The sequence below is a fragment of the Aplidium turbinatum genome, chromosome 15 (assembly GCF_918807975.1).
Source record: "Aplidium turbinatum chromosome 15, kaAplTurb1.1, whole genome shotgun sequence".
NCBI lineage: Eukaryota > Metazoa > Chordata > Ascidiacea > Aplousobranchia > Polyclinidae > Aplidium > Aplidium turbinatum.
The window spans coordinates 14,427,626-14,549,521 of record NC_137486.1 but is presented as its reverse complement, the minus strand read 5'-3'; the positions used below and the strand labels follow the sequence as shown (position 1 = coordinate 14,549,521).

General features: G+C 37.5%; 4 protein-coding genes across 4 annotated transcripts in view; 1 reads left to right on the top strand and 3 right to left on the bottom strand.

Annotated features, from left to right (window-relative positions):
* Positions 1 to 10,224: 10,224 nt before the first annotated feature.
* Positions 10,225 to 45,647, top strand: LOC145784408 (fibrillin-1-like). The gene is made up of 59 exons (XM_082596219.1): positions 10,225 to 10,565; positions 11,981 to 12,072; positions 12,343 to 12,453; positions 13,314 to 13,409; positions 13,847 to 13,942; positions 14,240 to 14,425; positions 14,904 to 15,029; positions 15,603 to 15,725; positions 16,196 to 16,369; positions 16,547 to 16,717; positions 16,878 to 17,021; positions 17,218 to 17,343; positions 18,590 to 18,715; positions 19,205 to 19,305; positions 19,470 to 19,614; positions 19,851 to 20,012; positions 20,178 to 20,339; positions 21,355 to 21,468; positions 21,693 to 21,812; positions 22,281 to 22,427; positions 22,961 to 23,137; positions 23,400 to 23,591; positions 24,400 to 24,550; positions 25,001 to 25,104; positions 25,350 to 25,472; positions 25,800 to 25,928; positions 26,103 to 26,225; positions 26,473 to 26,587; positions 27,442 to 27,578; positions 27,839 to 27,961; positions 28,112 to 28,234; positions 28,645 to 28,773; positions 29,504 to 29,591; positions 29,752 to 29,909; positions 32,052 to 32,215; positions 32,662 to 32,851; positions 33,038 to 33,169; positions 33,486 to 33,619; positions 34,196 to 34,385; positions 34,531 to 34,656; positions 35,398 to 35,520; positions 35,940 to 36,056; positions 36,280 to 36,402; positions 36,820 to 36,942; positions 37,545 to 37,667; positions 37,872 to 38,084; positions 38,374 to 38,493; positions 38,893 to 39,012; positions 39,357 to 39,482; positions 39,722 to 39,856; positions 40,035 to 40,157; positions 40,796 to 40,948; positions 41,128 to 41,307; positions 41,711 to 41,833; positions 42,064 to 42,164; positions 42,460 to 42,601; positions 43,665 to 43,872; positions 44,184 to 44,324; positions 44,474 to 45,647. The coding sequence occupies exons 1-59, from the start codon at positions 10,369 to 10,371 to the stop codon at positions 45,072 to 45,074; spliced, it is 8,622 nt and encodes a 2,873-aa protein (XP_082452345.1). The 5' UTR covers positions 10,225 to 10,368; the 3' UTR covers positions 45,075 to 45,647.
* A 122-nt stretch (positions 45,648 to 45,769) lies between these two features.
* Positions 45,770 to 59,362, bottom strand: LOC145784409 (uncharacterized). Its single transcript, XM_082596221.1, has 18 exons — positions 59,254 to 59,362; positions 57,781 to 57,926; positions 56,927 to 57,036; positions 56,175 to 56,290; positions 55,624 to 55,750; positions 54,598 to 54,771; positions 54,443 to 54,520; positions 54,070 to 54,191; positions 53,561 to 53,627; positions 53,253 to 53,411; positions 53,009 to 53,161; positions 51,972 to 52,121; positions 51,555 to 51,700; positions 50,605 to 50,790; positions 50,076 to 50,201; positions 49,838 to 49,892; positions 49,516 to 49,647; positions 45,770 to 47,111 (listed from the first exon to the last, which is right to left on the bottom strand). Exons 1-18 carry the CDS (start codon positions 59,358 to 59,360, stop codon positions 47,067 to 47,069), a joined length of 2,199 nt encoding a protein of 732 aa, XP_082452347.1. The 5' UTR covers positions 59,361 to 59,362; the 3' UTR covers positions 45,770 to 47,066.
* An 8,351-nt stretch (positions 59,363 to 67,713) lies between these two features.
* On the bottom strand, positions 67,714 to 75,421 carry LOC145784256 (actin, cytoplasmic 3-like). The gene is made up of 6 exons (XM_082596043.1): positions 75,291 to 75,421; positions 74,801 to 75,010; positions 74,363 to 74,633; positions 72,303 to 72,430; positions 72,022 to 72,205; positions 67,714 to 71,955 (listed from the first exon to the last, which is right to left on the bottom strand). Exons 1-6 carry the CDS (start codon positions 75,408 to 75,410, stop codon positions 71,750 to 71,752), a joined length of 1,119 nt encoding a protein of 372 aa, XP_082452169.1. The 5' UTR covers positions 75,411 to 75,421; the 3' UTR covers positions 67,714 to 71,749.
* Positions 75,422 to 119,558: 44,137 nt separating this feature from the next.
* LOC145784099 (actin, cytoplasmic) overlaps positions 119,559 to 121,896 on the bottom strand; it is a 2,462-nt gene continuing 124 nt past the window's right edge. The window contains exons 1-6 of the mRNA XM_082595850.1: positions 121,860 to 121,896; positions 121,362 to 121,577; positions 121,005 to 121,275; positions 120,541 to 120,668; positions 120,215 to 120,398; positions 119,559 to 120,091 (exon numbers count right to left, since the gene is read on the bottom strand). The exon at positions 121,860 to 121,896 is cut by the window's right edge and continues 124 nt beyond it. Of these exons, the coding sequence (XP_082451976.1) occupies positions 119,886 to 120,091; positions 120,215 to 120,398; positions 120,541 to 120,668; positions 121,005 to 121,275; positions 121,362 to 121,577; positions 121,860 to 121,896 (1,042 nt within the window). The 3' untranslated portion in view covers positions 119,559 to 119,885. The remainder of the gene's footprint in view (positions 120,092 to 120,214; positions 120,399 to 120,540; positions 120,669 to 121,004; positions 121,276 to 121,361; positions 121,578 to 121,859) is intronic.

Sequence of the window (121,896 nt, the reverse complement as noted above, 5' to 3'; positions counted from 1 at the left end):
GATGGGGTTTAGCACTACAAAGTTCAGCACCTTTAAGCATGCCAGCCACAGTCACCGTGCAACCTCGCAAGGCTTTTGTTAAAACGTTCCAGACACTGAATGCAGACACTGCCGCTAATAACCTAATCACACTCGACCCACGAGAAAAAGATTTCAAAAGACAACTAGTAGCTGTTGCTACATTTGAATGAAATTGACTCACGGCTACTTCCAAGACTTCCAATACTGATGTTCCAGACAATGGTTCACCTAATCAAACGTCATATAAAAAACCGTTCAAGTCTACTGAATATTACGTCATGGAAGTTGCTAGAAAATGTGCCAAAATTGCACCATCGTTCATAAGACTTGTGTCAAACCTGTTTGGACCTGTTTGGGCCTGTTTCAGTTTGAAACCTGTTTAAACAGGAAATATTACATCAGCTTTAAACACCTGTTTGAATGAATTCATAATTGTCTTTCATTATTGCGTCACAGTACTGCATATGTGAGTTTGAGATATTGCTATCTATTCTGGTCATTCGTAAAATGATTGTTTGAAAGTTGGCCGCACATTTAACTGTTGGCTTAGTGCTTGCTAGCTGGACAAAAGTTCCGTCTTTTATCCAAGTAATCTGTATCGTAGTGACAGTTTTTAGAGGTGTACGGCGTTGCATCTCGATTTCGATAGCCGCGGGCTAATTTTACAGGAATACACTTATTGAATAGACGTTTCAAGGAGTGTTTCTTTTTCGGTCGATACATACAGACGAACGGATTCGGGAATCTTATGTTACAATTTTCCCACGAAGAGATTATGGTTTACCGCTGTGACCAACTGACAAGCACTGCTTTTACAGCAGCTGCACGAGTGCACGTGTGAGCCATCTTGTTGGGACTAATTGGTTTCAGTTTTGATGCTGCCTGAGGCAAAGACTCTTCAGAATAAAGATTCAGGTAGGCTACAGATGCTTGAATTTCCAAGAAACCATTACGTTATAAAAAATAATTTAAAAAGATGGTGGGGACATGTAAAAAGATGGTGGGGACATGTCCCCACTGTCCTATAGGGATCGGCGCCCATGAACTAGCGCCGCTGCATCTTGACGCTTCTCCGTTCATGAAGTCAGGCGCTTAACCAACTGAGCTATCAGGGCGGACCTTAACGTTTCATTGTCCATTTTCTCACCCAAGTTACTTTTGATTCGTTGAAACTCTGTGGCTGCTTTTCTAATTTTTTAGATACCCTACACAGAGCCTACATGAAAAGTATGTGAACAATATGCTCAAGCACACGACATAATCTTTAATTGTGGCTGTCCCAAGCAATGTAGTTTCCAACAAAGGGCTCAAGCTGAATATAATCCCTAAACTGTCTTAGCTCCCAGCTTAATTTCGTTGACCGAGTCAAGTAGGCCTACTTACTGTAAGTGTGCTTACTGTGCATATAAGAGACTTGCATGATGACTTGAGTGCGATATCACTGGACAAGTTCGTTCCTTTCATTGCTCATCAAATAAACTAAAAGCTAGATTTTCTAAGTGTTCTCAACTGATCAAAAATGCCTTATTTCGATCGTATTGTATGCTTATGCATGGAAAACAACTATTACTATGGAGTAAATTTTTGTGTTCTATCTAGTTGTTATCGTCTTCCAGTGGCGTATAACAATTCGTTTCGTATTTTACATAGACTGCCTGGTCACATCAACATCACCAAGCTTAATATCTCCTGTCGCGTAACTACAATTGAGGCCTTGATAAGAAAAGCTCTCTTTGCGTTTATCAAACGTTGCGAAATTTCAGCTAATGGTTTTATTTTGTCACTCATGCAATCGGATTCTTTCTCACTATCATCATTTCATGAACACTAAAAGCAAGCTTTATTCTGAACATGCACCCCTAATGCGTCTACTTGTTTCTGCTTGCAATTGCAATGCGTATGTCTTACAGTGCATGTTGCATGCAAGTGAATTTGTTAAATTGTTCTCTTCGCTTCAAATGGATCGCAAGGTCTGAAATAAACTCTTAATAGTAATAATAATAAAAATGCACAACACTTCGTCTTCCATTGATATACCGTAAGAGGGAGGCAACGATGCGCCTTTGATTTTCAATCTTACGAGAACTGATCTGCGTTGAATCTCTGTAAAAAAGATTAATTTCTGGTTACCTTTTTCTCTCAATTCAAACCCACTATGCATTGTCCGGAACATGTGTTTCGATAAGGCCACAAGCTATCAAACCGACTAAACTCAACCGCACCAGGCCACAGCGGCTTTAACACTGTATAGGCTAGCAGTGTTTTTCAACTTTTTTAAGCCACGGAACATTTTATAGAATAAAATAATCTTGTGAAACACCAAATAAAATTTTGTAATGATGCAATAAAATAAACAATGCAACAACAATTTTTTCACTTATAGTTTTTCTCATTACGACATCTGGGTCTGTTTGGATGGCCACAAAGCTGATATTCGGGTAGGAATTGCAAAAAGACAAATTCGAAGATCTTGTAACTTAGTTAGATTCTATGGAACACCAGTCAAACTAATAAATTTCCTGCTAAACACCTGACAATATTTCACGGAACACTAGAGTTTCACAGAACGCCGGTTGAAAATCACTGCTCTATAGTAGCCTTCTAGTGTAGTCCGGAAACATCGTAAAACTGGCTGGAAAAAAGGTAGTTCTGCTACCCCAGAAGCTTAAACGACGACGAAAAGAAGAAATCATCTGCTAAAACTCACTACATCACACCAAAGGTCATGACACTAATTTAAGATAATTCATTTTGCTTGTATGGTAGATTGTTGAGGTGAGAAGTAGCGTAGGAGAGTCTAGGAGGTATTTTTGAAACCGGGCCCGAAATGATTTTAGGGACTCGTAACCCTTCTAATAAGTCCGGAAACTTGAAGAAGTCACAGCGTATTCTTTGGATATTGTGCGTTTTTCTTAAAATTATCTTGCTTTAGGTTCCGAGGATGTCATTGATACTGCCGGACCCAAATTATCCTCTCAACGGCTTCGAGGGTAAGACAAATACTGTTGTTGATGTGGTAAAACTAAGAATCTATTTGAACACACACTTATCTTTAAAGCATAGATGACGGATGCAGAACAACAGTCATACAGCGCATAACAATAGCGTTGTGACGTATAAGTTATGTAACCGTTGGATATTCGGCAACTCAAATAGCCTACGGTAGTCTACAATGAAAAGAAAAACGAAACCTATTGTTTTAAAGAGGTTAAGGTGGTAAGCTACTGAATTATGCGACTTTTGTTTTGTTAAACAGTTGGATTCTTTAAAATATTAGATCAGTAGAGATCAAGAAAAAAATTATTGTTTGTTTATTATTGCATTACCTACAGTCTACATTAAACTAGCAGTCTACACAAGCAATGATCGTTTTTAGCAATAGCTCAACCATATCAACACCTTCTCGACAGTGACAAATGATAAAAACTCGGTGAAAAAGCGTATAATTTACAATAGGCCTACGCAAGTATTGAAAACCATCTCTTGAACCCTGTTGAAAGCTTTCCTGGATGTAGGCTACGCACAGTAGTTTACCCACATCGTCAATTATTACTCCGCAGTGCAACAAACGAGAATCAGCTGCTCAGCTGACAAACGTACGGTAGACCTACAAACGTACGGTAAAAAAATCCTCAATTGTTAACTTTAAGCATAGGTTTAAATAACATGAATAACATGAACGGCCTCATTCAATTTTAAACATAGGTTTGTTGCGCTGTCGCTGCCATTATTGAGAATTTTTTCTACTTTTCGACCGAATACGGCGCTTATTCAAAAACCTGTTGAGACAACCGCGCCTTAGGTGATCATTTTTGCCAAACCCTAGCTCTCACCACGCCTCGTTCGAATAGAGACCGTTGTGTTAAAATTGATGTAGGTTGACTAAAATATTGGCAAATGCATAAGTTGACGCTCTTATAACCTCAGTGCGGTCATTTATAAACAAGCAGTGTGATAATCAAGGCATCGTTGTTCCTTTGTATGAAACTGAAGTTGAAAACCTTGCTGAGATACAAGACTGCAGCTGTAACTCTGAGCTTGATAAGGTCAATAAATTTCAATAGGCAGTTGCAGCAACAAGTTTGAGTAAAATGGATATTGCTAAAGAGAAGCGATTGGATTGGCCCAATTGTCCAAACTGTGAAAACGGTCCTGCCAGAAAGCTGTGCTTTTTGTTTAAGTTTCCAATATTTAGTTGGTACTGCTATTTTGCATTCATCAAATGCTGGCATTTGCACAACAATCTAACCTCTTAGTGTTATTTATTAAGTAAGAATCGATTTCGCTATAGTAATAGCATCTTCAGCTAGCACATGTAAAAAAGAAAATTTGAAAATACGTAAAACGAACAAATAAAGCAAACTCCGATATTATCAACATGCATAAAATTCTATTTTAAATGGATGGTTACATAAAATTAAAATCAAAACCTACAAGCCTAAATCTTAAACTGGTGTTCTGCCACGATTTTCAACACTATACTGGTACAAAACTTAAGAACACATGAACATTATCATCCATCAAGTAAATTACAATCGTTCAACAAGACGAATACAAAGAAAAACGCAATTTAGATTACAGTCCACTGCCATTAGTTTACATTGATATAACGCCAAAAAGAATAAAGTGTGAATGTGCATGGTTGAATAATCTACACTACAGGGGTCGGAGGTTGCTGATGACATGGGAGTAACAAAACAGACTTAAGTGGTTGGTCGAATCAATTTTTGATGTTAATGATGGCTTTAATTTTATGTAGCCATTTATCTTCAGCGATGTCTAAATATTGTTTGCTGGGTTGTTCGGCGAAAATAACGACAAAGCAGTCTGCCAGAGCTGGTTTCTTTTTTAGTTCACTGTTGTGGAATTTTGCATAATGTTTCAATAATGCTGCTTTGTCACCGGATTTATCAGAGTAATTAAAACTGTTTCAAATAGATCTGTGTGTGGCCCAACGTGTGGAAAACTTTGTGATGGTTTGGCCTACATAGTGTTCGTGACATATAGTGCACGTTGCAATGTATATTCCGTAATTTTGGCAAGTTAATTTTTGTTTAAGACTGAAATTTTTGTGGGGTTTACATTTAATAGAGGTGCATTCTTTTATCATAGGCTTATGCGCTCCATGGTTACCGCATAGTGCGCATTTGCCGCATGGTTTGGAGAAGCCGTTGGTTGGTGTTTCTGTATTCAGGGCAATTTTTTTTTGTATCTTGTAAGTAAATTTCCCAGCGTGCTTGGCTTTTTATATGTAATCATTTGATTGGGCTGTAGTTTTTTCTCTGCGTTGGTGGTCTTGAGTAAACTAGGAAATGATGTGGGCCAGATTACTCTGTTGGCTTTGGTTGCATTTTTTTCTGTGGGTTTAGGTAGTCGTTCTGTCCATTTTTCAGCAAGTTGAATTTTTTCTTTGGTAATTTTTTGGGGAAAGTTTGATTTCAAAGCTTTGTTTTTAAGTTGTTTCAGTGCTGCAGTATAATCGTGTTGTGTTTCATTCAATCTCCTGAGTCGTAATGCTTCTCCGTGTATGATTGCCTTGAATGTAGATGTGGAGTGATGTGATTTGCCATTGAGGTACAAGCGGTCTATAACTGTTTCTTTGGTGTAGTTGGTGGTCACAAATTTGAAGTTCGAAGTTTTGCAAATGCGGTGGTTAACATCTAGAAACTCAACATTTTTATCAGTTTGGGAGGTGTTGATTTCTCTGAAAGTAAGTTCCAAGTCATGATCATGAAATGCTGTAATCAAGCTATGCTTTATCAATTCTGTGGTCTTTTGGCCAAATGATATCCAAATTATGTCATCTATAAAGCGTTTGAATATTTCTGCTTGTTTCAGTGTGTTGGAAGCTGCTTTGATGACGTAGTGCATGGCAATGTTGGCAATCGATACAGAATGATTGTCACCTGTTATTATACCTTCTGGTTGCTTATAGAAACTCTCACCGTTTTGCGTGATAACATTGTCAAGACAATACAACGTCAAATCTGTGAGTGTTTCTATTGCAATCCGAGAATATGTCGTGTGTTGATCCAAAGCATTTTCAGTGCCTTTTCAATTAATGACCTTTTGACGTTAGGATACAAAGCCTTGACATCAGCCGCGACTAAATGTAATTGATTGCTTTTGAGCTTTTCTGTGATTTGGGTTTGTTTGTCAGATTGCCATTGCATGAATGTTTCTAGATAGTGTTTGCTATCTCTACAAAATTCATTTATTTCACTTTGACAAAAGGTTATGCTGACGGGTTTAAGCAAATGTTCAATTAAAGCGGTGATTCGGGATGTTGTGATGTGGCCAGATGCCTGTAGCAATCGTAGGCCTACAGGAATTTCAGTGACATTAATGGTTTTTAAATTTTCCGGTGTGAGTTTGTGTGTTTTGAACAGGGGGTAGGCAAATGCCGGGTCTTTGGTCGAAAAATATTTTGCTTTACTACCTGTAATTTTGGTGTATGACCCCTGTGCAGATTTTTTTCTTCCAATGGTATGGAAGAGTAAATCGTCGTCAATAACAATTAGTTTGTGAAGTGATATTATTTCCTTTTCACATGTTTGCAGGATCAAGTTCAGTTGTGCATCAATTCCTTTCTGTGTAATATCCATTTTTGTAAAAGAATTCAACTCTCGTTCCAAGATTGGTTGGTAATCATTGTAATTTAGTATCAAAATTTTCCCGTCTTTGTCCGCTCTGCAAATGACGATTTTATTGTTTTGTGTCAGATTGGTGAGCTTTTTTAAGCTTTTTCTTAGACCTGTGTCCAAATTGTTCTTGTGTTTAAAATTATGTGCGACCACATCTCCAAGATTTCTTAATTTTGAAGTAGCCATGTCAGTGAAAACTTTAATTTTTTCGTCAATGAGATCTGGGTCCGGTCGGGAGTGTTTTGTTACTTTTAATGTGGGCGGTATGATTGTTTTTTGTTCTTCCTCTTTTTCGCCATGTTTTAAAACGTTAAACCACTCAACTCTTCTAATGTGTTGGTGCAAAGTTAACCATTCATTAGTTTCCGTTTTATGAGACCATTTGGGTGTGGGGACAAAATTTAAGCCATGCATCAGCAAGAGTTTGTCTGTTTCTTCTAATTGTATGTCTGATTTATTTAAAATCATTGTTTCTGCTCTTTTAAGACTTTCTTGTTTTCTTTTGAAGATCTTTCTCATCTTGTATCTCTTTCTATCTCGTTGGTTTTTAGAATTGGAATTTTGATGTATCAAATGTCCAAATTCTTCTCGTTTCTTTTTTTGCTTATTCCAAAGCCAGTGAAACCTTTTGATGTGCCTCGATTTTTCAGCTTGTTTAAAATTTAGTAAATTCCTTTTTTGTTCTTTTGATAACGTCTTCCAATATCTGTTTGTTTCAATGACAGTTTGCTTCATAGATAACATTTGATTTTGTACTGATCTAGTTTGCTGTTGTATAAGCAAGTCGAAGTCCATTCCTTTTCTGTCATTTGAAGGTAAAAGTATTCGGCATGTGATGCATCTTGCCAAAAACACCATCAAAGTTTGCAATTTTATCAATTTTACGCATTCTTTAAAATTCTTACTCCAGGTACTCGCGATTCTAGGTATATCAAATATCTTGTTTTGTCTGTTCAATTGTAATTTTAATTTTTGTTGATAATTTTCTATGGCCTGCATTTCAAAGCAAGTCAAAAAATATAATTCTTATTAACCGTGCAATGCTTGTGGATAGCATTCGCATTAAAAACTAAAAACTCTCAAAGAATAATGGGTCATAAACTCAGAATGATCTTAGCGATGAAAATATATGGGCTTAAGCTTCTGCTTTGATGCCTTGAGTTTTCTTGGACTGCGTGCAGATTGACCAAACATGCAGAAAACTTAAAGAAATGCAGTCTACTTTTTCACTGACGTGATGTGATGAATTTGCTACGTCGCATTGAGTAGGTGTACAACAAAATTAACCCAAAAGTTCCGAGAAAGCAGGATTTCCAAAGTAACCTTTTACAAACTAGCTGCATGGTATTGATACGTGAATAAACAAAACTTGAAATATTTTTTGTTTAGCCAACTTATCGCCATTCACCATCCTCAATACATCACCGCGCAATTCGTTTTAACGTGTAGGCTATGATTTGCTGGGGTTAAAAGAAAGTTTCTTTGTGGTAGCAAATAAAATAACAAAGACTTGTGGGTGCTTACGTTTGACGTTTCATCAGTTTCTACATCATCACAGAACAAAATAAAATGACGCTTTTAATTTTTTTCGAAGTGCTAATTCTGAGGAGGCGTTGTTCACCAACGGGTTAGTTAGTAAAATCTTTCATTTTCAAAATGAGATAACTAAAAGTTGAAATAACGTTTGCTTATAGACAGAAATAATATTACAATTGCTTAACATAAATTACACGTCAAGGGAAGCAATTTTTCCACGTAAAAAATTAAGTAGCAAGTGGTGATCTTAAAATGCCGCATCAACTGCCAATGTAAACTAAATTAAAAAATTTCTTCGTTTTAGCTTCGTGAGACTGTTGAAATATCTACAGCAGGGGGCTTACCCTGACTACACAAGGCCATTGCTAAGCAGCCGTGTCGACAGTTGATCCCACCCATTGCTTCAAGACTTGGAAGGATAATTGAGTTTCCGTTATCTGGCTTTGTGCTACTATGATGTAGATTTAACTTCAGCATTTTTTCCACCACACTGACTTTCTTGCTTAGTTAACATTCCTTTTGCAATTCGGTTTCCTGACCGAACTTTCTTCCTGTCTGCATATCTAAAAAAAAAGGCTGACTTGATCAGTATTTCGAAGGGGAGAGTTTCACTTTCACACAGATGAAACTGGAGGCTCAGGACGTGGTTTCCTTCTGGCCAGTGGTATCGGTTTATTGCAAACGTATTGCCCAAGCTCGCGATCAAATATTATTTTTAGCAACATATTTTTTTGATGAAGTTGACCATGCGTGTCGTTTTAAAGCCGTTTTTCTATTTTCGCGTTTGCGATGGCCCAGAGATCATTTTTTAGAACTCTGTCTGCTGTTGTGCTGCAATTGATGGCTGTCTTTATTTGATTGATAAGTTTAAAATATCACACAAAGATTATGTCACAGGATAGTTTCAAATGAGATTAAATGTTTAGTTCTAAGAGCTGCTTGGTTTGAAGTTGGAATTCAGCTAATCGACATTTCAGTCACCTATTCTAATGAAAATATAAATATGATCAATTTGATTTAGTTAATGAGGTTTGGTCTCATAGTAACACTGCATCTAGACACGGCGACCGTTTAGAAAAAAGGAGATTTTTAACATCCTTTCCATGCTGGCTCAGCGATCCGCAACAATAGCTTAGCATTATTTTCGAAAGCGTTGCAATGGATATTTTGTAATGTTTTGATACAGGAGAATTTAACATCTTTTCCATGCTGGCTCAGCGATCTGCAACAATAGCTTAGCATTATTTTCGAAAGCGTTGCAATAGATATTTTGTAATGTTTTGATACAGGAAAAGTTTGTTTTGTAATGTCAGATATAAAAAAATTGAAATGGCGAATTCAAAAAAGAACTAGTGAGGATAGTAAGTAATTTACCCAAAAGTTATTCAAGAAAACGAGCAGTAAAAATCAAATCTAAAACAATACTTGGCACAACGTTCTAGAAGCTTGCAAAACGTAAAAAAGATGAAACAAACTTTTGAGGCGGAGCTTGCTCGAGGTCGAAAGATTTGTTTAAATTTTTTATTTTTTAGTCTGTCGTTTTTCATGAGCGATCGGTGTACATGAGGCCGTTGAAAGTATACTTTGGTACCGGCACACTCTCAATAAGGTCCATTTAAGTTGAATAATATTTGAAAAACAACTAATGTTGCACTAGTAGCAACATGTGGCTCGTTTGTTGTTAATGCAGTTGTGGCAAACATCATTCTTTATCTTGTTTGTCATGTTTATCATTATTTGGTGCTGAACGTTGAAAGAATTGTATTTTCAAGCGCAGAAAAATCCATTTCACTTCAATATATCTTCAATAATTGGACTTTTAGCCATTTGAGATATCACGGTTAACGTTTGATTACCATCATCCTCGAAGACGAGGAATAGCTAATAACTACCAGCACAAAACTGGCAGAACTTCTTTCTGTTGTTTTTTTATAAAAGATACAATATCTCACTGTGCACAACTCAATAACTAATATTTTTACAGGATTGATAGAATCCTTTGAACTGCTATAAATAGAAGGCTATTGTTGGGTTGCACTAGGCCTGCTTGCTTACAGCCAACTGACTGCAGTGAAGTCATCTTCAAAGTGCAGAACGTCGGCTTGCGTTTCGTGCATCCGTATAGTCCAATCCTTGAACTTTGCGCAATAGAAAATTAACTAAAAACATGAACAGTGCATTCAAATTTTTGTCATTGTGCTGCTTGCTCAGCATAATGGTTTGTCTTGTCACAAGTCAAAGCAGACAGAGCAGACAAAACCGAGAATGGAGAGCATACAATCAACTTTACCCAAGACGTGGATCTCGATCTCGAAATTATAACTGGAATCGAAGAGGAGGAAGAATGAGACGAATGGGAACGACGTACGTAGACCGAAATTATGCCCCAAACAGCAAAATCCGTCATTTTATATTGATTCAACGTCTGCAGACATTTAATCCATGTAAAAATGATCTATCTGCTGTCTGAAACTTCATTCTCTAGATAATTCTTCCATAATTTGATAGCTTACCAATATCTGTTTTTAGAAATGTAGCAGGACCAAGTTCAGCTGATCTGAGAAAGCATGTGCTGACGTGGTAGTCAACAACTGTTCAAAAGCAATAATCTGAGTTGACGATAGGATACTGTTTTATGTCAAACATTTTATAATAAATTTAAAATAATCAAGTAATTTCGAAATAGTTTTTCGTGAAAACAACCATGCTGAAGAATGAATAATAATAATCATGCTTTTATTTGCGCCCATTGTGACATACAGATCACAGATGCGATATAACAGACAGGAAGCAGCGAAGTGACATATATTCCTCCCTTGTTTTGGCTTGCCAAGTGTCCTTGCCGAGCAACCGAGTGCTCTGAAGCGGTGTCGAACCCATGTCCTTTCGAACGTTGCGCAAACGTTCTCACCACTCGGCTACGCAGCCGACAATAAAGTGTGCTGTGTACACGTGAAAATAGATGTTTCGTAATTCGTGCCTCGTGGTAACGTACTTGTGCATGTTTTGTCACTACTAGTTGAGAATTATAAAGTCTTTTTAGATAGAAACGATAAGCGAACTCTTTTCTGCCGGTGCAAATTTCAACCTTTTTTAGATCTAAAGTACAAAAATACCACTTACAGTATGTTGTGTCTTTTACCCTATAAAGTCCGATAGATATGCGAAGTCAATAATTACTGCGTAATGTTTGTGGCGCATACAAGTGTTAGGTTGTTTTACCTTTTTATTTTGTGGTTTTATGGTACACTCAGCAATCAGCATGCATGTCAACATTTACTTTTTACCACTAATCAGGGCCAAATATTTCTATGCACTTTTAACAAATAGCTAAGTCAATGTAATAAAACTCAAGACGATCTCTTATGTGATCAATACAGGTATTCACAAAAAAACAGTCTAACGATAGACAATCAGACGACTAGAAACCGCAAAAACGTCAATGTTTTCAACTATCAATTTGCTAGCTGAACTGTCACTTTTTTAGGAAAAAAAGTGTTGTATTTTAATTTGTTGTAGCTTCGGGAGAGAGTTTGCTTTCTTGTACCGAAGACAGGCAACAGGATTGAGCATTATATCAATATATTTTACATATTTACAAATAGTTTTAGCAGTCGAACGTTTTCGGCTTAACCTAAGCCATCATCAGGATTATGAAAATATTTATTAGTCTATTTCACGTAGAACATATGGTAACTTCAGCTCGATAAGCTTTAAGCTAACAGTAACTTCTCTATGTCATTGACATATGCATTATGCAAACGCTTGTTTTTTTACAGACTGTCAGGTCCACACGTCTGCCACGAAAAAGGTTCAACATTTTGCTGCCCAGGATGGTCGCTTGGTAGCAATGGAAAGATGTGCACAAAACGTCAGTTTTGAATATTTTTCGTGCTTATCTCATAACGACAGTTCTATAATAAGACATACACAAAAATAAATTTAAATTAATTTTTTGGTGTTGGGAGTGTCTGCACAAATAGAATGAATTTTAATGGTCAGTTTGTATTTTCAAAACTTTAAAAAGCTCATTTTATTGTTGCTGCCTTTTTGACTTTTCAAAAAATACTTTTATATGCTTATATAACACTGGTTGTTTTTTTGGTGTGTGGAATTCTTATTAACTTTTACTTCCATGCAGCAAAGTGTGAAGAAGGAGCATGCGGTACCAATGGACTCTGCCGTAAACCAAACCTTTGTTTATGTAGCAATGGCCAAACAATGCGAGAGTGCCCTCCCGATCAGTCTGAAGGTTAGTTCTCGAAGATTTACTTAATTCAAGACTTTGTAAAATAGATTGTTGGAAGTTCTTAAACTTCAAGATTTGCATTATCAAATAAGATACTCCTGGAACTTAGCCCTTTCCTTCACTAACTTTTTCTTCATTTTGTATTTTATTTTTATAACATTAGGATACTATCATATTTGAATGTAGAGTAGGCCTACTGAAAAAAATCATATTTTTTTGCATTTTGAAGATTTTTCGTTATGTAGAAATTGTTTATATCATATATGATGCGCTATAAGTGTATGGGTCAAACTGGGCATTTTCGATGCCATCTTATGTAGGCTAAGACGTAAGATCTGTGAGTTGGACTTGGTTGGGTGTAGCCTGCTATTCTGTCTGAGTTGCGATGTTCAATTGATCAAAGAGTCAGTCGAAAGTGACTTGTTCGAAATAGAGCCCTGTTGAGACGCTCGAAAAGGCAACCGGTTCTACACCGCTCAAGAACACGTGTCTGTGTCTTTTGCAAGACACTCAATTGCCTGTCTAAAGGTGGACACGAAGAAAGACTTCCTTGCCTTTCCATTGACGTAGTCCAACTAAGTAACATAGACTTTCAAAGTAATAAACGTTCAAACATGATTTGAACTTGGATACGAAAAAAAATGTTGTAATGTTTTACATGTTAGAAAGACACTCAGTTTAAAAGAAAACTACGCAACTTGATTAACCAGTGTTTTTATGAAAGGCACTACAGTACATAATAGAAAAAATCCAAGCTGCCTTAAATCATAATAACGTTTTATTTTTCTATGTGTAGCTGCATATAAATAAGTAGCTATACAGCTTCAACATGAAAGCTGCAATTCTTGCTTATTATACTGTAGATCTGAGGTGCAACATCAGATGCATGCACGGCGGAGAATGCATCGACAACCAATGCAGATGCCCATACGGATACACTGGACCGCACTGTGGACAACGTAAGTACGGCAGCTTGTCACTTAAGAGCAGAAACGAACAAGAAAGCCAGGTGTTCACCAGGTTAATAGTAGGCTACACTGTTTTCAATTTTGTGCAATGCTTTTCAAATAACTTTCAGAGTAATGAAAGTACAACAGGTAGTTCATCAACTCGATCTAAGTTATAGCTTCGCCTGTGGCAAGAAGGATGGTAAATTAGGCCTATGTTATCCTCTATTAATTGGTTGCTGTTTAGGTTTCAGGAAAACTGCTGTTAGTTACCCCAGTTACGCTGTTGTAATTCATCTAAAAGGATCTTGTTGATTTGATGTTACAATACGATGTGCGTTTTGATATTGTGTCCAGTTTTATAGATGGTGTTTTGCTATGAATAAAGCTTCAACACAGTAGCGGTTTGGTTGTGAAACGCTACCATAATAATCCACTTGTTATTGTAGCAATTTGTGGGCCTGGTTGCTTGAATGGAGGTCATTGTATCGCTCCTGGAAGATGTGCGTGCGTTTACGGATTTACCGGAATGCGGTGTGAGAGAGGTAATACAGCAATATTGTTTAGTTCATAGGTCTGCATATTCCACTAGTATGTTACTTTGATGCAATATTCAGGTTAAGTTCAATCACGTTTAGTATTTTCTGCCTCAATAATGCTGCTAAGGCAAATAAAATTAAAAAGCTTATATGATTTCTTTATTCTTTATGGTTCTTTTGTGGATGCCTTAATTTCAGACACGTTTAGTTGCCCAGTTGCCTACAGTAAAATGCTCCGTTAATTTCTCACAGTCTACCAAGACCTACTATACTTATCCGGTCATGTCCTCATTTATTGTTTAGATTATCGAAAGGGACCATGCTTCATGACTCGCACCAACAGCACGTGCATCAATGAAGTACCTGGAGTAATGTGCACAAAACTTTTTTGCTGTGCCACTGTGGGTGAAGGATGGGGTCATCCTTGTGAAGAGTGCCCCGCTCGTGTTGGGAACTGCACAAAAGGACGTCTTCCTCCTCTTTGCACAGGTACACGAACAATAGAAAAATACAGGTAGCCTACCGAGAGCATGCAAGTCAGTACTGCTATAGATGACGTAAATGTAGGCTACAACAGTAGCCTATACCCTTTTAGAAAAATGTAGGCCTATTAGGCTACGCGCAGATGGATTTATTTTGTGATCGATTGTTTTGAGGTACGTAAAGTAACGTCAGGGTAATGTTTAAAAATGAAATTAATCTCGTTGCTATCGCAGTCTATGTTATGTGCTGTATCGTCAACCATTCTTCTCAGTTTTCTTAAATATGAAATTTAGTATCGCATTTGTTAGGCATACGAAGTTCATTTGTATAATGTAGACTACTGTACTTTCGTGAAAAAGAACATGAAACAGAAAGTAATCAGTTGTTGTGACAAAGTAGCCTACTGTACTTATAACTGCTTGCTACATTTTGATCTCGAATGATCATAAAAACAGCAGATACGTAAACAGCAATCAATGCTCAGATATTAACGAGTGCGAGATGATACCTGGACTTTGCGGAGGAGGGTCTTGTGTCAATACTGATGGGTCGTTTGTTTGCGAATGCCCGGAAGGATTCCGTTATGACAGGATTAGACATCAATGCGTTGGTAAGAAAAAGTTAACAATTTATTCATTTATTGGTTGTAGTTCTAAATAAGTTGCTCTTTAGCTAACTGTTGCTTTTAAAAATAAATGACTTTAGGAGTAAGAAATCAATTTTAGTTTCAAATTCACACATCATGGTAGCAAGAAGTTTTAACCATCGCTTCACAGTATACTCTGATGAATGAAGTATTTTCTGTAGACCTAATATACCTTGGAAAGGTAAATGGCTTAAATTGTATGGTCAAAAGTAAACGCTATAATAAAATCAGCTTTTAAACTTTGCCATGCTACTATTAAGTAAGCTATTACTATTGCATAAAGCTTAAATGCTACGAAAGGAAGGCGTGTTTTACTTATTTGATCTTCGCAGGGTTACAAGTGCCAAAAAGTAACAGGTAGTTCAAAGTTCAAGTAGGCCTCTGTTAGTGGTAGACAAGATCTAATATCGTGAGAAACAACGTCGACCTTGACCGTAGTTCAAAGTTGAGAAACGCATCAGCTAAAGTTTTCCGAGTCATTAATGACATGAATATCTACTGCACTACTGCAATTCTTCATTTCATTATTTTGTTTAGATGTAAATGAATGCGAATCGTCTAGCGTGTGTGCCGGAGGTGAATGTGTCAACACAGAAGGCAGTTTTATTTGTGAGTGCCCACCCAACACCAAGCTTTCAAGTGACTCCTCTTATTGCATCTGTGAGTAGTTTGACTATATGCACTTTCGACTTTCAACATCTATTTTGTTTTGATCATTTTTCAATCATATCTCGATAGACTGAGTTGGTTAGCGCGTGACTTCTGGCACGAAGAAACTTCAAGATCAAGGGGCGCTGGTTCGACTCTCGGGGTGTGCGCTTGAGCAATGCACGTTTAGGACTGCTCTCCAATCAGCGGCATCTAAGGGATGGAATAATTCCCCGCAGCAAGACTTTAACAATCGGAAACTTCACTCTGTCAGTCTCGGTGACCGGGCTTGCGTCAGTAATTTAAAGCCTCTACAATTATAAAAAAACTACCAGGATTAAGCTCTGCAAGAAGCTTTCCCAGTCCGAGGATAAAGATTCAATCAATCAGACTGCTCAAAGTTTCTAAATACTGCAAAAGAGATTTTCAGGTACTCAATTTTTTAACCATTGTGAATGTTTAAATGCTCAATGTGTCTTCAGCGGATGTTCCTGGAAGATGCTACACTGCCATTGAGAGCGGGATGTGTGCCAGTCCCTTGGGCAGTTTGGTCCGGAGGACGATGTGTTGCTGTGTCCAATCTGGCCAAGAAACTTTAGGAAAATGTTTTGCTGCTGTTGGGCAATTTCCAGAGCGATGTGCAACTATCGGAACGCGTAAGTGAACGTTTACTGTTGTACGACATTTCATCTTAACCTTAGGTACAAATGTAGAAGGAGCGACATACCCGGCGTCAGGACAAAGCTGAGTGCTCACTGTTACCTACAATAATGGGTTTTTCATCGTTTCATGGCTTTGGACACTGTTTTCTGATGTTACTTTCAAATTTTCAGCGGAATACGATCAAGACTGCGGAGGAATTGATGTGAACACTGGTCTATGCGGAATTTTGAGTGCCACAGCATGTACAAACGGTCGCTGTGTAGACCAACCAGAACTGAGAGATTATTACTGTGAATGTGATGACGGCTATCAATCCAATGAAGACGGCAAACGTTGCGCCGGTAGGCAGTCTGAGCAAAAAGACTTACACTACGTCTTTGAAGAATTGCACAAAATAGCGAACACCCAGATAATAAAATATTATTGGTGAAGTTTTGATTTCGATAAACGTGTGAAAAACTCGCCTAACTTTATATTTTAACTTCCTTTACATTTGGATAGATATAAACGAGTGCAGTCCAGAATTTAGCACTGATCGGAAAATATGCGGCCGCTTTGGAACTTGCCTGAACACCGATGGGTCATACAGATGTCACTGCAACAGAGGATTTGAAAACGAACCCGGAAGTCTCACTTCCTGCATTGGTGAGAAAAAATATAATATGAGTTTGACAATGTGATTTTTAAACTATGTAGTTTTCTTGGAAAAGCTAAAAAAAGAGCCCAGCAACGACCATTTATTAATAGTTTTATTTTGTGGAATAAAAAATACCTTTTCATGATTAAGCGTAGTGCAGCGCTAAATTCTTGCATGATTTTAGCTGATTAATGTGATTTTCAGACATCAACGAATGCCACAGTGAAGAGAATCGTTGTGAAAACGGCCAGTGTGTAAACACAAAAGGCAGTTTTGTTTGTGATTGTGACTCCGGGTATAGATCATCGGCCACTCGACAAAGTTGCAATGGTAAGAGATGAAACGGATTTCTTTGCCAGGCTACTTCGTGTTGATCAATTGCAGGTCGGAGCATTAAAAACAATTATGAGCCTCACTCGGAGAACAAAATCCGTCATTTTTACACGAAAAAAAAAAAAAAATTGTTGTCTGAGAGCTATATCAATTTCACCGCAACGTTATTGAAAAGAGCCGGTTCGTGAACTTCAGTGAATTTGCTCAAAGCAGCATTGATTGAAGTCATAAAATCATCATCAAAGTCCAAATTAAAAAGACGTAGATAACTTTAAATTTTCTCAGTTTATAAATAAAACTAGTATTGCTCTGAAAAGTTGATATTCTTTGGCTTTTTGACATCGATAGTTATAAATAACGGCACGATTGTTCTTCAAATGTCTAGTTCAAGTCGCGTGGCCAGACAAATACTTGTTGCGATTGTTGCTTGTATGAAAAAGAATAGAATGAACTGCAAAAGCATCTATTGGGTGAAAAGGTCTTTTCTACATTATTCCGGCACTGAACTATGCGTTTGCAAGAATGGATATCAAGACATAACAAATCGGAAACCGACCGACGTTGTGTTTTGCTTTCATGATCACTGGAGCGTTTTTTGTGTTGGCAATATGACAATAATAGCCACTTATACTTGAATACTGCCAACTGCCACGCTTGTCGCGCATATTATGAATGACTTGCATTTTTTACCCTTTTAGGGCATACAGCAATTTCAAAGTGCAAGTTCTGCAAATACCTAAAAAATGCTTGAAAGAAGTTTTTGTCTATCTTGTTTGAGCATTTGTCGCAACCAATAAATCTTTTCCACCGAAAACATGGGCCCGATGTTGATTCTAGACTGATATGTTGACAAAATCGTTGTTTTCAACGTCTAGCCAGAGTGTTTTGGCACAGATGGCGATACACAGACATCAATCGCAATTTAAGAAAAAGTATTTAGATTTTAACTCTTTAGACGCAATTCTTGCCGCAATTGGTTCTGCAGGAGGCAATATAGCATGAGTGCTTGACTTCCTACGTTGTAAATCTGGTTCAACTCGCGGCTAAGCTGGGAGAGAAATACCGCTCACATCTATCAAGATCGCAGAGAGTAATGATTTGGGCAGATATTGTTGTTGAAGAAAAGTTGGAAATGTGAAAAAATGGCCACTTTATTGTCGTTACCAGTAGTTTCGTGTCCAACAACTATCTTGCATCGTTTTAACTGATTTGTGGCAATTGCTACCCTTAACCTTGTCCTCAGATATCAATGAATGCGATGAAACTGAAGGATTATGTGAACATGGTCGATGTATCAATCTCAATGGTGATTACCGATGTATTTGCAACCCTGGATTCACGACATCGCCAGACTCCAAAGAATGTCTCGGTATGCAAGTGACAAGTTATTATAGCAGGCTACTTTTCTTTTTTGGAAAGATATTTGACTATCACAGCATGACACAAGATCTATAAAGCACGTACAAAGGGAAAACATTTTGAGAAATGTTTAATTTTTCAATGTCGGTCTATCCTGACCTGCAAAGTTTTGCCGTTTTTATATCGTTTCAACCTAGTTAGACGTTGAGACTTCAACTAGCCTATTTTTTGGAGCTTGGGTTGTCACCGATCTGTCGCGCTGTGATATCGAATTTTGGATCCAACAACCGAATTCCCGGAATTAAAACTGCAAAGTTCTTGTTACAAAAGTAAAAGTTCTGAATCGAGTTTGGGCTGACATTTAACGGCGGTTTTAAAACCATATCGCCAGAATTTACTTTAATGTAATTTTTTTTACACTTTTTTGTTGATTTGGCATCAATAAAATATCGACAATTGACATCAAAGTATTTTGAAAATTAATGTTATAATTTTCTAGATACCAACGAATGCGAGCGTGACAATATGTGTGCCAATGGAAAATGCATAAATATGGATGGGAAATACAAGTGTGAATGCAACCCTGGATATGCTCTTCTGGTTTGTTCATTTACTTTAGTTTATTCCACCTTATGCTTTTATCAAAGCGTTTATTTTTTTCCTTTGACGCCATTGTAAGTCACAAAAAATTATATGGCTATAAAGTTGAAACCCTGTTTATGCTATTGCAGTATAATAAACGCTGACTTTGTATTTCTGTGCAGCCTAACGGGCAAGGCTGTACTGACATCAACGAATGTGACACAAACCCTTGCGCGAATGGAAGATGCGAGAATTCCATCGGTAGTTTCATATGCACTTGTCATAGATTCCAAGTTTTGGATTCAAGTGGAGTTAGATGCATATTAGGTAAGTTACTTCTTATTTTTCCGCCAGAAACCCCACGTACTGCACCACACAGTAATGACTCCTCAATACTACATAGTGTAGCCTATACTATTTCAACTATTGAATTATATTTACGATTTTAGGCCAGCCCACAATTAAGCAATTATGGTTCAGAATACTGCACGTCTTTCGAATTAAATAATGTAATCTACAAAGTTGACTTTTGACTCAACAATCGAGAGATTTTATTTCTGTAGATCAGACAACTGCCCAATGCTTCCGAAGTGTACGGAATGGCCAATGCCGAGCTCACAATGCTCTCAGCGTAGTATCGACTAGAGCCGACTGTTGCTGCGCTGTTCCTGGAGCAACCAGCGCATGGAATGCCGATTGTGAGCCTTGTCCTGATATAGGAGATGGTAAGTAGCGACTGGTTACCAAACACACCAGTTTGACTTCGTTAACTTTACCTTTCATGTATAGTAGAATACCATGTGTGTTGCTCAAATATTTATGGAAAGATTATAAGCTTGCAAGATAGCGATGCCAATATAAATATTACAGTTTTTTTTTTGTAATTTCAGCTGACTACGCGGTGCTCTGCCATGCTTTTGTTGTTACAAATATGTGCGACTTGATGCAAAATCCTTGTGAAAACGGCGACTGCATCAACATGGGCAACAACGAATACAGATGTTTATGCAATCAAGGATTTCTTGTATCCGAAGACCAGAAGTCTTGCACAGGTGAGAAATAAGGATTAGTTTTAGCATTTTCTATTTGAATAAGCTGAAGGTGCTATTATTATAGCGAAATCGATTCTTTTATCAATTATTATAAGAGATTAGATTGTTGTGCAATTGCCAGAATTCAATGAATGCAAATCAGCTGTACTAGTTTTAGCAAATTGTGTAATTTAAGTATGGTCGCAAAATGGCAGAGAGGACGAGACAATGAAACGCCACGTGCTTTGGAATTGGGTCCCACAGCAGACAAAGCTAAGTGATAAAAAAGAATGACCACTATGGCAGTAGCCTACTAGCCTACTGGAAGAGGTTTGTGAGGAAACATGGTTGAAATGAACCTACTCTTCATCATCATCATCTTAGTGGGCCTATAAGTGATGAAATGAATGCTGATGTCTTTCCTCTGTTCTGATTCCTCCATGTTATTGAGGATGAAAAGTTGTAAAAGGATCCTTCATTTCGGATACAACCGAACGATTAAACATAATAAGCAAATAAATCAGTCAATTTCGGAAACTTGTATGATTTATTGATAACTTTCGTCACCGTAAAGGCGGTTTATTATACGTGTTGTATTCTTGCTATAACGATAAAGTTATTTATATTATTATTCGACTGCATAGTCGAGTGGTGCAAACCCTGGCTAGGCGTTCGAAAGGGCGCCAGTTCCACACCACTCAAGAGCATGTGTCTTGGAAACTTTCCTAATTCCTAAATGTGAACACGAAAATCTGGCCTCCTTGCCTTCTGTACACTTAATTTAAATCTTCAACTAATTGGCATAAGCCTAGATACGACAAGAAACAAAATTATTCAATTTTGAAGTATAGGAAATCGCTTTTCTTTGAAAGGTTTCTTGAAATACAAGTCGCCTGTAAAGGTTACCTTAAACTCTATGTTTTGTAGTAGACAATATTGATAGATGGTTTTGAGAGCAATTTGTGGCATTTTGAAAAACTCGAGAACTCACGTTGCTAACTTAATGTTACTAGTACTGTATTCGATCATTTTGCAGATATTGACGAATGTACAGCAAGCCTTTGCAGCAATGGAATTTGCAGGAACACGCCTGGATCTTATTCGTGTACTTGCAATGAAGGATATCTTCTAAATGGAGACGTATGCGAAGGTGGGCTATGCATGACTGCTAAGAAAAATAAAAAGAGCTTTGTTTGTTATTCTACACGTTGCTGGTGATTGAACTTGTCTTTGCGATATATTTGAGAAAAAATCCTCTTTATATCACATCTATCCAACGACTTTAAACGTTGGTGCGATGTAAGTTGGTTTCGTGGCAGAGACGTTGAACTAAAATGTGATGAGACAGGTTAATCTGAGCTGTTTTTTTTTCAGATATTGATGAGTGCCTATGCAATCCATGCACCAATGGAAGGTGTGTAAATGAACCTGGTAATTACCGATGTGTCTGCGAAGAAGGAACGCAGCTTGACATATCTGGACATGTCTGTCACGGTACGACTGCATTCTTTTACCGCCCTTGTCTTTCTAGGAATTATACCTGGTCGATGACTCTTTGCCAATGACGCAATGGTCAATGTGCATTAAAATTCAAGTAATGTTTTTTGTTTATGCAATGTTCTTGAACTCCTTACAGCACATAAACTTGGTTGAAAAAAACAAACAAAATGCAAGCTGTTTTTTGTGCTAAAATTTATCAGGCGTGCTGACTAAAATTCAACGATAACAAGTTAAACTTTACACAAATTACATTGGCCCACATTTTTCCAGCTAGCAAAATGAGTCTTTTTTACAATAATTCCGTTCCTTTTTATATCTCCAGACGTTGAATTATTGTTTAGAAAACAACGTTTGCTAGCTGTGTAAAAGTGTTGCCATCATACAAATTATTAACCATCCTTTGTGTTACAAATGCTTAAAGTTCTAATAAAAAGTTAAAACAGTAACAAATCTTGCATTTAGATGTTCGGGTGGGACGATGCTGGTTGCACTATTCGGAAGACGAATGCATGGGCAGTGTTGGTAACAGACTTCTTACTGTAGAAGAATGCTGCAACAGCATCGGAAACGCTTGGGGGAGCGTCGACTGCAAGCCTTGTAGCGCTTTCAGTGAGATAACTTCATTGAGTTTGTATTCTTGTGAAATATTTCAACATTGGTGCTAAAATATGAAGCGTTTTATAAACACTATTTAACTGAATTTGATCTTCTTGTAGGCTAATACTATTTTAATTGTTTGTTTTTATTTGATAACTAGTATTTTTTATCTTTTTTTATCATTTAGATTTACCACTGTTGTTATTTACAAGCTTGCCTCCTTTCAGGGTCGTTGAGGCAACGCTGTTATTTATGTATTTTTCTAAATCTACAATAGATTAAACCTGGTTTTTGTTAAGCAAGCCTCTTGCAAATGGTAGTACAAATTTACAAACAAATAATATTAAGATCATACAAATGGCAGGCATGACTTTGTCTCTCATGTGCGGCTTTGTTGCAAGATCTTAAATTTGCTGTCTTTAGTCTATAGTAAGCTACTTCTGCTTATTTCTGTTGGCTACACTTGTGGCCTAATGTTCAAGATTTATGCCACAGAGTGGAAGCGACAAGTTTTACTTTTTTATGTCTAACGAAAAAATTTTCAGATCTAAAATGTAAACGGGGTTATTTCTTCGACATTCCAAGCAATCAATGTGTCAATATTCCGGAATGCCAGTTTGATCTTTGCAAAGATGAAGCACAATGCATTGACACTGAAGGTTCCTTCAGATGCGTCTGTCGGTCTGGACTTACACTTGATACTGACGGCATTACCTGCCTTGGTTAGTCTAACCGGTAGATAGGCTACTGCTCTAAAAATTTAGCCAGCAAATTCATGTAGCCTACTGTAAAAAAGAACTGCTTTGCTGGATGGAAAAATAATGTCCTTACTGTATCTGACTCAGAAAATCAGTTATTTTTTAAATTTATTAAACGCTTGCAGAAATTGAATAGATGTATAAAAGGCTGGTTTGCTAACGATACAATTGCTTCAGCTCAACAACCACCGCACACACAACCAGTAAAATAGAGATTTATATATAGATTTGAGAGTCGGAACCTGTTTTATAAACCTCGATGGTGCTGGAGGCTGTACCGCTGGTGTTGCGGTCGGCTCCTCTTTAATGAGACAAGCAGAATGTTGCTGTTCGTTGGGCAAGGCATGGGGTGATGATTGCGAACATTGTCCTGCAGAAGGATCACTAACAAAGACTAGGATGTGCACTGCAATTCCAAGTGAGTCAAATTGTGTTTTTATTCATTAACATAAAAACATTCTTTAAATAAACTAATGCTTTGATTATTAATATTATTATTGCTATAATTATCTTTTCTCGGTTGCATAGTCGAGTGGTAAAAGCTCCTACACGACGCTCGCAAGGGTGCCGGTTCGACATCCATCAAAAGAACACGACTGTGTCTTATCCAGAACTTCCGGTTGTGTTTTTTGCAAGACACGTAATACGTACTGGAAGGTGGACAAGGAGATTGGTATTTTTTCTCCCCGTCCAGTTACTTTAAGTGTTGAGCAAAGGCTAAGCCCGGATAAGACAAAAATGTAGCCTACTCACGCAAACAACGTTTCCATCAAATTTTACGTTTCTTTCTTTGTCGTCAAGTTTTTTTTTCAAGTTGTTCAGGAACAGTAACCACAAACCCTTTACAAATACGCCAAATAAGGGTGGACCTTGGACCATATTACCAACTGGCCCATATTACCCTACTTTCTCCTATTATTAGTAAATTTGTGAAGTAGACCAGTTATTTTTTTGTCTTTAATAACAAGATAAAATGATATGAAGTGGTCTTATGCTATTGAAATTAATTTCTCCAAGATTTCAACCATCCTTTCCATTAGAGTTTTTTGAACCACTGACGCTGAAAATCAGCACTTGTCATATTTGTCTTTTGTTGTGTTTTTAAACTACCGTACTGGTTTTATCAACAGCTCTCCATGCTTTAATACTTTACCACGCAACTCATTCAATAACTGAGTACTCAACAAAACAATGCAAACCCAGTAATTGATGGCATTCTTTTGTAGTTACGTCGAATGAGTGCATTGCTTTTCCGGATCTGTGCGATAACGGAGTGTGTAAAAATACAGACAGCAGTTTCATGTGTGAATGCAACAGAGGTTTTACGCTAAACGAAGATGGCAGGAACTGCACGGACATCAACGAATGCCAGATAAGGTAATGCATGTAACTGCTCTGATTTCGCCATAGTACAATGCTCCATTGAGCAGAGAGCAGTAGACCTACGTTTCTTGGGCTTGGTGCAGTTGGTAGAACATCTTCAATTGTAAGATGAAAAAAATAACACCGCAAATGATAAGGCATCACGTGCTCAAACAAAGATGTCGGCTATAAAGCATATATAAGTGCCAGCCAAGTGCCTAAACGTAGTCACAACGGAACCGTCTTAATTATTGAAAAGACTTAGCCTAATCTACAACGCAAACTAGTTGAAAGCTTGCTGCATATTTTAATCATACATCCCAGGAATTTGTTTTGTTTCGTGATTGTAGCAGCTACTGTTGTAACTAGGCCAGAACCAAAGATGACATTTTGCTAAAACTGCTTATTTTAAAACTTAACGCGCTGACGTAGTTTTAGCAATTTATACAATCATCTGCATTCTAGTCCTGGGTTGTGCGGAAGTGGTCAATGTGTGAACGTAGCCGGTGACTTCCAGTGTGACTGCGAAGAAGGATACGAGCCGTCTGCCACCACTAAAGTTTGCTTGGGTTTGTTTGTGTATACCTTACAACTTTTCTGTCATCAGATCAACTTTCGTTTAATCAAAAAGTTTAAAGATGTAATAAGTTACTCTAGTTCATTGTTAAATTTTAGACAGGCCTAGTTGTCACGGTGACCTTTTATTTTTGTACACACACTACATTAGACTACCCTACTAATTAGTCGAACTGGTCAGACAATCAAATGCAAACCAGTCTTTGGTCTCTAAATCATCGATTTATTGTGTGGTTAGATATCGACGAATGCGCCAAAGGAGGATATTGCACTGGGGGAAATTGCTACAACACAGACGGGAGTTACCAATGCGTGTGCCCAGATGGAAGATCGCTTAACGAAGATGGAACAAGCTGTGTCGGTAAGCTTTACCTTGATAAGCCGATATACTCGGTAAAATAAATAAAACTTTCCGTAAACGTTGCCAAATGTACCAACTAAACCCAAAATATTGTGGCGTTTATTAGTTAATTACTTAAACTGATTCAAAGCTTTCTTTTTGTTTCCTCAGTAGAGTTCATGTGTAAAAAAGAACTCACCATTTTAGCCTGATATGAAGAACTTTTCGGAACGCACTTTTTCCTACAATATAAAAGGATAAGTTGCATTATAAGTCACTACTTGCTGGCTAAACATCATAATATCCATAACTGACTAAGCAACTTTTGAAGTTTTTATTTGTATTCAGATATCGACGAATGTGCTTTGCGACCGGATCTTTGCGCTCCAAATGGGCGCTGTGAGAATCTTCTGGGTCGTTACATGTGTCTGTGTGATGCTGGGTATGTTGTGACACCAGACGCTCAAGAATGCATAGGTAAGCCAAACCTCAAGTAGCAATATAACTTCTCAGTGGGTTTTGAAAACTTTTTGTACCTTTAAAAAAATTTTATCATAGTATGTACCGGTATAAAACACCTTTAAAACTAACCAGATAACATTTTAACTTTGACATGAAATAAAACGGTTAAACTCATTTCAAACTGGTCAGACGTTGACGAATGCGCAACTAACAATGGGGAATGTCACATGGGCTGTACCAACACCATCGGATCGTACGAGTGCAGCTGCGACGAAGGTTATGTACTTTCCTTTGACGGCCACACCTGTGCAGGTGAGATTCCTTTGCATTTGTTTGAATTTTCAATCATCAAGAATTTCTAATTTACTTTTGTAAAAAAAATAGTTTTTGTTTTTAATAAATAAATAGATCATAAACAGATACAACACAATTGAGACGTTTTTACCATAAATGAGTTCTCTTTTAGGCAACAGACAAAAACAAGTTGCTAGTAGAATTGCAATGACTGAGATCTATTGCATGCACACCCGGTTTACTGAATGCATATGTTGTTTGCCAGATCGTGATGAATGCATGGAGCAGATGAATCGTTGCGACGGCGGGAGATGTGAAAATACGAATGGTGGATTCAACTGCATCTGTTTCGATGGTTTCATGTCAACTAGTGATATGCAGTAAGCGTTTGAGCAACTTAGCGAACAAAATCCGTCGTTTCTACATTGATTTAACGTCTGTAGACGTTAAATCAGTGTAAAAATGACGGGTTTGGCTGGTTAGGATGTTATCTTTGGCTCACAAGTCACAGAGCAGCGTCAATGAATAAATTGAGGTGTTCACCAATTCAAGCAGATCGATATCAACACCAGAAAAACTAGATATAAAAACATATTTTCTACCGTAAGCAGATTATATTGACAACAAAGTATTTGGGTTAAATAACATTATTTGAACTATAGAAGTACAGTATACTATAGTTAAATTAACGAAATAAATCTGAATGTTTTCGACGCAACACTGTTCCTTCGCAGGAAAAAAATTAGTTTACACATCAACCGCCGCATCTTATTAGAATCAACAATGTTTTGTCAGACCTAAAGAAATTGGTAATGGTGATATGATTAGAAATGTTACATTCCAATCAAGCCTTCGCAAGCCGAGAAAAACTAACTAAATAAAATCTGCAGGAAAGATTTCAAGACTTTTGTTGCAAGAATGCAGCAATAAGACTGCGATAGTAATGAAAAGAGTAGCAACACTAACCACTATATCAACAAATTTGTAGAAACAAAGTTACAAACAAGAAACAAATATACGGTAACACATAAGTCGAGTAAAAAAGTGCCTGCAGCTTACAACCACTTGCTAAGATTGGGGTTGCGTCTTTTTATCTGCAATTACCTGGCATTGCAATGAAAACAAATCTACTTTCTCACGCACATCAGGTTTAGCTGCAACCTTGTTGACTTGCATTTGACGTAGACCTGTTTCTAAAACACTTTATATGATCTTGGCGTATGTTATTTTTCAGATTTTGTGAAGATATTGATGAGTGCGCAATGAATCCTAATATTTGCATGAATGGAAAGTGCCACAACACAAGGGGATCTTACACGTGTAACTGTAACCCTGGTTACTGTGTACCGCGAGATCAAATGGTGTGCGTTGGTAAGTTGCTTTGAGGAAACGACCATATGCAACAACATTCCTGCTTAATCAAACAGCTTTACATTAGACTCAACGTTTCTGTGTAATTTTTCTTTGTTGTGACTACCTGCTTCGTCAGACTTGTTGAGACTAATTTGACTTGGTAATGATTTGACACAAGAGTGTTTCCATTTCAAGTTTTCAAATCTCCGGAAGCATTAACTTCAAAGGTATTTAGAGATGAAGAAAAACGCTAAATCATTAACGTGTTTGTTTTTCAGACGAAGACGAATGTGAAATGTCCAAACACAATTGCCATGTAAACGCTGACTGTAACAACACTGTAGGCGGTTACGAGTGTTCGTGCATCAACGGATTCCATGGAGATGGATTTATGTGCCACGGTATGCAAATAAATGATGCTTTTGGTGTCTGCAAGTCTGATTATGCCGCATTGCACAAGTTGCAATGCAAATGCAAGATAATTAGTTTTATTTTAGCAATAGTGTTGAACCTATGTACTATAAGCTGACTGCTTATCTTTTGACTTACAGATGATGATGAATGTGAATTGGGAACACACTTGTGCCACGAATCTGCGACTTGCAGAAACAAGTTGGGAACTTACGCTTGTGATTGCAATGAAGGTTACCATGGTGATGGGTTTTCTTGTTCAGGTGCAACTTTGAAAAATTGTTCTAGAATTGAGAAATCCATTGCATTTTAGTTTTTTCTTTGTCAGAGAACTTTTTAATTTCAATTTTACCGAAAAAATTTGTTGAAGGGAGTTTGAATGCATTGTGGTCGAGTTTACGAAAGGGCTTGTGCAAAGCTCGAAAGGGCATCGGTTCGACAACCATGGAGAAAACGTGATTGTGTTTTTGCAAAACACTGAATGACAGTCTTAAAGGTGGACATGAAAATTAGCTTTCTTGCCTTCTCGTCTACTAGATGCAAATTTTGAGCCACCGAACATAACCTTAAATAAGCTAACAAAAATGCAAAATTTACCTTTTCGTTTTTAGCTTGAAGTTTATTCTCAGGTTTTTCACAACTTAAATGTATGTGACTTGTTTTGTTCCCACAGATAATGACGATTGTGTGGCGGATGAATCTTTGTGTGGCCCGTATGGAGAATGTCTCAACGTTGATGGAAGTTTCGAATGCAGTTGTCCAATGGGTTTTGAAACAACGCAAGACAGAAAAGCTTGCAAAGGTAAATTTGAATACTGAAAAGTTTGGGTGTTCATCAGGCAATTATCATTTCAAGGTCTAGTTGCAATTTTCATCCGATGAAAGTGAAAGCAAAAGCAACGACAAACATGTTGAACGTATTGCTTCACTGACGTTTCGCGTACCATGACAAGGCGCCTCCTCAGAGCGAATAACATACAAAATAAAATTTACAAAGTTATATACTGCAGTGCGGTTTAAAGCAAAAAAAAAATAAAACACACATTATTTTAAAGGTTGGACAAAAGATGTGTGAGTGGTTACTTTCAACGTTAAATTATAGAAAAAACTTCCAACATTAAACATAAAGTCGAAGCAGTGAAGACCAACAGAAATTCGAAACGAAATTAAATTGCAACAACGTATTCAACTGTGTTCAAATAGGCATGATGGACATAAATTTGCCGACTACGCGTTTTGCTTGAATGGGTTTTACGTCACATGGTGTTGTGTGATGTAAAGTCAATGTTAGGAGTTACATAAGCAGGGCTGTTGAGAGACTAATTTGGGCCCGGTACCAATGAGATCCTCGTATCCCAAATCAAGACACTTCAAAGAAAAACACATTGTACGGTATCCAAAGAATACGCGGTATTTTTTTCAAGTTCTCTGGACCCTTGGGCCGCTAAATTTATCCCGGGAAGGTGTCCAAATGTACCCTTTGCACCCTTCTGTCAACGCTACTGTACATAAGGCATTGCTTTTTTACCCAGATATTGATGAATGTGCTTTCGAGGAAATTTGCGTGAATGGAAGGTGTCACAACGTTCCTGGTGCATTTACGTGCAACTGTTTGGACGGGTAAGAGAGTTATAGTTTTGAAATGTAAAGCTTTTAAAAACCATTCGTTTTTTTATTTAAAAATTAAAATTATAACTTACCTAAACAGAAAATAGTGACTTGGTAGGCTACTGTGTCATTGAGTGGAGCAATCCTTTATCTTAATTTTGTTTTTGTGAAGCTATATCAATGACATACCGGGAAAGAATTGCTCAGACGTTGATGAATGTGAAAATCCAGGCAATTGTCTCAGCGGTGATTGCATCAACAGAGACGGCTCGTATGATTGCGTGTGCCCAGAGAATTTTGAACTGAACCCAACAGGCATTGGTTGCGTCGGTAAGATGCTGTTGCTCTGTTCGGGCAAAATGTTTTTTTTACAACAATTGGCTTCACAAGTCTTTTTTGGAATGGTAAACCATGGACTTCTAAATAGTAGCATCTGGACTGGAAACTCAGTGGGCAACATGAGGAAAAACAGTTGGTACAACAGTTAGCCAACAGTGGGCCAACAGGGTTAGTTACTTGGCTGTTGGTCCACTGTTGGCCAACTGTTGTACCAACTGTTTGGCCTCATGTTGCCCACTGAGTTTCCAGTCCAGATGCTACTATTTAGAAGTCCATGGGTAAACTCTGCCAACTTTATTATTGATCTACTGATAGAAAATTTAGTCTAGTATAGTCAGTGGCGTAACTACCCATTGGATCTTGTGGATAAATCCAGGGGCGGCACGTTGCTGGAGGGCGGCAAAATGTGATAACCTTTTAAACGAACAAAGACAATCACATTAATTTATTCTCAGAGAGACTCAGACTTTAAAAGACGTAAGTTAACACTGATCTAAGTGAAGCTAAAAAATTACACAAGTTATGCCTCTAAACTAATTTGCAATTTTTTTTATTGTGACTCACTCTGTGGTATTTTTATACGGTACTGGTATAATGATACTCATGCTGTTGAAGTCATCATGGAATGTCGGTTGTAACTTGTAATTATTGTAGTTGTAAGCTATAGCATTGTTAAGTCAATTTAGTTTTGGTAGTTAAGTTTAGATTAGTTTTAAGTTTATTTCACTTTCGCGAGGAGACAGGAAGGGACTGTGAGGTTATCGCGTCAACGGCCACCTTTGCTATCTGTCTGTGGTAGATAGACGGGATTCCTCCATCTTCATGTGTGAAGATAGATTAGGTTTGTAAAAGGTTTAAAGTTTCAGGTCTGAAATAGATCACTTAGCTTAACTCAGCAAATTTGCAATTAAGGTTATTGTTTTTTTAACTATGGTTCTGCAGATTCCAGAACAAAATTTAAGTTGCAAAGTTTTTAAGTTACTTTTGCCTATGAAGAGAGTAAAAGAAAGTGGAGCTTTTTTTAGAAAAAAAAAAGAATTCTAAGCTAGAGAAGAAGAACTAAAAAAGAATAAAGGGGACATTTTGAAGTTCGTAACAATTGCCTCTACTAAAGAAACAGAAGAGTCTGAAGAGGTTAGCAGCCACAGTAAATCGCTACCTCAAGTTGAGACGGAAGAAGAAGTGTACCTCGAGCAAAACAATAACAAAGTGATCATTGAAAGAAGTCAGCCTATGAATGAAACAATTTCAGATAAAGATAAAACAGACAATATCTATTATTCTCATAACGATGTGGCTACTTGGCCAGATACATTTACTCATAACATGAGAGTTGAGATGATCAAATTAGGACCCGAAAGGTTTCAGAATATAGAAAGGGCATTCAAGCCAGCGATTAGTGTACGGTATTAAAGAAGGAGACAAAGAGAAAGAATCCTTCAGCTGTCTGAGTAAGGAGTGGTTTTACTTTGAACTTTTAATAAAATATAACAAACACTGTTTTAATTCCTCTGTTGTGTGAAATTTTAATCAGCTTTTACGACGGTGTCAAGGGAGGGCGGGATTTCGAGGAAAAATCCAAGGGCGGCATATTGCGTTGCTACGCCACTGAGTATAGTTAGAATGAAAAATTCTCTTTTGAATTCTATTCCCGATTTTCCTCATACTTTTCGAGGGTTTGGATTGATGGTAATTTATTTTTGTTTGGATTTAAAACAAAAGGTACATAAAATAAAAAAACATACAGCGTGCATCCAATAAGAGAGTGCGAAAGACCGTAGCCCTACGAAGGCGTAGGAGGTCATCGAGTATACACTCTCTCATTCAAGTTTTCGACCCAGCCCAATCAAGGATATTGTCAATTTAAGTTTTCCGCTTGCAGGTTTATGCTGTTTCTAGTACGTTCATATAATTTCTAGGGTCTAGTTGAATAAATAAATGAAGTATCTTTTAAATGCGCTGCTCACAAGCAAACGCCGAGAATGGAATCACAGCCATAAATACTTCATCCATTTCTTCGTTGAAAGAGTCGGCTGGACTAATATATTTATGGCGCTGTCGGTTTATAAATTTGGGCTAAACTAAAAATGTACTTACCTACATAAGATAGCTTTTAAAACATATCTGTTTCAGACAACCGCGTTGGCGAATGCTTCCTTCAAAGCGAGGGTGATGAAACTGCCGCTATTTGTACCAATGCAATCGGCACTGATGTCACCAAAGCTACTTGCTGCTGCGCTCAGTTGGCAGGCTGGGGGAATCCTTGCGAGCTGTGCCCTGAAGTTAACAGTACCGAGGTACAGCTTGATCTATGGCAAAACAAAGTCTGTTTAGATATCGTGGTGTGTCTATATTATAAAGTGTGTCCGTTGCTATTCAAATTTAAATGAGCTACACATAAAGGCTGATTGAGTTTTGATAGACCAAGAACATTTGTTGCATTTCGAGCATCACATGTGATAAGGGGAAGTAGATTTACACGTAGGGGTAACTGAGTGAGATATGATTTAATGTTACATCTAGGAAGTGAATGAAGCTATAGCCTACTTTATTAAGATTACACCAGACAAAAAAATTATGTTTGTTCGACACACGCATCAGTTACTATCAAAGCAAAAAACACACTTAAAGGCTATCAATTTGTTTTTAATATCCACCATTAACTGAGAGAATGAAACTGTTTTCGAAAGTGAAACAACTAAACAAGCAATAAATCTAATTTACATTGTGCACTTTGTCATAGTACAAAACTTTGTGTCCGGGAGGAATCGGTTTTGTGCCCAATCCAATCACAGTTTTGCTAGAGGACATAGATGAATGCAGAACATTGCCGGGTCTATGTCAAGGAGGAACATGCATCAACGTGTTCGGTTCATACACCTGCGAATGTAACGAAGGATATCAACTGAATAGAGAAACTCATATTTGTGAAGGTAACACTTTTTTTTTTAATTTAATTTTTGATGGCTTTGTCGTATTTATTGACAGGTTTACTTTTAATGCTTGTATGTTTTGCATGAGTACCACATTAAGGGAATAGTGTAGGTCTGTTTGTAATTTCGTGTTTTGGTGATAAGATGCAAATTCCATATTTTATTATTCCTGTTTTTCATCTGCAGATGTAAACGAATGCGAAGAAGAAGAAGTCGGTGACGTATGTGGCGCTGGGGAATGCCGAAACACAGTGGGAGGGTACAACTGTGCCTGTCCAGAAGGTTACAGATCTATTCTTGCTGGAAGGAAATGTGAAGGTGCTATTTCATATGCAACATCTGAACTTAGTCTACTCTTTTAAGAATTTTTGATATCTAGAAATACAAGGCTCGTGTAGCCCAATACTTAATTTGTAAATTTTGGTCGCCGACCTGGCGTTAATTTAATCAAAAGGTATCTGCCAGATTTTCAATGTTTTTTTTTATCAAGATTGGAATTACTTTACATAAAACTTTCATTAGCTCAAAAGTTACGAAACAATTGCAGCAATTTCAATGACAAATACCATGTCCTCAAGACACTGAAGACAGACAGTTAATCACCAATGCATCAAATAGTTTGTCTTGACTTCAGATATCAGAATCAAAACTTGCCATCGCTATTTCAATGACACATCTGGGGAATGCACCAGTGAGGTGTTTGAAGAAACAAAAAAGAAGTGCTGCTGCTACGAAAACGTCGGTGCAGGATGGAACACTCCTTGTGAAGTAGGTTCAATGTTTTCATATTTAACTACAAATTTGTTTTATATGGCCATGTAATAAGAAAGCAAAAACTGGAGCATCTCTCTTTAACTGGTAAAATTTTTGGAAAGCGGGCACCTGGCAGACAAAGACAAACACATCTGGAACAATTTAACGACAAAACAGAAACAATTATCCATGCAACATATAATAGGAACATTTGGTCTAATTATTCATCTGAGGCCGTCGATGCCTGGTTCAGGCAAGGCAATTGAAGAAGAAGAAGATCTATCGCACATATGCGTTGCTCTTGGAAGTCTAAGCCTTTGCCAGGCTGATAGTTTCAGTGCAGCCATACAGAATCGCAGATGAGGAAGTTGTTACCCCGAATTTTGCAATGCTGGGGGCTAAGCAGAAACGAGGCTTGTGAAATTGCAAAAGGACATTGGCGTGACCAGATAGAGCAAGAATCTAAATCCACTGACTCTTAAGACAGGTTGACTGTAGGCTACTTATCAAGCCACAAACTTTCGCTGTCACTAGTTTGCCAGCTTGAAGTGTAAAGATTCTGATGGAATTAATTTTCACTTTATGTTATAGGCTTGTCCTGAAGAAGGTTCGGATGAGTTTTTTGACTTGTGTGGCTCTCCGTCCTACATTGGAGGTGATCAAGCTTGTGAGGAAATTGATCAGCTTTGCGAAAACGGAGTCTGTATTCCTGCTGGAGATTCTTATGTATGCGAATGCTCAAGGGGATATCATTTCAACGAGGACAAGCTGATGTGCGAAGGTGAGTGCTGTTAGAGTCTTGCTTTTCATTTCACATAAAAGGTTTAACCCTATATTGTACAACGGTTCAAATATCACACACGAAGTTTGTGTTATGAGGTGTTGTTTACATTGAATTTTTATTCTGCTTTTGTACCTCCGTTTAGATGACGATGAATGTGTGGACGAAAACTTATGTTTTGCCGATGCTGTGTGTATCAACCAACCCGGTAGCTACAGATGTGCCTGCAAAGATGGATTCAATTTTGATGAAGAGACAGAGACTTGTAACGGTACAAAACTTTGTCACATGCTTTTATCAAAGGTTGTGTGTAGTTAATCGCATTTTATAATCGTAGTGCATGCACAGAAAAAGCGAGATAACTTTAATTTTTTGTATGTCCACGGTTTTTGTACTCAATTATGTAGAACGTATAGATGATACTATAGGTGAACGTGAATGATTGATTTTGATCAATTAGACCTACCTATATGAAGAGTAAAATCATGTTGCAGTCTATGTTTTGAAGAGAAAACATACCTTACAATTCTAACTGTTTATGAATTCTGTAGCCTACCTAAATGGTTTCGATAAATCCGTCCCCATAGCTCAGTTGGTTAGTGCGTGGCTTCGTGAACGAAGGAGTTTCAAGATCAAGCGACGCTGGTTCAACTCTCGGGGTGTGCGCTTGAGCATCACATTGTAAGGACTGCTCTCCGTTCAGCGGCACCTAGTGGGTTCAATAATTCCCCGGCAACAACACTTCAACAGTCGGAAAGCTTCACTCCGCCAATCTCGGTAATCGGCCTTACGTCAAGAGCCTCTACACGTATGCAAAACTACCAGGAATAACCTATCAAGGTTTTGTCAGTCCGAGGATAAACATTCAAAACCATCCAACGAAGATTTCTGTTTATTGTGTGGCAAATAAACTAAACACTGATTTGAAATTGAGCAGCAATTGTCCTTCTGACGTGAAATAACTGTTTTAAGATGCGCAATAGACGTAGCCTAATATTTTTGGTGTATACAGACATCGATGAATGTGACCTCGGCAGCGCGTGCGTCAACGGCGATTGCTTCAACACAAGAGGAGCTTTCAGTTGCGACTGCAACCAAGGCTTCCGTCCTGTCAACGATGAAAAGGCCTGTGAAGGTGATTATTAAGCACGTAAAGCAAAAATTTTAACAAGTAGGTTATAGGCTACAATAGCAAGGTATATAAAGGAATAACATACTCATTGCCCAACCAAAAATTTAATCCTTTCTTGAGATCTGTTTTTATTATTATAAATGTAAAAATTACTGGTTTGCTGGATGAGCATTTTATGGTGTACTGTCTTTAATATCCAGTTAATCTTTTTTAGATCTGTTATTATTATTATCAATGTATCAATGACTGGTCTACGGAATGAGTATTTTGAAACGTGCTGTCTTAGTATCAACTGACCCAAACTATCAATTATGGCTCACTGCCTTAAAATTTTCTTTGCTTTTGATTTATTTTTTTTTCCAATATGATGCAATGCTGTTTTCTTACTGAATTTCATTCTAATTGGATATTACACTTTTTAGATGTGGACGAATGCGCCAGAGATCCATGTGGCCGTGGTGTGTGCCAGAATGTGTTTGGAAGCTTCACGTGTACTTGCGACACTGGATTCCGCATTTCGGACAATGGAGACTGCGTCGGTGGGCTTTCATGCTGTGACGTTGCTTGTATTAACAATATGATTCGTGCAAATTTGAAGTTTCTTTTTAAAATTGAAGGCCAAGAGGTCGGTTGTTTTGCTTAACGTATTGTTGGTTCACATAACTCATAGTAACCAAATAGCCACTATAACCAAACTTTGATATCGCACCCTTTGTCCCGAAATATAATTGAACTCGTATTTAAAAACAAACCTGTTTTCAGATGTCAACGAATGCGAAGAACAAAGCCAATGCGGACAAGGCGAATGCATTAACCTGCCTGGAGCATTTGCCTGTAGGTGTGCTGATGGATACAAAGTGACGCCTGACTCCCGTAATTGCATTGGTAAGCAAGGACAATGAGGGGTTCTAAGGCTGATTTTCTCCAAAGCGACATGTCTTCATGAACTGTTTTAACATGAATACTACCAACCGTTCTTGGTGCTTTTTGTCAGCCTGCTTAAAGTATTCATGAATAAATATTTGTGAAGAAAATGAAGACAAAATTACTTTCAATTGACCCTTTGTAGCCCAAAGTTGCAAATTTGCAGCAAGTTGTGCTGCAAAATATTCTGTAGCCTATCGGCTGGATTACACTACATCAAATCTTAAAATTTGATAATTATTATTGGGCCCCTACAAGAATTGTAGCTAATCGTTTAGCCTACTGCAAGACTACAACGTATGAAGTAATAAACGTTAAGGTGCAAACATCTGAAAAACAAAAAATCTTTACTGATACTATTGTTACATACATTTTTAGATGAAAACGAGTGCCAAGAAGACTCACTTGTGTGTGGAGTTGGATCTTGTCAAAATATGGATGGTTCTTTCAAGTGTTACTGCCCAGATGGGTACACCAGTGAAGATGACAAGTCTTGTGACGGTGAGCAGGCCTATGCAACGTTATAGAAAAATATTGTGCTGCAAACTAAAATCTATGAAGATAATAATATAACAAAGATAATAATTTAACAAACTCTTGAATATAACAAACTCAAACACATACTGATGCAAGTTGAAACAGAGACATTTTCTTATGTCTGCCAGTGGTTATTTTTTTAAAGTTTTGCAATTTTATTGAAAGTTATGCATTCCTTCCATGCCAACTCGCTAACTAAATCAATAAAAAGGTAGACCATGTAATAGTTACGAGCCTCAGGGTAACATTGCTAATCACAGCATAACCGAAAGTTCTCTTGGCAAATTGGGAATTACTCCCTGTGCCGATATGCATGTGTTCTCTGCGCCTGCACAATTTTAACGATTAAAACGAAAAAAAAACTCGATTGATGAGCTCTCATAAGTTGAAAGATCTATTAGAAAACCACTAGTTTCTATTTTGGATGTAATTTTTACAACAACACAAAAAATGTACAAAATCTTATTTCAAGTTATAAGATGCTTGCTTAAAATGCTTAACCTATGTATTATTATTATTACTGATGTGGTGTGGAATAGTAAATAATAATTTGGATGTTACTTTAGATAGGGATGAATGTGCAAGCGGAGATTATTGCAAGTTTGGAAGATGTGAAAATACTGCCGGAAGCTTCACTTGCCACTGCCCGGACACTTTTGTCTTATCCAAAGACAAACGACATTGCGTCGGTGAGAGAATCTTTTTAGACAGCATAGCCGATTAAATTCTTCTGGGTGTCACACAACGATTCGTGACTTAAAAAGTGAGCAAAAGACAAACAAACGCACTTACAGTACATTCCCACAGCTGTAATCGTCAATTTTCTGCTTATTTAAATCCATTGCCGTAGGCTGTATAAACCTAGGCTACTTCAAGCATATATTTCTTTGTAGATACTCGAGAGGCTAACTGCTATTTCGAAATTAACCGGGGGATATGCGCCTTAGCTGGTCAAAGTCAACTCACCTACAGTACATGTTGCTGCCAGTGCAGAAACGGAGGTTGGGGAGTAGAAGAAGGAAACTGTACGGCTTGTCCTCTGCAGGACACACAAGAATTCGACGACCTATGTCCAGCAGGGTGTGGCTACACTCCAGCAGGAGTGGGTAAGTTAAAGCAGGATCGATATTCTTGCACAGCCACCTCATGACAAGGGTGACACATATAGGCCTACTTTCAGTTTTTAAGTGTTGTAGACTGCTGTTATCGGACATTTATTCATGGGACGTCTGTCAATATGAGGCGGTTGTTGGGAACCCAAAGCATCAAGCCCACACAGCCTATGATAAATTTATTGTCAAAACAGGTTTGATTAGCTACATTTTGTTACTTTGCAAAAGTTTGGTTTTTACATATTTTTTGACAATTAGTTGAATTCACAATAATATTTTTCAGATATCGACGAATGCAGAGAAGATCCTTGCATCAACGGGAAGTGTATGAACATGGCCGGGAGCTTTAAATGTATTTGTACAACCGGCTTCACGTTAGATGAAAGCGGTCGTGAATGCGTCGGTAATTGCTCGTTAAACTTTTCTTGCAGATTAAGATAACCATTTTTGAAATTTGGATTTATTAAGCATGAATACAAGTGAAAAAGATTCGTTAATTTTACTATCAGTAGATAGGCCAAATATACTACACTTACAATCACAATGTATTGGGTTTAGTGGCTATACTAGGCCTACCTTGGGAGATTGTTTTTTTGCAACTTTACAGTTGTTTGTGCACATTTCAATATCTTATAAGCTTTTTTCATTGGTTAATGGATTGGTAGACCTATCATGTTTTATAACTAGTAATTTTTTCTTTCCTAGTAGATTATAACTTAGTCCATCGGGATTGTTTTCTGAGCTTCAGCCATCAGGATGTATCAATGAAGATGTCAACTGACTTTGATGGCTTTATTTTTAGACATAAATGAATGCATCTCGCTTCAAGCTTGTGGTCGTGGAACTTGCGAAAACACCGAAGGAAGCTTTGAATGTGAATGTGAGATTGGATTTTACAATGGTCCAGGCATAACCTGCTTAGGTGAGTTTCCTTTGAACCTTATTTGAACTTTATATTTGTTTGCCAAGTCAGCAAATCAGTCATTTTTTACGTTGTTTCAACGTCTATAGACTTCATAGGCGTTGAATCAATGTAAGAAATGACTGATTTGCTGACTGAGTATGGGGCTCAAACAATTTTTTTTACACAGATGTAGCTACAACGAAGTAACGACGAAGTTGTTTTTAACAAAAAAAAACGATGTCAAAATTTGCAACTTACATGTTTTAAGAATCATTCCTTGCGGGCGGAAGAACAACTAATTTTATTTGAAACGTTTCATGAAGGCATTACATTTGCAATAATTTATTTTTGACAATTTTTAGATATCGACGAATGCAACGAAGAAGATCTGAATCATTGCGGATTCCGGTGCGAGAACACAGAAGGAAGCTTCCACTGCGCATGCCCACAAGGATTCCAATTGCGCTCCGATGGACGAATGTGTGAAGGTGTGTAAACAGAAGTGTATAATATGCTGATGATTTTGGTGTTTTTAACCCAAAAGGGGATGAGAAAAATGGATATTATCTTATTTATTCAACCTGCATATATTTGAGCGTCAAACCCACAATTGTAGGCTACAAACGCAGGGGTGGGGCCCCCATACTCTTTAATCTGCTTGGTCACCACATCGCCTAGTGTTTTTTTATTTTACACGCATAGAATTACAAACGTTGCTTTTTTTCAGACATTGACGAGTGCTTGTCGGACACGTTAAATGACTGCACAGCCAAGGGAATGACTTGCAAAAACGTTATTGGATACTACACGTGTCTTTGCCCGTCTGGGTATAGAAGAATCGGCATAGCTGATGCTTGCATTGGTAAGTTATTATAATACAGTAACAAAAATGTCGTTGATTCGAAAAAATAAATAGCCTATAGGCAATGATTGATTTTTGATAAAACAAGCTTGGCCTGCTCTATGCCTCTTGAAAAAAATATCAAAATTTTGCAAGACGATGTCTTCACTGGAGTAAAATCTTAAAATGTACTTTAAAGATGTGAACGAGTGTGATCAAGTTCGGGTTTGCACAAATGGAATCTGCGTGAACAACGAAGGAAGCTATGACTGCCAGTGTTCAGAAGGGTATGACTATGATGAAGAAAACAAGATGTGCCTGGGTGAGAAATACAGTTTCATTGTATTCAAAGCTGCCAAAATATGGAGCGCATAATGTTGTTGTGTTTCAAGATTTAAACTATCGCAATGTGCAACTCATTGAAAAAAAGGGTAAAGACCCTAAAAAGACTAAAAAAAAGATAAAAAAGGACTAAAAACCCTTTTAAAAATTTATACTTGGGCTACTAAAAAAATTCCACGTACTTAAAACTATATCGCCTGTTACAGAGGCTAACATTATTAACCTACAACACTGAGCCCTCCGAAAGAAAAAAAACGTCCTTCGCCATATAGGCTATTATTATCACTTGGATTGAAACTTTGCGCGCAAACAGGCGATGTTACTCTCACGTTACGTGCTTGATCGAGCGGTGAAAGTACTTGTACAACGTCCGCCCAGCACCCATCAAATAGTAGCATGAGGCTGTGTCTTGGGTAGCCATACTTATTGACATGCGTGAAGGTGAACACTAAGACTGGCTCTCCTGCCTTTCAACCCACATGAACTAAATCTTCACTAAGCAGACGTGTAGGCTAAATACGACCTAAAATTCCTGTAGGCCTACTATTTTAACACCATATCGGTCATGTGTATTTTTTTTTTAATTTCAGCGTTAATTAGCCTTTCCCTTATGTTTAGATACTAGACAAGGAGTGTGCTATGCAGCAGTGCACCAACGAATGTGTGAAGTTACATCAACTACTGGGTTGCCGTTTACCAAAGCGGAATGCTGCTGCAACCGTGGAAAGGGTTGGGGAAATGATTGCGAGGAATGCCCTCACCCTGGGACTGGTATGATGGCTTTTCAAATAAGTTGCTTGATTAAATTCACTATGATACCGAAGCTTGTTGAAAGGTTTTTCAGTTTGCATGTAGACTTAATTTTTTTAAATTGTCTTTGAAAACACGGAGTAATATTCTGTGTTGATGCCTGTAGTTAAAGTGTTCATATGAGAAATGAAATTTTACAGAGGCGTTTTTGATTCTCTGTCCTCATGGAATGGGTTTCAAACCAAACGGAGAAGACATCGACGATTGCAGCGTGCTTCCCGGGCTTTGCAGCCACGGAACATGCATCAACACTTTGGGAAGTTACCGATGTGCCTGTGATCATGGATACGAACCAACTACAACCAAAAAAGCATGCACTGGTATGTTACGATTGAGGTGTTTTTTGTTTTACTTTTTGTTGACTTCAATACCTCAGGTAATCAATCTAAGTAGCAGGTATAATAGTGTCATTCATTTATCACTAAGGAACACTTCATAATTTTTTTTTTTAAATCTTAATCAATATTATCACTAAAATGACGGAGTGGAAGAGATGCTACTTAGCTTTGAGCTACGCGACCCTGGTTCGAAATCTGAATAAGCTAACTGTTAAAAACTTAGCTCATCTTCATCCAGTATGTAATGATTGCCTAGCCTAGAAAATAAAACCAGCTAAGTTTCTGTGATAGACTCAATACAGTAGGCTAAGGACTTTATCTACTCATCACTATTGTCTGTAACTGAGCATGAGATCACCCTATACCGTGCTCATTGATTTTATAGATTTGAACGAATGCATGGTCAGACAATCGCCTTGCAGTTTTGACTGCCGCAACACGGAAGGAAGTTACGAATGCGTTTGTCCGAAAGGTTACCAAACAGACCAGAGTGGTTCGGCGTGTGTTGGTAAGTAACAAAAGTTTTTCAATGTCTGCTTAACGAGTTTTATTCTATATATGTAACCTAGTGAATAAAATGAACCAGGTTTAGCAACGTTTACAATTTACTGATAAGGTTTTCATCACCGCAAAGACGGTTTATTTGATATTTTATTCAAGTTTTCAAAGTGAACAAGGAACTACCTAGATGAGTGCTGTGTAGTTTATACCATTTAATTTTATGTCAATATTTCTCAGATTTGGATGAATGCGCAACAAAGCGTCACAATTGTCAGTATCTTTGCATGAACACAGTTGGTTCGTTCAAGTGCGAATGCCCACATGGATTTGTGCAAGAGGTAAACACCACCAGATTTATCACGATGAAAGCAATCAAAATTTCGCGCAGAAAAGTACTTTGTATCACAGCACAATACAAAGCAATCAAATCCTATGTTGGTATGGTATCAATTGAATTTGATAAAAGTAATTTGACAAGTAGGTTGTTAGGCTACATGGCCTACCACAACTGTAAATTGCTATAGGTTTACAAATTATTTCTTTATGCCAAATTGGAGCTACATCAAAAAAACTTCAGCAGACCCAGAGCAAGCCCTAACTATTTTCTAACGAGATCGAGCATGTATCTTACAGGCGGCACAATGTGTTGACCGGAACGAGTGCGTCGATACACCAGGAATCTGTGGCGCAAGGGGAATGTGTCGGAACGACCCAGGAGGTTACCATTGCGAGTGTCCGAGAGGTTACAGGCGTGGAATGGGACAAGCTTGCGTCGGTAGGCTGCATTATTTTGTAATTGCTTCCTTTTTGTGATCCGCTGATGCTCTAAAGCAGGGGTCGTCAAACTTTATTGCGTGCGAGTCACTTAGCCACTAAGAAAAGTTGTAGTGGGCTGCATTAATACGTTGATTCTTATACTAGGAATAAAAACGCATTTTGTAACCAGTATCCGGCGTTACATGTTATTACTATGTATCTCAGAATACCAAAGCAACAAAAATGATCGAACAGCGCTACTACAACAGGCCAAGCTCCTTTAACAACACTTTTGACTGCTTTAATATGGCCAGGGCCTAACAAAAAACAAGACGAGGCCAACTGTATTGTGCACTTATAACGAGCGATTTCTGAGTAACAATACCGTACGCTGTCCTGGAGAGAAATGTCTACGGCCCTTCTTGGGGCTGCTGAACTGAATAACAACGGTAATAGTAACCTGCAAACTTACCCGCGAAAAATAGGCTCCAGTAACAAGGAAAAAGAAACCAGGAACTAGAAAAGAAAGCTTGCAGAAAACACCAAAAAACGTTTCTATATCGTAACTCATGAAATACAATCCTGTAGTGATGAAATGCACACTAAAGTTTACATTGCATTAACAAACAACCTTATGCACACGGACAAGTTTAGGTGGATCTTATCAAAATGCAACTTATCTACAAATTTTGATTAAAGAAGCAAAATAATCGAAGAAAAAATCTACAAGTCAGAAAAATCAAAAAAGGAAAAATAAATTTTATGCTTTCATGCCTTTAAAAAAGTATGTTTGGCTATAGAATACTTGTAGGCTACGATGATGGCTTCCCTGGGGTTGCACATAACTGCGTGGCAGGCCGCATGCGACCAATCAGTTGGTGAAACCTGCTGTAAGGTCACAGTTCATGACCCCTGCTCTAAGACCACACATCCAAGTCTTGTAACACTTCAAAGCAAAAGGTGGATTGGCATGAGTTTGATTAAATAAAAATTTTGATTAATTAAAAATTAGAAAATTAGTTGAAATTGCACACAAGCTAATTTTAGGCTAACATTGCACTTTGGTGTACCTACCCATTTAGACGTAGACGAATGTTCTGGAGGCCAGAGCAGTTGTGGCGGAAACTGTCAGAACGTCGCTGGATCGTTCAGATGTCTTTGTGGCCGTGGATTTTCTTCCAACATGTACGGACGCGGCTGCCAGGACATCGATGAATGCATCAACAGCCCATGTGGAATCGGACAAGGTTGCTCCAACACCAGAGGTGGATTCGAATGTGGATGCTCTCGGTAAGTTGAAAAAGTTTCTAAGATTTACTGCAGACAAAAATGATGTTGTAAACACAAAAATAAATGTTTGAAAATTAAACATCCAAACTTCAAGTGAATGTGATGAAATGGTTAGATCATTCATGAGATTATTGAAATTACTTTTTGTCTTTAAAATAGGACTAAAAAAGGCCTGATTACAAGTTCGTTGAGGTCTTGATGGCACCTTGTGATTGGACTTTTTGCATCTTTCACGTCTCTCTTTAACTGAAGGTGTTCTAGGATTTCTCTTCATAGATAGATTTTAATTTAGTTGTTGATTTTTTCATCAGCGGTTTAAGAAAGATGGGTGGAGGATGCGGTGATGTTAACGAGTGTTCCTTGGGAGGTGGAAGTTGCAGCTTTGGATGCCAAAATACATACGGTGGATTCTCGTGTTCGTGTCCAGGAGGATTTTTCAGACTCGGATCCGGGTTAGTAGCCTCTTATGAAGTTTCTGTTTAGTCTGTAGCCTATTACCTGAAATAAGTTACAGTAATGAATTAATTGCCGCAATAAATGTATTCTCGTTCTCATATTGGTGATTCTGGCTATTTATTCATCTTGTACAACTTTTTTTTAGACATTGCGCAAGAAGTTCTAGAGGGTTTCAACAGCAAGTTCCTCGTTACCCTAGATACCCAGAATTTGGTGCCCCAAGAATGTCGCCAATGGGCATGCCTCCACGAGATAAGGTCTGCTACAACTGCATGCCAGGAGGTGACGTAAGAAGGCGTCGCACGCGACGATCTGCTGATGAGCCGGAAGGTCGCTTCATAGAGATCCACGATCGCAATGGCAAGGCGACCCTCAACACGACATATCCTCTTGAGATTGTTGTCGACAGCAGTGGGCTTACTCACAAAACTTCTATCCTGGAAATTCGTCCTTCCCTGAAGCAACTCCGTGACCATTCTCGCTATCAAATTGTTTCCGGAAATGACGACAATCTCTTCCGTCTACATCACCATGAACACATCACTGCTCTCCACTTCACGAAGAAAGCGTTTGTCTCCCACAGTTCGGCAGTTTTGGAAGCCGCTGAATACCGCATCCGTCTAAAAGCATCTTCCACTCTGGAACAGGAGGATCTACTTCAAGCATCACTTGAAAGCGAGACAATCCAGGAAGCACTGGAGGATAAAGTCGAAATGAACTTGCAAATCATTGTGGAAGGCCATTAACTTGCTCATATAGCCGAGATGAAACTCTATAAACTTAAAGACTATTTTAGTCGAGGCACCGAAGAGACTTTCAAGCGTCCATTTATAAATTCCTAACAATTCTGTTAGTCTGCAATCCATAGCAAAAATCAAGGGATTTTTTTTCGAGACGAAGAGACATGTAGAATCAATCATTTAACAAACGTTTTATCCGCAGCTTGTTAACATTTGTAGCGCGCAAATTAATGGCAACCTGTTTTTCGCTTCGTCGCTTTGCTGCATAACTATTTTACTTGTACATACCAGTAGCTAATACGTGTCATTATGTATCTGCATCAGAAGCATTTGTTTAACAGTGGTGTAAGATGATCGTTAGGTTGTAAGATGATTTTTAAAGAGTTCTACAAAAGGCTAAAGGTGAAATGGGGTAAAAAGATGTAAGTTATTTTGTTTAAAAACCCAATCTGGCAACATTTAATTCCAGATGCGCTTAAAAAGTTCAACCGTGTGTTTCAATCGTGCAGTTTCAATACTCGCTGAAAAATGCTATTTTTAACACGTGCGGTGATAACCCAGCAATAGGCCTACTCGATATGTTTGTGTGTGCTATTACAGATAGATGCGACATACAAACTATCTCGTGCTATGCTAATTTTGAAGCATTAGGTTCCTAGTTTTGCGTTAGAACAATCACTTCAATGAAATTACAGTATTAAATAAGTTTAATTCAATTTAAATATGAAATACTGTATATATATACAATAAAAGTTACAGTGTGACGACAAAAACTTGACAATTAATCTACAGCGATTAATGTTCTAACTAATTTTAAACATTTCTCATATTCTTAAACATGAGAAAGACACAAAGTTTCCGTTTTTCAAGAGATGACAACACCATTCACAATGTAAAGATATAGCGAAACGTTGAAGACACGATTCTATGCGAAATAAAGAAAATGCCCGATCCACAATTTGAGATGGATGTAAAACAGGTAGGTCTACGTTGTATCAGCGCATGAGAGCCACAAAGGCACTCCAGACGGAAAGATAACTTTAAAAAAGTGTTGGATTTCTCTTGTACCAGCCTACAGTTGAACTTGTGTGCAACGGACAAGTCAGGATGTTCTACTGTAGACAAAGTGCACAGGCTCATTAGATCGCAATTAAGAAAATTGCAACTTTGCAAAACTTTTGTTTAAATCAAGCGGACACTAATTTAGTTACCGTACATTGCATATTAAGTATGCAGAAGCGATACTGATGGAGATATACAGCACGATTTTAACTTAAAAAGTTCCATTTGATCTTGGCGATGGTACAGTTTCTAAACACAAATAGGCTGCAGTAAAGAAAATGCCTTTACGTGCACAAAAACAACGTTTGAATTAACTAGTTTACCGTTTGTCTGCTACGACGTCACAAGAAAGAATAAGGAATGAAAATACTGTCTGAAGATAAAAAATCAAGTTTCAGGTAGGAATAAAATTGACGACCATGTTAGAGTGACTCTGTCGTTGTCGTATACCCAGGCCATGCCTGGTGAATTGATTAAATAGACGAAACAAGAAAGCCAATCTTGGCGCCCACTTACAAGCAAGTCATTGTCTTGCCCAAGAAAGAACCGTGTGCTTTTGCTCGGTGTCGAACCGGCGTCCTTTCGATCTTCAAGCGGGCGCTCTGACCACTCGGCCACGTAATCAACGTTTGCAGCACTGATATACAAGCAAACGCAACGAAATGTGGTAGGTCTGATAGGCGGAAACACAACAGTGAAGCTAAAAAAGCCGATTTTGGCAAAATAATGCTGGAAAACTTGAAATACAATACTCGATTGAAATTACTTAAAAATTGCGCAACAAATTACAAGTATTGCAATATGAAGAAAAAAACTCGATAATTTCTAACACTCAAAATTCTAATCACACATGGTCCAATGATGACAGAATTCGCATCCATAAGGAAAAGGAAGAAAATATTTTTAATCGCATCGTGGCTGGAATCAAGCGCGGTTTCAATGTTTGTTCAGACCCTTGATGAAGCTGCTCGATCTCAATAACTGTAAAAATAAAAAAGAAAGGAAGTAGCAAGTTAGAGAAGTTACATTTCGTACTCGTCAGTACAAGTTTAGCAATGACATCCATAGCAAAAAAGCTTAACTCACAAGAAATTAACTTTCTTTGATTACCAGTTCCGCACTATGTAAAACGCCATACACTTCACCGGTATTATGTTTTCACATTGCAGTATCACATCAGATTATACTACGAAAACGCAGAAACGAGACATTCCTATTTGTAAACAAAATCCAAGTTACAGCCAATCGTTGGTCGAACATCCAACACACACTCGTCAACCAATTTGAAATGTCGATATTAGATACATATACATTAGGGTGTCCCACTTTTAGGCAACTTTTCAGGAAAATTAGGTTCGGGTAAAATTCTGAATGGATTTTCGTCACTGATTTCAAAAATGACGTTATTTTTTTATTATGACGTCATCTTGATGTGCCAGCTAGCGGATTTTTGCTATTTTGGCCTTATCACGAATATGGCAAGAGCTAGAGACTTGGAACTTGCGCCAAAATGACTGGAATGGACGATTTCCTATTTGTTGTCAATACAATATGAAACGCTAACTGCAACAGAAATGAAGTTATTTTGAAAAAACATGTTTTTGCTCATTTTGGACAAAAATATGAGAAACTCGGCAATTTTGCTACTGTGACGCTTTTATTTTGGTTGTTAAGTTGCTGTGCTGCGCCACATTGTTTAACAATTAAGTACAGTGGTAGTTTGTCTAGCATATTGTATTTTCAATGGTTATATACCTCAGCATTGATTTTTACATGCATGTTGTAATTACTAATACTAGCTAACTTTAAACCCTTGAAAATTTCGATCAAAGATCTATCAAACAAAACCACCATTCAACAACACAACACAGTTCAATGGGATTATTTATCACACCATACTGTGCAAAGCAGCACAAATGCGCAAGTCTGTTTTGGCCAAATCATCTTGGTCATCTCGAATCAAGCCGTTCACAACGCGTTTCAGTCTGCCAATAAAGCGCTCTGTTCCTCGATTGTTGTTGTTGATCATACGCAAAAACACTGATGGAGATGAAAAACATGCATTGCGTGGAGCCATTTTACTTTCTTCGGAGAAAACATTCACTTAAGTTGTTACGCTTCAAAAGCGTCTGCTCGATATCAACGTTTCTTGGAAAACTTTTCTGTCTTGCCGCATCAGCAGCAAAAGGCGGAGCTTCAGCGTGGGGGACTGAAACTTAAAGCAACGTTTTTAGGGCTCAACCATTGGGATGCATGCTTAACGAAATGTTTCAGAACAGCGTTGAATACTGGTTCATCCACAGATTTATATGCAAGTAATAAATCTCTTGTAAGCAGTACCAATTGAGGGACCTTCAGCAGCTGAAGGTTTAAGATGGATGACTAAAAATGCTGGCAAATAAACACAAACAATAAAAGAAACAATACGTTGAAGTTTAGGGATATCCTGAGGCCCAACACAATACCCAAAAATCAGCAATCTTAGGTAACCACGCGCTGTTGTTATTCAACGCGCATGGGATAACCTTTCTTGACGATAAAAAAGTAGGGGTTTCAAATTTCCTGGAACATTCATCACTAAATGAACTGCCATAGCAAGAAGACACATATGGTCGCTCCGAAAAGATGAATCTTAGCTTCTTTTTTGTGCTCAGAAAACCATAAGATCTTGACTTTTAAATGATTTGCGGCTATAGCTGTGATGAAACTTTACAATATTGTCGGATTTTCAGATGTTGGGGCTTAAGTTTTGATATTTTCTTAGCCTAATTATGTTCATCAAACCACCATCTTCGTATGCATTAGGGCCTTCCACTTTGCCTTCCAAAAAGCTTTTTGCGTGTGTAAAATAAATCTCATTTACATGGAAGAGACATTCAAGAGTGTGTACCACTACTACTACCACTGTAATTAATTGCTAAACAAGGTGGAGCAACTTAACAATCAAAATAAAAGCATCATTGTAGCAAAATTGCCGTGTTTTTCATTTTTTTGTCCAAAAATGAGCAAAAACATGTTTTTTTCAAAATAACTCCTTTTCTGTTGCAGTTAGCGTTTCATATTGTATTGACAACAAATAGGAAATCGTCCCTTCCAGTCATTTTGGCACAAGTTCCAAGTCTCTAGCTCTTGCCATATTCGTGATAAGGCCAAAATAGCAAAAATCCGCTAGCTGGCACATCAAGATGGCGTCATAATGAAAAAATAACGTCATTTTTGAAATCAGTGACGAAAATCCATTCAGATTTTGACCCGAACCTAATTTTCTTGAAAAGTCGCCTAAAAGTGGGACACCCTAATATACATACATGATATTTTTTTGCATTGAATTAACGCCAGAAAGTCCATCCTATTGAATACTTTCATGTATTACAACAATACTAACGTCATTTTCAGTCCTGAGTTGCTTGACTCTCCCTTGAAGGTGACATAGTAGCTTCACAGTGCTCGTGTCGTTGGGGGAGGAGGCTGCACCACCGTTCAAGTTGTTTGTGCTTTTGCTTAACCGCTTTGAATCCTGTGGCGCAAAATGAAAATATTGGAGACAGTTCTAAAACTGGTTATACCCGGTTACATGTTACGTCACGGCTTGAATTGACAACTTAAAAATCACTTCATGTTGAGATTGTGATGTGGGCAATTTGAAAAAAGTTGGTAGCAGTGTTATTGAAACAGCATGTCGATCTACAATCTAACAAAGTACTGACCGGTTTGAGATTCTGGGCTTGCATACGTCCCTCAGTCCTATACTGTGATAACTTCCTGAAATATAAGAATAAATTGCTCGTAAGGCCATAGATAAAGCAATACTTAGATAAGTAGGCTAATATTAGAAATAAAATGTTCATTTACAAATAATCGTGTAATCATCGCACATCTTAGATCATGTCTAAACTCCATCCAATGTTAAACTGCACACTTGTTTAGTTTTTGTGTATAGGCTACCTTTCAACTTGTAATTGAAGTTCTTCTTGAAATTTTTCTGCTAGTCTCTGAGCAGTTAAATCCTTCCATTGGTTCATATTCATTTCCAAACGCTGCAGTTCTCTCTCTTTGGCATCCAGTTTATCGCTGCAAAGAAACTCAACTCAAGTTACGACAGATGAAACGGATTGGGTCATAGCCAAACTTCTAGTAAAGTTTGAGGCTTGATTTTTATGGTTTTTAACCGTTTTCACCACTTCACCTCTGGAAAAAGGGGAGGAGCAGAATGTCAGTTTCGGGGGCTCCTTTTGCAAGTAGCAGCCGAGAGTACAAAAACTCCTCATTTTCTCGACAACGTTTCATATATTCATTCCCCCTGACCGAGGGTTGATTGAAGCAGTCATTCTTTTTCTGTTGGTTATTGGTTTTCAAGCCGCAAAGGGCTTTCGTTGAAGGAAACGTGCCAACTACAAGCTCTTTCGTTTTGGGTTTGCAAAGCTTTTTGTGGACGATGTATCCTACTTAAGAAATGAAACCGTGCATCACTTACCGCAACATTTTCATTTCTTCGGACACTAGGTTGACGTCACTGTTGCTACGCAACGAGTGGTAGTCAGGTCGTTTTCGCGACTCCCTCTTCAGGCGGGTGTTGACGCAAACCAATTCGTTCGCAGACCGACAAACCAGTTCGACCGCTTCTTGCAGTTCACTGAGCGACTTCTTTCCGTTGAGGTGACTGAAAAACAAAGTGATTGAAATGAAGTCGTTTCACAAAGAGCACAACATATCCAGCGACACCTAAATTAATGAATTCGATTTTACTAGAACTCTCACCACACAAGCGAAGTTCCAACAGTAAATTTCCTATTCGAATCGAACGCTAGTTTTAATCTTTTTCTAATCTTAAAAGTTTTGTATAAAATTTTAATGCCAACCCTTTGCATAAACTAGTCATTAAAATCTTAAACATGTCATACTTGATGAGGTAACGATATACAGCTGCAGTTAAACGAGCAAGGGAATGCACACCAGGGATTATTAGAGAAAACATCTTGTTAAATAAAAATAAATTTCATCAAACATGATTGCAATTGGGTCTCGTTACCAGCACAACTTTCACAAAGACTTTGAGCTACAGCGACAACTTTGACAAAACCAAGAAGCCAAATTAATATTTTTTGAGCAATCGGTTTTAGACGGTATCGAACCAGAACCACATGGCTTGAATTAAATTTTATATCCACTATTGACTGCTGCATAGCCGAGTGGTGCAAGTATCTATCGCCGCTCAAAAGGTTCTCAGTTCGATTCTCATATGTGGCACGTGGCTACAGCGTGACAGGACACCATGGTCTGTTTGGAAATAAAAAGAAAACGGACTTTTTTGCTTTCCCGTTAATTTCATACAAATCTGCATTTCACGACAGACCTAAACACGGCATGAAATTCACTTCTTACAGTATTTTGTCGAATGACAAAACGCTACTTGACGCTTCGTACCTTTTAGAAGTATAAGAGGTATTTCTTGGCTGCACTGAAGATGGCTGCATGACTTGTAGTAAATGGAAGAGCTTACTGCATTCGTCAAATACAGAAGCCGCCATACACTGGTCCTGGTGTTCAATGTCGGACTTGAATTCTTTCAGCTGAACAAGTCACGGAGTTAGACGTTTTGCGTGTTGAGAAAATTGTCCTTTTTGTAGGCTAGTCGCACTATAGCTTGTAGTTAATAAACTATGAACATTGACGAAGAAATTAATGGTATGCAAGTATTGCACACACACACAGGCAACTAACACATAGTACAGTTTAAAAATATCCGACAATTTCCATGAAGCTCTATTTAAGGATATCAAGACCTGGAAACGCCAAATTAATCTCCAGTTTTGGGGAAAAAGTAAGTAAAAAAAAAACTACCTTTGTGACTGCACTCCCAACTTCCGATTGGACTCTTTTCAGTTCATTTTCAACTTTTCTGTTTTCGTCTTTCAATTCAATTTCTTTGCTTTGAAATTCTTGTCGCAGTGTGTGATCTTTTCTCCTCAGCTCAAGCTCCAGTTCAGATTTCTTAAAGTGGCGTTCAACAAACAACCAATTACGAAAGGGATAGTAAATATGTTGTAAAACCTACTACGGGAGGACAAAAGCGTTTCACGAGCACAGGCCGTAAATCACTCAGTTTTACGTCTTTCCAACGTCATTTGACGGTAAATAAACACATAAGTAAAAATTTTTTAAGACCCATTAGTATTATAGCGTCACTGAAATGAATCAATGTTTGCACTGAGCAAATAAGCATAAGGTTTGCAAACCTACTGAGTAATGTACAACAGAAGTTATTCGCTTTTACAGTATAAAACTTATGGTAATTGGCGATTATGAAGGAAATATCTGTTTGAAACATTCACAAAACTATACAACATCCACTGCTGTTCAAAGCTGCTTTCCACACACAATTGCTATTCGATATGTAGGAATACCTGGTGTATTTTGTGTCGAAACGTTTAAACTGTCTATGAAATGTTTCAAACTAATACAATTTTCTTCTCGTGTAATAAAGCCAACTTACCACAAGTCAGTGCAATAAACGAAACAAACACAGTAATATTTTTTACATTATGATTTGAAGCAGATGTTTTAAATCCGTCGTGTTATGTCTTGCGCCATGCCAACTAAAAACATGCACCGTACTACTCAAACAATTGTTCATACACGTTCTAAACTTGTGCTAGCGAAGAGTGTACCGTAGCTGCTACGTTTCGTTTTCGCCACGGACATTTTAACAACAATAAATAAAAACACAAGCTTTTTACCCTCTTTTTCTCTTAATCTAATAAAAACATGAAATCTGTTTTTGATACATTGGAGATTACGAAGTTAGGTAACTTGCTGCTTAATTTGTCTGTTCTAATACAACCAAAAAGTGTTAGACACAAGTTGAGAAAAGTACTCACAGCTGCAAAAGCAAGAGATAATTCTTCTTTCAAGCTTTCGATTTTATTTTTAAGCAATTCATTGGTTGTTTTGTGATCGTTTTCCTTCCTCGAGCTTTCTTCTTTGATCTTCCGTTCTTTGTCTTCAATATCCGAGTGAAAATCTTGTAATTTCTGTTTTAAAAAGGACAATATAACAAATTACATGCGTGCAAAGTGCAAACATTAGACGAAAGCGTAATTGAAGAATTTGTTACATCACCACCTGCGTAAGATCCAAAATGTCTTTATACATTTTTTCTCTCTCTTGCTCCAATCGGCGAATGCTGTTTTCATGTTCAAATTTTTCTTGATCGGATTTCAATTTAAGTTCTTTGTATTCTTTTTCCCATTTCTTTTGCTCATTTGTTAATTTGTCTTCAATCTACCAAAATAAAAAAATGACTTTTACAAGTACAACTGTATTTTGCAAAAACTACTTCTTATATTTTCTTCAGCGGGCGCAGGGTTGAGTGCTCTTCCAATGCGCGGGTATAGAAGAATAACAAAAAACATTACAATAATTGCACTCACCGATTTGTCTGCCATTTTGGCCCCCTCAGAAAGTTGCAACTTCAACTGGTCAACTTCTTGTTGCTTTCTAGAACAGTGATTTTCAAGTTAAAATCGTTTTTTTTACGCATTTCAGCTAACAAGTGACAAAACCCTTAGACCGGTACAAAAAGCACTTGCTGCACACAAGAATAAAATTGCAAGTGCAAAATATGTGAAAACATATCACAAAAATAAACCAAATAGTTTTAAAGTAAAAAAATAATATAAAAAGTTAATAGTTAATAGTTTTAGTTAATAGTTAATAAGTTAATAAAAATAGTTAATAATAAATAGTTAATAAATAATAATAAGTTAATAGTTAATAGTTAATAAAAAGTTAATAGTTTTTAAAAGTTTTAAAGTGTTTCAATATTAGAATTTTTATCAAACTATATCCAAAGCAAGTCCATATAAAACAAACGAAATATGTAATCAAGTGAGCACCAAGGCCAACAAGACAGAGGTAAACGGAGTGAAAAAAATACTACCTTGCCGTTAAGTCTGTGAGTTGTTTTATCTCAACTTCCTGGAGTCTCATTTCTTCTTCAAACTTTAGAACCGTAGAAGATTGCTTTGTGTCGGACACCTCGTTCTCTGGAAGCGTTCTCGACTGGAACAAGCAAGATGTTGAAACAAATATAAAAGTGGAATTCCTACGCAACTCTCAAGAAGGAATTACTTGGATTATTTATGGATGAAAACGTAAAAATAGTAAACAGTAAGCTTGGGAGTAGGATATGTTCTATTTTTACAAGCTTGGTATGTACAATAGTTTAAAGTGCCAAAGATTTACAAAAAACGCTATTATGTTGCCAGAAGTATGAAAACGAGGAGTAAGAATAAAGTGAAGTTCTTTCTGACCTTTGCCTGGAGTGCTTCAATCATCTCATCTTTTTGTTGTAATTTTTCTTCGTAATAATGTTCAGCTTCCTCTAATTTCTGAAATAAAAAGGATTTACGGAGCATTGTATTTTTGTTTGTAAAAAATGTCAGCATATTCCTCTAAAAAAACATACTTCTTCTATGTCTTCGAGTTGCTGTCTTGATTTCTTCCGCTGTTGAAACAGAGATGCCTTAGTGGAATGGAGCTGGCGTTCAAGCTCTTGCCTCTCTTCAATGCTGGTCCGAGATGCTTCTCCTCTTCGGATCCGAGCTCTAAGCTCATCCCGCTCTTTCGTCATTTTATCCAGCTGGAGAAAAAGTAACACAAATTGCGTAAATCTAGGTAATGTAATACAGCATACGATACATTTAGGCGGTGGGATAGCGCAATGGATAAAGCATTGGCTTTCCAACTAAGCAAACATGGTTCGACTCCGGCTTCAGCTGGTTGTTGAAAACACTGCTCACCTTTACCTAGGGTGTAATAAATTGGGTGGGCATAATTGATACAGAAAAGGCGGCCGAGAGAAAGGAACTGGCCACCCTACTCTCCTTAGTGCAGAAGGCTTGGTACAATGATAACCTTATCTTCTCATACCCAACACTTGAATCAAGTATGGGACCACCTTAACTTAACGATACATTATTGTACAAGACCTACATTTTATATGACAGTGGATTAAAATATGAAAAGCAGAAGAAACAAACAACTATGCGGCTGCTGTGCTGACTTCACATTAAAAAGGAGATTGGTTTGAACTTGTCATGAGCAAACTTGCCAAGACAAAGCGCAAAGACTTTATGAAATTAACTCTCTATCTGTGCATGGGATTCAATCCTTTTAAAGTTTACAAGAGATAACTCACATGCACAATTGAACAAACAACAAGGATTCACCACAACAGAACTAAAGCATCAACACCTGCCCAAACGTCTAGACTCTAGACCGAGTCGCCACTACTGCTCAAGGGTGGTAAAAGACAGAGCCCTCGACCCTCGGAGTGGTTAAGAAGGTTCAAACGAAGAAAAAAGCATCAATTTGACTTAGAATCGATTACACATTGCCATAGCAGTCCATTGATTTCAATTTGTCTTTAACGTGTAAATTCATAATCTTAAAGATTATGCTACAAATTATGAAGGAGATTTATGAAACTTACTTCTTCCTCGCAACCGCAGGAACACTGCGTGTCATCGGTGTGGCCGCTGACGTCAAGAAAATCTTGCTGTTGTTGCTCATCACTAACTTCCAACGGCGAACTTCCTACTTGGACTAAGTCTTCTTTCCTGTACAAGAAGAACTGTTCAGTGTTTAACTGTTGCGATTGCATTGAAGACGTCACGCCTGACAGCACACAAACTCAACACACGGCAATCATGACTGCAGCCTCAAACCGAAGACGGGACTCACGCGAGCCTTTATAAAACAACGATATTCTGACTCTAACACCACCCTACGTTATAACACGTCATGACTAGGGAACTGTGTTCCGAAAGCTTGTGAAAAACCGCTATTACCTCAGCGAACCCGCAGCATTAGGTTGAAATAGATTGTTTTATCTACACTTATGGAATTATAGTTTTATGCTGAGATCAACATCTGTTGTTGCACTATCCGTTGAAACAGATCGTTTTATCTACACTTATGGAATTATAGTTTTAGGCTGAGATCACCATCTGTTGTTGCACTATCCGTTGTGCATTATCTTACCAATGTACAGATGGTGCGGTAGATTTCACATCTGTGGGAGATTCAGGAGAAACGCTGTAGATGGGCCTCTCTGTAGGAATTCCATTTGATGATGAAGGTTTTGGATCTTCAGAGTTCTGGAGAAGATTATTTTCAAACAACAAAGAAAAATGGTACAGTATAATTTGATTAACAAAATCTTTGAAATGACAACGAACAAATGCAACCCCAGTTTTGTTTCAGTCTAAATAACGTTTCGTTACATTGTTTGCTTGACAATGTCCTTCTGATATAGGGTAAATATGACAAATTACTTTCAGGCCATACTCATATCTCCCACAGTAAACCCTGCACAACATGAAAGGAAATATGCGAAGATTGTATTTCATTAAGCCAGCATATTCTATTCTTTGAAACAATAACATATCTATATTCTTGTAACCGATTCATGTGCCTTGTAATTTGACTCTCATTCCAACATTCCAATTGTAAGAATGGAAGACAAGGTTACGCAATAGTAACGTTCTTGAATAGTATCACACTAAGGTAAAGTTTTCCAAACGACTTTAGGAGGTAATGTGGTTAAAATATCTTCAGTTTTAATTAGTTAATTCTTCAGGCCAAAAACAACCCAAAAGTTTTTGTTTTTATGTTTAAAAATGTTGTTTTCAAAATAAAAACTTTGCAACTTTTTCCATCTCATAAACAATCTAAAGCAGCAAGTTAATGAAAGGTCTAATCCTGTGTTGTTAAGGTGACAAAAAGGAACAAACCTCTTTCAGCATCCGGCGAAGCAGGTTGATATCATCATCGTAGAGTTGCAAGAGGTTGGTTCGTTTTTCGTGGCAATTCTGAGACGAGTTCTTTACGTCACTGTGGTGGTCTGCAAAAACAATCAAATACAGCAATTAAAAAATAAACAGCAGCAGATGCGAGCAAAGGTATTTCATGACACCTAGTATATAACACAAGATCAAGAACTGACGATGCACTAGCAAGTGCGAAATATATTTTCTGTTACCGTACATCTACTGACAACTGATCCCTGTTGCCTTAGCAATTGAGGTTTTAGCTTTCTAGATATGGAACAGGGATCGTTTCAGAACAAGACTAGGTCAGAAAGCGAGGCAGACTCCGACTCAGCAGCAGCCTAGAGCAGTTAGCTAGTATATAACCCTTACGTAAAATAACAGTAAAAACGTAATAATTGTATAATTATGACACATGTAGGTAGGATAGGCCTACTCGAGTTCATCATCAAATGGAGTCAACCCTGCTTAATCCGATTACTATGCGATTAAGCTACGGTAAATGATGGAATCAACTGATTAAATGTGGGTAGATTAATCAGGGAGAGCTGTACCGTTCATTAATAACAAAACAGTTAAATGAATGATAGCCTATTGAACTACATTAATTAAATGGTTATTGGATTGATAGTGACAACAACGTTTTCATAGGTAAGAAAGTAGGAAACATGCAAAGAACAAAAGCAACAAAATAACTTTCTTAACATTGAAGTTGAGTCTAAGTGTTTGGTTTCACAATGGCATGGCTGATTTCTTTATTATTTTATAAAATTGAAACTGCAGTAAAATTAAAAAATAGTACGATGTCAAATTGATACCATTGGCCTGAGCTTCAACTTGTGCAAAGCCATTCATCTTCACAGGTTCATAATTTGAAGCTGAGTTGAAATGGAAATGCTGTCGAAGCTTTTGCACGCTAACCACGTCAATACCTGGATCGTCATTTACATCCAAGTGGTTGCTTCTGAAATATTCACAATTTTTTAAGCAAAGATTTTGTTCAGTAGCCTATTTACCATGCAGTTTACTTCATTAAGTATTGTTTCGGGAGAGAGTTTGCTTTTTTATACCAAAGACAGGCAAGACACAACAATACCACAGGGTTGAGCATTACAACAGTATATACTATATATTTATTAAGTATTGGACTGCACAAGTCGGTCAAGTCCCACATGTTAATAACATGCAAGAAACACTTTATAAGCAAGCAAACTACTAAATATAAAATATGCTTTAGTCAATCTATAGATTGAGTTTCAATCTATAGATTGAGTTTCAATCTATAGATTGAGTTTCAATCTATAGATTGAGTTTCAATCTATAGATTGAGTTTCACTTAGCAGTATGATCGTTACTTCACAATGTAGATGCTAACGACCTGTTTAGCCTGATGCTGCGAGTTCATTATGGTAGTAGCGGTTTGCACTAGCTTTTGGAACACAGTTCCCTAGTCATGTGCTATGACAAATGGTGTTGGAGTGTGCCGTTCTTTTGTTTGGCTTGAAGCTGCTGTCTTGGTTCATTTATTTGATTGGCTGATATGCAGTATAGAACTAAAGGTGGAGGATCATTTTGGAAATGATAAGGTATTTTCTTTGCCGCCTTGCTGACTACATCTTGCCGTGCGAGTGAAAACATTCTTGGTAGCTTCAAATTCAGATTATCTTTGGGTATGTGCCTTTTGACTTGCAGCTCTTCAAATACCAGATTGGAGCACTGGTGCAACCAAACTTTTCATTGACTCTCATCATTTTCTTTGATGAAGCGAGGGTTTTCAAGACAGCAGCCTCAAGCCAACCTAAAAAACCACATAAACGAACGACACGCTGACTCCAACATCATTCGTCATAGCACATGCCTAGAAGGTTGTGTTTTGAAAGCCAGTACAAACCGCTACTACCATAGCAAACTCGCAGCATCAAGCTAAAACAGATCATTAGTATCTATATCGCAAAGTAAGTTGTTATATAAATGTTTATAGTTTGAGTCAACTGTCATCACAATAAAAATCCATACTACTAAGAATAGTCAAATCTAACACATGTAAAAATCACTTATAATAAGATATGGAATCACATTGTTCAGCAATAGAAAATCACATGCAAAATATTTTCATAAAACTATTCAAACATTCCAGTGAAGATAAATATGATATGATACTGAACACATTTTGAATTTCATTGGGAAGCTTTGTTTTTGAACTGTTTTTTTTTTTTACAAAATAATGTAATAAACATGATCAATGATGCTATACAGCAAAGGGTATTCACAAGTTCCGTCTAAAAGCTTACAGTGAATTTGAAGTGGAAACATTATTCAGCTTGGCATCGATTTCATCTAGAATTTTGTCGGTTGAATCAAATGGCTTCTCATAAGCACTTTTTGTTGAACAGTACATAACTTTTCTGCCAGCTTTGAAGAAAAACAGTCACTTTTACATCAACTGCAGTTCAGTTAATCAAGACCTTTTCCTATGCATACGGTTGAACTTATTTAGCAATTTAACATGAAATCTAGTAATCGTAATATTGTGAAAGAACTCCAAATGGAATTGAAAGTTAAATGGATAAAAACTTCAGTTATTACTACTCAATTTTACAACTTAACATTGACCGACAAATCCCTGTGTCTTATCTAAGTTTTTATAGACTTTACCTAAAAATAAGAAATCCAAACCCATAAGCTAATCCAACTAGTGGCATAGCATGACCAATTGACCATGAGTGTCACTTTTTTCAACAAACTTTAAGCGTACCGGTATAGTGTATTTATATCCAAAAAGGCCTGAGTAAATTCCTGAGTCATGTACTGACAAAGGTTATTCTCATAGCACTGTTTTAATCAATCTCTAAGCTTGAGTTTGATATATGATACAATAAGAAAAGCCACAAGCGCAACAGATACAACCAACAAATTGAATTATATTTGTTGTCATATGCTTGACTGTTGATTAATTAAGATTTACTCACTGTGATAATTTGTAAATTTTTGCACGCTCTATTTTTAGTCTTTAAACTGATAACATCAACTACAAAAAACTAATCTAAATAAAGACAAGTTATTGTAGAATACTTCAATTTAATTTTATTTTTCATTGCTGACATGAACAATTGAACATGTAGAAAATGACAAAGTAAACACACAAATTTAGCACCAACAAAACAAAAGATGGCAAAACCAATTGGTTTAAAATATGCATCAATAAAACAGTGTTAGGAAAACACTGTCTTAGTTTTGCACAGCCACCAAACCTAACAAAGAGAAAAATAAACTTTTGAAATCAATCAACTCTTGTAGCAAGAGCATTTAAACTTTAGTGCAACCACTAAGAAATTGTAAAAAAATTCACGCCAATAAACGGCACAAGCAAAAACATTTTCAGTATGGTACAGTATTACAAAAATAATTACAATTACAAAAAAACTATGTTGTTCTGTCAAAAAAGAAATGGCTGACTGACACTCCAGGCTCCTGACTGATCCTCTTGCTCTGGTAGTAGTATTGTAGCCCAGTCCAACCCACAGAGAAACTTCAGCAATACAAATTGTTGCAAATTTGCAATATTAGGTTATAAAGAATCATACAAAAAGAGTGTTTTGTCCTTTTTTTTAACAAATATTCCTCTTACTTATTATTATGTATTTACATCAGGCCAATAGGTCTATATTTACTACCAAACATACAAAAACAAAACCAAACAATACAAGTAGTACGGTAATCACAATAACCCAGTTAACAGATAATGCTGTTGGAGAGAATTGTAAACGAATAAACTGCTAATGGTAGTATTGAAATATGATGATTTAACAAAAGCATCGGAATTGCAAAGAGCATCCAGCCATCCATGTACCAATTTTTTGAAGATTGACATTTACATAAAAAATTGTAAACACATTTGCAAAGTACAGTATCAAAGTGCTTTCTAAAGTTGTTCATACGCCAGTGGTATTATGAGCTGGCCAATACAGTCTCCACAAATGTAAAATAAACCTTGATGAAAGTGTTCAGTGTTATGTACTGACAAAGATTATTCTCATAGCAATGTTTCAATCAATCTGTAAGATTGAGTTTCCAGATGTCTCCAAACTGCATGTCATCCTATATTGGTATTCACAGCAGTAGCTTATGTATGATGAAACTAACATATTGAATTATATTCGTTGTCATATGCTTGAAACTGATAATAATTTGTAAATTTTTGATCGCTTTATTTTTTGTCCAAACTAATAACCTCAACCACAAAAAGCTAACCTAAATAAAAATGAGCTATTGTAGAATACCATAGTTTCATTCAATTTTATTTTTCATTGCTGAATCAAACATGTAGAAACCAACAAAGTAAACATATGAATTTGATGCTAACAAAAGGAAGGTGGCAAAAGCAATTGGTTTAACATATGCATCAACAAAACAGTGTTAGGAAATCACTATCTTAATTTTGCACAACCAACAAACCTAAATATGAGAGAGAAAAAGAAGAAACTTTTGAAACCAATGAACTCTTGTAGCAAGGGCATTTGGAGCTGGTATACAAGTCCCCCCCCTTGGTAACTCATGACAAAGACCGGACTCAACCAAACATATAGGGTGAAACTACTTTACCTTTGCTTTACTGTTCATACACTTCAATCCACGTGTTTTGGTCAATTCCTCTTTGTCATGAGTTGCCAAGAGGGGGGACTTGTATAACTGCTCCAAATTCTATTGTTCTGTCATAAAGAAATGGCTGACTGACTCTTGTTTTGGTAGTAGTGCTGTAGTCCCCGTTTATCAAGTCCACCTGCTTATTGAGCCCAATTTGGTTGGGTCCGGAATTACTGAATGTATGGGAGCGGCAGAGAATCGTTTCCAGCTTAATAGGCCCACCTGCTTCATAAGTACAAAATTGTCCGATCCCAAAGTAGGCTTACTGTATTAAGCGGGGACTACTGTAGACTTACAGTACTACATATAATGGACAACGGTACGTATATAATATGTTTAATTGTTGCATCTAATTTTTGGTATTGTTTGTTTAAATGTTTGGGTGGCAGCTCACTTTAGTGACCTTTTGCTGCCCTCCTTGTTGCGTCAATTATTTGTGTTTTGTATAGGCTACTTTTGTGTTTTGCTAACAAAACAACAAGTAATCTGAACTTCGGTTGTAAACTTTGGCCTGAAAAATATTTTCTCAGTCTGTCTTAATAAATCAGAATTTTACTATAATAATAACTTTCCTTAATAAACAAGCCGAAAGTTAGATTACTGGAGAGTAATCAAGATATAGGCCTACCGTCTAGGCCAGTGGTTCTTAACTTCGGCACCGGTCCGAGGACCGGTGCCGGTCCGTGTAATTTTTTTGCCGGTCCGCAGAAGATCTTACTTTCTGCAAAGCTTATTTTAATGTGGAGTCATTAACCTATTGTGAAATTGTGATCGCACTGTGAAACATGCACAGCTGTAGGCTTAAAAACTGACATATCTCAATATAAAATTGTTTGATAATAAAGGTGAACTTTTTGATGACCTAATTCTGTGCCGTTGATAATGTTTTTGTGACAAATTGCGTGTAGTTTTCAAAAAGTTCTGAAAGACAGGGTACATGACCAAATGGGGAATTTTGTCCTTGATTTTGAAAAATTTCAAAGTCGTTGGAGGTGAAAATTTGGAATTAAATAAATTTGAAGTTCCGGGATAATGTCAGCCCTGCAATTGAAATTTGCCAGAACCGGAGTTTGAGAAAGAAAAGATCTTGTTTTTCAAAGACAATGCGGAAAATAGCGCTTCGAAATGGAATGAGGACAAGCCGATTTGCTGTAGAAAATGCTGGTGAAATGGAGTGATGAAAAAAGTAAAAAGAGGTGCTGAGCATTGTGAGTCAACACTTGAAAAAGTTGACTAACAATTTTGACGATCATTTTGCGTAACATGAAGATCCTCGACATGGAAACTTTTGGATAAACAATCCATGCATCGATGATGTCAACGGATGCAACCTAGTTCGTACCCTGAACAGTTCGTACCCTGAAAAGATCGAGAGAAAAAATTAAAAAAAGCGGACTTTGCCGATTGCAGTTTCCGCAAACATTTTTTCGTAGTTTCCGCTAGCCGCAGTTTCCGCTAACCCTAACTCTGACCATAGAGTACGGTAATCTATGCTCTAACCCTAACCTTCGCTGATCGCAGTTTCTGCAAACATTTTTCCACAGTTTCCGCTAACCGCAGTTTCCGCTAACCTTTACCCTAAGTCCCTAACTCTAACCATAGAGTAATCTATCCTCTAACCCTAACCCTCGCTGATCGCAGTTTCCGCAGACATTTTTCCGCAGTTTCCGCTTACCCTAACTCTAACCATCGAGTAATCTATGCTCTCTAACCCTAAACCTCGCTGATCGCAGTTTCCGCAAATATTTTTTCGCAGTTTTCCAGTTTCCGCTAACCCTAACCCTCGAGCTTGTTTGCGGAAATTCCAATCAGCGACTTCGGTTTTGTGCTATTAAACTGTGATCAGCGACTTTGGCTTTTTTTAATTTTTTCTCTCGATCTTTTCAGGGTACGAACTGAGGGTACGAACTGTTCAGGGTACGAACTAGGTTGCACCCGATGTCAACACATACGACCTTAATCTTCGTGAAAAAGAAAGTCTGATTGAATTACAATATGTTGTGCTTCTACTTGGCAGTCCAGATTCGAAAATGTCATTGTCACACTTCTGGTTGTCTCTTGCAAACAAATTCGTGCCTAACGTTCAAAACAATGGAATTGATGGTAATTGTTTCAACTAGCCATTTAGAAACGACAATTCTTTTTCATCTCTAGCTTTAATAACAAAGCAAAGAAATCGCCTGGATGCCGAAACAGAGCTACGTGTTTTAGAAACTTCTTTGATATCTCGTTTTCTTCACGTAAGCTACAGGCAGCGTAACAGTAGCAAATTTCCCACTGACATTGATTTTGTATGCAAATGAATTGATATTTTGCTGTTTGAGTTGATTGCCGTGTTATTCTAATCTTCGTCCTGAATACAAATCATATGCTAAAACCTTGCATTATGGTGCGCAACGACAATTTTGGTTAACAAAACGTTACAAATATTCATTCTATTCACTACGACCTTTGGTTGCCGGTCTGCGAACATTTTTGAAAAAATTTGCCGGTACCGCACTGTTAAAAGGTTAAGAACCACTGGTCTAGGCTACTTCACAATTAGTCACCCGAATAGGCCTATGACTTACCGAACCTACATCCTACAAGCGTTGCTTATCGCTAGGCTATGGTTTTTGGGTGATCACGGTTGAGAGCATTCATCCGTACAATTTTTTCCTGTTTTGCTTTCCTCGTGGATTGAGGAAGACATTGTAACTTCAGTTCAGTTGTGTTGTTTTTGACCATTACAGCAAAAACAATGCACGTTAACTTAGCAGAAGTCTGGAAAAAAGCAGAGACAACAAAACGCGAACGTTAAAACGTGCTTGAAACCGAAATAAGTAGCCTAATTAGTTTAAAAAAATTGCAACGATCGCAACACCTTTAGAAAAATTTAAGATGAAAAAACAAATAAAAAAAAGAGTTCCTAAATTATTATTATTATTTATTTGTATCAGACAAAGCTGTTCATATCCAAAACAACGAAATTATACAAACAGCAAAATGTAAAAAAACAATGAAAACTATTAATACTACAAAAAATGCTCAATGCCAAGTAAAAAGGCAAAGCAGAGCGAATTAAATCAAATATAGTTATTACTATCTGAAGCCTTTACAAATTGTTTCACCTAACGGATCATCAGAAGGTCCAAAAAAACATGCAACCAGTAAAGAATCGATAATTCTGAAAAGATATTAAATATTACAACTGTTTAATAAAATTTTCAATCTTACCTAACATCGTCTTCAAATATCGATCCTTACTTGGAATAGCAATGTTTTTTAAAGAATAACCGTAGTTAATCTTTTCCAAATTCATAATAACTGGATAGTAGCATCAAAAGAAAGTGCTCAACTGGCTCGATCAGTGCTAGGAGCAATATTAAAACAATGAAAACTATTAATACTACAAAAAGTGCTCAATGCCAAGCAAAAAGGCAAAGCAGAGCGAATTAAATCAAATATAGTTATTACTATCTTTTTATATTTTTGGAAAAATTTTTCCCTTTTTTTCATTAGTAATCAATATTAATTTGTTATAAATTATAATCACAGTCATTGCAAATCTGTGTGGTGATACAAATGCAAATGTTACTCAGCAGTCTATAAGTTAAGCATATTGATCGACAATACTATCTCAAAAGAACTAAGTTGAACATAGCCACTAGCCAGCATAGGCTAACCGTATTTCATTTATATAATATTTTTTTAGTTAAGAAACTAAACCTTTGTGCGATGTTCTTTAAAATTTCAAACGACGCACCAGTGCGTTGCGACGTACACTACAGTTTGAGAATCACTGTAATACGGTACTATTAGCCTACTAATAGCTTACATAAATAAAGCACAACCAATTTTTAGATTTCGTAATTTATCAATCATGCTACAAACTCGAAAACATTCACAACCCCCCTGACATCGCTTCGCGGACCCTGGTTGAGAACCACTGGCCCGATCCTTTGGTCGATAGAGTTTGGAAGATGGTCATTGTGATGATGTGGGTTCGATTCCCACCGCTGCCAATATTTTGTTTTCATCTTTAATTACCAAACAAAGTTTAAAGCAAGAATCGATTCTCTGTCTGAGTGCTAGAAGGGCCACAAGGACTGTATACTGTATAGTCCGCTGGTTCCTACAAAAAGTTGTCGTATCTTTAAGGTGTCTATCGGTTAAAACACTCCATCTGCTGCAGTGACCTGCAGATTACAAATAGCCTACGCATCTGGTCGATATCAGGAGGTTGGTAGGTTCAAAAGTAGTTCCGGTAAACCTTAATTAAAAAAAGGTTGGGGACTCCTGATATAACTTAGCCTAGCCTATAATGGAAACGGATATTTTTAAGATTTGTTTAAGTTACTGCTGTAAATAGACACTTGCTATGAAGATCGGCTATGGTACTATGGTAGGCCTATCAAGAGATTGTGAGGAAAACATATCTTGATGCGTTTAGCTCATAGCAAAGAAGAGTAGCCTACTACTGTAAGCAAAGAAAATCCCACAAAGCAATCCTGCCTTGGGCAAAGCCATTTCAAAGCGCAACCCATCAGGCCTTGCACGACTTACAAAATTGTTTCAATTTGACAAAGCCCGACTCAAAATCAACCAGCACTGGTTCGGCTTTCGGGGTGTGCGGATGTGCGCCCTGGAAACGCACCTCGGGACTGGTCTTCACGCAGTGAATGGAACAACTTCCCGGCAACAACACGGAATTCAATGATCCAACACAAGACGGAACGCAATCCTTAGAAAAGTAGGCGACTGCTGTTGAATTTTAAAGCTGTGAAGTTAATTTGTTAATTTTTGCTGCTGTTAAGCTTAAATTTAGCCACAAAATTTGTATTAGAAAATGGAAAAAAATTGTGATGAAATGAAAGAAACGCCCTTCCATCCCATGTGTAAAATGGGGTGATTAGGAACATGGAGGTGAAAACGAACAAATTTTTGAAATAAAATTGATTTGAAAATATTTTTTTGTGTTGATGTAGCTTGATAGTTTTTTCAAGTTATTATTTCTAAGCATAGCCTACCAGCAAAGAGTGTTAATCATAATTAGAACTGCTCTTGTACTTGTTTTACTTAAATTGAAATTTGAGATGGTTTGAAATGCTTTAAAAACGAAAATTTCACAAACCGGAACAACCTTTTGTCTCTCAGAAGTGTTCACGTGACTTGGAACTTTCACATATCATTACAGACTTTTAGTGTGGTGAGTAGCCTACTTTTACTATCTTCTCTACTTAGTCTGATACGATGGAATAAAAGCATTCGCAGAGGATGAAATGTTAGAGTTTGACACCATTTTTTTTTTGAATTTTTCCGGTGTGAATAGGAACACTATGCCTCGGACATACAAGCATGACTTGCCACGCTTGCCCTGTTACTCTGTCAATCTCGGTAACCGGCCCTGCGTCAAAAGCTTCTACAAATATGCGGACTGCCAGGTAGCCTATAACCTGTGGCCGAGTGGTTAGCGCGTTGGGCTCGCAGTCGAGAGCCTGCATGTTCGACTCCAGCCACCCGCAATTGCTGTTGTTTCTCTGGGCAAGAAACTTTACGATAATTGCCTCTACCTAGTGATCGATTTCGAGTAATGGGCAGTACCAAATTTAAGTCATAAATAGAGTAGACAACCGGAAACAGACATTGCCGTCGGCTGCAGCGTGGGTCAGGTGTACGTCGGAAGGCGTACACCGATGCATAGCGCTCAAGTCCGCTTTCTCGCAATGCAGGATAAAGATAAACAAACAAACAAAAACAAACAAACAAACAAACAAGACTTTGTCAGTCCGACGATCAAGATTCAAAAATCAAACCATATTAAAGCAGCTAAAACCTCAATTGCTAAGGTAACAGGGATCAGTTGTCAGTAGACGTTAAGCAAAAAATATATTTCGCACTTGCTAGTGCATCTTCAGCATCACTGGGTAGAGGCAATTATCGTAAAGTTTCTTGCCCAGAGAAACAACAGCAAGTGCGGGTGGCTGGAGTCGAACATGCAGGCTCTCGACTGCCGGCCCAACGCGCTAACCACTCGGCCACTGCTGCCGATTACAGTAATCACTCCTAAAACATATCATCTGCTTATCTCCTTGCACACAGTCTTTATGTTGCGTTGTTTTTGTTGTTTCACTTTATTATGCTAAGCACCGGTAATTTGTTCTTTAATTTATGGGCTTTGCTTATATGTTCGGGTGGCAGCTGAATTTTTTTTTTTTTTATTGTGTTGTGTATATTTTTGTGTATTTGCCAGCAAAAAATAAATAAATAAACTGAACTGACTAAAAAGAAGCTTATTGGTAATCACAATATTTCAATAGAGATCGTTAAAAGGCAATACACAAATATGAAGAACTGATACAGTAACAGTAGGCTACAGTAACAGTAGATACAGTCACAGTAGGCTACATTCAGCACCAGAGTAGTTGCAGCCACAATTGAACAGCACCAAACAAAAACTTTGAAAGACATAAGTCAAAAGGTCAAACAGGAAAAAGTGCAAGTTTAAGTGAGAGCGACGTCAAATCCTAAACGCCAAACCAATCCTAAGTGAAGTGCAAAGCGATTAACATATGCAGGTTGGTAGGCCTGGTGAAATCGCAAAAATTGTCGTTAGCAGGCACAATATACTACTTACTGAATATGCTGATGTCTCATGGTAGGCTAAACAAGTAAACAGTATTCGTAATGCTGTTGTGATGAAGAATATATTTCAATTTACGATAGCAGTCAGACCCTATCGGCAAAAATCCACCCGGGTAAATATTATCCAGAAAAACATCCTCCCCATAGCTTAAATATTTTCATTTTTTACGAGGAGGCACATTTACCTGACATTTTATCACGGGCGATATTTATCAGGTTGGGTTTTTTAGGTGGAATATTTACCAGGGTAGAGTTTTTAGGGGGATAATCAGGTCTACCAGTGTGGAATATTTCTGTAGTATTGCAGCAAATGTGATAATATTATACAAGACTTTATGTTATCGTACACTTTAGCGAATGGGCAAATTGTAAATGATTCTAAATGCGTTATTGCAAGCAACACCAAAGCGATGTCCCTTTGATAATATTCCACAGGTGCCATGCATACATTGAAATTGTGGTACACAAACGAAAGGAATACAACATTTTTAATTAGCGTATAAAGAGAATTTATAAATTTTGATTAACGTACCACTTGGTACTGTTATTTTGCATTCATCAAATGCTGGCATTTGCACAACAATCTAACCTCTTACGGTAATTTATTAGAATCGATTTCGCTACAGTCATAAATAGTATATTCAGCTAGCACATGTAAAAAAGGAAATTTTAAAAAATACGTAAAACAAACAAATCAAGCAAACTCCGATATTATCAACATGCATAAAATTCTATTTTAAATGGATGATTACATAAAATTAAAATCAAAAGTTGCAAGCTGGGTTTTTTTTCGCTGAGACCTTTCGGTCATTTGTCCGAAATGACTTGAAAAAATTCGGTCATTTTTTATTTATTTCGGTCATTTTTTCTGATGAAGATGTTTCCTTTCAAGTAGCTGATACAAACCAAAATTTGCACTTCCTGACTAGCTACAACATTAAGTTTCGCTGAGAAACGTTGTCGTGTTTCTCAGCCAAACTTTGAAACAATGTTGTCGTGTCATTTTGACCGAATTGACTATATTTTTTCAGGACATTTTGCTAAAAAATCGGTCAATGACCGATAAATGATCGAAAAAAAACCAGGGTTGCAAGCCTAAATCTTAAGCTGGTGTTCTGCCACGATTTCCAACAATATACTGGAACAAAATTCAAGAAACACATAAACGTTATCATCCATCAAGTAAATTACAACAGTTCAATAAGACGAATACAAAGAAAAACGCAATTTAGTTTACAGTCCATTACCATAAGTTTACATTGATATAACGTACAACTTGTTGGCAAAGTAGTGGATTGATCACACTTCTGGGTTTATATCCTAGAAATACGCTTGAAACATTTGACATTTCTACAAATTATATTTGATTTGTAAAATTGGATTCAAACTAAAAAAAATGGTTGGAAAGAAACGACTTTTCACAGTTAAAAACAATGTCATAACAAAGTGCACATTCTTCACACACACTCAACGCGTATTTCAGTAGATCATAAACTATTGGAGAAATACAACATGTCATCGGCAAACAAACATGACATGGTTCAAAACAGTTTGCATATTAAACAGGACAGCGTAAACCGCCGCCAGGCAGGGGGGGCACGGCTGTTTAATGGCCCACTTATTTTAGTCTGTTTAATGTTTTTCGACTGTTTTAAAAAAGAAAAAAAAATTAGTGCACAAGCTCGATGACACTGGTCGAGTGGTTGACATGATGTTTATATTTTGGGTAAAAAATGTCACGTTTGGGATAAGTTTCTAATGCTGATTACGAATATGTCGCTTTTTCCCCATCATGTCAGGATTTTTTACAATTTGTGACTTGAAGTTTTCGCATTGCAGCTTGCTTTCAGAAACATCTCCTATTATTGCGTCATCGTTGTAATTGTGGCAGTTGAATCACTTTCAAACATGTTCACTCATTTTAAAAAACTTGGATGTCGCATGAGTTTGTAAGTTCACTTTTTACACGCACACTTGGATAGTAAAGAACACGGTAAACGCTTTTATCAGAAAATTAAAATAGACGAAACATGCTACCAAGGGCAATGGTGGTGGAGCCATGATGGCAGACCACTGTAAGTGAACAAATAGTGATATTTCAAGAAAAGTTAAATGAAGAAAATTTACGCCTTAATTCAACAGAAAAAACTATGCAAAGTCATTTGAATGCAAATTTTGTTGAAAAATAGTTTGGAATGTGTAGGCTACGGTATAGGCTTAGATAGTGGGTTTGAGTAAAATTTAATTTTACAAAAAATTGTGACGTGATGGATAAATTCTGACAGCGAAGTCAAAAATTGTTTGAAAAAAAATAATAAAAAATTCTAAAATGTTGACTGTAGTGTAATCAATAGCTTAAATCATGCAAGGCCGTATTTACTGCTTCTCAAACCCGCAGCTGGGGGCTCCGGCTCACCTCTGTCTAGGGGCCCACCTCACACATCCATTTAGTTCGTGCAGCATTTTCAGCTTTTAATTTTACAACATTTTTTCCATTTGCTTTAAATTTTCTCGCACGCTTTGCTAGCTCAAACACATTTTATTCACCTAACCAGTAACCAGGGATATTGGGAAGGCAAAGTTTCAGAAGTGAAGAAATTAAAAAGTTGTTTATGTCCCACAAAAAACTAACAAAATAATGTAATATTCCAAAGTAAACACTGCTCACTTAAATAGCCTAGTCAACTAACATTTCAATTGATAAATTTCATGATTAATGCAAATAAGCTATTAGGTGAAATGTGCCGTAAAAATGCTATACGTGAAGAAAAGGTGAAAACACTTCAGAAAGATTTGCGAAGTTCTACCCTGCTGAAATACTAGGCTTAGGCTATACAAATTTTCATGAAATAAATTATTGCAATTCTTCTGTAGTAGTGAATGAAGTTTTTTTGAAATGATAGAGTTAGGGTTTCCAATTTAACTTTTTCGGACATTAAGTTTGGCAATTGTCCATTCATCTTATAAATTTTTCTTTGTAAAACAGCTTTTTTCTGGACCGCTGCTAATCAGTCTTTCTCATCACCTCATTCATTCCATCTCATTTTAGTGATACTTTCCCGCCAATCCCTGCTCGATTTTCAAGTGTTTCACTGAGTTTCAATCACATTTCGTTAAACTAAGTAGCGGTATTGGACATGTTTTCAGCAGTGGATTAAAGAGTAGAATTTTTTGACGTGCCCCTACAAAACTACCAAGAAAATATTACAATGTAGGCTAGGGTGTGACAGCGATTGCGGCACATGGAGGTGGATCTGGCCACCCTCGGTAAGGAGAGTGTGTCACCGGATTAAAACTAAACTACTACTACTTCCGATCTAAATTTTTATATTATCCAAATTATCTTGTGCGCCAATTTATGTTGATGATGACAGAAACGATGAAAAAAGTAGGCTACATGGGCACCGCTAGTCATGGTTTTGGATGCAAATGATCGGTAAAGAAATATCATGTTTCAATATAGATTGGTTGATAACAAATAAGCGCAGCTGGTTCAATGGAAAAATATACCAAACTTGTTTAGAAGCACTTGCGGTGGACAATGGATGGACCACTTTCATCGTATTCTTGTTTGGAGATCCACATCTTTTGGAATGTTGAGAGGGAAGCGAGAATGGATCCTCCAATCCAGACAGAGTATTTCCTCTCTGGTGGGGCAATAATTCTAATACATGTTCCGCGTGGGGCAAGGGCTGTAATTTCGTTGTAAACACGTTTGGAGAAACCTGCAAACCAAGTGTTGAACCAATCGATTTTAAAACAACACAGTAATAAAAAAAGAAAGTGTTTACCTGGATACATAGTAGGTCCACCACTGAGAATAATGTTAAAGTACAAGTTGTCATGGATTTTATCATCACATTTCATGATGGAGTTGTAAATCATCTCGTGAATGCCAGAAGATTCAATTTCACAAAACGGAGGTTGGAAAAAAGCTTCTGGGCACCGGAATCGTTCGCTTCCAACTAGAACTTCCTAGAAAAATGTGAAGCCACCAATAAAACACAGTCTTCTATAGTCCCTTTATTGTTTTGCCATTGGATTCCTGTTGGTTATACTATATTCAACAAACCTGTCCATCGGGAAGCTCGTAAGTCTTTTCAAGAGAATTATTTTTGAAGGCCGTTTGCATCTCCTGTTTGAAGTTCAAAGCTACATAACAAAGCTTTTCCTTCATGTCACGTACAATTTCTCTTTCGGCTGCAATAAAAACACATCACACTTTATAAAAGTAAATTCTATAAGTTGCAATTATATTACACAATTACAAAGTAAAAACATATAATTACTTCTTTTAAAACTGATACAGGAATCATTTTTTTAATTGCATAAAGTGGGCTCATAGACGTAAGAAGTCAATTAAGCATGGGCAGGGGTGGATCCCCTTAGGTTTGAAACAGACGGGAGCGAGATATGTCTGCCCCCCTCAGCTTTCTCGTCAATATTATTCAAAAAGCATTAATAACTTGTCAAAAAATTGCCGGTGTTGCGCTGTTTACGTGATTGCACAAGCTACCTTTGTTAAATTCTTGTCTGGAATGTCTGTTACGACTTTTGGCAACATGTGGTCTGACAGTCATGTAAACTTGATGGCTGCATGCTTTTGCATGCTTCACAATAACACAAACAATAAGCAAAAAAGTTTGAAAAAAAAATGATAATAAAAAGTGCGCCTTGATAGCTCATCACTTAAGCAACACCGATTGTGAACGAAGAAATAGAAAAATTAAGCAACCATAGTTCAACTCTCGGGGTGTGCGTTTGAGCAATGAGCAGCGCATGTCAAAAACGGCTATCCATTTAACCGTTTTAACGGAACCAAATGAGTGGAATCGCGGCTATGCAGTAGCCCTCGACAATCCACAAATACCAAAGTAATCAAACAAAATATGAATTGGGTTGGTAAAAAAGTGCCTACGCAGATTTTGACACGTGTTGATTGCACAAACCCAGTCAGTAAATCAGTCCTTTTTTTATACTGATTTAACGGCGGTAGCCGTTGAATCAGTACAAAAAAAGAGCTGATGTCCAGTTGTCCACCAGCAATAGTTTGACTAAATGGTAAAAAGCGTGTGAAGTAGTGCCAAGGGAGAAGTGTAACTGCTGACGCACGCGAGTGGTCGACATAATTAAGAACAAGTGCCACCTGGAAAGATCAAAACCACTGAATTCAAACATTTAATTTTTTTACAATTTTAAATCGCAACATTTACTTTTTCGATTTTCCTACCGAAAACGTCACACAGTTTAAAAATGGTTATAGGCAAGTTGCTGTTAAACGATGAAGATGCCTTTAGTGGTAGGTGTATCGCTTGCGATTTTTCAAGCACTTATTTCGTTTACGGTATACTCTGTCTCATGAGCTTTGCATATTACTTAATAACAAGCACATAAAGTTCAGAATCGACAAAATAACATTAAATTAAAAAATGCTGCTTGAATCATCGCAAAAAAACGTGTTCGAAATACCGGCGATTGCTGACGCCATTTCACTACCGTAATTTAACGTTGGCAATGATTTCGGCGCAGTAAAATATGCTAATTTCGAAGATTGATACAGGTAATAACACCATAAAAACGAGAAGAAATGATGACCCAACTCTTTGGGTGTGCGCTTGAACAACGCACTTCAAGGACATAACTCAAACCTATCGCAACAAGTTTGGATTGAGTTTGTGACTGGAAAACTTTTCAAGCCATATTATCAGGAGTGTGTGAAACGAAAATTGCCAACTACTGTATAGTGTATATTCAGACAAAAGCTGTTGTGCAATTGTTTCGTTTTTTATATTTACTTGTTTTGTGTTGATATTGTTGTTTGATTGACCAACGAACTTGATTCAAAACGAACGACATTCACTGCGTTGTACTAAGTCCTACATAAGCATGCGAAGGTTTTTGCTATATGTCTTCCAGGGCGTTCGCTCAACATCATGCAATTACAGACAAACTGAACAGTGCGCAAAATCATACACGAATATCGCGACAAACTGACATGTGGATTCACAAATAGTGCATTATAATCGTTTTGTCTGAAAATCAGAATTCTCGACCTTTGAAAATAGATAAATTAAGCAAAAAATCAACGACAATGCGTGGGCCGCATGGTTAAAGCCACACAATTGTTTTTACCTGGAGTGGTAAAAGAATAACCTTTGTCAGTCAAGATCTCCATCAAGTATTCAGTGATATCACGTCCACCCAAGTCAAGACGGAAGATGGCGTGAGGGAGGGCATAACCTTCATAGTTAGGGACTGCGCTACAAACACCGTCACCACTGTCGAACACAATACCGGTGGTACGACCAGAAGCATACAATGAAAGTACAGCGTGGATGACGACGTACATGGCGGGGATGTTGAATTTTTCGAACATAATTTGAGTCATCTTTTCTCTGTTGGCCTTAAATATTAAAATACTGTATATTTTTCTCAAAAAATCTGTAAGCCTACACAAAAGGACACCAACTTTTTGAACTACTCATTTCAGTTTAAGTGAACTTAAGCAGTTAACTGTAGACGCGTAAATTTCAAACAAACTCAAAAGGATAATTTTTTCAATCTTATTACTCGAGGGTTGAGTGGAGCCTCTGTAATTAAAACTGGGTGCTCTTCTGGGGCGACACGGAGTTCATTGTAGAAGGTGTGATGCCAAATCTTTTCCATATCGTCCCAGTTGGTGATGATACCGTGTTCAATGGGATATCTCAAGTTGAGAATACCTCTCTTGCCTTGGGCTTCATCTCCGACGTAACTGTCTTTTTGTCCGAAAATGCCGCCCTAAAATACGTAAAAAACACTGTTCAAGATCTGTAAGATGAATATCAGTTCCAAAATACAAATAATCTCATTTAAACTATACAAGATTTGTAATCAACTATTGGGTTAGCAGTGAGCTGGAAAAATCGAATTAAATTTGCCAGAAAATGCACTACGAAGGGATCTTGTAGGTTTTACGCGTCCCACTACGTCGATCCATGAAAGATTACGTTCAAATTATACAAGCATAGTGCAAGAGAAAATCTCAGTGTAAATTTAATTTTTTTTAGCTATTTCGTACCTGATAACGGGGTCGTCCGACGATAGATGGGAAAACAGCTCGTGGGGCGTCGTCCCCAGCGAAACCGGCTTTGCACATTCCGGATCCATTGTCTACAACGAGTGCGGCAACATCATCCATTTCAATGATATTCAGATTAATTAACTTTAAAGTGTGTATATACGTTTAAGAGGGATAGAGAAATAACTTTATTTGCCAATCAGATTCTATAATGGCACGATACACAATAAGCTTACATCACAACAACAAACAGTTTATGAACATAGAGGAACGCATAAGTACGCTCAGTGTTAACAAATTCAATCTGATTAACCAGAAGCAGCGAAAGACCAATTGGTCGTCTAGTCAGCTGCTCCCAACTGGCCATTAATGAAGACACAAATGGATTGAAGAAAGCACTCGAATTGGCTAATGGCATTAACCAATAAACGGCAATAAGTCATTGTTTGATATAATCAACTTAAACAGCGTAATTATTTGTAGAGGTATAGGCTAAGTTGCTTTTCATGTAGGGAACTGGTTTGTCGTCCGTTTTTAAATAATGTAATTTTAGTTTATCACTGAAGGCTTTGACGTTGGAAAGTGTGCGTATTTTGTGTGGGATTTGATTCCATACTTTTGGACCTTGCACTTAGAGGATAGAGCTTGACTTCTTCCTTTCAACTCTTGGCAAAAAATAGTTATTCTGTTGAGAAAATCTTGTGTTATGGTAGTGTATATCTCTTTGAGTTTGGAAGTATCCAGTAAAGATTGTTGGCAGATGTTTACTTTTGTACTTAAACATAATTTTTGCAATTTCATGTTTATAGATGAGGTTTACAGGTAGCAAGCCTTAAAGCAGCCGGCGGCCATCGCGGCCATGGCCGCTAAGTAGTGTTTGAATGACCGCCGGTGCTACCTCCTCCGTCGGCCAAGTTTGGCCGCCGGTTTCGTCTAGCCAATAATTTAATTTCGCAATAGAGTGATCGTGGATTAAATGTCGAAAATATGTAGCATCAAAGAGTGACGCAGAATTAGGTCAGCGCATCATAGTCACTACTGTTGTATTGAATACATCCAGCTGCGATCACCAGCGCTGTAGGCTAAGTCTTGTTTGCAATTTCCGATGTTTATTTTAACGAAGTGTTAATCCGAAGTGCTAATTTACATCGGCTGGCAATATTGTCGTTTTTATATCGATTCAATGTTGTTGGACATTGAATCGTTGTTAAAAAGGAGAACTAGGTTAGTTGACATCCGTGGGTAAAACACGTGTCTTAATAGTTGAGAACGCTGTGGGTTAGTGACTTCACACCCTCAAAGGTGACATCATAACGGAATAAATGGTCAGGTTTTATGAAAGGCGGTATGCAGTTGAAACAATTTACTGAGCTGCAAGCAGTTAAAACAATTTAGGGTCGTTAGATGGTCCCGCAATACCGGATTACAATCCCGATAAAGCATTTAATGCGTGGTACAACGATTCTATTGCAGGACGTCGCCCAGACTTCAACAACGCTAAATGATCATTTTAACATTGTTGCAAGTTTAATGCTATTTACTTGTGCTATCGTTATTGTATTTTGGCCTCCAAGCACGCAGATTTGGCCGCCGAGAAGGAGCTCTCGGTAGGCCACGATGGCTGCCGGAAAAAAACACGAGTTTTAAGGCCTGAGGTAGTAAACAACTCTTCTGATAGAGCGGAGCTGCTGTAGTTGTTCGTTCGCTAAATGTTATGGCTCGTATGATTCTGTTTTGCAAGACCAATATTCAATTTAATTGTTTTTTTGAAGCTGAACCCCAACTGACAATTCCATAGCTAATAATAGTATGGGCCACTGCAGTGTAAAGGCTCAGAAACACTTTTCTGTTCAGGTATTTTCTTATTTTGAAAGTCTTTGGCATGTGTCATCAATATGCACTTTCCAATCTAAATTTTCGTCAATGTTAATTCCGAGGTACTTTGCAGAAGTTGTTCTATAAATAATATCATTTGCGTTAACTTGTATTTTAAACAGGGTTGTCAGTATTTTACCGACCCAAAAACACCCAATTTTTATTACAAAATTAAAAAAATGAACAAAAACACTACAAGGTACTTAAAACAAACTTTAAATTAGGACTTAAGGATGTGATTGTGAAGTAAATTTCCAAGAATAAACTGAAAACGCAGTGGATATTGTACAGTAGGGTGGCTCGTTTTTGAACTTTTTTTTAAAATTCTCTCGGGGTAGTGGGGAAACGGTGCCAATGAGTGAGAAAACAATCAGGACAAAATTTTAGATTCGTAACATATTGTCTTCAGCCTCCTCATGGGGCCCAAAAAACGAAAAATGGGGTCAAAAACGCAATTTTTTTCAAAAATTTTTTTAGTTTGGGTAGATTCAATATTGTTTAGATATATCTAAATAACCTAAAAGAAAAAATTGAAGTCATTTGAACTATTCCTTCAGCTTCCTCACAGCTTCTAAAAATTTTCATTTTGCTGAAAATTTCACATTTTTGTTTGTGGTTACATAACTACAAACTTCGTCAGTGACGTAAATTCAAATAAAAGACGTCACTTTTTCCTACCAAATTAACCCAATTTCATTAAAAAATGACTCAACAGCTCAGCGCAGGTCTATAAAGAAAAATACAATGACGTTTTATAGCTGGCAAAATGTCTAATGCAATTATGTATCATGTAACCACCCACAAAAATGGTAAAAAGTAGTTTTGAGGTGAAATAAGCATGAATCTACCTTTTTTGCATCTTTTTTTAAAAAAACACAATAAAACCCCAAAAAACCCGGGTTTTTAAAAAAAAAACGAGCGGGTTGGGCTTTTTTAAAAAAACCCGGGTTTTTCTCCACCCTGATTTTAAATTGTTCATAATCAAAGCTTTTTGTTTGATGCTCCTCTAATACTAAGAATGATGACTTAGTGTAATTTAAAATTAGTTTGTTCGCTTTTAACCAGTTATTGATATGCAGCATTTCTTTGTTTACTTCCTCTTGAACAGCTTCCAACGTTTTACCTGAGGTAAAAAGAACTGTGTCGTCTGCATACAGCCTAACACTCATTTTAGTACTGCAAAGGCAAGTCGTTGATATACAGAAGAAAAAGAAGTGGGCCTAGCACCGAACCTTGTGGTATTCCGCAAGTAGGGGAAGAGCAGAACCTGTGAACAGGGATGACCTGCGAACCACCCCCTGTAAATTTTTTTATACAATTCTTTAGTGCCAAATGTGGATATTTTTGGCTTTAACACGCTTCGCTAGGTTTTCCTAGGAAATCACGTCATTTTTTGAGCTGATTTGTGGACAGGAGACCTCATTGCTGATTTTTACATAATTTTGTAAATTTTTGAGGTTGTTCAACATGTTTTCTAGTTTTTTAACTTGAGTGATGTCTTGGTTTTCAGTGATAGGTGATTAATGTGTGATAAATTAGCATTGTTTTTAGCTATGTTGAGTGGGACTAAAAGTTCAGGTTTGAGGCTTGGAGCAAAAGAATTACCGGTCATGTGGTGCGTGACCTGTGAACCTCCCTATTGGAGCAACCTGCAAACCATTTTATTTTGGGTCAACAACACGATCCAAAAAAATTGACTAATACCTGTTGACTTCTTTGTATACAATTTTGAATAAACAAGTTTGTGGTGATGAAGTACAGTCATGTTTGTCCAATTTGCTGATTGCGAATTAAACTTTGCGCACGGACTATTTTGTGCTGATAGTAAAATCATCTGTGTTCTTAACAGAGAGATTTTCTGATGAGCGCATACATTTACTGTTTCCCATTTGACGTTTCTTGTAATAGCATGACAACAGCACAACATAAAACTGTTAAATAAATGGAAAATCGAAAATACTGCATGTTTTTTTCAAGTGGCTTAGAGGACCCTCACTTGCGGTCGTATGAACCACTTTGGAGGACGCTACATTTTTCGCTCTAGGGACTTCCGCTTCCACCGGAACATGCTTAAAATTCATGAAAGTACGGAGACTGTAGGTAGGAAGATATACGCAAACTTTGAGACGAATTTTAGACACTAAACAAAAAATATATGAGATTTTGTAAAAATCGGCTCATAGGTCCCGCCCTTCCCCAAATATCTTTAAGGTCTGATGAAGTGTCTTCATGTTTTATAAACTGCTTTCTTTGAGACAAATACGATGATAATTAATTCATTTAAGCTAATATACGTTAATCATTATTTACAGTAGAGATGTACCGATATAGTATCGGCAAAATTTGGCTGATACTAAACATATAAAAAAAAGGCGTTTGCAGCAGATTTTCTACAGAAGCAAAGATATAGATTTTTTAAAGTAGTAACTAACGTCACATTGATGTAAAAAAAATAACAACCAGTTCAAAATTTTGATACCTCACACTCCAGTAGCGTAGCCAGGAATTTTGAAAAGGGGTTTTTTTTGACGACCCAGCGGCGGGGGGTCTGGGGGGCCTCCCTAGAAAATTTTGAAAAATTACTTTCAATTTGGTGCATTCTGAGAGCATTTTTAACAAAAATGTGGGTATGAATATTCCTGCAAAATGGTGCTGTTCGGTAGCATAGCAAAAGGATAAGATTATGTTTTCTTCGGCATTTTTCGGAAATAAAGCTCAGTCTCTATGTTTTCTTGTTGCTAAATCCTGGCTGAGATGTTTGGTATTGACAAAACTCGCTCTTTTAATGCAGTTTTGTTTAAAATTTGGCAATTTCTGTTTAGACTGAAAGCATCGTTCTCAAGCATAAAGAGACTGAAAGCATCATTCTCAATATCGTGACGTCACACGCGTGCCAAAGGGGGGGTTGTAACCCCCCCCCCTGGCTACGCCACTGTCACACTCCCATCTACACTTCTTGAGTTCTTGCGCGCACTTTTTGACATTGGTTGCTTGCAGTGATTCTTTCACTCAAACAAAACGTTTTGTTTCAGCAGTTTTGCGTTGTTTGATTCTTAAGTCCTGAAGGAGACTCAATTTCTCTAATATTTATCATGTGTGTTTCTTTTTTACTCTCAGCAGAGTATAAAACTTGTAAAGTTTTTCATCCATGTGACGTGGTAGGCACTTTAACGTAACACATTCTTCGAAAAAACGTAAACGTGAATCAGCTTATTTCAGTCATGTGACTCAACACGTGAGTCGTGATATTCTGATCGTCTTTATCGAAAGATTTTGATACAAAGAAATTTAACTGAATGCATCGCCACAACCAGCGTGGCCTAATGGGTTAGGGCAGTGGTTCTTAACCAGGGTTCGATCGAACCCCTGGGGTTCAACGAAGCTGTTTCAGGGGTTCAGCGCGATCGTCCTCTGAAACATTAACACACAGCCTACGAATGGTATATCAGCCAATATTTTGGGAAATATTTTTGAACCACACTGAAGTACGATATATTCAAAACACTTTAAGGACAAGCTTTATCCTTACTTTGGCTTATTTGGTTGACATCTTTGGTGCTCTCAATCAGTTGAATTGGTAAAAATGTAATAGAAGCTGAACAGTAAATGAGTGATTTTCAGAGGAAATTGCAGTAGTGGTGGCAGCGATTGGAAAATAACTTCGCTAACTTTCCACATCTGGACGAGGTAGTAAGTAGTTCTGATACAGCAATTAGTGGCGAAGTTGCAGAAGTTTAGAGACTTTAAGCCAGTATTTACTGAGCATTTGCAGAAGTTGCAAAATTTATTTCAAAACTACTTTCCTGAACAAGCGTAATATCCAGCATGGATACGTCAACCATTTGCTTATGATACTTCAACAGCAGATATAAACAGTCCATATAGTGTGGGCACATTTGTCATGAAAAAAGGTTTCGTGTATTTTTTTTGTTAAAAGCAAAAAATTTCTTGATTTTGTCAGATAATACTATAAAGATGAAAAAAAATTAGGGTGGCATTTTTTCTGTGCACTCGAATGACCTGAAATCCCCTATCAAAATAGAAAAAATGAAATTTTGTCCCCATTCATTTACAGTGAAAAATATACAAAAGTGCTTTATGACGTAAATACTTTGTAACAAAGTTACTTTATGACGCAGCCAGCTTATTGAATCATTTTAATCAGCTGTTTTTTTATAATTTGTGACGTCATAGACGAATGGTAGTACCAGAGAGAACCCAAGCTTGTATAACGGTTTTTACAGGTTTACACAACCTGCTGGAGAAAAATAACAAAGAAGTGATACTGGAGTAAAGGGCGAAACAGCCTGTTAAAGATTTTTAATAAATTGAAGAACTCATAGTTGTTGCTTTTTTATGTAGAAATAGTTTCTGGCGATGATCTGTGAAGCAAGCAGTCTGCGAGTAGCCAGAGTGTCTATAATGATCACATTATGATACACAAAGAAACCACTATACCATCTTTATTCTCGGCATAGCTCTGCTATGTCCTCAAGACTCAACAGAACTGACTCACCAAAGCAGTTCTGTATGAAACTGCTACCAATGACATCCTTCGGCGTGATGAGATTGGGCAACAGATTTTCGAAAGTTTCGTCACTGAACGTCTTGTAGAAGGAAAACTTTCCGTGTGGGACAAAATGACCAGGAAGAAACTGTCTACATTCAAAAGTGCGCATGCAATTGCAAAAATCAGCATGGGAGACAAGGTAATCAAAATTAAAGAAGAGCGAGGACTGTTGCAGCGGTCATTGTAATATCAAGAAGTCGACCGGAGCTGGACCTCAAGGAATGCATCGGAACGTATGAGTTTGGTGTGGTGCCTCGATCACTGTTAGCTTCAGATGGATCCCTCCTGCTGGCATATGATAAGGCATCAATACTCCGTCATCTTAAGAAGCTGGATACCGGTAGTAACAGACAACGGGTACAAGTTGATAGGAATGAGGTAACTGTTACTCAGCTGTCCAATAACCATTCATTCCAAGTACCGGTACCCTTAAATTTGACAGACACAGCAGTTGAATATACCACTGTGGACCCACCAGATGAACTGACAACTCACCGAGTGATCATCATTGATGGGATGGCTATGGTAAACGCAGTTACCAAAACGGAACATATGAAAGCATGCCAAAACTTTGTTGAAGCCTTTCTTCAGATAATTTGTAACATGGGTACATAGCATGACGAGATCAGGTTGGTGTTTGACCGGTACATCGAAACATCACTCAAGCAACAGATGCGGACAAAGGGGACCATGGGAAAGTCAACATATTACCACGTGAAAGACAACACTTTAATCCAGAATATTTCCATGAAGGACTTCTCTCAGATATCCGTATCAAAGGAGAATTGACCGAGTATTTAGCTGAAAAGGTTGTACATCACAGCAAGAGCTCCAACAACTGACTGAAAAAACTACTGGTGACATCGGAAACACAAACCAAGGGCAATGTTAATATTCCAGACTCGCTCCTGACTGACAGCCAAGAAGAGGCAGACACTTTGATTGTTCTGCACGCTCTAACTGTTCCCAATGAAACAGAACTGGTTGTAAGTTCCCCAGACACAGACATCTTGTTGTTGCTCATCTACATGTATCCACACTTACCCGGGTCTACAACTTTCCTTACGGGAAAGGGCAGATTAAAGAGGGACATTTGTGTGCGAAACATATACAACAACTTGGGACCAAAGTGTGCTTCTGCACTTCTAGGTTTTCATGCTCTGACTGGTTCCGATATGACTGGAAGATTTGCTGGCAGAACCAAAGACTTATGCTTCAAGGCATTTATGTCTTCTGAGATCTTGGATGCACTAGCAATGCTCGGGAATGACACTGATCTTCCTGCTGATGTATGCTCGCAGTTGGAACGCTTTGTTTGTATTTTGTATTGATCCAAAATCCACACGAAAGTAAATGACTTCCGTTGGTTCCTCTTCTCCAATCGTGCAGCCGAAGGAGAAAATCTCCCACCAACCTCTGGTTCACTAGATTTGCACATTTGCCGGGCTCATTATGTATGCATGGTTTGGAGAAAAGCTAGCAATAAAGCCCATCCCTGCCTTCCAGCACCACCTGCATTTGGTTGGGCGTTTGATGCAGGTTCGAGTCACTTCACGCGAGATCGTTCTATAAAATTTTCCCACGAAGAGATTATGGTTTACCGCTGTGACCATTAACAATAAATGCCATTTAATCAGAAGGCCTAAGACTTCTTATTTCTTTCGCGTGTAATACGACTTAAAGAATCGAACATTAATTCAAGTTTCATTGTATTTAGATCAGTTCATTGGCTTTCTAGTTGCGTATTCTTTGTGAAAAATGCATGCATTTAAGTTAATACAGTCTTTGGTGTAAAATTGCAAAATTACGTAGGTAGCTTAGCATACGTTTCGGGTGGGCGGGGGGTATTTTGAATAACATTTTAAAATTTGGCACTGTAACCTAAATTCGATGATTCCATTAGATTTCCTGTCTCAGAAAACATATATTCAGATATTTTATTTGTAATTGTAGCCTATATACTTGAGAAAATATTGCATAATTATTGCTGTGCCCCATTTTGGACGCCATCTTGGATTTCGTGCCCCAAAAATGTTCAGAAAAAATGCCACCCTAATTTTTTTTTAAGCTCATCATGTTTTCTTTCAAAAACAAGTGAGTTTTTGCTTTTAACAAAAAAAAAACACGAAATTACAAATATGCCTACACTAATAACTTAGATGGCATTATCGAGGTTCAACAAAGCGAGATGCGAAAAAGAAACTTAACACAACAAATCTTCAATCGTTTTGGTGCCAACAAATGGAAATTTATCCTCTTATTACAAAAGTTGCCCTTGAAGTTCTCATGCCATTCGTAACCACTTATTTATCCGAGCATGCGCTTTCTATTCTGGTGGATGTTAAAGCAAAAAAAAAAAACGATACCGGCTTGCATGCGAAAATGACATGAGAATTCAATTCAATTTTATTTTTTGCTGCTGGCGCAAACATGTACAGAACGGCAAAGTAAACATACGAATTTGACACCAACAAAAGGGAAAGATGGCAAAACCCAAAAGTTTAAAATATGCATCGATAAAACAGTGTTGCCACTATCTTAAAATCGCACAGCCACCAAACCTAGAAGCAAGATAGAAAAAAAAAGTTTTTTTTTTGAAGTAGTCCTACAGTTACAATTAACACTTGCAAGTGCAAGGGCGATTAAACTTTATAACACAAAGAAAAATTTCAAAAGGTGACAAGTTTCCTGAACTTATGGTTTGTGAGTCTTCAAAAGCATTTAAAAAAATTATAGCTATAAAAGATTCACAAGGCAAAATTACAGGAAACTGGCTCAGTGTCGAAAAAAACGCACAAATTTAAAAAAAAGTAAAAAAAAGCAAAGATAGGATTAAATATAAAAAAATACATACATAGCCCAACATTTTTTTCTCAGTTTTACAAAACAACAAAAGCCTGCATACTGTACAATTTTATTTAGTTATTAACACTTGCAACAAGGGCGATTTAAACTTTACCAAATTCACGACGTGAAAATTTTCTCAAGGTTTTTAAATTATGAAGTCTCACGGCAAACTAGAGACTTGAGACTTCCACAGCAAACTATTCTCTAGTTCGCCGTGGAAGTCTCAAGACAATTAACCAAAAGAAACAGTGATGTCATAAAGGAATGACTCAGAGAGGCAAAATGTTACATAAAACTGGCTCAGTGTGACCACGTGAATTCAGAAAAACAAAATACAGTACCGGTAGTAAAAAATGAGATATGTATAATTAAGCGAAATAAAAAAAATAATAGGTGCTAATTTTTTTTTTTTTTAAAATAATGTTGAATTAATCAAATTCAAAATTTCAAAAGCTTAATGAAGATCACAAATAAAACAAGTTTTAACAATTTAAATTGATTTACAATGTCACCAAAAGGTAGCCTTAAGCGATGAAAAGTTAAAAACAAGTATTTAAAAGCAAATTAAGAAAAAAGATTATTATTGTAACAATTTGCACAAAAAAATTAAGGCTACAAAAAGCAGTTTCGATGGTACGAATTTCAGTACATTATAATTGATCTAAGCTCAATTGCTGTTTCCGAGACAAAGCCTCGAATCTCACTATTGGTCTCAGAAAAACGACAACAGAAGTCTCATTGATTCACTGATGTATTACTATTAAATGTGGTAGATTTTTGTTTTTGTGACTTAGCAAAAATTTGAGGTTCAACGAAAGCTTGCAGACTGGCGTAAGGGTTCGGCAGGTTAGTAAAGGTTAAGAACCACTGGGTTAGGGTAAAGTAGTAATTTCGTTATGTTACGCGTGATTGCGTTATGAATTCGGACAGCGTTGTAGGTTAAAGTGCCTACCATACGACGTCATGAATGAAATATCTCAAATCGGCATAATGACGTGACATCATCTAAACATTTTATAGAATAATGAATTAACAAATTCGATCGTCACAAGTGGTTTGGTTGTGGTATACAAATACGTTTTGACTTTGAAGTTCAGTGAAACAAAATATCCATTAATCGATATGTAATAGGCAGGCCTGGAAAAAATGGGGAATCCGGGAATGACATTCCCGGGAAATTTGTCGGTTCGCGGGAAATTTTTACTGTAAGAATCACGTTACTAACGTCTTTCATTCACCGTCAACCGTCATCGTAATTTGCTGACACATTGCAGTTCCGACAGTGATTCGTATCACTGCGTAGTGCGTATTTACAATTTCCAACTTGTACATCAGAGCTGAACAAGTTCTTAGCAAAATTGCGCAAATATATTGCAGTAGTCCGCCCGAAAGCGTCGTAAAAAGCATAGGAAGTGTAATTGAAAAAAATCGAAATGTTTGTGGAGATACAAAAACATCCACAAATAAAAAATAAATAAAGACATTAGCAACGAGCTGCTCATTCACTGGAATGGGCCTCACATAAGCAAGTGTAATAGCATCGTGAAACAGGCTCTTAACCTACATTTCAAAGGAAAACTATGGCATTTTAGTACTAATGATGTTCGCTTGAAAATGTACAAAGTGTCTGCTGTGGTAGATAGACCAAACAACAAGAAATCGTCACCATTTTTTATGTCCTGGTAATGTATTTGTAGTAATTTCGCATGGGCAAAATTTGCTTGCGGTTTCTTTGATTTACAAAAACAGCTGTTTTAGCGTCGTAATTTTGATTTTGTTGTCAAATTAATTAATGCGTTTGGTTATTCTTCGTGTAACCGACTGGTTGTTTTGTAGGTGACAAAAGTAATTTCCCAACGTCTTGTGTTCTCACTCAGCGAAACTTGTGCATTCAGCCGTCTGGCCGTTTTTTGTGCTATACGCTTATATCGCTTAATACTTAGTTATGCTATTCATGCACATTGCACAAACTATCAACTCGTTCGAGCATGAAGCATACTGTCAACTTGTCAAGTACGTAACAAGCGGCTCATGATGTCGTATTGTTTCATGATATTCACATGGTGGTCGGTGAGTCAGTGGATCTAATTTGTAAGCATGCGGCGTCTAATTTATTAAGCCTATTGTTGTTGGCCAATGTATTCCGATCAAAACGGGCACATCAGGCACAAACAGTGCGCCATGCCTGCTTACGAATAAGATACCAAGATTCTTTATTGGAACTATGAAGCTACAGATGGCCGTCTATATTTTTTGCGTGAGGCTTTTTGCCGAAAAACTGTACAATGTGTAATTATGACGTCATTATCGTGATCGTAAGCCGCGGGAAATTTTTTCGCTGAAAAACAGATTCCCGGGAAGCTAAACATTTTTTCCAGCCCTGGTAATAGGCTACATGTAGTCAAATCCCATCTCAAAAATAAGTTCATATTTTTAAGGTTTACGTCAGCTCCAGAGATCAGCATGCACAACAAGACCTTTTACTGATTGGTTCAGTGATGATTCGTGGTCCCGTTGATCTCAGTTTTAGTGAATAGACTTGTGTAATGTCTTCCCACCTTATCACATATTTCTTCATTACGTAATGTCTTATAAGAATGAATTGAAAACGGGTCTGCTACTATTCAGCTAGTTCCCTATTCGGCTACAGACGGTGACGTAGGATACATGTCGATTGTCAATTTTATGTGAACAAACATTTAAATTTAATAGTTCAAACATTTTTTGCTAAATTTCATTTCAATTTATTTTTCTTTGTCGGAATGCAAATGAAACAATATTGTGGAATAAAATACAAAATTCTCTAATAAACAGAAGGCGTCGTTGGATTTACAGAAGGATTTTGTTGGATTACAGAAGGATTATCGTTGGATTTTCAAAAAATTGCTGAATAGGGAACTAGCCGAAAAAGACTGTAGCCGAATAGGGAACTAGCCGAATCGGACTAGCCGAAAAGGGCCATTTCCTTCATTACAAATTGAAGTTTAAAATTTATTCCATAGGCGCCGACTTTTCAAAAAACCTTGGGGGGCGAGAAAGGTGATGACGTCATAACCATAACGCTATTTATCTCAAATAAAATAGCGAAATAAAACAAAGTAACTTCAGCGGGTTTAACATGATGTATTACATACACAAATATGACATAATTAAAAATAAACTCTAACGTTTTCGACACGTACGTGTGTCCTCATCAGGAATTACATATCTGCAATATACATAAAATGGAAATTGTAAGGTAAATTTGACTTTACACTGTAACTCTCTACCAAAAGCAAACTCTCTACCAAAGCTTTATCAAATATATAAAATAGTCTTTGATTAAGCTTACTGTCTTGTTTATATTGACAGCTAGGTCGCAAACCGAATTTATTAGAACCGTTGCTTGAAACGATTAGTTTTACGCATGCAGTACGCCTAGTCATAAAAATTTTGATATTGTTAGCTCATAATTGGAACAGTTGGAAAACAAGCCGATTCATTTCCTTTTTGTTCGAGTGAATAACAACGATCAAGACAGTGAAGTTATCGAAATAAAACGCAAAAAATCATCATCTCAACCAGAGTGGAAACCTGCTATCAGTTTTCCTCGTTTTGCTAATTACTTACCTTCAAAGCGTCAACAACGGCGAAGTGTTTTCTCTTCTGTTTTTTATCGAAAGTCTTTAAAGTCTTTTATCGAATACCGTATATACTCGAGTGTAGGTCGAGATGTTCGCAAGTGATTTTCACCTCAAAAAGACAGGTTCAACTTATACACGGGACAAGCTGTTGTCTCCACTCTCCAGCTCGGCAGTTTTCAAAATGAACGCATTTTTGCTGAGGCAAAACCATTACCGACGTTGATTAGCCTACCGATCGTGAAATGGCGTCGGCCGAAGTAAAAGTTTTGAATACGTTTATGAAATTTGTAACATTTGCTTGTATGTCCAGAGCTTGAAGGCATCAATCTGTTTCTCCATATTTTGTGGCACTGTCTAAGTTACAGAATTGTATAGAAGGGTTGACCCGATATAGCATTTTAACATCCTTTGATAAATTCTTAATTTAAACTTTGATTGAAAAAAACATTTTTCATTTTTTTAAATGCAGTTTCTTGCAATTTCAAGATGCAAAAAAGATTTTACTATTTGTATATTTTCATTGTCAATTATACTTCGGAGTGGGCTACTGGAGTGTGTGGTGATTTTGAGATTATCATTGATTTGTTTGTTTTAGCGTTAATTTTCATATTACATTCTTTACCTAGTGAATTAACATTGTCCAATGCAGTATTTGTTGAAGATCTTTTTGGGATTCAGGTAACAGAACAGTATATATTATCAGCATAGCGTAAATTTGTTACCAGTATGTCCAAACTGCCAACTTTTTCCTTTGTTACTCCATGCTTGATACTAATTCCATGAGATAATTCTTTTTCCATGCGAATAAATGCTTTTACAGTACGGTACAAATTTATATTAATTACAGTACAAACTTAACTAAAATGTTGGTCCTTCTCATTCATACCAATATAGGCAGGGTTGCCATCGATATGGACCCAAAAATAAGGACAACCAAAAATTAGATTAGCATTTAAAAAACGTTTTTTGACATATTTTGTATTTATACGAGCTGTGTCATATCACATTTCATACTTTTTGCCAGAAACAATCTGCTCCAGCAACTCTTTGTTAATAGAAGTTGCTTCATGGATCTCACGACAGCTCAGGTATAAGTTTATCTTTACTTGTAGACTGTCATTTCACTAAGTCTATTCCTTTCCTTGGTCCACTGTGCCAAAACAAGAGAGAACGCTCTTTCCACAAACGCATTGCTGAACGGAAGGGAGAAAATGGTGCTAACCAGCTTGTAGAGCAGCGGAAAAGGGTTGTTTCCGGTAAAGATATTCATCCACTTGACCTCAGGTTCATCCTTGCTGAACACAGCATCTGGATTCTTCTTGAGCAGAGCGTTAACAGCCGAGAGCTCATCAAACAGCTCATCTTTCAATGCCATTAGAGGATCAACTTGCTTCGCCAACCCCTTGACTTCCACATACTCAATTGCTTGATCTTTCAGCAGGGTCCAGTTGATGTACGTTGGATGCTTATCAAGTAGATACCACTTGTTGATACATTCCAAGGTAATGGTGTAGAACTCCTGGAAGTTCGCTTTGAGAACCTTAGCATGCTCTTAATCGACTGTTCTTAGTAGTTCGTCTGTTGTTACTTAGAAAAACCCTGAACACTGGCGTTCCAATATTTTGATTTTGAAAGATTCAATTATCTCTGCCAGTTCTGGAAACAATGCAGTTGACTTTTGCAGGAGTAACAGTGGTTTATTGAAGAGCAAGAGAGCGCTATGGATTAATGACACGATGATCAGTGGCTCTTCTGATTTAAAGAAATCTTCCAATATTCTTGGTGGATGTTTCAGCGAAATAAAATGAGCTTTGAATGGTTCCCAGAGATCGATCATCCACTCGAGTACAGCATCAAGCGTGGTCCATCGAGTCGGCATGTGAGTTGGTGTAGAGTCGAGTAGTTGCTATCAAGCTCCGAGCACAGAAAAGCTTGAGCTTCATTGCCCTACCAGTTTGGCTTTTGCAGTGGCTACCAATCTTCAGTACGATTGTTTCTATCTAAGTGTGAGGCGCTCTGTTCCCTTCTCTGCTGCATTATGCAAAATATGAACAAGGCAGCCGACTGGGATCAGATGCAATGTTTGTTCTTTGAGACGACAGAAGACGTTGCTTTTTCCACTATGCTGTGATTCTCCAAAATTCACTGGTGCATTATCGGCACAAAAGGATGACAGTTGACAGCTGTTTCATGTCTAGGCCATTCCCTTGAATACAGGAGAGGATAAAGTTCGTGATCTGTGCCGAGGTCTCGCCTGGCATTGATCGCAGGTCAAGAAGATGCACTCGCACTCCAACTTTGGCGTTGAAGAACCTGATGACTAGAGGAAACTAATTAGACTTATTTTAGAATATTATACAACACGGTATACCAGAGGAAAACGATCAAATTGTTGAAAATAAGACAAAATAAGGACGCAAGTCGAAAACAAGGACTTTTCTTAGTAATAAGGACATTTAAGTTTTCTAAGACCTGGCCCTTCAAAATAAGGATAAATCTTAGAAATAAGGACGGATGGCAACCCTGAATATAGGACATACAATGAATCAGTTTTTCATGGTTAACTCTATCAAATTCTTCCTCATAATCAATAAAGCATGCATATTAGCGTGTTGCAGGTACCCGTGAGATTTCAATTTTAATCTAAACATGGTTGACTATTTTTGGTTTTGTGTTTACTAATGTTAATCACAAATCCAAAGCTTGAAAAAATTTCATCAATGTTTACCCCTACCACAAGGGCAGTTTTTGTAATCCATTTTGTAAAAAAATCAACACTTTTGCCACTAGAGGACTCTGAGCCATTTAGGCTGAAGATTGCTGTGACATTCAGGTGATAAGTTATTGTGACCGAACATCATTCAAGCATGGTGGTACAACCTACAAAATTTAAACCACATTATCAAGTCGTGGATCACAATGATAACCCCCATATGACTTTCAGAAAGATACAGTAGCTTGATTTGCTGAGCCAAACAAATGTTTTACACAGTTGTGGTTGCATTTACTTAATGTAACTTTGATGTAATTACATACACGCAATAAAAAGTAGGCCCAAAAAATCTCAATAAAATAATTTTTTGAGTCCCACAAGTAGTTGCCAGAGTATATCATTCCTGACAAGCTTCAACTGATTTAGTGAGGGAACTTGCTCTCCTGTTTTTTTTTTACAATAAATGCTGAGCAGAACTCATCTGCCAAACTCACCGCTGCTGCCCAAACGTTTACTTCGTATTCATTATTTCAAAAATTGACTACAAAAATGCACTTCAGGTCAAAATTTAGTTTAAAAAAAAAAAGAACGCTTCCAGGTAGTATCGAACTCATTCCCTTTAGAATAGGAGCCGGCGAAGTATCGCACGCGCTACGGATCGAGTTGAATAAAATTGTCGATTTTAAAACTTATATACGCGCTTCTTGTCTTTTGCTTTGAAAGAGAATAAGAAAAAAAGTGCCTGTATAGTGACGTCATGACCGGTCAAATAGTGTTTCAGATTCAAAGACCGGCGCCAAATAGCCACTGCCTTATTTCTACTCATGACCAGTCACCACCAATTCTACAATCATTTTTTAACTGAATGCAGGCCTAGTAGCCTACCTTGTAAACTATGCTTGAGCAACGCATTTCAGAACTGCTCTCCATTCAGCGGCACCTAGTGAATAGAATAATTTCCCAGCAATAACACTTCAACAATCAGAAAAACTTCACTCTGCCAATCTCGGTACCGGCCCTGCGTCAAGAGCCTCTACTGTATGTGTTTGTATATGCATTGATAAATATAGCCTAGTTAGGCACGGTCCGAGGATAAAGATTCAAAACCAACCACATTGCCACCCATGCATGTTTATCTCCCTAACATCAAAAAATTTCAATATATACCTTTGCAGTAAAATCAGAATTTAGAAAAACTATTATGTTTCACAGTCATACCATAGATATCTTACATATAGATATGCAACTCAGTGGTGCGTAACGATGTTTGAAGGCTAACAGCGTAGCTATGGCTGTATGCATTGACTTCAAACTTGGCACAGCAAAACAACTTTATTTTTAATATATTTTTTTGGTTTTTGTTTAAATAAAACTTTCTTCGTTTTCAAGTTGACGTATGGATTGCTTGTGATGACGTCACATTCTCGTTCCGCATGGACTGCTTTATGGAGATTCTGGCGATTGAAAACAAATCACAGTCACAGAGGGTACCTCTAAATACCCATTGTCTGGCATTGTAGACATTGTCGGGCATTGTCAGGCATTGTCGGCTTTTTGGGGGGTTGTGGAGCATTTTCAGGGGTTGTCGAAAATTTCAGGGGTTTCAGGTATTGTAGAGCAGGCTAACTACTTTCAGGCATTGTTGGGAATTTCTAGGCATTGTGTAGGATTTCCAGGCATTGTCGATCATTATCAGTGGTTGACAGGCTTGTGAGGCATTGCCGAACATTTTCAGGCATTATCGAACATATTCAGGGGTTGTCGAGCATTTTCAGGGGTTGTCAGGCATTGTAGAGTAGCTACTTTCAGACATTTGTTGAGAATTTCCAGGCATTGTCTAGGATTTCCAGGCATTGTCAATCAATTTCAGTGTTTGACAGGTTTGGTAGTCATTATGGAACATTTTCAGGGATTGTCGAACATTTTCAGGGGTTGTCAGGCATTGTAGAGTAGCTACTTTCAGGCATTGTTGAGAATTTCCAGGCATTGTGTAGGATTTCCAGGCATTGTTGATCATTATTAGTGGTTGACTGGTTTGTCAGGCATTGTCGAACATTTTCAGGGGTTGTCTAGCATTTTCAGGAGTAGTCAGGCATTCTAGATTAAGCTACTTTCAGGCATTGTTGGGCATTTCCTAGCATTGTCTAGAATTTCCAGGCATTGTCGATCGTTATTGGTTTTTGACACGTTTGTCAGGCATTGTCGAACATTTTCATGCATTTTTATTCCCAGCTCTGCATGCGCAGCAGAATGATCCCTTTCTATTTTGCGTAGGTTGTAAACGTATTTACAGTATACACAAACACAGCAGCGTTTAAATGATCTGGCTATCATAAGTATCGACAATGCCTGACAAACCTGTCAAAACCTGGTAATGATCGACAACCCAAGAAAACGTTCGACAATGCCTAACAAACATATCTACCACTGAATATGTTCGACAATGCCTGGAAATCCTAGACAATGCCTGAAGATGTCCGACAATCAGTAGCGTAGCTAGGGGGAGAAGGAGGGGCGGACCGCCCCGGGCGGCACGTCTGGGGGCGGCACTTTCAGACTACGATTTTTGATTTTGATTATAATCTGATAAAAACGCATTTCATTTTCACACAGGGCCGGATTTAACTGATGGGGGGCCCGGGGGCACTTTTAAATCAGGGGCCCCTGTGCAAAAAAATTCGCATACGGCGCGAAACACCCCCTCGACGTCTACAGTAGCATCAATCCAGCACTGCACAGCATTTTGCAGAAACCACAAAAGCTAAAAGAAAAAAAATAACACAAAATCACATTTTTTTCACGTAGGGGGCCCTTTAAAAGTCGGGGGTCCGGGGTACCTGCACCCTCTGCCCCCCCTAAATCCTAGGCAATGCCTTGAAATTACCAACAATGCCTGAAAGTAACTACTCTACAATGCCTGACAACCCCTGAAAATGCTCAACAACCCCTGAAAATGTTCGACGATCCCTGAAAATGTTCGACAATGCCTGAAAATGTTCCATAATGACTACCAAACCTGTCAATCACTGATATTGATCAACAATGCCTGGAAATCCTTGACAATGCCTGGAAATTCCCAACAATGCCTGAAAGTAGCTACTCTACAGTGCCTGACAACCCCTGAAAATCCTCGACAACCCCTGAAAATGTTTGGCAATGCCTGAGAATGTTCTATAATGCCTAACAAACCCGTCAACCACTGATAATGATCGACAATGCCTGGAAATCCTACACAATGCCTGAAAGTAGCTACTCCACAATGCCTGACAACCCCGGAAAATGCTTGAAAATTTCCGACAATGCCTAACAACAAGCCTGTCAACCATTGATAAGTATAAACAGACATAACTCAGCAACAACACTACATTTAACATTATAAAAACAAAAAACAAAAAGCGAACGTTTTCGACTAGCCGAAAACGTTCGCTTTTTGTTTTTTGTTTTTTGTTTTTATAATGTTAAATGTAGTGTTGTTGCTGAGTTATGTCTGTTTATGGTTTAAAAGAGTTACCTCTCTACCCAAATTGCATTGATAAGTAGGTAAAGACCTTTTTTGGAGCTGTAGTTCCAGGACAAGCTGAAGTTTTATTCAATTAATCTACTGAGTGTTACCAAAATGAAAGTTACTTCTGGCTACCGAAAGCTGTGCTATAGCATTTGGTAGCCTAGTTAGTAGTTATGGTGTGTACCAAACTTTAAAATTGTCTTGGTTTGGCGGTTGGATCCGTGATGCTAATGAAGCTGTCTCAGCAGGGGAGAGGATGCCCCCTGCCCTCAAATTTTCTCTGGATGGGGGGCAATGGTGCCCTTTTAAGGTCATGTAACCCAGCAAACATTGATTGCTGGGCCAGCGTTGGCTATATGCTGGGTATGTTGGCACAAGGCTGGCAATTTTGTCCAACATTTTGCCAACATTGCCAACATTACGCCAACAATTTCAATACTTCTTATTATGCGTTCAAAAAGGTCTTAAAGATTTTGTTTCAGGTTTATTTGTTTTAAACTGTAAAAATACTAACACAAACCTCTTTTCATGTGGTATTGCTTCAAAACACAGTTGTGTGATTGGCTGACATCGGTCAGAAGCATTGCCAGCGTTGTGCCAATTCATAACAATTTCGGTGTTTTCTTCAAAATGATGCAAATGTATACCATCATTTTGCTACAATTTTACATTTTAATAATAGGCTATCAATGCTGTTATTATTTTCTGATACCGTACAAGTATACTATGAATACTTAAGACCAGCGTTGGTCAGAAGGGTAGCCAACAGTTTGCCAACAAAGTAGTTTCATTTAAGTTTGTTTATGCCAAACTGAGCAGAGGTCTAGAAAAAGGCTGGAGCAACAAAACGCGAACGCGATAACGTGCTTGATACCCAAACAGTTTAAACTTTCCATTAGCCCTACACGTTTCCACGAAATAAACAATTGCAACGTCGGCTATATGCTGGATGTGAGGGCACAAGATTGGCAATTATGTCCAACATGTTGCCAACAATACGCCATCAGTTTCAATAACTTATTTCTTATTATGCGTTCAAAATGGCCTCAAAGATTTTATTTCAGGTTTATTTGTTTTAATCTTTAAAATTACTAACACAAACTTCATTTCATGTGGTATTGCTTCAAAACACAGTTGTGTGGTTGGCTAACATCGGTCAGAAGCATTGCCCGCATTGTGCCAATTCATAACAATTTCGGTGTTTTCTTTAAAATTATGCAAATGTATACCATGATTTTGCTACAATTTTACACTTTTTATAATAGGCTATCAATGCTGTTATTGTTTTTATAATACCGTACAAGTATACTATGAATATTTAAAACCAGCGTTGGTCAGAAGTGTAGCCAACAGTTTGCTAACAAGGTAGTTTCATTTCAGTTTGTTTATGCCAAACGGAGCAGAGGTCTAGAAAAAGGTAGGAGCAACAGAAACGCACACGTGATTCCGTGCTTGATACCCAAACAGTTTAAGTTTCCATTTGCCCTACACGTTTCCACAAAATAAACAATTGCAATGTCGGCTATATGCTGGATGTGAGGGCACAAGATTGGCAATTATGTCCAACATGTTGCCAACAATACGCCATCAATTTCAATAACTTATTTCTTATCATGCGTTCAAAAAGGTCTCAAAGATTTTATTTCAGGTTTATTTGTTTTAATCTTTTAAATTACTAACACAAACCTCTTTTCATGTGGTATTGCTTCAAAACATAGTTGTGTGGTTGGCTAACATCGGTCAGAAGCATTGCCAGCGTTGTGCCAATTCATAACAATTTCGGTGTTTTCTTTAAAATTATGCAAATGTATACCATGATTTTGCTACAATTTTACATTTCTATAATAGGCTATCAATGCTGTTATTATTTTCTGATACCGTACAAGTATACTATGAATATTTAAGACCAGCGTTGGTCAGAAGTGTAGCCAACAGTTTGCCAAGTTTGTTTATGCCAAACGGAGCAGAGGTCTAGAAAAAGGTAGGAGCAACAAAACGCGAACGCGATAACGTGCTTGATACCGAACCAGTTTAAAGTTTCCATTCGCCCTACGCGTTTCTACACAATAAACAATTGCAACGTTGGCTACTTCATTTCAGCTTCACTGGATTTATTCTTTGAAAATATTAATAGCCAACAATAAAATGACTCTTTAACTAAATGACTCATGTGGTTTAGTGGAAAAACACAGTTTCTTTAGCGTACCGTATTCTTGTACCAACAACGCCATGATAAAAATCGTTTGTTCATATTCAATTGCTTCAGATAATTTAGTGCAATAAATGTCTTGTGATTCAGAGAACACTTCCAGAAAGTTTAGGCTTTGGCGCCTCCAATACCCAACTAGCATAATCCGTTCTTTTTACATTGATTCAACGTCTGCAGACGTTGGTAAGGTAACTAACAAGCGATCAACTTAAAAACGTGGTTGCTAATTCAAGTTGCCAGGTCTTCATTTTTTTCTTGTGTTCAACAAAAGCTGTTTTAATTTTCAAGTTTAACTATACTAAAATGTGTTGTAATATTTTTGAAAACATTTTTTCAGGACTAACCTCAAAATTTGCGTGCAGTTCAAGAAAATTTAAAACAACTTGTAAGCTTAATCGAATTCACTTGTTGATGTTTGGTAGCGCTCGACACAGCAGCATGATTGTGGTGATCATGTAATCACTGAGTTGCGGCTGCGCTGCACTGCCGCCGCGCTGCTGACCTGTCTGCAGACGCTGAATCAATGTAAAAAAAATCGATTGATGCAGTATCACTTGTTGATTTTGTTCTGAGAGCAGTCTCGCTCACTGTCTGATTTTGACCACGTGGGTGAGATTCTCGTGTCGCCAACAAAGGGGCGTCTTTACTTTAAATGTAGCAAAGCTTGCACAATAGGCCAGCTTCAGGAGCAGTCATGTTGCGTCGAAATCTCTCCTCAATTTCTTGAAGCGAGATTTCACAAAACGATCGCTACTTTTACTTTCAACAATCCGGCGAATCGTTTTTTCTCCTCTCGCGGTGCATAGAACAATACTGTAGGCACAATAATTGTTGTGAAAACTCCATTATGACGTCACTACTTAAACTTTGACTGGGCAATATGACCGTTGAAGTGAAAGAGGCAACAAAGCTTTAGAATGCGGCGATGTGTTATATCAACGTGAGGAGATGCAATTTAGCAGAAGAACTTGTTTTTTTTATGAAGGAAGACAAAGGCCATGACGTAATCCTTTGCTAAAGGGATTATGACGTCACTCGATTCACTTCGACTGTTCAAGCATGGAGGTTGTGCTCAATACACAATTACGTGGAGAGCCGAAAGCACAATGCGAATTTTCGCTTCTTGCATCGAAAATATAAAAAATCGAATTCAATTGAGATAGGCCTATTACGGCCGAAAGAAGTTTTAGAAATGATCAAAATAAAACTATAGGAATGACTTACGACAATGTTTATGAAAACCTGGTAAGTGAATCATAAACAGACATAACTCAGCAACAACACTACATTTAACATTATAAAAACAAAAAACAAAAAGCGAACGTTTTCGGCTAGTCATATAGCCCTTTTCAAGCCTATAAGAAATACATTATTAAAAGAAATGCTAAAGAATCATATAGTATCACAGCAAAAATATGGTCAAAGCTAAACATTTGAGAAACTGCCTCGCTCACACAAAATGATAACTGAAAATTACACAGCACAACGGGTCAAGTATTTCAGAGGTAAAATTAATTGATTGTTCAGACAAGGACTCAGGCAGATTACGCAAGAAAGACAGAAGCACAAGAGATAGTGGCACAAAACAAAGTGAATGCGAGAAACACAAGACGTGATAATTCAATCAAAAAACTGCTAAAAGGTAAGAAGCTCCGCAAGCAAATAATTGCCTGTTGAGCCCTGGGTTTAAAGATGTGATGATCAATGCCTCGTGAATCTTGGTGTCGAATTCGGACAAACACTTACGAACAATTTTGAAAGACTGCAAAGACGGTTTATTGTTAGAGCACGATTGGCAGTTTCTAATATGGTCTTTAATTGCACTGTTTTTATTAAAATTAGCTAAATTCAAATGCTCTCCCACTCTCGTCACCAAATGTCGTGTGGTCATACCAACGTATGACGATCTCGCATCATGCGAGCAAGTGAACTTATACACGACGTTAGAACATAAGCGGAAAGGAGTTTTAGACTTCAACTGAAAATAATAACCAGCTTTAAATGTTTTATAAACGGGAAAAACGTTAAGATTTTTCCCGTTTATAAAACATTTAAAGCTGGTTATTATTTTCAGTTGAAGTCTAAAACTCCTTTCCGCTTATGTTCTAACGTCGTGTATAAGTTCACTTGCTCGCATGATGCGAGATCGTCATACGTTGGTATGACCACACGACATTTGGTGACGAGAGTGGGAGAGCATTTGAATTTAGCTAATTTTAATAAAAACAGTGCAATTAAAGACCATATTAGAAACTGCCAATCGTGCTCTAACAATAAACCGTCTTTGCAGTCTTTCAAAATTGTTCGTAAGTGTTTGTCCGAATTCGACACCAAGATTCACGAGGCATTGATCATCACATCTTTAAACCCAGGGCTCAACAGGCAATTATTTGCTTGCGGAGCTTCTTACCTTTTAGCAGTTTTTTGATTGAATTATCACGTCTTGTGTTTCTCGCATTCACTTTGTTTTGTGCCACTATCTCTTGTGCTTCTGTCTTTCTTGCGTAATCTGCCTGAGTCCTTGTCTGAACAATCAATTAATTTTACCTCTGAAATACTTGACCCGTTGTGCTGTGTAATTTTCAGTTATCATTTTGTGTGAGCGAGGCAGTTTCTCAAATGTTTAGCTTTGACCATATTTTTGCTGTGATACTATATGATTCTTTAGCATTTCTTTTAATAATGTATTTCTTATAGGCTTGAAAAGGGCTATATGACTAGCCGAAAACGTTCGCTTTTTGTTTTTTGTTTTTATAATGTTAAATGTAGTGTTGTTGCTGAGTTATGTCTGTTTATGGTTTAAAAGAGTTACCTCTCTACCCAAATTGTATGGTAAGTGAATGTCCTATATTCATTGAACCTGAAATAATTGTGTAAAGTCGTTTTTGTCACTAGGCTACGTTTACACAATTTAAAGAAAGTTATAAAACTCAATTTAGAGAAAGTTATAAAACTCAATGACCAATGGAAAACTTTCATATGAAATATTCTCGTGACAAATTTAGTGCCAGTGCTTCTAGATGAGTGCTAAGAAGATATCAGCAAAGTAGCAGAGCTTGTGATGTCCCACAACATGTGTAGGGTTCAGCTCAATCTTTGATTTTGCTGCTCCGGCAGTGTTTGCCTGACTGCTTGAATGTGTTTGTATTTTTATGTCGTGTGGATAGGTCTGTGATGGTTGTAGAGTATTTGCAAATGTAGCTTTCATTGCCGTCAACTGAATAATAATAATAATAACATGTTTTATTTTGCGCCCATTTCGACAACATAGCCTACAGTAGCCTACACTGCGACCTACATACGCAACAAAACAGACGACTGGAATCCCAAAATAAACTTTAAACGTTAGCTGTCATTTGTAATAGTCGAAAATTTCTGTAACAAGTGCTGCAGCTTTTTAATATGATGGATGAAACCCCTGCCATTACATTCGATTTACATTTTGCAGGTGGCAAATTTAAGTCAAGTTGTTGGCAAAAATGCAAGCGATTGTATCAGTGGAGTTATTCCAACTATTATTATCGAACACAACACAGTTCAAGTCATGTCAAGAAAAAAGAAAGAAAAAAAAACGTCGTGAAGTCTAAGCACTCGTTTGATTGTTTAAAAAAGAATCTGAAAAAGATTGTTCTTGGTGAGTACGGATAAATGTTTTTACTACGACTAAATGATTATGTCATAACTATGCCATTTTGTTCTTTTGATTAATGTATGATGTAATTGTGAAGAGTATTGAGTAATGTATGAAAATGTTTTAGTGGTGTATTCGCATTGATGTGAACAACGAACATGGTGGTTAGTAGGCTATGTCGTCATTTATATACTGATTTAACACTTCTTTTTTTACTTTCATGATTAGACATGGTGATGGCGTGTCGTAAAACCCTACAGGCGCACGACAAAGCTGCTGCCGTGCAGCAAATTGATGAAGAGTTTCAGAGTGATTTCGAAATTGGAAAGACAGGCAAGGTGGCTGAAAACGGAAAAAACTAACTTTTGGTGAGCTTGTTATATGTTTGAAAGACAACAGCGAATGTGTTGCTTTAGTTGTTGAATAACTACTGTACACGCAATTAGAATGTATTGGAACTTGATTATTGCTCTGCGTGGCGCAGAATCGAATGATAAGTTTTTTGTCACGCACGTTGGAGAGAGGGATATTACATTGATATTGCAGATTGTCAATTAACTTCGTAGTATCCTGAACGACAACTGATCAAAATCCTACACAGTGGCGTAGCCAGAAAAATGTTTTTGGGGGGGGCCAAATATTTGATGAATTGAAGAGAACAACAAAGTGTTTGATTTAAAGCCATCGCCACTTGATGTGCAGTGGCGTATCCTGGTGGGTTGAACCAATAAAACTGGTAGCGGGGTTAGAGCGTGCCGAAGGCACGCGTATTCTGAGGGGGTTCGGGGGCATGCTCCGCCAAAAAATTTTTGAAAAATTACACTCAAATAATGGATTATAGCGCTTTCTAAAAACACTTTTAGGGTAATATTTGTATGAAATTTATTAGCAGATAAACAGCTATTAACTTATTAAAGATAGCTCTTACACACGAACTGGCAAAAACTGCGGCTAAATTAGAGAACACCAAAAACACAGCTAAACAAAAACTCAATAACCACACAAAAGCCCAACAGAGTAAGCCATTCTGAAATTGCTTCCACAAATTAGTTCAAAGAAATGTAAATCGCGTAAATTTTGGGCGATTTACGATTTGGAAAATTTATTGGTGTCTTTCTGTGTGTCTAAAACAAGTCCTTGGGGGTGTTAATAGCCAGATGTCTTGGAAAACGATATAAATTTCTACAAACTTTATTGCATTTTCAACAAAGGGCTCAACTTCGGAATCCAAAGTTTGAAAATTTGGGGGGGCATGGCCCCTTTTGCCCCCCTGGCTACGCCTATGATTCCTACACTGTTGCCAAACAGCCCTCTTGAATTAAATATTTTTGTTTCATTTGCAGGAATTCACAATGATAAAGATACACAAGAAAAAGCTGCTGATGTGCAATGAATCTCCATCTATCAATACGATTTGATGTGGCTTGTTTCTAATAAATGTGAAAATATACGAAGCTCGGCTGTTACTTTGCTTTGTCACAAAGAGAGAAGTGTTGCTTATAAATCCGTGTTGCTGCTGTTTTTTCACCCAAGGATTAGCTAGGTTCAACAATAAACTTTTGGTGATGAGCGAGGTTTAAGTACAGAGACGTTTGGCAAATGTAGATGCCAATGATGTTCAGATGTTTTATGCACCAGCTTGCTTCGCATGGCCAACCTTGGTCAAAGCGCAGGCATCACAATAGTCAATAGATCAGATGAAGCAGCATCATGGTGCATAAAAGTCAACCAGAATTTAGGCGCCAGATGAAGCAAAATGGTGCACAAGCCATCTTGCCAACGTTGGCCAGATACAGATGCCAACGTTGGCAAGATGAAGCAAAATGGTGCATAAAACATTTTGCCAACGTTGGCAAGATATAGAAGCCAACGTTGGCTAGATGCAGAAGTCGACGTTGGCTAGATGCAGACGCCAACGGTGGCAAGATGCATACGCCAACGCTGGCCAGATGCATCCAAATGGTGCATAAAACATTTTGCCAACGTTGGCAAGATGCAGAAACCAATGTTGGCTAGATGCAGAAGCCAACGTTGGCAAGATGCAGACGCCAACGCTGGCCAGATGCATCCAAATGGTGCATAAAACATTTTGCCACCGTTGGCAAGATGCAGAAGCCAGCGTTGGCAAGATGCATAATCCAATGTTGGCAAGATGCAGAAGCCAACGGTGGCAAGATGCAGACGCCAACGCTGGCCAGATGCATCCAAATGGTGCATAAAACATCTTGCCAATGTTGGCGTCTGCATCTTGCCAATGTTGCGGCCAACTTCTTGCCAATGTTGCCCCAACAATCAATGTTTACTGGGAAGCTACTGCACATTTTGCAATATAGGCTAACAACTTCTGCTATTCGCTTTTAGCCAAATTATAGGGCCTATAGCCTACCTACAGTAGGCCCACACAAATTATCCCGTGGACACATTTTATACTTTGCAGCAGATTGTGATGCTATGAATGGGAAATTTACCTTTCGTTTCTTGTTCAAGCTATTGCAATTATTCATCTGTCTCACATTTCGACTTTCATGGCTAATAACGGGAAAACGAACGAGTTGCCCAGCATTATCGCTATCGTATATTTCACCCTAAAATCGTTCCGGCGCCCCTCTATTAGTTCAGACCCTTAGGGGCAAAAATGAGCATCTTTAGGCTAAACGTGTTACACGTTGTTTTTTGCATTTTTTTGTAGTTGATGAATCTAACTTCAATTTTAGTGGGTGCCGCAACTTTTTGGGTCACGTGATCACCCCCAAATCGGGGATTCCCCCCAAGTCAATTTTGAGCTCTTTTCACGGCATTTTTATGCAATTAGATACGTTATTTTTTTACATTTGGACTGACTGCCACTACAAAATACACGAGATAAAAATCACACAAAATTATGTTATTAATGACGTCATTGTAACGTCATGCATTAATTTTTTGCTTGTTTTTTTCTTATTGTAGTCGCTTGTTTGTTGTTGGTGTTACTTTTTTGGTTACAATAAGTTACCAATGGTTTTTCAACTGATTTGATTAGTATTGAGTGTCAGTACTAACATATTCAAAATTTTAAGGAATCCAACTTCCGGAAAGTGGTTATTTTCAAGATAGTTTCCAAGATGGCCGCCAAACCATTGAACAAAACAGTAAATTGACCATAACTCGGTCATCATATGACCAAAACATGTAGTTTTGGTGTCTATATATAGGTTTTTATACCCTGTGAAGTCAATGAGACTATTCTCAGAATTGTTGAATTATCTGATAGCCTAAAAATTCAATATGGCCATCCAAGATGGCCGCCAAACCATTCAACAAAACAGTAAATTGACCATAACTCGGTCATCCTATGACCAAAACATGTAGTTTTGGTGTCTATATCTAGGTTTTTATACCCTGTAAAGTCAATGAAACTATTCTCAGAATTGTTAATTCATCTGATAGCCTATAAATTCAATATGGTAATCCAAGATGGCCGCTAAACCATTAAAATAACATAGTAAATTGACCATAACTAGGTCATCATATGACCAAAACATGTAGTTTTGGTGTCTATATCTAGGTTTTTATACCCTGTGAAGTCAATGAGACTATTCTCAAAATTGTTGAATTATCTGATAGCCTAAAAATTCAATATGGCAAACCAAGATGGCCACCAAACCATTAAAATACCAGTAAATTGACCATAACTAGGTTATCGTATGACCAAAACGTGTAGTTTTAGTGTCTATATCTAGGTTTTTATACCTTGTGAAGTCAATGAGCCCATTCTCAGAATTGTTAAATTATCTGATAGCCTATAAATTTAATACGGCAATCCAAGATGGCTGCCAAAACAATTAAAAATGTACAATAACAATGTATTGTTTATTAATAAACCCGGTAAATTTCTATATATATTTGGGTTAATTGAGAGCAGACATAAAGAGCTCATACGATGTGGTCATGTAAACTCTTGACATAATCAGCGTAAAGAAAGCAAATGGATCAAGTATTACTAATGCTCATCGCTGTCACTCTCGATGTCATCGTCTGTAATTATGTGATTGCTGTATGGACACATGAACCAGTTTGGCATGGTCCACATCCAGCATGAAACCACATCCAACTACAAAAATCGATATAAACCTACCAGCACGTTAAAGAACGGGAAAAGGTGGCAAAACCTTGAAAGGTTTAAAACGTGCCTGAATGAAAAGTTATGTAGTATATAGGCTATATATCAGTAGTTAGCACGGCCACAAAACCCAAAAAACAAATAGCAAAAAATAAAACAAAAACAGAGAGAAGCACACATGTACTAATGAATGACAACCTTATGAAAAGTGTTGTGGACTGAATTTGCCAGTTCCAATATTGATGTGGATGAGCAGTCATAATAATACTAATAGGATGGAGAAAGAAAACCGGACATAAAAGAAACCCATCCTCAGGCCAAAGCCCGTTTCAATGTGGCCCAGGAGAGCAGGTGTTGAGCTCTTTCTATGGTTAGACTGCACATCACACAGTAGCCTAAGACGATTGAGGTTTGATATCCAGTTTAAGTTATTGTTTCTTGTCCTTGTTGGTGATGGGAATGGATGAGCTGGTAGATGATGATGTCCTGATGGTGTTGATGAAGCTCTCATCCCCTGTATCGCTGTGTTTCTAGGTTACTACTGCCATCGTTGCCAAACATAACGGTCATAGCTTTGTTTCCAAGATCCTTAATGATGTGGTCTGTCTGATTTGGGAGAATAAAGCAAGTTGCACATTCTTTGATTATTGGTTGACTTTTCACTAGTTTCTTGAAAGCGTCTTCTTCCCGATACCAAATATCCTTGACGTTGAATCACAACCGGTGAATGAAGAGGAGCTGTAGCCTAAGCATAATTATGTCTGGTCCGATGATTGCTTTAAGTTTGTTGATGTCGTGTATCTTGGTTGCGTAAGCCTTTTCGGAGCGGAAGTAGAGGTCTTTAATGTCTGGGTCAGTGTCAGCATAGCGTAGTATCAATATTAAAAGGTCCGTGTCTTCACCAATTAAAGTCGTACTATGTCGATGAGGGCTGTCCATCTGCCGTCTTGACGATGTCAACATCTGCATCACCTGGAGCGTCTATCACATTGCACTTTCTTTTCCTTAGTTGAGCAGAAATTAATCCTTCCTTGTTGGAAGCTCAAGGCAAAAACTGCTCCTTCTTTCCAATGGACTGGGTGTCTACAGTAAAGTGAACAACCGGGTGGACTTTCATGCCGCGTCTTTGATGGGTATTGTCTTTGATAGACGGACCACCATATCAATCAAAGACCACCGTTGCTAAGCGATAATGACGAATGGTAAAATCTGCATACGACTGTGCAATAGACCCATAACTGTCTCCAGTTTCCATGGCACTCGATGCAACAAGAACCCTCCATCAAGGACGTAGTGATCGGTTTTCGAGGCAGATTCTTTCACTACTTCATAATCGGCTGACATCACACTGCTGGCATGTTCTGTGATGGCAGTAGCTATTTGAGGCTTATCTTCCCCAAGAAACAGGGTCTGGATGTTACGTGGCTGTCACAAGTAATAGGCTACTCGTCTTCCTCTCAACTGGTCTGAGTTTTTGGGAAATGACAGCAACAAAACTGCGTTATATCAACTGGTTCAACAAGCTGTGATAACTTCAGTCGATCCAAACTTGTTTACGATTGTTGTAACATCGTTAGATACAGCTCTTAACAATCAAACATTGGACATGTCTGAGGTTTCCCCATGTGATCACGAAGAGGCAGACACCCGTATGTTTCTCCATGTGAAACATGGAAAATCCGATGCCATAGTCAAAACAGTAGATACTAATGTGGTGATTATTGCAATTTCGTGTTTTGACAAGCTAGAAATCTGTAAACTATGGGTTGAATTTGGAGTTGGAGAAAAAACTCGCTTCATTCCAATCCATGATATTGTTTCATCTTCACCTCAATCTCCGATGATTTGCGCTTCTTTACCTTTGTTTTATGTTATCACAATCTGTGATACTGTTTCGTCTTTGAAAAAAAAGGCTTGAGATTGTTGGACGTTTAATCTTACCGTAATGTGTGGCTTATTTAACTCTCTGAATTTCTCAAGCTCACCTAGTTCTATAAATGACATACAAAAGTATGTCATAGCTCTTTATGGCTAGGCCTACCATATTTTCATCTCCTAAAAAGAGGACACGCTTCGCCAGCAAGTAGAATTTTACGCTTGAACAATCTTTTACATGTTTTTAGATCAATACAGTAGGCCTATAGGCCTACGCCGCAAAAGTTATAAAAAAAAACAACAAGAAAACAGATTGACTGAACGTTATGCTAACTTATTTTTTCTCATTTTTAGTGCTTTCTTAAGACTTAAGACAACAAATGATTTTATATTTTTAACAGTGAGCAAAAAGTGAATGAAAGACCTAATTTTAAGACAGTTTCAGTCAGACAGCCATGATCGCAAAAATCTTCAAAATGTGACAAATCAGGCACGACCTGCAGGCAGTGCCGGTCTTAGGGTATTTCGGGCCCTGAGCGGAATATGCTTTGCGGGCCCCAATCACAATGATCCAATTTCAGTAGCGTAGCTAGGTATTTTCAAAGGGGAGGGTGGGTGGTTTGACGGTCGGCGGCGAAGCCTGACGCATGTTCGCCGAAGGCGTCACCCAGCGGCGGGGTCTGGGGACCCCCAGAAATTTTTTGAAAAATTACTTTGAATTTGGGGCATTCTGAGAGCATGTTCAACAAAAACTTGAGTATGAATATTAGCCTACTGTAAAATGGTGCTGTCCGGTGGCATAGCAAAAGGATAAGATCATGTTTTCTTCGGCATTTTTCGGAAATAAAAGCAATATGTCTCGCTAATGCTAATGTAATGCTATGTAAAGCATAAAGCTATGTAAAGCTATGTTGAGTCTGAATGCAAGGATGCAACCTATTTCGTCCCCTGAACAATTCGTAGGCCTACCTGGATTTCGTACCCTGAAATCGGGTACGAAATAGGTTGAATCCTTAAACACTTCTAACCGTGACGTGATTGCATGGCACGAACAATCTTTGAGACGGAGAGAATATAATTTCCAGCGCATCTCTAGAAAATGTTAATAGCCTATACTGTATCCCTTAGCTTCCATTTAAGCAGAAAAGCTTTGGCTTTTTAGGTTGCTTCAACGATTGATAACATTAAATCAGCGTAATAATGGTGAATTCTTCGCTAAAAATGGATGGGAAGTCTTACATCACAAATGTATGGCTTTGATCTCCGAACCGAGTAATATTGATAAGGCAAGGTTGGTTACAAAATTAAATTATACGAGTAGGCTAAGTTTTGGTATTAAAGTAAGAAAGAAAAGGCCCAAAAAAAATTCTATAAGTGAGAATGAATACGATGAACCTACTTGCTCTCCATCACTTTCGCTCAAATAACACGCAAAAATAAACCTAAGGATAATTTTTTTACGAAAGTGTGAGCATGGCCGTTAAAATGTCGTTTTATATCTTACAATGAATGTTCAACAACAGTTCCATAACATGCCCCAATTTCTTGTAGAATTTATAAATCAGCAAGTTACAGTGGTATACAAAATGTTTAGAAAACAAATAGCCTACAAGCCGTCCCTGAAACGTCATCAAGCAACACAATCCCGTTGAAAATATATCATAGCCTAAGCATGAAAACCTAAACTGTCAAAAAAGAGGACCTTTGAGCATTTTTTAGTGTCCTTGGAGGACAATTCAGTTTTCTTGAAAAAAGAGGACAAATCCTCTTAAAAAAGGACGTATGGTAGCCCTATTTATGGCAATGGTCCTACTATCACGGATGTAGACGAATGCCGTTATATGATGTTTACCAATGGTTGCACTATTGAAAAGCGGCCACCAACGTCAACTGCTCTGATGCAACATACACGCAGAGCGATACATCAAGCTGAAATACGGAAATCAAGCCTCGTAAATGTTCAGCAACTACCTTCTCCTTTAGCTTGGGGTTGGAAACATAATGAAGCAAATCAGCTTGTTCCGTTTTGTCAGTCTACTTGTGGCTCTCGATGTTCCTGTAAGAAAAAATCCATAAAATGCACAAGTCTTTGTTCATGCGAGTACGAAACATGCAATTCGACCACAAAATATCGAATCCTCTCTGATGTTTCATCTTCAATCCACATTGACGTTTCATCTCCAATCCACACTGATCATTCAAGAAATGCTTTTGACTTTCTAAACTCTATCTTGTAACTTGAAAAAAGTTGTCGTACACGAATTTTTTTAACATCAAATTACGTATGGTAGGAATTTAACATCGAAAACCGCTAATTTTTTTTCTTTAATTAACAGTGTTAAGACTCTGACATCGCATCATCTGGGGTCGTGTATTAATTTGATTTGTAGATCATAATTAGGCCTACATATTATTTTAAATTTTAAAGTGGCATGACCAAAAGTGAAATTCACCCCTGGTAGCTGCTCTTCTGGTTATTCCCTTGATGACGTCGTTGTTACGTCATACTGTACTGGAATTATTGTTATTGCTTGCAATTGTAAAATTTTAAGCATTTGCAAAACTTATAATGAGAGTATTTGATCGCTTTTTTCGGAATAAACTTACCTTTGGTTCCTGAATTTGAAGTTGTCTAGTTTTAATAATGTAATGATGACGTCATAAAAGATGCAATCATGACGAAACTACTTTTAGGAATTGTGAAATGGTTTTAGTAACCGGTGTTCCAACTAAAACCAACAGCAAACGACCAAAATAGGTTAAAAAAGCAAAAAAATATATGTGATGACGTCACAATGACGTCATCAATCAAATTATTTTGTGTTTATTTTGTCTCACTTGTTTGTATGTGCTTTTTAAGTTAAAATATGCAAAAATCAAATATGTAATTGCACAAAAATGACGTAAAAAGAGCTGAAACATGATTTCTGGGGAAATCCCCGATTTGGGGGTGATCACGTGACCCAAAAAGTTGCGGCACCCACTAAAATCAAAGTTGGGTTGATCAACTGCAAAAATATGCAAAAAAACAACGTGTAACACGTTTAGCCTAAAGATTCCCCTATAAGGGCCTGAACTATATCTCAGGTTTGTAAACTGCCTACAACAAGCTTTAATGAGTCACTGGAAATAAGCTTAAATGGTAGTTCCAACGATCATGAAACAGAAGTTGCATAACCTACGTGAAGAAAGATTATTGTCTTGATTTTTCATAGTTAGGCTATTCTGTGAAAACTTGAAATATACGCCAAACAAAATATTCCAAAGGAGCTCAAAAGCCACCACTCGCCAAGCCCAAACCGTACAATAATAGCCTACCATAGATACGCTAGCCAAGCTGGCAACCTTGATTGTTGATTGTGTCCATAAAGTCAGTCGAGCGTGACGATAATTCCACGATTGCTGAGTTGCATATCTATATGTAAGATCTCTATGGTCATACAGTTCATCAACTTTGATCGGATCACAATATCAGTGTTGCCACTAACCAAATGGTTTAAAATTTAAAATAAGACTTTCTCGGTAGCCACTTTAACAAGTCGAAATTCTGGAAGGCACTTTAACATGCAGATACGAAAACATGCAGATACGAACCAACCACGAACCAATCAGATGTTACGTTGTCTGTCCAATTGTGACCATTCCACCATTCAGCCAGAGAATGAATTAAATTATTACTTTGAACTTTGTTTGGTATATACAGAAGAAAAAAGAGCTATAGCAGAGGTGGGAATCAAACCCACGTTACTGTAATGACTACCACCGCCCTAACCCAATGCGCCAAGTAAGCCGATGGCAAAGCATTGATTTAATTCAGCTAGAATTTGCGTTTTTCCTTTATTCTTCCTAAACGCAACTTTGATGACGTCATGAACAGCGTAGCTTCTGATTGGTTCGTGGTTTATTAGAAATCTGCTTGTTAAAGTGTTTTGTTTTTGCGTTTTAAAACAAAGAAAAAAAAAAACGTTTTCTCTTTTATCATTTAGAACGTGTCATTCACACGTGTGTGTTGATCGTCCCCTTCAAAATATTACACATTTGTAAAACTTTTCAATAAACCAAGTTTTACCTTAAACTTTTATCACAATTTATTATTATTATTATTATTTATTTGCAATCAGACTCAAAGTCCATAGAATTCAAATTTTTAACAGTCATCACACAAAATATCAGACTAACACAACACCAAGCAGGCTACATCAAACAACGTCCAAAATACTGTTGTAGTGATTATAAAATGTAGAATTAAAGTAGAAGTCAGAAGACATAACATTGCGCTAAAGTGGATCAATTGATCTTTTGCAACGTTTTACAATTGCATAGCAATTTTTTCTTAATAGAACATCAAATGTTAACACGTCGTTCTGTACCTGATACCCTCTAGCAGTAGCGTAGCCAGGAATTTTAAAAAGGGGGGAGTTTGACGACACAGCGGCGGGGGCCTGGGGGGCCTCCTCCAGAAAATTTTGAAAAATTACTTTGAATTTGGTGCATTCTGAGAGCATTTTCAACAAAAATGTGGTTATGAATATTCTTGTAAAATAGTGCTGTCCGGTGGCATAGCAAAAGGATAAGATCATGTTTTCTTCGGCATTTTTCGGAAATAAAGCTAAGTCTCTATGTTTTCTTGTTGCTAATTCCTGGCTGAGATGTTTGAATGTTTGGTATTGGCAAAACTCGCTCTTTTAATGCAATTTTGTTTAAAATTAGGCAATTTTTTTCCATCATTCTCAATATCGTGACGTCACATGCGTGCCAAAGGGGGGGGGGGGTTGTAACCCCCAAACCCCCCCCCCCCCCTTGGCTACGCCACTGCTTATGACATTGCGAGCATTGAGGCCAATAAAAGTTAATAGAACAAATTTACTGTGACGGCCACCAGGCATAGTTCAACTGCAATAAATGCTCTACAAATTATTTTTTATTCTTAATATTTCTTTTTCCTTTCCACGAAGATTTCATCAGGAGAATGCACAATATCAAATGATAAGTTTAAAACACAAAGTTAGCGAACAATTCTTATATTTCTTATTAAGATGCCAAAAATGCAGTATGACGGAACAATAGGCTACAGTTAAAGTCAACATGTTTCTTCGTTTATTAGACGTGAAAACAAGCTTCACTTATAGTAAAAATAATCAATTAAAACCCTAACCCCAGCCAGCTAATTCTGCTGCTTTTTACATCGATTCAACGTTGTAGGGCGTTGAATCGATGTAAAAAATGTACAATCTTTCTCACGGGGACGCAGGTCTTACAATTTATACAATTGTGCATGAAATCCTCGTGGATAGGAAGAAGAAATATTTAGAACAAATAATCATTTAACACCGGTGGAGCATAATTGCAGTTTAATAAACTTTAAATAATATCAACACTTAACAGGACTATAACATACCAAGCTCTTGAACATTCGACAAGGAAAGCAAAATGCGGCATCCTTAGCTTCTGAACACTCCAGCCAGAGATAGTCATCAAACCATTGTGAGCGAAATTTTCTACCTTAACTTTCGGATAGTTGGTCTTGACAGTTTTAATTCGTCCTCTACTAATCACATAATTACATGCTTCACGGCATTTTGGCAAAGGGAAGGCAGGATCAAATTTATAATCTTTTAAGTCCATTGTAGAATTTTAGTTGGTAAATATTAAGATTTACTGAATCACTGCTCTAAATAAAGAACACTGATTGTACGGTTTAACAAAATTCTCATTTGTTGACATTTGACAAACCTTTTTCCAGAATTCATTTACAAGGTGATACGCCTAAGCATTATATCACGACTTATTCAAATAGAATCATAATTAACAAATACTCCAGAAAATCTAACATGCCCTTTCTTAAATTACGATCAAGAGTTCATTTCAATAGCTCAGTTAACAAATGCAGTGATCTATTTCTAAACTGCTGAACAATTCTATCCATTAATACGTGACCCAAAGGAATGTTCGCTTAGCTGAGCTATTATTGCTGAATTTGAGAAATAATGCAAAGTTCTTCTATTTGAAGCGATGGATTAGGAAAAAGGCTATTCCTGATGCTGAATGTAAAAACGTTACAGTTGCATAAAAAGGCTGTTCGTTAACGTTAATGCTAAATATTTCACAACACAACAAATTTTCAAGAAATTGACACCAAGAATTTGGACTAATGATATTGAAGACTGGTCAGGCAGGACTTAACTACAAAACTGCAGTAGAAAAATCTTACAACAGAGAAACTTGGCGTCTCATTGCCTCCAACCCTCGACGAGAGGAAGGAACTTAATGATGATGATGATGACACAAAGAAATGCGTTTACAAACAAGTGAACCCATTTAGCATAGAAATTAGAATCAACGTCAAACTGTGCTATGCCAACGTATACACAAATGTAATCTCGCAATAATTAATCAACTGGAAAGAATCCGACAACACAGGCTATTTTCGATGCGTTAAAACTTAAAAATAACACAATTTCAGAAATATGGGCTCCACTGTATGCAGTGTTGGGCGCGATAACTCATTTTTCAGTTAAGCGATAACGATAATCGATAAACGAAAAATGCCTAAAGCGATAACGATAAACGATAAATCAAAAAAAAGTTAAGCGATAACGATAAGCGATAAATTATCGCCGATAATGTCCGATAACGATAATTTTTTTTCTTGATTAGCGCTGCCCCATCCCATGCAGCACGAACTGTTTTCATCAACATGACGAAAAATCGAACATAATATACTGTAAAGGGACAAAACTTTTTGTAAGTTATGCATGAATAGAATCGCAACAGCGGCAGTAGGTATCGAATCTTCAACCTCTTGATCCAGAATCAAACCACTGAGGTAACTGCCGTGCTTATAATTATACCTTCAGATACCAGTTGGATGCTTTTATCAATTGAGTTACACTGCTGCTTACGTGCAGTAGGCAAAATAATTAAATGAAATGAAAATACCATAAAAAATTCCAAACTTTGTATTTTGCTTTCTGCTTAAAGGGCTGTTTACAGCAAAGTCAGCAATAATTGAAAAAATTCCAAAAAACGCAAAATGCTTGAAAATTTATCAGTAATCTTAAACGTTATTGGTGGTAAAAATGTGCATACTGTGAAATCCATCAAGCGTGTCAAATTAGTCGTGTTTGTTTAAGAACAACAACATACTTATCGTAATTAACTGATAATTTCAGATAATTTTTGTTGTTTTCTTTGTGAACACCATCATTAAAGCAATGGCAGAACGCTGAGTTGTTGAGATAAGAATTACAATATAGGCACTGTATTAGTGGGAATAAAAATATTTGATTGAGGTAAGCTAGGTCGTATAGGTAAATGAGAAAAGTTATACTGTATTTAGCATAATTTTACCACGCAACTCGATGCTCCTATTGTCATGCAAAAACTACTACAAGATGCAAAAAATGTGATGACGGTCTGCATGTCAAATGCTTCAAGCAATATCATATTCCGCAATGACTTGTTTCAGTGATACGGTATTGTGTAACTTTGCTAATTTTCATCTTCATATTTTTTGAACTTTCATTTCAATAAAATGCTCGATGACAATAATGACATGACAAGACATGAACAAGACATTTCCCATTTATCACTTTGAGCGATAAGTAAAATGTAATAACGCTTAAGCATTAAGCACAAGAAACTTGTGAAATTTGATAACGGATTTGCCTAGCGTCTTATATATAGGACGGTTTTTTTCTCAAAAAGTACAAACACAATTAGGAAAAAAATAATTGTGATATGTTTTTTAGGTCATAACTATGCAATATTTAAATTTTCCGAAAATTTTTTTAAGTACTTTTACTTTCGGCACAAATGGGTTAACTTTATAAGTTAAATGGCACTTACGAATTTGGTTATTATTTTTGGATTAAAGTTATATCGCCAAGCTAGAAAAAAATCGATCTTATAGTCTATAACCGATCTTGTGTTGTTATTGTGTGTGAATTTTGCCTTTTAATCTGAGTTTGTGACGTAACCGCACGTCTCAAGACAAGTTCTTGCAATTTTAGTTAATCTACTCATCTAAAGATTTAATGCGCTTAAAACAGTAAGTTTCATGTTTTGACGAGAGGGATATTATTTTTTTACGACAATTACTAAAAACTAACACTTCCAACGAAAAAAGAAAACACAAGAATAAAATAGTTGATCGTGAGGTGACGCGAAAGACCATGTTTCCGATGTAAAAGCGGCCTCGTATTGCTACACTTTCACAAACCACTTGCCAATTTCTTTCGCTTCGCTTCAAAGGAATCTGTACTGTCTGTGCGCTTACATTTTAATTGTAAAATTCACTCGCGATTGCCGATTGCAGCAAAACAGCAAGAGACTTGTTGCATGCATTTCATTGCATTGCAATTTGCAACGCTAAAAATTATTGTGTTGTCAGGGCCGTCGCTGCAGGGGGCGTGCCCCCTCCCCTGACAACGACCTGTGCACATACACTTCAGGCGCTGAAGAAGAACTGGTTTTAATTTTAGTTTCATTAACTAGGTGGCTAGTAAAAATATTACTTTTCATGGTCTTTCCACTTGTGCGTTGATCCGAAATAAAATTTATCTGCGACTAATTATCGGCGATAATTAAATATTGCCTTTGGCGATAACGATAAACGATAACTGAAAAAATAATTGAGCGATAACGATAAGCGATAAAAATTTAACGCCGATAATTATCGCCGATAAATTATCGCCGATAATGCCCATCACTGACTGTATGACAAAAAGCGGCATAGACTCCTTTTGAGTCTGAAAACTGTCAGAATCTAAGATAGTTAATAGACTTGTTTTTTCTGGACGCTGCAGACAGAGATGGGCGTGATCTTGATCTTGAAGATCACAAGTGAGCTTGAAGATCAAGATCGTGATCTTGATCTTGATCTTCAAGATCACTTTTTTTTTGGTGATCTTGATCTTGATCTAAGATCACTTTTTTTTGTGTGATCTTGATCTTGAAGAACAATAAGATCAAGATCACTTTAAAATTGAATTTTATTTCCTAGATAGAGGCATTTTTTTAGAACTCGTACTGTACAAAGTAGTTAGTGGCAACTACTAACATCAAGCCACTGTGAATATGATATGTGCCCAACAAAAGACGATTTAAAGTCTCCATCTAATCTGGTCAGTGTTGCCATTTCAAAATTGAAAAAGTTTTCTTTGTTGGTCATAATAAACAAGTCAATTTCCGTGTACTGTTGACGTATACCGTGTACCGTTTATGTTCACGTATAATAAAAAATGATTTAACTTTGTTCACAATTTCCATGTGTGAATTTTAAAGAAATGTTTGCTTTCTTTGACCCAATTTTAGATGTTTCAAAAGTCTAGAATGGCCGTGTTAAAAAATCTGGATTCTACCCGACTTTGGTCATGTAAAGTGGTTTATTGCAGCAAATCAACCAGACCAAGACTTGTTTAGGGTCTGAGTATGGAGCGGTTTGTCGGACCGCAAACCTCTGAACTTTTTTGATAGCGGACAACAGTATCAAAGTTGCCAGATGGATAAATGGTGCAATAAACATTGACATAATACAGTGAAAGTTAAAACTAGTTAGTAACACGAATAAAAACTCTCACATGAACCAGACAAAAATTTGGTAAAAAATGATGCAGTTTAAAGTTTATTTTTATTTATTTATTATAAATAAAAAGTACAAAACTAATGGCAAATTTTGCGACTTTTTCAGAACTACTGTAATCAGAGATGGGCAAGATCACCAGTATTGGTGATCTTGAAGATCAAGATCAAGATCACCAAGAATAGGTGATCTTGAAGATCAAGATCAAGATCACCAAACTATGTGATCTTGAAGATCAAGATCAAGATCGTGATCTTGAAGATCAAGATCACTTTCAAGATCACTTTTTGTGTACTTGAAAAAAAATGAAGTTTTTGATCAATGATGTTGCAAAAAATAATTAGTCTACTAAGTTATTAGCAACCTGGAAAAAGGTATATAGTTGGTATTGCTAACTTTTACTTTTAACTACTCGATCGCTGGCCTAAGAATTGTAATAAGTTAGTGACTGTTGCTATTAGGCCTATCAATTGTTGACGTAGTTTGCGTAGAATCGTAACGTCACACCCAAGGCCGAGGTTAATTACAGTAGTTCTGAAAAAGTCGCAAAATTTGCAATTAGTTTTATACTTATTATTATATAATAAATAAATAAAAATAAACTTTGAACTGCATCATTTTTTACTAAATTCTAAATTTTTGTCTGGTTCACGTAGGAGTTTTTATTCGTATTACTAAGCATTTTTAACTTTCATTGTATTGTGTCAATGTTTATTGCACCATTTATCCATCTGACAACCTTGATGCTGTTGTCTGCTATCAAAAAAGTTCAGAGGCCTGCGGTCAGACAAACCGCTCCATACTCAGACCCTAAACAAGTCTTGGTCTGGTTGATTTGCTGCAATAAACCACTTTACATGACCAAAGTCGGCGTCCTAGAGTCCAGATTTTTTAACACCGCCATTCTAGAGTTTTGAAACGTCTAAAATTGGGTAAAAGAAAGCAAACATTTCTTTAAAATTCACACATGGAAATTGTGAACAAAGTTAAATCATTTTTTATTATACGTCAACACAAAGTAGCCTACATGGTAATTGACTTCTTTATTACGACCAACACAGAAAATTTTTTCAATTTTGAAATGGCAACACTGAACAGATTAGATGGAGACTTTAAATCGTCTTTTGTTGGACACATATCATATTAACAGTGGCTTAATGTTAGTAGTTACCACTAACTACTTTGTACAGGACGAGTTCTAAAAAAATGTTTCTATCTAGGAAGTAAAATTCAATTTTAAAGTGATCTTGATCTTATTGTTCTTCAAGATCAAGATCACACAAAAAAAAGTGATCTTAGATCAAGATCAAGATCACCAAAAAAAAAGTGATCTTAAAGATCAAGATCAAGATCACGATCTTGATCTTCAAGATCAAGATCACGCCCATCTCTGACTGTAATTAACCTCGGCCTTGGGTGTGACGTTGCGATTCTACGTAAACTATGTCAACAATTGATAGGCCTAATAGCAACAGTCACTAACTTATTACAATTCTTAGGCCAGCGATCAACTAACTAAAGTAAAAGTTAGCAAGACCAACTATACACCTTTACCCAGGTTGCTTATAGTAATTATTTTTTGCAACATCATTGATCAAAAACTTCATTTTTTTCAAGTAAACAAAAAAGTGATCTTGAAAGTGATCTTGATCTTCAAGATCACGATCTTGATCTTGATCTTCAAGATCACATAGCTTGGTGATCTTGATCTTGATCTTCAAGATCACCTATTCTTGGTGATCTTGATCTTGATCTTCAAGATCACCAATACTGGTGATCTTGCCCATCTCTGGCTGCAGACAAAGGGAGAATGTAAATGTTTTTCTGTAACCCAACAGACAACCTAATTTCCAGATAGGAAAGTTTTGATTTCGCTCACACAACTTTTATTTTTACAAAAGTGATGTTACACTGTGAAAGCCAATGGCTCTTATGCTTATGCAGCAAACAAATTAAACTGAGCTAAAGAATTACAACCGCATGAGGTAAAAAGATGATATATTACACAACTAAAAATGAAATAGCCAACCTAAGCAAGAACCAATCTGCTGGGCTTCGACTAGAATCACAAAATCATAATAATAACTACAGCACAAAGAAAAAGTTAAAATAAAAGAGAGAGCTTTTTAGCCCTAACCCCCCCCCCCCCCCCCCCCCCCCCCCCCTTGCAAACTTGAGTTGACTTCAGGTTGGGATCCAAATATTAAAAAAAAAATATTAATATGTAATACGGTAATAAAAAAAAAAATTAAAAAGGTGATGCCCAAAACATGGGGGGGCGGCTGCCCCGCCTGCCCCCCTCCTGCCGGCGCCACTGTTTCTAGTCTAAAAATCAAAGCACAATCTTTTTCGTTATTCAGCAGGTGTTGCCCTATTGCAGAGTCACTGGATATGTTTTTGTCATTTACAATTTTGCAAGCTCGATTTGGTTGATTTCTTGTATTGTTTCCTTCTTTAATTATTTTCGAGACATGTTGTATGATTCATCCCTCCTGCTGGACAAATAATAATATATGTAGACATGTTGTTGTTGGTTGTAAACAAGTCCGAAGAATAAACTCTTTCAAATTGACTTGAAAGATTTATGACGGCCAATGGATATGGATCACATAAACCGCTGACTTAGTTCAAGCTGATGATGATGTTCGCCGTTCGTTTCCGAAGATGGTAAGCCTACATAGTGATTGTTTGCAGCTTAATGCCCTGTTCTTTATCACAGATAACGTATTGCAAAAATATGGAGGTATTTTCCTATCTATTCTGATCATTGCATTCCATGTGGTTAGTAAAGTCGATTTTTATAGTATAATAAAATTATGTCGTATGTATTTGCTAAATACACTAGTCTCGTTTATAGCACTAGTTGCAACATTCATCTGAAGTGAAAGCAACAAACAGGTTGATTTATTGCTTCACTGACGTTTCGCGCACCATGGCAATGCGCATTGTCATGGTGCGCGAAACGTCAGTGAAGCAATAAATCAACCTGTTTGTTGTTGCTTTCAATAGTAACCTACTAAAATATACACTTAGTTTTAAAATTTGTTTTACCATTAAAATGTTTGGCTTCTCAAACGATTATATTGTCTCAGTAAACGTTTCAGTCTCAGTCTCGATTTGTTGTCATTGGCTTGATTGCAAGAATCAATTACCAGGGCTCACCACTAGGAGGTTGACTCAAGTTTTATCTCGGTGTCATCATTCAAATTCGTTTTGTCCACAGTAATGGGGGTGTCCGATTCTTTCATTGCAGCGATTGCCTTCACTCCTATTGTCCATGGCATCTTTGCATTAAACTATCAATACAATTTAGTGTTCCGAGTGGCAACAAAGTGTTACCGGTAGGCTACCCGTCACAAGGCAAAACTGTCCACAGAGATCACGATATAAAAACTTGACGGCGGTGATGAGTTGGTATCAAACAGCTAAGTAAAGTGATTGCGTTCATTACATTTATGCCTTTTTTCGCTACAATATTTTCACCTCCACTATAGCATTACTGTATGCGAAAAAGTAAGTAAATCAGCTGATCAGTTTTTAATCAGATGTTCAATTAGTTACTAAATGTAGCTCAAGAAACAAACGAGATCTGGTGTAGCTTCGGATGTATGTTTTAATCTATCATGTTTGCACTTATGGCTAGGATTTTTAATGTACCTCACAAATTATCGTTGCCATTTATCGGGCTGCTGGAGACACTCGTACGACTTCGCATGACACTTGACAGGACGGTTCAAACATTTTCTGTGTAACTTGTATTTGTAACTTAAGAAAAAAATTGGAAACAGTGCGAATTACAAGAGTACAACTTCACTCCACTACAATAAAGCCATGAAGTGAATTGGCATGATTTTCTTCAGTATCACAACACTGTGGTGAAACAAGCAGCCACTCCGGTAAAGTTATAATATACACGATGCAGCAGATAGAGGAAACGATAGTCACTATTTTCATAAAAACATGACCAACGAAATTGAAAATATTGAAACGAAATAACCCAAATAAATGTGGATGCATTTACAACAAATCACTATAGTTGGTTAAAGTTTGAAATATTGCATTTGTTTAGAAGCACTTGCGATGGACAATGGATGGACCACTTTCATCGTATTCTTGTTTGGAGATCCACATCTGTTGGAATGTTGAGAGGGAAGCGAGAATGGATCCTCCAATCCAGACAGAGTATTTCCTCTCTGGTGGGGCAATAATCTTGATCTTCATCGTGGGTGGGGCAAGGGCTGTGATTTCCTTCTGCATACGGTCAGCGATACCTAAAGAGAAAGTGTGAATATTAAATTTAGTTGTTCGATCTTTACACCAACCTCATTTAGTAGAATTCAAACACTTCGGCTGAGAATTAACTAGTTCTGTATTATAAAGACGTGGTTATTTACCTGGGTACATAGTGGAACCACCGCTGAGAACAGTGTTGGCGTACAAGTCCTTACGGATGTCAACATCGCACTTCATGATGGAGTTGTAGGTGGTTTCGTGAATACCAGCAGATTCCATTCCAAGGAAGGATGGTTGGAAAAGGGCTTCTGGGCATCGGAATCGTTCGTTTCCAACGGTGATGACCTGTTAAAACCAAGATTTATTGGATGACGAAACGAAACTGCCATACAAAATTAGGTTAGCATTACATGCCCACATTGGAATCGTTTTGAACTGTTTGTGCACTACTTTGTAGAAAACTGGTTCGTGTCTTATTTTAACAAACCTGTCCATCGGGAAGCTCGTAGCTCTTCTCAAGGGAGCTGCTGCTGGCTGCGGTCTGCATCTCCTGTTCGAAGTCCAAGGCAACGTAGCAAAGTTTTTCCTTAATGTCACGCACAATTTCTCTTTCGGCTGTAAGAATAACGTTTGTTAGATTTTGGAATTTTATTTTGTACGTAACCAGCTGTGAGGATGTGTATTGCTATCGTTAGCAAACGTTAGTGAAGCAATAAAAACCAGCACAATTTTTCTAACTTAAGAAAAAACCGTAAATGTTGGCTTTATTACTAGAAGTGCTGATGAATCCAAGCTTTGCAGTATTATCATTTTTTTCATTTTATTTTTCGTCATTAACGCGTGCGGGACGAAAAAGATACTAACTACAAAAATCGATATAGACCTACCAGCACGTAAATGAACGGGAAAATGAAACTACATCAATGATAGGCCTACAAAACTGTGTTTTACCTGTGGTGGTGAAGGAGTAGCCTCTCTCGGTTAAGATTTTCATCAAGTAATCAGTGAGATCACGTCCGGCCAAGTCAAGACGGAGGATGGCGTGAGGGAGGGCATAACCTTCATAGATGGGGACTGTGTGTGAAACACCATCACCACTGTCGAACACAATACCGGTGGTACGACCAGAAGCATACAATGAAAGTACAGCCTGGATGGCGACGTACATGGCGGGGGTGTTGAAAGTTTCGAACATGATTTGAGTCATCTTTTCTCTGTTGGCCTAAAATATCACATATACGTCAATGTCATGACAAGATTTCAAGTTTCATTCAAAAACACATGACTTATTACAATTACTTTACTCACTTTGGGGTTAAGTGGGGCTTCAGTAAGTAAAACTGGGTGCTCTTCTGGGGCGACACGGAGTTCATTGTAGAAGGTGTGATGCCAGATCTTTTCCATATCGTCCCAGTTGGTGACGATACCGTGTTCAATGGGATATTTCAAGGTGAGGATACCTCTCTTACTTTGGGCTTCATCTCCGACGTAACTGTCTTTTTGTCCCATACCGACCATGACGCCCTAAAATACGTAAAAACACTGCTCAAGATCTGTCCGATGGCTATCATTTGCAAAATACAAACAATTTCGCTCAAACTATGCAAGATTTGTAATTAATTATTGTGTTAACAGTGAGCTAGAAAAATCAAACTAAGTTTGCAAGAAAATGCACTACGAAGGGATCTTGTAGGTTTTACGCGTCCCACTACGTCAATTCATGAAAGATTACGTTCAAATTATACAAGCATAGTGCAAGAGAAAATCTTCTTAGTGTAAATTTAATTTTTTTTAGCTGTTTTGTACCTGATGACGGGGTCGTCCGACGATAGATGGGAAAACA

Coding starts and splice junctions, on each gene's coding strand:
- LOC145784408 (XM_082596219.1), top strand. CDS start 10,369: ATGAACAGTGCATTCAAATTTTTGTCATTGTGCTGCTTGCTCAGCATA. Junction 19,615..19,850: donor TGGAGTTAGATGCATATTAG/GTAAGTTACTTC, acceptor TTATTTCTGTAG/ATCAGACAACTGCCCAATGC. Junction 21,813..22,280: donor ATCTGGACATGTCTGTCACG/GTACGACTGCAT, acceptor TCTTGCATTTAG/ATGTTCGGGTGGGACGATGC.
- LOC145784409 (XM_082596221.1), bottom strand. CDS start 59,360: ATGTACTGTTCAACAAAAAGTGCTTATGAGAAGCCATTTGATTCAACC. Junction 56,291..56,926: donor TTCGCCGGATGCTGAAAGAG/GTTTGTTCCTTT, acceptor AATCTTCTCCAG/AACTCTGAAGATCCAAAACC. Junction 49,648..49,837: donor AAGCCCAGAATCTCAAACCG/GTCAGTACTTTG, acceptor TTTGCGCCACAG/GATTCAAAGCGGTTAAGCAA.
- LOC145784256 (XM_082596043.1), bottom strand. CDS start 75,410: ATGGATGATGTTGCCGCACTCGTTGTAGACAATGGATCCGGAATGTGC. Junction 74,634..74,800: donor AGGCTCCACTCAACCCTCGA/GTAATAAGATTG, acceptor TTAATATTTAAG/GCCAACAGAGAAAAGATGAC. Junction 72,431..74,362: donor TTATTCTTTTACCACTCCAG/GTAAAAACAATT, acceptor TTTTTATTGCAG/CCGAAAGAGAAATTGTACGT.